Consider the following 144,179-nt stretch of genomic DNA (forward strand, 5'->3'; position numbering starts at 1 on the left):
GGAGTCTCCATCATCCTGGTAGCTACCCTTTTTGTCCTGGTACTGGCAATAAGGTCTCTCCTAGGCTTTCTCTTCTCAAGGCTGAACAAACCCATCTCTCTCATATGCTAAGTCTTCTGGTCCTCTGATCACTCTTGTGGCCCTTCTCTGGACACTTTCCAGTCTGCCTGCCTCTCTTTTGTACAGTGAGGACCAAAACTGCAGGCAGTACTCCAGGTGTGGCCTGAGAAGCACTGAGTAGAGGGGAACAAGGATTTCTCTATCTGTACTGGTAATGTCCTTGATGCAACCCAGTTGGCCTTTGCTGCTGCAGCACACTGTTCACTCACACTGAGCTTGTTACCTCTTATTGACAAGACCTATGTCTACATGGTGAAGATGCCTCAACATTGTAGGAGTCATTGGCCCATTACAGAGTTTTTAAAGTGATCACAGGACGTCGGGGGTTGGAAGGGACCCAAAGAGATCGAGTCCAACCCCCCTGCCAGAGCAGGATCATAGAATCTAGCACAGGTCACACAGGAACACATCCAGATGGGTCTTGAAAGTCTCCAGAGAAGGAGACTCCACAGCCTCTCTGGGCAGCCTGTTCCAGTGCTCCTCACAGTGAAGAAATTAATGCACATAGAATTTTTGAGGTGGAACCACCTGTGCTGTAGTTTATATCCATTACCCCTTGTCCTGTCACAGGGTGCAACGGAGAAGAGCCTGCACCCTCCCTCTTGAGGTCACCACTTCTTCCATGTTGCACACATACTGCTCTTTTATTTTGCATGCTAGATCTTTAGCTAGCCTGGATGCAGGCTCTTACAGTGGATAGAAGTACTCCTATTACTCTAAACCAAGCTCAAGAGATGGAAAGCTGTTATCTTTGCCCTGGTTTACACTGCCATTGCAACATAAGCCAGAGAGCTTAGCCACACACATATCTTAGAATTGCTTGGCTTTTAAAGTTTAATCATAGGCCCTTTCTTTCTGCACAGCTGAGGTTTCTGTGTCATTGGAATGAAGGATATGAAAAAGGAGCATGGCTTTCTCAGTGGCAGCAGCCAGTAATTGGTTAATGCCACTGACATTTCTGCTGCCAAAGGAGAAAAATGGTCTCTTTAGTAATGTTCTGAGCTCAGAATCAAGACTTCTGGGTTCAGTTTCTGGCTCTGCCACAGACTTCTAACAATTTTACATTCTTTCTGTGTGTTTCCCAGCTGCAGATGGGAATAATACTGCTTTTTGTGTTTCCCATTTAAAGTACTAGCTCTTTGTGTGGTGCATCAACTCCATCTAGGTGGGGCTTTCCATATGTGACCATAAGGCACCGGCAGCACAGTTTCTGCAGCTGTTGTGGGATCCTGCAGGAAAAGGGCAGCAAACTTGTCCCTCTTACTTGGCTGGGCTTTCCTGAATTTAGGAAACACCTTTAGACTGGCAGCTTTCTACTCTCCTCCCTTATCTGTCCTTCCAACTATGGATATTGAAACTCTCTGGCATCCTAAGAGAGATTCAGACACCCACACATACAAACTCAATGAGGTTTTGGAGGCCATGATAGCAGAGAGATACCCACCTTGAGTATTGTGTCCATTTCTAGAGCCCCTATTCCAAGAAAGATCTGGATGTGCTGGAATGCATCCAGAAAAGGGCCACAAGGATGATCAGAAGGCTGGAGCACCTCTCCTAGGGAGACAGACTGAGAGAGTTTGGGCTACTCAGTCTAGAGAAGGCTCCGAGGAGACCTTATTGCGGCCTTCCAGTGTCTGAAGGGGGCCTACAAGGAAGCTGCTGAGGGACTTTTTAGGAGGTCAGGCAGTGATAGGAGTAGGGGGAATGGATCCAAGCTAGAGGAGGGGAGATTCAGATTGGATGTTAGGAAGAAGCTCTTCACCATGAGGGTGGTGAGACACTGGAACAGGTTGCCCAGGGAGGTGGTAGAAGCCCCATCCCTGGAAATTTTTAAGGCCAGGCTGGATGTGACTCTGGGCAACCTGATCTAGAGTGAGGTGTCCCTGCCCATGGCAGGTGGGTTGGAACTAGATGATCTTTGAGGTGGCTTCCAACTCTAAAAATTCTATGATTTTATCTGCAGGATCCTCATGCCTTTCAGAGCAACAGAGGCTGAAAGCATTTAAAATGGGAATTACCACCTTGTTTAGGTGCCCAAATTGCTCTGTCACATCCAGATGACATAATCTTTGAAAGAAAAGAGATCCTTCTAAGTTAGTTCCTCAGGAGAGCAGCTAGCAAAGTGTAATTTTCCAGTTGTAGGGAGATTCACAGGTCTTATCCAAGTGGGTAATGCAGAATCAATGGTGACTATTAGGTTACTTGAAAGTGGTATTTCATTTGCCATTACGTGAAAAAGCACAATTGGTCTGGTACCTAAAGATGCCTAAATGTCAGAAGTGTAGTCTGTCTGTCCATCTCACAGAATCACAGAATTAACCAGGTTTGAAAAGACTTTCAAGATCATCAAGTCCAACCTATCTAATCAACTAAACCATGGCACTCAGTGCCTCATCCAGTCTTATTTTAAATACATCCAGGGACAGTGACTCCACCACTTCCCTGGGTAGCCAATTCCAATGGCCAATCTCTCTTTCTGTGAAAAATTTCTTCCTCACATTCAGCCTAAACGTCCCCTGGTGCAGCTTGAGACTCTGTGTTCTTCTTTTGTCTGGGTTGCCTGGGAGAAGAGACCAACCCTTTGGGTAGTTGTAGACAGCAATGAGGTCTCCCCTGAGCCTCCTCTTCTCCAGGCTAAACACCCCCAGCTCCCTCAACCTCTCCTCACAGGGCTGTGCTCCAGACCCCTCACCAACTTTGTTGCCCTTCTCTGGACACATTCAAGAAACTCAACATCTTTCTTGAATTGAGGGGCCCAGAATTGGACACAGTATTCAAGGTGTGACATAACCAGTGCTGAGTACAGGGGCTGGATCCCAGCTTTTGAATGTGATTTTTGAGTACGTTTGTAGTTTTCACCCATGTTCTATCTACAACCAGTAGCTATAGAGAAGAGAATCAGAAGTGCAAAAGATAATTGTGTTCCTGCAGGATAAATAAAACCAGGGTGCACTAAACCAGAGCGGAATGACTCAGGCTACTGCTCCACTGAGGGAAAAGCAGCTGAAACTCAGCCAGTAGGTAGCTCAGCATGGATGCTGGCTGACTCATCTGTGCCCATCTTGCTAAGACTGTTGGAAGCATCAAAGGCAATACAAGGAATGTCTGAGGCGTTTCCATTTTGAGTGTTAAATTCTGTTCCAGTGATGCCAGTGATAACATTGCATGATGATATTTTGAAGATACTAAGACATTTCTGTGTATTTCCAACACATATTTTCTCTCTTTCTTCTTTTAGAAAAAAATAAACTAAACTAGATAAAATGGAGCACGTGGTACTGCTGTTCATACTCTTCATACCTATACTGGGTTTCACTAAAGGAACAGAAACTGAAGAAGATTTCACTTGGCACCTAAAGAAGATTCCCCAGATTGTAAGTGAAAGAACTTTCTCCCTTGACAGCCCTAAATTTGAAGCAAAAACCAAATTAGAGCTGAACAGTGTATGTGGAATTGAATGTCAGAAAAGACTGCCCATGCCAAGCCTGTCTGACTTGAAGGACCTCTTAGCCTACGAGACTGTTTTTGAAAACGGCACACGGACCCTGACTGAAGTGAATGTCCTTGGGCTAGTGCTTGACCCAGCTGCAAACACAACCACACAGAGGTCCTTGAGAAAGAAGAGGCAGATCTATGGGACGGACAGTAGGTTCAGCATCTACGACAAGCGCTTTATGACCAACTTTCCGTTCAACACAGCTGTGAAGATCTCCACCGGCTGTAGTGGCATTCTCATTTCCCCCAAGCACGTGCTAACAGCTGCTCACTGTCTGCACAATGGCAAAGATTATGTTAAGGGCAGCAAAAGACTGAGGGTGGGCCTGATGAAGACGAAATCCAGAGGCGATGGCCGGAGACGCAAAGGTAATAAAAGAAGTAGGAGAGAAGTTGCTGTGGCCCAAGAGGATCTCAAAGTTGCCACAGAGATAAGGCGACAATCCAAAGGTGGTGGGAGAAAGCAGAGGAGATCTGGGAGGAAACAGGGGTCCTCAGATGGCATGCCCTCCTTCCAGTGGACCAGAGTGAAGAGTACCCACATCCCAAAAGGCTGGTTTAAGGGTGTCTCTGAGGATATTGCTCTGGATTATGATTATGCTGTTCTTGAGCTCAAGCGTCCTCACAAAAGGAAATACATGGAGCTAGGAATCAGCCCAACAATCAAAATGATGCCTGGGAGCATGATCCACTTCTCAGGTTTTGACAATGACCGATCTGGGCAGCTGGTCTATAGGTTTTGCAGCATTTCCGATGAGTCCAGCGATCTCTTTTATCAGTACTGTGACGCTGAGTCTGGCTCCACTGGATCTGGCGTCTATCTCCGTCTGAAGGAGCCGAACAAGAAGAAGTGGAAGCGCAAAATCATCGCCGTTTACTCAGGCCATCAGTGGGTGGATGTCAACGGTGAACAGCAGGATTACAATGTAGCAGTAAGAATTACTCCTCTCAAATATGCCCAGATCTGCTTCTGGATACATGGGAATGATGAGAATTGCACACAAGGCTGAAGAGAGCCAGACCTGATTTGTTTAGCACCCACATTACCATAGAGTGAAAGCCTGCCGCAGCAGTTCCTGGAAGAACATCACTCCACGTCAGGATGCTTTTGAACTCAAAGCTCACAAGTAATGTTATGGTGACTTAAGGAACAGGGAACTGCTGGGGGATGGGTAGAATCGTCAAACAAAACGTTTCTAATTGTAATCAGCCCTAGGTATGCACTTAAAATCCCAAACTATATTTATGTGTGCAATTGTGAGGAATTCAAATCATTCACATCAGAAAAAAAAAAATCCCTACAATTGTTCATTTTTTTTTTTCCCAAGGGAAGGATTGAAACATCTCAAACTAGTATTATTGACAATATCTATTTTTTCCAATGGATTTGCTTTTCTCAGGGTTCTGTTCCAATTCTTCAGATACAAGTTATGTCTCAGACACCATGTTAACTCTATGTGCAGAATCATCCAGAGAACTGCATGAGGCCAAGACATTATTTTGGCATTCTCTAAAGACCACAGTTCCATGTTGAGAAGCAGCAGCCTAGTTCACGTTTGTTAGTGTGGAAAACTTCCTCCTCTGGTTGCTGCAGGAACACTTCCATGGTAATCTGTAGCTGAGGATTAGACCTTAAAGACAAGCTTCACTTCACTGCTCAGTAAAAACTGCACAAAGAAATTAATGCACATAGAAGTTTCCATCTGTGGAAGAAGCAGCATCAGGACATAATTAAATGCCTTTAAATCTTTTTTTGAGAAGCTATAGAAGTCTTAAATATACAAATTTGCCTTCCAATTAATATTTGGAGAGCTGTAGGTTTAGTTTCTAGTCAAATGTTTAGCTTTACCACTGGGAGAAGTCACTGACTTCTGAAGGGGCTATTTGACAATCATTTAGAGCTTCATGGATGATAGATATTTTTTTGGGGGTGGTGCTAACCATTTTTGCTGGTTTTATAAATTAACACAAGTTCAGCTTCATAAATAAGATAGTAAGTGTTAGACTGAGAGCTGGAAAGCAATATTTTAGTTTGGCTTTCTACAGCCTTGCGAAATGGGTAGTTTTAGTCATGTCATATTGAGACTCCACCTTAACATGAGTTACAAGGTTAAGATAAGAATTTCTTCCAACTAAATTGTGCTACTTTCTGAATGGTAAAAGAACTATCCTTGACAGTGTAACAGATATTTCGTTAGGTAGCAGCAGTAGTTCGCAAATAATTTGGGTCAGTGTGTTTGCTGAACCATATACTTAATGAAAACACAAAGTGAGCTTGACCTTTCCACACCTTTAAACACAAATCACCCTAAAAACCATTGTTGATCGCTACACAAGTCTGTATCTTTTATTTTTCTTTGATGAATATTTTGAAGTGCACAGGATTGTTATGGTGCTATCTTAATCTAATATAAAGTGATACTGTGTATTTTCAATCAATATTTTTAAGATTATTCACCATCACCATATCTTTTTTTTTTTTTTTCAATCATAAGTTTATGCTGCCCAAAGGACATTTTCTTTTTGGGCTGAATTAAAAAAAAATAATCAACAAGATTTTAAAAGACTGTTTGATTTTTTTTTTATATATTTTTCAAATATGTTTGCAATATCTTTTGATGAAGTAAGATTGTGTTTAATAACCCACTTTTTTGGTAGGTAATTGAAAGTGTAAAACCTGACACTTTGAATGTTCAGGCAACTTTCTTTATGACGTTATTGCCAAAGCATAAAAATTTTAGCCTTGCTTCCATACTGTAACTCTATTTCATTAATTGGAAGAGAACTCACTTCAAAATCAAATTTTTCTTTTAATGTCATCCTCTCCATGGAAAAATTAACTTTTTTAATTATTATTTTTTCCTATTTTAATTTTTGTGATTGTTTGCAGAAAGCTAATAATAATTATTAAAATTTAGAAATTAATGTGTAAGATTTTAAGGTTAATTATTTTTTATGGCTCTATTAAGACATCTGCCTTCACTGACTGTAATTTTAAATCACCTCAGTCCAGTACTTAATGCTCTCACTCTATGCAATGGGCCTACAGTATTCTTTGGTTGGCTCTGTAATGTTTTTCTTAAGTGCCTTTTTTCCATAGCTGATGTGACAAATAAGGTACCACAATCCAGTCCAAGTCAACTTAGGTCCACGGGTTTTGTTGCAATTATTCTCATTATTGATTTGGGTCCAAAACTGATCAAGATAAGGTGGCTTAGTGAATTCCTTGTTTGGGTGAGTCTTAATTAGGTGTGCTCCCTAGGAGCAGAAACATAAGATATTTCTTTATTAGTTAGGGATTCGGGGACAAGGTAAGAATGAAAAATGTTGCTGTCATTTTTCAAACGGTCTTGTTCTAGTAATCATCCACTACAAATACCTCAGCCACAACCTGAAGTTCTCATACCAGGATGAAAACAAATGTTTATCCTCAGAAGATAAATGCTAGATGCTCAGTCTCTCATTTTATGGTACTGAGGGATTAAAGAGGCTGGCCAGAGCAACATAAAAGTTAATCAAAACTATGTGTGTGTATATATATGCAAGCCTCTGTGTCTGAGTGCATGTGCACAATCACAGGCAAATATATGAGCTGTTGGAGCACATGCTCTTCTGATTGGGTTAATGCCTTCAGACAAGGGAACACAGGCACCAGAAGACCTGGACTGTGTCTGCATGCTGGGCAACAATTCAGTCTGCCACTTGGCCTAGCAGAGAAGGAAATGCTGTATGCATTGTGACTGCTTACTACAGGGATTTCTGAAATAATTAATAAATTGAGCATTTACAACCCCAGGTAGTTGATGTCCCACATAGAGCTCTTGGTACCAGCCAGTGCAAATGAGATAGGAATTTCTGAGCCATGATAATCTCAGATTTCCTCAAAAACCCTGCACCTAGTATCTAGTTATCAATGAGAAAATACAGGGAGAAGATGCTCTCAGTAGACCAGAGATGCTGTTGTCTAGGACACCAGCACCAAGGCTGGGTTCCCGGGCCAGAAGAGGACAGAGCCCTTGTGAAGAATCCCCAAAGGATTTTTCCCTCTTTCAAGCACACTGGGCTGTGCATGATTTATTTTCATCAGTACTAATGCTTTTTATAAGAGTTGCTATAGTAGACCCTCTTCTTTAACTGCATTTCTGGCTTTAGGGGAAAAAACCACACTCAGTCAAATCCCTTCTCTGCTAGGGGGCTACTGGCAATTTGTAAAGTTAACAAGCAAGGCAAAGATAAACTTCATATACAAATCATTAACACACCCAAACCAGCTTCTGCAAGGCATTTGTGCATGCATCTAATCAGGGAGTCTGAGACATACAGTGGAAGTCAAGGGAATTTTCTGCAACGTGAAAAATTAAGTCTTAAGTTTGTATCACCTTAACAAGATAAAACCACAATGTCAGGTAGCAAAATTATTTCTGTGGTATAAGGTATAAGAGTAGTTGATGCTTTAAAAATAGCTTAAAGAAACTCCTTGACTCATATTGTAACTTACCATCCAATTTTTGCACATTTATGGCTGTAATGGAGTATGAATCAGCACAAAATATGGCTTCTGCAAAAAAATGACTCATCTACATATGGAAAAGAGGAGCAGCTGGGGAGTTCCTCCTATTCTGCTGACAAGGGATGACCTGGCAGCAAATAGCAATTAAAACAGAAAGAGAGAGCAAGCGAAATATAGATGGTACAGAAGACCAGGAAGACAGAGGTGGTATGCAAGGGAAAAAGAAAGTGTGAAAAGTAACAGATTAAATGGCTGCAAGGTAGGAGGGGGACCTATTGGAAGAAAGAATAGGCATCTGATGAAGGCTTGAAGGTACAAATTAAGAATCAAAACTCACATTAACAATCTCCTTGTGATGTTAAAGATGAGGCTGTTCTCCTCAGCCAGCAGCACCAAGGAAAAAAGGCTGTGAGAGGGCTCAGGTTCTGGCAGGGACCACTAGCAGGCAGGAGGTTTTGCTCTGATCTGCAATCCCTGCCCAAAATCACAGGGATTATGCTTTTGCTCATTTAGGGTTCTTGGGAAGCAACCAACCTACATCCTGGCCAAAAGGCTTGGCAGCATGAACCACCCAGCACACTGGGCCACCAGGAGGGTAGTGAGTAAAGGGAGGATTTTTTCCCTCCAAATTTTCTCACACCTGACAATTTCATGGGGTATCCCTGTGAAGGCTGTTCCCCATTGAAAACAAAACAAACCCCAAACCCAAACAAACAACAAAACCCCCAACACAAACAAACAAAAAAACCCACACCCAAAGAAGCAACAAAAAGAAGCAACAACAACAAAAAATCAACAAAGAATCTCAGACTTGAAGTGTTTAAACATTGGCTTCATTTTTTCCACATGCCTACAAATTCTAGCCAGTAATTTTATTTTTTTTCCTTAACACCTTCTGTTTGGTATCTTTGTAGAAATTTAATCAGCTGCTTAGTATTTTAAAGCACAGAATGTTGCAGATACTTCCATCTACAAATTCCTGGATTAAAGAATGGATGGGTTTTTAAAAAAAAATTAATATACTGTTAAATTGAAATCTTAAATTTGGATAGGTGAAAAAAAAATAAAGAGTATTGTTAAATTGAAATCTTAATTTTGCACACTAATCTTAAAGTATTTGGAAGCATGTTTCAGTCCCTACTGCATCAGCCTTTTGCACTGAGTGTGAGACAGCATTTAGGTTAAAAACCTCCAGAGGTAGCTTGGATGATTCTTTAATGTTTTTAACCTTTTTAAAGATTGACAGCAAACTTTAAATTTTTTTTTTAAAAATGTATTTTTTAGAATATTTTTAACTGCACAAAATGATGACAACTCATTTGGGAAAAGAAATGCAAATCTTTGCTACATTAAGACACACTATGATGCACATACTATGTCAATAAATATTTTCTGTTGTTTTTTTCTTTTCCTCTGGTGTCATGTGGCTTGTCAGCTGTGGTGGTGTTACACAAAATCTGTTGGGCAAATGCTTGTAATAGGTTATCAGTGAATCATCTTACAAAGTATTAATGTCTCTTTAAATTTGTTCTGGAAAAACAAACAAAAAATCCCAACAAACCCTCCGTGTCTACTTCTATCTTCAAGATAATTACCCCATGAGCAAATTTGATGAGTCAAAAAAACACCAAAGATTCAGTTCAGCAAGGAAATGACTCAGACTATGCCAGAACTTATTAATTCTTAAATAAGTAATTAGTTCTGTTTCTGCTGTTAGCTATTGCTGTATTTTCTCTACTCCAGAGAGCTGTTCAACCAGGCCAAGTATGTGAAATATTATAATCTTGGTTCTCAGCATTATCTTCACTCTGGGCCCCTGAAACTGGTGCTGGTTTAATCACTGACAGTAAAAAGGAGAGGTTTTTGGCAAGGGCAAGATCTCCTGGAAATATTTAATGGAAAGTTTAGAAATGATTGCAGCAGTGATTAACAGTGTGTCTAATGCAAGCACTATTTAACAGGGGTCTGGCAAGGGCTTCCTTGCCAGCTCTGGTGGTCCCCACATGGGGTAGGAGTCAGAGCCACAGGGGAATATATAGGAGTGACAGTTTAATCACCTGGACCGAAGTCTATTTGAGACTGGTCACAGGATCTAACTCTTTTCATTGCTGGAGTTTACTTTTTGCCATGCCTTGGTGCCCAAGAAATATATCGTGGCCCCTATCACAAACAGAACACAAACCAAGACCTAGAGGTGGCAGCTGTGTCAGGGATGTGGTTGCTCCAATGGGAAGGACATTCCAAGACATGTTGAAGGTCTCACATTCCCAAAAGGCCCTGAGGAGCTTGAACTGGCACCCTGTCCAAACATCTACTCAGCCCTAGACATATCCCAACACAGCCCAGTTCCTTGTGCAGGTATTTTCCTGTCATACTTCCAGTTCCCATTATCTTTAAAAGATGTTCAGAAGGCCTTCACCAAATAACAGCAGCTTAAATCCACCAACATGGCAACTTGTGCTGGGTACTATGCAGGTATTCATAGAATGGGCTGGGCTGGAAGGGACCTCCAAAGGTCGTCCAGTCCGACCCCCCTGCAGTGTGCGGGGACATCCCCAGCTAGATCAGGTTGCCCAGGGCCTTGCTGAGCCTCACCTTGAATATCTCCAGGGAAGGAGCCTCAACCACCTCCCTAGGCAACCTGTTCCAGTGTTCCACCACCCTCAGAGTGAAGAACTTCTTCCTGATGTCCAATCTAAATCTGCCCTTCTCTAGTTTGAAGCCATTGCCCTTTGTCCTGTCACTGCAGGCCTTTGTAAACAGTCTCTCTCCATCCTTACTGTAGCCCCCTTCAGGTACTGGAAGGCTGCTATTAGGTCTCCCCAGAGCCTCTTCTCCAGGCTGAACACCCCCAGCTCCCTCAGCCTGTCCTTGTAGCAGAGGTGCTCCAACCCCCTGATCCTTTTCATGGTCCTCTGGACCCTCTCCATCAGGTCCATGTCCTTCCTATATTGACGGCTGTATTCCTGGCAAAACATTCCTTCCTCCTACTTGGAATCTGTCTGTAAGCCTTGATAATGGCTTACCCTTCAACCACTATTGCTAAGAAATAAGGTCAGATATGCTGGAAAAGGTACAGGAATCTTTTGAAAGGTTGTGCCTCTTGGCAATTATGTATGTGCTATAGTTATTGCAGTTGCTATGGCTCGACTCCTTTCCCACATGCAGAAGACTTTGAAAACATTGGATGAAACCAATTTGGGATGGTTTTCAGACAAATTACTCAGCTGCCCTTTGGCTGCAGTTGCAGCATGCTCCCACCCTTCCCTCCCAGTTCAATTTCCAACTTTACTGATTAAACACTGGTTTCAGTTTAAAGATGAAAGCAGGCAGGAAACAGCACACAGCAAAGGACCCCTTCTGGCCTTCCCTCTCTGGGGACATTTTGAAACAGAGCAGGACCCAGGGGGAGAAGAGGACAAGAGATGGCAGATGTGAAGACTGGGATCAACAGCAAGAAAGCACAGTTCCATACTGAATAGAGGGAAACATGATTTCTAGTTTAACTTTGGTGAAAGGCAGCTCTGCTTTTTACATTCATTTTCCTTCTCTTGAATGATTAACTCATCAGCTGCATATTGTTGGCTCTGGTGCAGGAGTGAACCACCCCACCAAGGGCATGTTGGACCAATCCACTGGAGAGAATGTTGGATACAACATATTCTCCAATGCCAGAAGGGGCTTTACCTCCCCAACACAAACACAACCAATTACTGTGTTATCCCTGTGATGGTTTAGAGCTTTTCCTGGAGCCCAAAAGGAACAGATCAAGATTTTCCTCCCCCTCTCCCTTTTCCCCAGTAGGGTAATGTGCCAGTGTGAGCTGAAATTCCCCCCACACCAACAATAACCAGGCTAGCTCAGTCTGGAAGCGAATAAAAGTAAATTAGGCAGGAGAAAGGAGAGGTAAAAACCACAAAAGAAATGGTGGAAATGGTTTGGAAGTAAAAAGGCAATTTTTAACAAAATATATATATAGCATTTGAGTGACAGGGGAAGGTTACAGGGGTATAAGGAAAAAGGTAAATAGAAATATATACAAAACCAGGCCCAGATGGCATTGGATTCCCTTGATGTAAGTGGATTCAGCTCTTCAGAATTGGTGTGGATGCAGCATGGAGGAGGTTGTGCTGCATGGTAGCTGCAGGAAACAGGAGCAGCAGGGACATGTGAAAAAGGAGAGGCAGGGGAAAAAGAGGGTGATGGTAGAAAATGGTCCCCTTTAAATAGGCTCTCTGGACAGGAAGTGGGAGTGGAATAAACCTTTGACCCAGGGGACCCCTCCTCCTGGGAGGGGGAAAACCAAATCTCTCTTTCTGCCCACCTGGATCAGGTTTATTTTGTCCACCTGGGGCTGTGTTGGGTGTCACCTGGGACAACCCCCAAAGGGATTGACTAGTGTGACATGTGAAGGAGGGGAGGAAGTTTTAAAAGAAAACTCTCAGACAAGCAGCATATTGTTATTTAAGCAAACCAGAAATATTTTCAAAAGTATGTATGCACAAAGGAATGGAGACTTCATAGATACATGGCATGCGATTTTTTTATGCCATGCTTGTCTGTGCAGGACATGGATGTGCTGAATTTCCTGGTGAAAGAACAACCAGCTCCTGGCTGTCTATCACACCTCTATTCTACTACCAAACTCTTGCTGCTTGTTGTGTCTGGGCTGGGATTTGGTCTTCTTAAATGGTTGTGCTAGGTTAAGCCCAGTCCAGGAGCTGGGTGGGCTGAAAAGAACCTAGCCCTAGGTGGACAAAGAAACCTGACCCAGGTGGGGAGAGAGACTTGGCCCCCCTCCCAGGGGGAGGGGTCCCCAGGTCAAAGTCTATTCCACTCCCACTTCCTGCCCATGACCCTGTGTAAGGGGCAGCCTGGGTTTACTGACATTCTCCTGCTGCTGCTTGCTGGTAGCCATGTGGTTGTGGCTTGTTCCATGCTGCTCCTGATTTCTAAGGACTGCAGCTAAAGAGAATCCATCTTGCATCCAGGTAATCCTTTGCCAGCTGTGTCTGGTTTTGTATATATTTTTATTTACTCATTTTCCTTATACCTTTGTAATGTTTTACTCAAATGCCTTTTATGTTTTTGTTAAACTTAACGTTTTTACTTCCAAATCAATTGAAGACTGTTTCTTTTGTAATTTTACCTCTCTTTTCTCCTACCGAATTTGCTTTTCCCTACCAGGAAAAAGGGGAGAGGGGAGGCAACCTAAATCTGTTCCATTTGGGGCTAGCAGAAAAGCTTAAACCACAACGATGGTGGACAGGAACAGAGGCTTCCAGGCACATGGTCACGGACATGCAGCCTTCCAGTACCTGAAAGGGGCCTGCAACAAGGCTGGAGAGAGACTGTTTACAAAGGCCTGCAGTGACAGGACGAGGGGCAATGGTTTCAAACCAGAGAAGGGCAGATTTAGGTTGGATGTTAGGAAGAAGTTTTTTGCTATGAGGATGGTGGAACACTGGAACAGGTTGCCCAGGAAGGTGGATGGGACCCCATCCCTGGAGATATTCAAGGTGAGGCTCGACAGGGCTCTGGGCAACCTGATCTAGTTGAGGATGTCCCTGCTGAGTGCAGAGGGAGTTGGACTGGATGACCTTCAGAGGTCCCTGCCAACCCAGACCATTCTATGTCAGGGATTTGTACATTTTGCTGTTTGTCTCTGTGGAGGATGTATGAAGTCATTTTAATAATGATAGGTTGGAACAGTAAGCTCCAGTACCCAAACAACACTGTATGATGTGCTCCTCTTATTTACAACAGTGAACCTTAGAGGGAAGTTTGACCACTGTATATTATATGCATTTCCTTGTTACAGAATATTATACACTAGGCCTTTATAACCTGTAAATGGGCTTGCTTCTTTCAAAAATAAAAAGAAATCTGAAGGGAGAGTAGCTCCACTGATCCCCTGTTCACTACTGGGTGCTGCTTCAGACTGCTTTCCTTAGCCTTCACAGGGCTTTACGTCAGGCATGCAGACAGCTGAGGCATGAAGGTGACTCCCAATATCTGTCACTGATGTACAGGCTCAGATGCCCTTTGTTCTGTGACTCTCATGCCATGCCTTTCCCACCACACACAGCATCCCATCTCATTCCATCCCAAGCTAACTCAAGGAGAGGAAAAGCCTTTACTGAGTGGGACAGTGTCAGCCAAGGCCCCACCCTGCACTAGTGGGGGGCTCCTTGTAAGGCTCACCATGGCTCTCCTTGTTCCAGCTTCCCCTTCAGCACCTCAGTTGACCACAGCATCTTCAGTGTCTCACTGTGCCTGTGCTTCCATAGGGTCACACAGTCTCACAGTATGTCAGAGGTTGGAAGGGACCTCAAGAGATCATTTAGTCCAACCCCCCCTGCCAGAGGAGGATCACTTAGGATAGTCTGCACAGGAACACATCCAGGTGGGTTTGGAAAGCCTCCAGAGAAGGAGACTCCACAACCCCCCTGGGCAGCCTGTGCCAGTGCTCTGTCACCCTCACTGGAAAAAAGTTTCTCTTCATGTTGAGAGTCCTGCCCTTTGTAACAAGACTCTCACTATGCTTCAGCTATTTTTAATGTTCTGTTTGCAAACCTCATCTCACGCTTCCCTGTCTGTCTTGGATTCTTTCTGTTGATAATTACCCTTCTAAATTTTTTTAATTATGCTTGCTTTAGGGTTTCACCTCATAGAATCATGGAATGGTTTGAGTTGGAAGCAACCTTAAAGATTGTCTAGTTCCAACCCTCCTGCCATGGGCAGTGACACCTTCACAGAATCAGAATCAGTCACAGAATCAGCCAGGTTGGAAGAGACCTCCAAGATCATCAAGTCCAACCAATCACCCAACCCTATCTAATCAACTAGACCATGGCACTAAGTGCCTCATCCAGGCTTTTCTTAAACACCTCCAGGGACACTGACCCCACCACCTCCCTGGGCAGCACATCCCAATGGCCAATCTCTCTTTCTGTGAAGAACTTCTTTCTAAACCTAAACTTCCCCCTGCGCAGCTTGAGACTGTGTCCTCTTGTTCTGGTGCTGGCTTCCACTAGACCAGGTTGCTCAAAGTCCCACCCAGCTTGGCACAGAACACTTCCAGGGACAGGCCATCTACAGCCTCTCCAAGCAAGTTGTTCCAGTGTTCCACCACCCTCACAGTAAAGAACTTCTTCCTTACATCTAGTCTAAATCTACCTTCTTTCAGTTTAAAGCAATCATCTATGGCTACATGCCCCTGTAAAAAGTCCCTCTCCAGCTTTTTTGGAGACCCCTTACAGGTACTGGTAGGTTACTATAATGTGTCCCCAGAACCTTACCTTCAGGCTGAGCAACTCCAACTCTCGCAGCGTTTCTTTGTAGGAAAAGTGCTCCAGCCCCCTGATCATCTTCATGGCCTTCCCCTGGACTCTCTCCAACTAGTCATAGAATCATAGAATTGTTAGGGTTGGAAGGGACCTCAAGGATCATCCAGTTCCAACCCCCCTGCCCTGGGCAGGGACACCTCACACTACAGCAGGTTGCTCACAGCCACATCCAGCCTGGCCTTAAAAACCTCCAGGGATGAGGCTTCCACCACCTCCCTGGGCAACCTCTTCCAGTGTCTCACCACCCTCATGGGGAAGAATTTCTTTCTAACATCCAATCTGAACCTACCCATTTCTATTTTTGCTACTTTCCCCCTAGCCCTATTGTTACCTGACACCCTCAAAAGTCCCTCCCCAGCTTTCCTGTAGCCCCCTTCAGATACTGAAAGGCCACAACAAGGTCTCATTGGAGCCTTCTCTTCTCCAGACTGAACAGCCCCAACTCTCTGTCTATCTCCATAGGAGAGGTGTTCCAGGCCTCAGATCATCCTTGTGGTCCTTTCCCTGGACATGTTCCAGCACCTCTAGATCCTCCTTGTAAAGTCCATGCCTGTCTGTTGGGCAGCCCCAGAGCTGAACACAGGACCCCAGATGGGATCTCATGAGAGTGGAGTAGTGGGTGAGAATCACCTCCCCCAGCCTGCTGATCATGCTTTTTCTACTTCACACTCATTTTCCTACTTTAAACACCAAATACTTCAAACTAAGTTAAATAAATTATGCCCAACCTCTGGTGCTATGCAATGAGGAATTTGTCTTCCCGTTCAAGAGAAATAATTTCAAAGTGCTGTTAAGGTAAGGGCTACAAAGGGAGGTAAAGTCAAAATCACTGCAAGCAAACCAGTAGTCATAACCCCAAAATACCACATGGAATCTGGAGCCAGCCTTGGGAAATGCTTTCATAAGCTCTGAGTCAACGCAGATGCAGGCTGCCAGCTGAAGAGGCAGACTTGTGACATCCCTTGCAAAACAGCTCCAGGCTGCCCTGATAGCTCCTCCTGCCATGGATGCTGACCGAGGGAGAGGTCACAGGCTCTGAATTCCAGCAGCAAACACAAGATTTAATCTCTCAAACACATCTTACTCTCCAGGGGAAGCTTTATTTAATTTCACTGATTTAACTAACTGCAAAAAATAACAATAATTTGATGCTGTTAATGAGGTTATGCTAACTGGGCTGCAAATGGCTCCCACAGCCTTGTAAGATCCACTGGAATAACAGTTTCAAGCAAGAAATGAACAGTACCCAGCAGGGAGTTGTGCTTGTGTGGGAGCCACAGTTGCTCAGCACTGAGAAGGGATCTCCTGGGTAGCTGGCCACAGTTGAGCCTTATCACACCAGGTGATGCCTCCTTGCAGCAGCACAGCCTTCTGGGGCTAATCCAAGGACTAAGCCTGGAAGAGAAAAGCTGTAGATGTTGTAGATGGGTCTTAGCTGAAGCATTTCTTTATGTACCATGTGCAAAAGAGCAAATCAGAATTCTACTGCAGTGGTGAACCCTTCATTTTCCAGTACGTACAGTGAAGAGCACCTGCCTTCTTCCCCCTCAATACCATTAAACTGCATACATTTTGAACACTGCAAATATTAGAGAGACCACAGGAAACTTTGTGCTCCTTTATGTCACTTTACCAGCCCTATTTTTAACATGCAAGGTGGAGACAGGACTGTAAGTCCAGCCTGTGTGCCAAGCCCACACTGGCCCTCATGTGCCTGTCTCTTGCCACATCTGTCAGAGGCTACATACAGAGGCACAGTCCTGGGATAGAGGGATGCAGTCACATAGCTTTCCAGGCTACAACACAGTTGTTTTTCAGTTTGGCAAAGGCTGAGCTTCAAGACAAGTATTTTCAGACATAGAAAAATTCACATTTCTAGATCTAGAAGCCAAATTCCCTCCACCTAATTTGAAAGCAAGCTTTTTGTAAATTTTTCACAGAATGTTAGGGGCTGGAAGACACCTCAAAACGTCATCCAGTCCAACCCCCCTGCCAGAGGAGGATCACCTAGAGCAGATCACACAGGAATGCATCCAGGCAGGTCATGAATATCTCTAGAGAAGGAGACTCCACAAAGCCCCTGGGCAGCCTGTTCCAGTGTTCTGTCACCCTCACAGAGAAAAAAAATTTCCTCATGTTTCCATGAAATTTTCTATGCCTCAACTTCCACCCACTGCCCCTTGTCCTGTCATTGGGCATCACTGAGCAGAGCCTGGCTCCATCCTCTTGGCACTCACCCTTTAGATATCTATAAACATGAATGAGGTCACCTCTCAGTTTCCTCTTCTCCAAGCTAAAGAGCCCTCAGCTCCCTCAGTTTCTCCTCATAAGGAAGATGTTCCACTCCCTTTGTTATTTTTGTGGCTCTGCACTGGACTCTGTCAAGCAGTTCCCTGAGGTCCTTCCTGAACTGAGGGGCCCAGAACTGGATACAATATTCCAGATGTGGCCTCACCAGGGCAGAGTAGAGAGGGAGGAGAACCTCTCTCGACCTACTAACCACAGCCCTTCTAATCCACCCCAGGATGCCATTGGCCTTCTTGGCCACAAGAGCACATTGCTGGCTCATGGTCAACCTTCCATCCACCAGGACCCCCAGGTCTTTTTCCCTTCCACTGTTCTCCAGCAGGTCAGTGCTCAAACAGTCCCCCTTGCACCCTGCTGCTGCCCCCCACCTGCACAGCAGGACTTCTCAAACCAAATGTGCTCCTCCTTATGCTCTTTTACCAAGCTCAGAACCCAGAGAAACTTCCAGCATAGCAGCAGTGCTCTGGCAAATACCACTCAGAGTTACCAAACAAGGTAGCTCTGCACATAGCAGCTTTGTTACAAATAATGTACAGTTGTATGATGTATATGTGTGTGTGTACAACTACATGGTGCATCAGTGTTTGCACCCTACGCATGCATAATTAAGTACAATACCTGCATAGTAGAGTGATTGTAAATGTGATGCTCAAGCAGTATCTGAAGAGAAGCTAACAAAGCTGTCACAGCATCAGAGACCCTGATCTTGTGTCCCCACACTGTACTGTCTTATCCACACCTTTCAAATCACTCTACAGAGACCTGCAACTGCTTTTTCACAGAATCACAGGATCATTGAGGCTGGAAAAGACCTCTGAGATCATCAAGCCCAGCCTATGACCTAACACCCCCACATCAGCTACACCATGCCACCAAGTGCCACAACCGAGCTTTTCTTCAAGACCTCCAGGGATGGTGACTCCACCACATCCCTGGGCAGTCCATCCCAGTGCCTAATCAGCCTTGCTGTCAGGAAGTGCTTCCTAAGAGCCAACCTAAACCTCCCCTGGTGCAGCTTCAGGCCATGCCCTCTTGTCCTGTCGCAAGTTGCCTGGGAGAAGAGCCTGAGCCCCACCTGACTACAGCTTCCTTTTAGGTAGTTATAGAGAGTGCTAAGGTCCCCTCTGAGTCTCCTCTTCTCCAGGATGAACACCCCCAGCTCCCTCAGCCTCTCCTCATCAGACTTTCCCTCCAGCCCCCTCACCAGTCTCATTGCTCTCCTCTGGACCTGCTCCAGCACCTCAAGATCCTTCCTCAAGTGAGGGGCCCAGAGCTGCAGACAGCACTTGAGGTGAGGCCTTTCTGGGGTGCTGGTGGACGAGAAGCTCAACAGGAGCCAGCAGTGAGCACTTGCAGGCCAGAAAGCCAACCAGAGCCTGGGCTGCATCAAGAGAAGTGTGGCCAGCAGGTCAAGGGAGGTGATTCTCCCCCTCTGCTCCACCCTGGTGAGACCCCACCTGGAGTACTGTGTCCAGTTCTGGAGCTCCTGTTATAAGAAAGATCTGGGCATGCTGGAACATGTCCAGAGAAGGGCCATGAGGATGATCAGAGGGCTGGAGCTCCCCTCCTATGGAGACAGACTGAGAGAGTTGGGGTTGTTCAGAATGGAGAAGAGAAGGCTCTGAGGGGACCTTATTGTGACCTTCCAGTATCTGAAGGGGGCTACAGGAGAGCTGATGAGGGACCTTTTAGGGTGTCAGGTAGTGATAGGACTAGGGGCAATGGAGCAAAAATAGAAATGGGTAGATTCAGATTGGATGTCAGGAAGAAGTTCTTCCCCATGAGAGTGGTGAGACACTGGAAGAGGTTGCCCAGGGAGGTGGTTGAAGCCTCATGCCTGGAGGTTTTGAAGGCCAGGCTGGATGTGGCTCTGGGCAACCTGACCTAGTGTGAGGTGTCCCTGCCCATGGCAGGGGCGGTGGGTGGAACTGGGTGATCTTTGAGGTCCCTTCCAACCCTGACAGTTCCATGATTCTGTGTGATTCTGGATGCTGTGCACCATGTGAGGCACAGATCAGCTGAAGAGAGTGCAGAGAACACCAAGATTGATCAGAGATCTAAACAACTGGACTGGCAAGGAAAGGCTGAAGACAGGGGGCATAAAGCAGAAGAAAGACCATGGTAACTGTCCAAATATACTCTTTGCTGGTGAAAAGATCACAGGCAGTAGAAGAAGAGGAGGCTCAGGGGAGACCTAATAGCAGCCTTCCAGTACCTGAAAGGGGCCTACAGGAAGGATGGGGAGAGACTGTTTGCAAGAGCCTGCAGTGACAGGACAAGGGGCAAACTAGAGAAGAGCAGATTGAGATTGGATGTTAGGAAGAAGTTCTTCCCCATGAGAGTGGTGGAACACTGGAACAGGTTGCCCAGAGAAGTGGTCGAGGCCCCTTCCCTGGAGATATTCAAGGTGAGGCTTGACAGGGTTCTGGGCAACCTGATCTAGTTGGGGATGTCCTTGCTGACTGCAGAGGGGTTGGATTGGATGACCTTTGGAGGTCCCTTCTGGCCTGAACCATTTTATGATTCTATCCCCATGGACAGAGAAATAGTGAGGAAGAACCAAGGTAATACACTCACAGCAGCTTTCTCAGGGTGAAGGGGAAAGGCTGTGGTGTGTTGGAGCTCCATTAGAAAAGTCTGTTTGGAATCCTAGCATGTGGGCTTTAAAGCAGCAGAGTAGATGGCTCTCTGTTTTCTGTGATGTCTGTCTTTTGATCCTGCCCAGCAGTCTTAAACTGAAACCTTCACTTTGCCTTTGCAGCCCAGTGCCATGAGCTGCCTTGGTTTTGTTTATCTGTAGCAGAGAGCCAACTTTTAAGTGAAACAGTATGCATAGTTATATAGAACTTAGATATTGGCAACAAAATGCTTCAGCCAAGAGAAAAATATTATATTTCACACAAGGGTCTGTTCCAACACAGCATAGACTGAGTGAGCTTAGCTCTTCAGTTTGGCTACGGGAAAAGGATTTCATTTTAGCTGCCTCTCTCCTCTGTATCTGACAAATCTATCAAAACACTGGACTTATCAGTTAAAGTTTCCAGCCTCTCTAAGTTCAGTTTCACATGGCAAAGCCTGGCTGGCAAGCTGAACTGTAGAAAGAGAAAAATAATACTCTGCAAGCCTGCCAGCATTTTTAAAAGGATCTTAAATGAGAGAAGCACATCCACGACAGGCTCTTCGTGCAAACTCTGCTGAACTGGGCTGTAAACAATTCAGACTCCAGAGCAGCTACTTCATTCCAAGATTTCCAGGCCAACCACTTGCAGCACTACATTGGTGTAAAGTGTTTTAGTTAAAATCTGTGTGATGGCCATCCCTATGCTAGCCCCAAAGGGGTAAAGGTACAGTGAAGACAGCCCTGTGGGTTTGAGATGGGAGATTCTCATTGCTAACAGCAGAAAGGGCCTATGGGATACAGCCTGGTGTGGGTTACCCTGCACCTCCCAGAGCCTGCAGTTCTTTTGCAGTTCTCTATGCCTCTAGAATTTGCATTTGAATTAAATATAAATGATTTGCCCATTTCTTCTTAGCATCCAGTTTTGGGCTCCCCAGTTCAAGAGAGACAGAGAACTGCTGGAGAGAATCCAAGGGAGAGCCACGAGGATGCTTAGGGGACTTGAGCATCTCCCCTGTGAAGAGAGACTGAGAGCCCTGGGGCTGTTTAGTCTGGAGAAGAGAAGACTGAGAGGGCATCTGATCAATGTCTCTCAATATGTGAGGGGTGGGTGTCAAGTGGAGGGGGCCAGGCTCTTTTGGGTGGTTCACAGTGATAAGACAAGAAACAATGAGCTCAAACTAGAACACAGAAGATTTCAGCTCAACAATGAGGAGAAACTTCTTTGGAGTAAGGGTGACAGAGCCCTGGCACAGGCTGCCCAGGGGGGTTGTGGAGTCTCCTTTGGAGACTTTCCAACCCCACCTGGATGCATTCCTGTGCAGACTACCCTAAGTGATGCTGCTCTGGCAGGGGGGTTCGACCTGATGATCTCTTGAGGTTCCTTCCAACCTCTGATATACTGTGAGACTGTGAAAATATACTCTTCATCTAAAGAAAGATGGAAGTTGTGATACATTAGCAAATTCTTTGAGGTCTTTCTAAAAGCTGTTAAAAGCACCAGCAACCCAAATCCAGCTTTCAACATCTGTTGGCAAAAAAAAAAAAAAACCACCACTAAGGAGCTGTCTGAAAAACCCAGAGAGTAGGATTAGAGTCGATCTTTATGATCAGTCATGAAGCCAAATGTCTGAAATAGCACAGACACATAAGCTACTTTACTGTAATAAATGTTTGCCAGGAAAATCCTGAAATCCTGGGGAAATCAATCCTGGATACAAAATACTATATTATGGGTGGACAGAACACTTTTCCAAATTACATTTAGCTGTACTGATTACATGTGTGCAAGATGTATAGACATCAAAAATTACTGTTACATCTTACTAACCATCAAGGGCATAATCTGCCAGGTTATGTTTTTAAATCTCTAGAATCACAGTCACAGAATATATCTGGTTGGAAGAGACCTCAAAGATCATCCAATCCAACCCTACACTCAGCACTAAGCCATGTCCCTGAGTGCTAGGCCCACAGGCTGCTTGAACACCACTGGGGATGGTGACTCCACCACTGCCCTGGGCAGATCATTCCAATGTTCAAGAACCCTTTCAGTGAAGAAATATTTCCTAATATCCAACCTGAACCTCCCCTGGCACAGCTTGAAACCATTTCTTCTAGTTTTGTCGCTCAACACCAGGGAGAAGAGGCTGCCCACTCCTCGCTCCAACCTCCCTTCAGGTAGTTGTAGAGAGATAAAATACTTCAGTTAGGAACTACAAGGTGCACCTTTTCTAGATAACAGAAAAAAAACAGCTTCTGGAAAAACCAGGAAGGTTTAAGGAGACAACTTATTTACTTGTCCTTCAGTAACAGTTATGGAGCTGCCTGAGAGAAAAATGTTTACTTGATATTATCTTGGACTAAAAACTGTGTGGAGCATTACAGACTTACATGCATACACATGAGTTAGTTTGATAATTACTACTCAGCATCCTGAACAATATCTGAGCATTTAAATAGAAAAATCTGCTTGCTGGCACTATGGAATTTATCTACATCACTTTGGGGAAAAAAAAAAAAAACCACCAGAATCTTTCCCGTGGTCTCGTTGTTAATAGATGGGAATCAACTTTCTATGAGGTCTATGGTAATAGGAAGGTGATTTCATCTACATATCATGGACTTTAAAATAGAAGTTTATTAAGCAAAATAACTTAGCCTAATTTAATTTCATACAAGTTAAGGAAGATATTAAACCCAGCTGCACTGCTGGATGCTGTGTATGCAATTGGAGTTAATGAAGCTTTTGTGTCAATTAAAAATTAGCTATGGTGTATGAACGCTGCTTCTCCTGTCTCTCTGTCTGGGCTCAGACCGTGCCTTAGACACTAAAATATTTTAGCTATCCTACAGGCACTCAAAATATTTTGAGAGAGAAGCAAAATTCCAGTGTGACTTACCTTGGAGCCAAGAACCCTATAAGCAAATTCTGCACAACCAGATCTTCAAGAAAGCATGATGAGGTAAGCAGCTGGATCCCCATCCGTACCACTGCTGAAAGGAGACTGCTCCATCAAGCTATGGGAAAGGGGTTTGGTCATACTGCTGCAAAGGTTCACAGGAAGAAACACAAAGAGAACTGCAGTGCTGGTGGCACAGGACACATGCAAAGGAGCATCCTGCCTGCAAACTGTTATCTGTATTTAATTCCATATATATTATGTAGTTATACATACATTTAAAATCAGGACAGCTCATGGCCTACAAAATACAGGGCTGAGCAATGCCCAATGTGTTTGGTCATCCTTGAGTAACAGGGATGCTAGACAGGTGCTACATACTGTCAGGATGGGGTGGAGATGAGCTGGAGAATAAATCTGATGAAGAGCAACTGAAGGAGCTGGGGCTGCTTAGTTAGGAAAAGAGGAGGCTGAGGGGAGACCTCATTGCTCTCTACAACTACCTGAAAGGTTGTGTGGAGAGGCTGCTGCTGGTCTCTTCTCGCAGGTGATTAGTGATAGAACAAGAGGGAATGGCTCAAGCTACGACTGGGTAGATTTAGACTGGACAGTAGGAAAAATTATTTCAGGGAAAGAGTGGTCAGGGATTGGAATGTGCTGCCCAGGGAGGTGGTTGAGTCTCCAAGCCTGGACGTGGATGGTGGTTTGGATGTGGTGCTTGGGGCTATGGTTTAGGGGTGACCCTTGTAGAGTAGGGTTATTGGTTTGACTTGGTGATCCTGAGGGTCTTTTCCAACCTGAATGTTTCTGTGACTCTCTGATTTCAATACACTACTGGAAATCCTTTCTTCTAAGCACAAAGGGTATAGGTCACTCCATCCCAAAGGCATGCCCACAAAAGAGCTCCTAAAACTTGTTTCTCCTGTAAAAACAGAAAGGTGAAAACCTCGAAGTGGCTGAAGCCTTGTGAACAACAGCAGGTAATTTGTGCATTCTGTGATTCAAAAGAGATCAACAGACTCAAAGACAAACCAATACCTAAGACAGAATTTGGATAGTAAAACAATCTTATGTGTACAGTATGGTGGTCTCAGTATTATTAATTCTTTCCCCATTTCTTCCTTTGCTAATCTAAATTTGTTTCTCCAGAGAATCATAGAATTGTTAGGATTGGAAGGGACCTCAAGGATCATCCAGTTCCAACACCCCCTGCCATGGGCAGGGACACCTCACACTAGGTCAGGTTGCCCAGAGCCACATCCAGCCTGGCCTTCAAAACCTTCAGGGATGAGGCTTCAACCACCTCCCTGGGCAACCTGTTCCAGTGTCTCAGCACCCTCACGGGGAAGAATTTCTTTCTAACATCTAGTCTGAATCTACCCACTTCTAGTTTTGCTCCATTCCCCCTACTCCTATCACCACCCAATATCCTAAAAATCCCCTCACCAGCTCTCCTGTAGGCCCCCTTCAGATACTGGAAGGCCACAATAAGGTCTCCTCGGTGCCTTCTTTTCCCCAGACTGAACAATCCCAACTCTCTCAGTCTGTCTCCATTTTAGTACTTAACTTGTCCTACTCTTACATTTGAGTAGCATTTGAAAAATCCCCTCTTTTATACACAGACACACCTGGGAGTATGAAATGCTGCTTCTTTTAAAGCCTGGTGGCTGCCTGCACCTGTACCTTACCCTTGTGTATGAGATCTGCTTGCTGGCAGCACTAAGCTGCAGGCTTGCAGCAGCTTACCAGGCTGCCCACTCCCTGCAGTCACTGTACCTCCACTGCTCCATCACCCACACCCCTCCCTCAATTACAGACAACCTGCAGGCTGAAAAGGACACAACCTATCCCCCACACCATTCCCTAGTGCACCCATCCTAGCCCACTTCTCTGTCCCCTCCTCAGTGCAATGCTATCCCCACTCTTTCCAGCTCTGACTGGGCAAAAGTACAGACAAAGGCTATGGGAAGACAAGGGCTCCAGGGAGACCTAATAGCAGCCTGCCGGTACCTGAAAGGAACCTACAGGAAGGATGAGAGAGGCTGTTTACAAAGGCCTGCAGTGACAGGACGAGGGGCAATGGCTTCAAACTAGAGAAGGGCAGATTTAGATTGGTTATTAGGAAGAAGTTCTTCACTATGAGGGTGGTAGAACACTGGAATAGGTTGCCCAGGGAGGTGGTTGGGGCCCCTTCCCTGGAGATATTCAAGGTGAGGCATGACAGGGCTCTTAGCAACCTGTTCTAGTTGGGGATGTCCCTGCTGACTTCGGGGAGGTAAGACTGGATAAGCTTTGGAGGTCCCTTCTGGCCTTGACCATTCTATGATTCGAAGAACCTGACATGCTTAAGAAGGACTCCTCCTACTCTGTCACACAGATCCCACCAACCTGTGATTACAACTAACCTGTCTCAAACTACCATTTTAACTCTGACAGGCTAACTCAGCTTTTCCTCTCCTCCGGCTCACCTTTCCTTCTCCTCTGAGAGGGGAAAAAAGTCTACTTCAGAGTCTGCTTCAGCTATTTGTGGTATTGAGATAAATGGAGAAATCCCTTCCACCATACTCAATTCAACTTGTATTTCAAAAGCTATGGGTCTACCTTCACCATGTTCCACCATGAACGTTTGGATGTAGGAGCTTTACAGTGCTGTTGCAGGGCAGACATCTAATCATCTTTGTGGCCCTCCTCTGGACCTAAGGGCTGCCCAGAGGGGTTGTGGAGTCTCACTCTCTGGGGGTGGACTGGATGATCTTTTGAGGTCCCTTCCAGCCCCTAACATTCTGTGATTCTCCAACAGGGCATGGATTTGTTGGAGAGGGTCTAGAGGAGGGCAACAAAGATGATCAGAGGGCCAGAGCACCTCTCCTGTGAAAACAGGCTGAAAGAGTTGGGGATTGTCAGGCTGAAGAAAACGCTCCAGTGAGGCCTTATAACAGCCCTCCAGTACCTGAAGAGGACCTACAGGAAAGCTGGAGAGGGACTTTTTATAAGGGCATGTGGTGACAGAACAAGGGGCAATGGTTTTAAACTACGGCAGGGTAGATTTAGACATTAGGAAGGAATTCTTCACTATGAGGGTGGTGAGACCCTGCAGTGGGTTGCCCAGAGAAGTTGTGGATGCCTCATACCTGAAGGCATTTTAAGATCAGGCCAGATGAGGCTTTGAGCAACCTGGCCTAGTAGGAAGTGTCCCTGCCTGTGGCAAGGGAATTGGAACTAGATGATCCTTAAGGTAATTTCCAACTCAAGCCATTCTGTGATTTATCAGACCCTTCGCAGGTTCCCCTACACCACCAGAGGTTTGCTCTCCTTAGTCCTTGCAGTAGATGTCACACCTATACACACAGCTCTTCACTTGCTTCAGTTTTTGCTTCTGCTCTGCCACCTTTGCCAACTCCCAAAGGCAACCATTCTTACACCTACGATTGCATTCAGAACAAGCATAAGGCTTTTGCTACCCACATAATTTGCAGAGTTTAACTAAGGGAAAGGGAAGAGGTGGTAAAGCTTTAGGAGCCAAGATCTGGATTAGAAAAAAATGGCAGAGCTGTCTGCTTTAAAATTTGTCTAGCCTCTCTCCTTTTGCCATCCCATCTCTGAAATCCTTATTTTGTCCCCTCATTACCACTTGGTGTCTGCCACTTCCTACACTGCTCACAGCACTAGCAATGCACAATCCATGGAAAGAAGGCTTTCTCTTTTAATAAAATATCTGATCTAGAAGGGTTGGCTCACACAAAGACAATAATCTTTGTGTCATTGCCACAGCATAGCCAGCAGGAGGGAGGGAGATGATTCTCCCCTTCTACTCTGCTCTGGTGAGACCACACCTGTTCTGGAGCTCCTGTTACAAGAAAGATCTGGAGGTGCTGGAACATGTCCAGAGAAGGGCCACGAGGATGATCAGAGGGCTGGAGCTCCTCTCCTATGGAGACAGACTGAGAGAGTTGGAGTTGTTCAGTCTGGAGAAGAGAAGGCTCCAAGGTGACCTTATTGTGGCCTTCCAGTATCTGAAGGGAGCCTACAGGAGAGCTGGTGAGGGACTTTGTAGGGTATCAGGTAGTGATAGGACTAGGGGGAATGGAACAAAAATAGAAATGGGGAGATTCAGATTGGGTATTAGGAAGAAGTTCTTCCCAGTGAGGGTGGTGAGACACTGGAACAGGTTGTCCACGGAGGTGGTAGAAGCCTCATCCCTGGAAGTTTTTAAGGCCAGGCTGGATGTGGCTCTGGACAACCTGATCTAGTGTGAAGTGTCCCTGCCCATGGCAGGAGGGTTGGAACTGGAAGATCCCTGAGGTCCCTTCCAACCCTGACAAGTCTATGATTCTACTTCCGTCACAAGAAGTTTCAGTTGGCCTTTCCAGTCATTAAGAGTTACTTGGACTTTTCCCCTTCCCCCCCTGCAAATTTGCCTGAGCAGGCAGCTTTTAAGAGATGGGGAAGGAGAGGCAGGAACAAAGGTTCACTCCAAAAAAGACAAAATAACAGCAGCTTTGGCTGGTGAACTAGACGCTGTCACCCACCAATAAGCAGCACTTCATATTACTGAAGTCTCAAATGCATTACCAAAGTAAATCTTCCACTCCACCCCCTCAGCTCTACGTTTTCCTGCTTGGTTTTCAAGGAAAGTCTCCAAGCTTTACAGTTGCCTTACTAAATCTTAAGATTTGCTGTTTGGGTAGCAGCCTGAAATGCTGAGGTGGTCCCCAGGATCTCAGAAGACAGACAAGAGGACACAGTCTCAAGCTGAGCAGGGGAAATATTAGCCTTGATCTTAGAAAGAATTTCTTCACAGAAAGAGAGATTGGACATTGGAATGGGCTCCCCATAGAGGTGATGGAGTCACTGTCCCTGGAGGTGTTTAAGAAAAGCCTGGATGAGGCACTTAGTGCCATGGTCTAGTTGATTAGATAGGGTTGGGTGATGGGTTGGACTTGATGATCTTGGAGGTCTCTTCCAACCTGGGTGATTCTGTGAATTCAGTTCTCACCATCCAGGCTTTTGCATGGGGAAACACCATCCTCAATCCAGAAACCCTCAACTCAAGCTACAATTCATTTTGAAAGGCATACCTGATAAAAACACAGCTAAAAATCTCAAATAAAGCAAGTTAACGTTAATGGCAGATGAGTGGGCAAGAAGATTAGGAGACACTGCTAAGAAAAAACATTTAAAAAAAAAAAAGAGTCAGTTCTGAGGAACAAGTTGGATTTTTTTTTTTTTTCAAACCTGTACAGTAAACCCAGTTCATATTCTCCAGGTATTCACCCCTCCTCAAAGCACCCAAGGCTTAATGGGGAGCTACAGAAGTCTCCTGTGGCTCGAAATGCCAGTTTCTGAAGAAATCAGCACCCAGAACAGCAAGAGTTTGAGTAAGGAGGCATCAGCTGTCTGAAACCTGTCCTCCCCTCATGAAAAAAAATGCAAGAGGAGACAGTTTCTTCCTCCCACAGATAGGAGCCCTCCTGTCCACCCACTCTTCCCTGTAGTTTGTATTGAGAAGTGGTTAGTCATAGCAAGACACAGATGCATTCATGCCTGGATGATATAAGTCAGTGGATAACAAGAACATATTCTTGTCTACAGGCCAGAGACAACAACTTGTTTTCCTTGCAAGCCAGATTTTAACTCCTCTGTGATGGGGAGAAAAGTCTCTGCTATTTAGCCTTACTCAGCATACTGGGGAAATAGACTGGGTTTATTTCTCACACAGCATAAGCTTCTTGCTCTTACTAAGTTTGCTTTCTGTCCGGGCTTCTATTTGCTCACAGGTTACCAAGTAATACACACACTGCAGGCCTGCACAGAGCTGTTGGCCATGGGATCTACAGAAGACTAAAGAAGAATGAGGACCATAGGTTGTGGACGTGGACAAAGCCAACAAAAGGTAATTACTGCACAGCAGGGCCACGTACCTGGCAAAGCCCTCACACTGAGGTTTGGCTCCTTGAAACATTCACAAACTGCATCAGGTCAAAAGGGATCCTCAAACATCATCTTATCCCACCCAGGGACCCTCAAAGGTCATCTTATCCATCCCAAGGGACCCTCAAAGGTCATCTTACCCAACCCTGCAGTGAGAAGGGAAACTTCCAATTAGATCAGGCTGCCCAGGGCGACAAAGTATGAACCTGTCAAGCATTCAATTGCAATTCAGTGCATAGTAGTTCATCATCTTAATTTGAATGAGATGCTAATGAACTGGTCTGAATATTTTTAATGAAGCCTCCTGAGGTGCTATAGGTCAAACTAGAAAAGTCTTCTCTTCCACTCTCTGCTTGTGGCTCGGTGCTCAGTCTGGCTTTGTAAGGATCTCTCTTGTGCTCCTTAAAGGTCATCAGAAGTCATTACCAGGAGCAGCAGACTCAGCAGTGTCAGCACCTACACCCTTTGGGAAGGGGGAAAAAAACAAACATGTATTAATGTGCTCAACATCTAAATGATCATGAAACTGGCAACAAGGTATTTACTTTGATCAAGGTGTTTATTGCATCTCAGAGGGCACACATGCACTGGGGTGGTTTGTTGGTTTTCGTTGTTGTTGGTTTTGGGGTGGTCTTTTTAAACTGAAATACCAAGAAGAGCCATTTTGAAATCAGCTTTTTATAGGCCTTTCCCATTACGCTGCACCTTTTCCCCCACAGCAAATTCAGATACAACCACTTTTAATGGTACCACACATGGAGTAAATAGTTAATTTGAAAGACTTCAGGTATCTTCTCCAACCTGATATGCTTTTACAGAGAACTGCCAAGCCACTTGTAACACTGATCAACAGTGACCTCATTGAAGAGTCAAGATCTTTTATGCCAAGCCATCAGCAGGAAACAGTATGAGAACAAACAAACAAACAAAAAAAGAAACATGTACAGTAAAGGGCATGGATCTCTGGATCAGAATTCAATCTAATCACCAATAGTACAAAAAGCTACTCACAGCGCAAGTGGGGCAATGGAGTAAAACACTAGGCTAAGGCATACACAGGTAAGCACTAAATTAAGAGATGAAGAACCAAACAGAGATGAGCAACATCACCTGCAATGTTTCGACTACAGATATACCAAAGAGTGCTCTCACATTTGAAATCCCTTAATGCCAGCAAAACTATGGTTGGTTTTTGGGTTTTTTTCCCCAACTACATGGAGAGAAACTGACCCTTTACTTCTTTTTTTTTTTCAGTGCATTTAGCAAGAAATTGATAAATCTGCCAATTTTATGTGTAAAAACTTCAATAATTAGAGGATTTTTCAAAATAAAACCAGCAATAAATATGGTATTATTTCAGATATGATTATTCCTTCTTGGTAAATCATCATCAAAAAAAAAAGTATTTGTAATGGAAGTTTACTTTTATATTACTTTAAATTATCTTAACATATACAGTGCCACAAAAATAAAACATTTTTCCACGACAATTGAGAGTCCTGTGACTGGAAGGGGGGAAGGGAGGTGGGGGAAATAAAGAAGAAAAAAAAAAAAAAAAAAAAGAGTATTCCACACAACTTCATAAATATTTTCCTTACTATCTGGTATTATCACACTACGTTTCATAACAGATAAAGGAGAAATTGAATCCTAGGGAAATCTTAGGGTGTCCTCAAAAAAAAAAAATTATATACATTGAAACCTTCAAAAGAAAGGGAAAAAAATAATAAATCACAGACATCGCTCCAAATGGCTCACCAAACAACAGCTGCATAATCTGCCCCCGAAGGATAGGTTCAGAAAAGCACTAGAAGGCATCAGAAACATACATCCAGTTTTTAAATTGTTAAAACACAAATAACCCAAGTACACAAATTTCCAGAGTAGGGATTAACAGCTAAGGTAGTACACATTCCTAATGTTCACTTTCACAGCTGTGCTACACGTTTCAGGAGGAAGAGAAAAAAGTCTGAGTAAGCGCTGGGTTTGGTACTGGTGGCTCACTTGGAAACTCTTGAGCATCCATTTGCAGATTCCAAACTCAAGGGGGTTTTGTCATCCAGTCAGAAAAACTGCAGCTGTGAATACAGAAAAGTAGTAAATGAAAGTTGGAATAATGAGTTCAAGCATGTTCTAGGAAAAGCACCAAATCAGCTAGGAAGGGTATCAAATCTAAAAAGGGCACCAAATCGGCTAGGAAGGGCACCAAATCTAATCATCACTTCACACCTCGAGGGAGTTGTTATCAGCTTTTAGTGAAGCTGCAGGCTTCTCAGAAACAGTTATGAATCTGTCTACTATAAAACCAAGTGGAAAGCAGCAAGGCACCAGCAATGAAGGTACACCTCCACTCCTGGGTGTGTCTACCAAGTGCTAGGTACACCTCCTTGGGGCTGGAATTTGGAGAAGGGAAAAGTGGGACTGTGTGGTCCCTGCTAACAGCAACTTGATGCTGTCCACTGCTGCTAATTCCAGCACAGAGGGGGCTTAGAATAAGTCTTAGAATTAAGCTATAAGAGGAAAGAAAGAAAAGGGACTTAGGACATAGGCTTTAGAGATATGTAATGACTCCTGGCAAATGATTCTAGTCTTAATTATAAAATGTCTCTCTTACTTCTGCATTATTATTTTTTAAATAGCTTGAGTTTTCAATTCAGTCTGATGTTTCTACTTGACCCTCTTCAAATCCCTCTCCAAAACCCTCAGACTAAAGTTTTGCCTTTCCCCCCTTCCATTCCGCAGTACTGTTTTTTTTTCTTCTCTTCTATTTTTTCTTTTTATTTACTCCCTTTGTTCTTTCCCACAGTTGTTCTACATGGCACTGCTCAGGACCTCATGCCTTAGCAATCAGAAAAGCAGTGCTTTGAAAAATGCTGTGGTGGGGAACAATAGCTGGCAGCAGTTAAGAGATATAAACAGCTTTCCCTTGATCATCAGGATAATGATGATCAGAAGCAGTTTTTCCTCTTTTGATCCCTTCACACCTATAGTATCAAGTCTGTTTTCACACCTGTGAGACTGGAACAAACCTCTTCAGCACCACTTTGTCCTTGGTATTTTTACCCTAGTATGACTCTTTTTCAGTATTAATTTGAGGGGAAAAAAAACCCCAACCAACCCACCCCACCAAAATCCAAACAAAAATGCAAGGAAAAAACCCCAAACCAGGAACCCTTGAATTGAACCCTTTCCCAAGAAAGCTGGAAAGGGACTTTTTACAAGGGCTTGAAGTGATAGGACAAGGGGCAATGGCTTTAATTTTGAGGAGGGAAAATTTAGACAGGATATTGGGAAGAAACGCTTTACAGTGAGGATAGTGAGACACTGGAACAGGTTACCCAGGGAGGCTGTGGATGCCTCCTCCCTGGAGGTGTTCAAGCCCAGGTTGGATGAGGCCTTGAGCTCATCCTCTGGGCTAGAGGAAGGTGTCCCTGCCCACAGCAGGGGGTTTGGAATGAGATGATCTTTAAGGTCCTTTCCAACCCAAACCATTCTATGAATGGAAACAAGACAAAAATGGAAGTTATAGACTGAAGATAACTTTTCCTAGCAGCCACTTTTGGCAAAAAAAGCCAAAGAGAAGTAGCCAAAAGTGAAGCTTCCAAGCTGAAATTAAAAGTGTGGACAGAAAATTTGGTTTTCTGTTTAAACCACCACATTATCAGTGAATGTTCCTACCTATCTCTGCAGCTACCATTCTATCAGTCATATTCAGTCCACTGGCCTAATCCACACCTGTGTGCCAGAGAGGTACCAGAGTGTAACATGCTGAGGCAGGCAGGCAATCACAGAATACCTTTATCATTTACAAGAAATCCTTGATGTTAAGATCCGCTAATGGGTCCTTTGTTGGAGGTTTCTTGGGACTCTGAGTAGCAGGAGTTGGGCTTGGAGAAAGCTAACAGACAGGAAGGCAGGAAAAACAAAACAAAAGAACAACAAGAAAAAAACAAAGCAGAGAAGGATACACAAGCATTAGGTAGGTTCTCACACAAGCAGATCGTGAGTATACAAGTTCTCCTTTTTCTGCAGTTTCAGCATGCTGCATTTTGCTCAAACATTGTTCAGACTCCACCCTTACTACAGGGTTAACAAGGTTTGGCTGGTTTAGTGGATAAGGCTACAGACACTGCATATTCTAATTAGTATAGGTTCAAATCACTTTCTCCCTGGAAGACAGAATGGTGTTAAGATCATCAACCCAGACAGAAGTTAAGCAATTGTTAAACACCAAGGTGAAGAGTGCAGGCTGCAGAGTACATCTGAAATTCCTAGTGGTTGGCATTTAAGTGCAACTTGCTCTGCACTAGTAACACAAATAAAGTCCAAAATGTACTAGAGACATGACTACATTATTTTATTTTATTTATACATTATATTTATATAGTAGTAGTATTTTTATAATCATCAGTTATTCCACAAGAAAACATCAGTATTTGAATTTTCACACAACTCTTCGCTCTAGAGAGCCAAATGATTCTCCAAGTTGTATTCACTGAGAAACAGCTCTCCTCTGAGAACTGGAGACCTTAGCTCCAGCAGATGGTTGATTTTCTCAGGAATCTCTTGGTGGGCTGGGAGGGAAGGTGCTGAGTGCAGTTGTACAACATTTTGACAAGCTCTGAACAGAACAGCACCGCCCATCAGCTCCCCTTTGAGCTTTACTCAAACATCCCCCCAAACCAGATCTGTGATGTAGTTCGCTGTAGGAGACTTTTAAAACCTGTTCCATTGCTCTCATACAGGGGAACTGAAAAAAAAACCCCAAACCTTCAAGGAGGTTAAACAGATGTGATCTGCATCCAGTTTTGGGCTCCCCAGTTCAAGAAGGACAAGGATCTGCTGGAGATAGTCCAACAGAGATCTACCAGGATGGTGGACAGACCAGAGCACTGCCCTATGAAGAGAGGCTGAGAGCCCTGGGGCTTTTTAGTCTGGAGAAAACTGAGAGGGGATTAAAAAATGTTTATGAATATCTGAGGGCTGAGTGTCAAGAGGGAAGGGACAGGCTCTTCTCCACTGCACCCTGTGATAGGACAAGGGGCAATGGATATAAACTACAGCACAGCAGGTTCCACCTCAACATGAGGAGGAACTTCTTCACTGTGAGGGTCACAGAGCACTGGAGCAAGTTATGGAGTGTCCTTCTCTGGAGACTTTCAAGCCCCATCTGGATGTGCTCCTGTGCAACCTGTGCTAGATTCTATGGTCCTTCTCTGGCAGGGGGGTTGGACTCAAAGATCTTTGAAGGTCCCTTCCAACCCCTAACATGCTATGGTCCTATGTTGCAACACAGGCAACCAACAGTATAATAAATCTCATCTACAGACTTCCACTTGAGCTGAACTAAGATAATGCCTATATACACAAGGTACTTTCTAGAGGAATGGAGAGCAATTAAGCATTCATCTAGCAGCAACACTTACCTGTACACCAGGGCCAGCGGCACCTCCAAATGGTGGCCTCATCATAGGCTGCCCATACATAACTGGCTGCTGGGGCATCATGGGCACACCTGTGCCTGCTGGGGGCTGTAAATTAACACAGAGTGAGTAGGGAGTTGAGTGAAGAAAGGAGAGTAGTGTAACAAAGGAGACTCACCATCCCAAATGCTGCTCCTGGCTGTGGGACAGGTGGAGTACCTCCTGTAGGAGGAACAGCACTTGCTGGAGGCACACCTCCTGTCTAAAAAAACAAACAAACAAAAAAACAAATAAAAAAATGCAAGGGTCTCTGTAACACCATTTATAAGGAAACTGCATGGAGTCTCCAGTGTTCCCAAAGTTGTTCTGGAAACTAAGACTGTTAGGCTGCAGTTTATGTCTAACCTCAATCCACAATGCTTCAAAGGATGGGATCTGAATGAGCCTTTATACTGATGCTCAGCTTGCATCCTGCTCAGAAAGCAAGGGTGACAGACTCCATTTTCCTCATTAATGGAATCCACCTACTGAATACAACTCAAAATAGGCCCGAGAAAAGATGTACTTTCCTCCTCCTTCTATATAATGTAAGAAAGCATCCCAATTTCCTAGCTCATAGCCAACGTGCCACAGCACTTCTTGTAGCACTGTATCTCAACAAAGGCTTTATAAGCTGCTTAAGCTAAGGGAGATGGCTGCTATAATTAGCTTCCACCTAAAAACAAATAAAAAGGACATTTTTTTATTTTTTAATGCAGGGAGATTCATTTAAGTTCACACACTTATGCCACAATCATACCTTACTAAGGAGAGTTTAGTTTAGTTTGTCATGCTTTTTGTTTATACAGAATCATAGAATGTCCTGTCATTGGGCATCACCCAGCAGAGCCTGGCTCCATCCTCTTGGCACTCACCCTTTACATATTTATACACATGAATGAGGTCACCTCTCAGTCTCCTCCTCTCCAAGCTAAAGAGCCTCAGCTCACTCAGTCTCTCCTCATAAGAAAGATTTTCCACTCCATCATTTTTGTGGCTCTCTGCTTGACTCTCTCAAGCAGTTCCCTGAGGTCCTTCTTGAACTGAGGGGCCCAGAACTGGACACAATATTCCAGATATGGCTTCACCAGGGCAAAGTAGAGAGGGAGGAGAACCTCTCTCGACCTACTAACCACAACCCTTCTAACAAACGCCAGGATCCCACTGGCCTTCTTGAGACTCCTAAGGGATGGACCCGGCCCTCCCAGGATGCTGCAACATTGTTATTCTATTCCAACTTCTGCTATCACACTACTTAAGGCAATGCCTGGCTGATATCGCTCTCTTCTCTCCACCTCGAGGAGAGCTTTCCTGCCTCTTTATCTCATGGTTTGTGTAGGGGGAAGGCTCTGGCTGGCATTTTGAACTGTGCCATAAGGCCTTGTAGGCCTGAGGAGGTGAGGGTGCAGTTGCAGCCTTGGGCCTGCTGAGGCTTGTAGGAGTGGAAGATTCCAGAAGGTTTTGGCCTGGTAGACTCAGCCTAATTTGTGAATGTATTCATAGGGTCACAGGATGTTAGGGGTTGGAAGGGACCTTCAAAGATCATCCAGTCCAACCCCCCTGCCAGAGCAGGACCATAGAATCTAGCACAGGTCACACAGGAATGCATCCAGATGGGTCTTGAAAGTCTCCAGAGAAGAGACTCCACAACCTCTCTGGGCAGCCTGTTCCAGTGCTCTGTGACCCTCTCAGTGAAGAAGTTCCAGGAGGTGGAACCTACTGTGCTGTAGTTTACATCCATTACTCCTTGTCCTATGACAGGGTGCAAGTGAGCAGAGCCTGTCCCCTCCCTCTTGACACCCAGCCCTCAAATATTTATAAACGTTTATTAAATCCCCTCTCAGTCTTCTCCAGACTAAAAAGCCCCAGGGCTCTCATCCTCTCCTCATCAGGCAGTGCTCCAGTCCCTTAGTCATTCTCATTCTACCTCAATGCCTTCTGTATGTACATTTGTAGAACAGAATTTCCATTTAAACTTCCAATCTAGTTGTGCAGCCTTTTCATTTCTACTCCCCAAAAAGGGGTAGAGTATAATTTTGTCCTCTGGTCCAGAGTAGCTCATGGCTCTAAACCAGGGCACTAGGACACTTTCAGTTCAAAGGAGAGTGTGTCTCTGGAGATATGCTGGAATTACTCACTGCACAATCCACTTTGGTGAATGCTGCAGTTAGTGCCCTTGGCTGATCCTTGCTTACAGACTAAAATATGCCAATTTCTTAGGATCACAGAATCACAGAATGGTCTGAGTTGGAAGGGACCTCCAAAGGTCACCTAGTCCAACCCCCTTTGCAGTAAGCAGGGACATCCTCAAACAGATTAAGATATTTGGAAAAAGTCAAAATAACCTCTTCCAGATTTGTTAATCAGCAAACCAGTAACGATGAACATTTTTTCCAGTCTGAAAGTCTTCTGGGGAGCATTTAAATTAAAATTTGTACTACTGCAGCAGCACAGCTGTCCCTATACTAAAACTAACATCTCGACACTCAGGTATGGAAATCAAGGAACAGAAAGACACAGATTAATGACATCAGGAATAGGGAAGTGACTGCAGCCACAGAAACATATTGGAGCTCAAAATTCGTGAGGCAGATGCCAAGGAAATGGCCATACAGAGTCTGATTTTGCCTCAAAAAATTTGAGGTAAATGGACTTTTAGAATATTCTGCTGATTTTAATCCAGAAGGTGAAAGGTCACAAGGAAGGAAAGAAGTGATCCAAACTTGAGTGGTTCAAAAAGTGACATGAAAGAAAGCTTCATTTTGGTCTCCACATTTTTTTTTCTGCAAATTTGGTTTTCTTTGGTTTCAAAAAAATACTACAGTACATGATTTTGAAGAAATAAATACAGCACCTATATTTCATGGAATGCTATCCAAACCACCCAGCTTTCAAAAAAATCACAGAATCAAACAGGTTGGAAGAGACCTCTAAGATCACCAAGTCCAACCAATCACCCAACACTAACTAATCAACCAGACCATGGCACCAAGTGCCTCATCCAGGCTTTTCTTAAACACCTCCAGGGATGCTGACCCTACCACCTCCATGGGCAGCCCATTCCCATGGCCAATCTCTCTTTCTGTGAAGACTTCTTTCTAAGATCCTCTTGTTCTGTTGCTGGTTGCCTGGGAGAAGAGACCAACCCCCAGCTGCCTACAATCTCCCTTCAGGTAGTTGTAGACAGCAAAAAAGTCTCCCCTGAGCCTCCTCTTCTCCAGGCTAAACACCCCCAGCTCCCTCAGCCTCTCCTCACAGGGCTGTGCTCCAGAGCCCTCACTAGCTTTGTTTTGTTGCCCTTCTCTGGGGACGTTCAAGCATCTCAACATCTCTCTTGAATTGAGGGGCCCAGAATTGGCTACTTACTCACTTAAAACCAGTGTAAGATCAGGATGATGCTATACAAGTCAGAAACACCACGTAGTACAAGGCATCAGACAGTTCACATCCAAGTAAAGCAAAGCCAGTTTGAAGCCATGATTTTCAAGCTTACAGCACATAAATGGTTAATCACCACTGCCATATTCAACACAGTTGCCTGAGAATTGTCTGCTGGACAGACAGTCCAAGAAGAGCCATGTTAGGTAGCTTCTAGCCAGTTTTAAGCCAGCAGTAGTAGCTGTAGTGCAGGTGAGTTGCTGTTAGTATCTTCGTGTTTAGTAAGTACAATGAGAGATCCAAAAAAAAAAATTCACTTACAGCATACAGTACTGCCCAGCTTTTCTATCAAGAAAAAAAGTTGATGTTACAACTAATACACTCAATGAAGTACTGAATTCAGGGGTTTCTTGTATCTTCCAAAAAGTTAAGGAACAAGCTGGAACATGCTTAGAGTCACGTTAGCATCTGGCTGTGGCAGCAGGGAACTCAACTGGTCATGCTCCCCCTTGACAGCTCCTTTCTTTCCTTCTCTTCCCAACAGCTGTTTTCAAATGGAAGCTATTTTATGGCCTGTGTGACGTTAATGATGTTATGACCCCCCCTGAGATTATTATTGTAGCTTACTCCTGATCAAGTTGATCTTGTCTAAATGGTCTACATTAGATATCTTCTTTACCACTATTCAACCCTCTTGCAGTTAGTGCCTTCTGATACGTTTTACAGGGCAACACACTGCTTTTCTTTGCTGAACAAGCTATCAATTTCTGAGCTAACATCAATCACCTGATCAGTATGAATATTGAGTAGACTTTTGATATTCTTTATTCAAGAAAGCTTGAGCAAAAAAAAAAAAAAAAATGTTGTTTGTTTGGTCTTTTTCCACTCCTTCCAGTACTTCCAGCTTTGCATCAACATCACTGTCTTTTGGGCAACTGACCTGGGCCTGGTGCTGGTGAGACCTACACAGCTAACCATGCACTTGGAAACATCCACAGGTATTAAGTGCACATGTAGAGTAACATCTTGATACATATGCTACCATATCTTCACTGACTTAACTCAACGATTTATTTATGCCAGCTGTAAATCTGATCTTAAGAATGCTTCTGTGTAAACAATGCAACAAATGAAATGATGTGACAACTAAAGTTGCAAACTTCAGGGGAAGTAGACAGAAGCAGTGTCTACATCCACGCTTGCATAGTCTCATAAAATATTGGTTTCAATACCAGTGGCATTGATGGCTTAACCACCTACCAGTGGACCACTTGGGACACCACCAGTGGACCATGTTGCAGGTGCTACTTTTGGCTGCCAGTTGGCTCCTCCTGTTAGTTTTTTCTCTCCAGCATTCCACTGAAGGTCTCCCCTAGTAGACAGGGAGAGAGACAGAGCTATTACTCACATACCCTCACAGTGAAAATGAAAACCAATTGCAGTACACTAGAATTAGGCTTGCAGCTACATTAGTTTATGGTGTATGCAGTTTAAGTTATTAACAGAAAAAGACACTTCCAGTGCCACTTAGTTTCGAGGGTTGTTAGCAGCAAACACCAGTACACTCTATACTGAAGTCAGTTACAGGGTTATGGCCTAGGTAGTGAGAATTCAAGAGAAGTTTTACTTAGTAATGACTGAAGGTAACATGTTATTGCATATACCCTTGCAAAGTAGGAAGAGGGACTGCTCCTGCCTATTCTACTTGGGCCAGGCAGTAAATCTGCCTCCCTGAAGTCTTTGAAATGTCATTTCACTGCTGGAAATCTTGCTCAGACAGCTGAAGGAGGAAAGCATTCACTTCTGAAAAAAGTTGATAGATAGAAAAGAACCAAATCATTCAGAGAATAAAAAGGTTGTTACAAAACCAGGTTTTGCTAGTGGCTGTTCTATCCAGATTAAGATACACCGTGTGAACGAAGTAAATAGAAGAAAAATTAATTTGGGGGATCAACCTCATGACATGTTTATACACATCCCTCCTATCATCTCCACAAAGGCACAAAACATTTTGAAGTACACACATCACAAACTGGTAATTGCATACGAAAGAAAACACTTAGCAGAGAAGGAGTGAGATTAAAGAAGATACATTAAAAAAAAAAAAATAAAGGCAATGTTGTCAATATTTCTTCTTGCAGAAAAAAGCTTTTCACTGCACAGAATAAACTTCTTTATTTTACAAACATTCCAATGCCTACATGATAAGCAGATGCAGTGTCTGTAAAAAGATAACAAAACTATTACACATTAGCCTAGATTGCTGAGGGGAGCTATATAATTTATTATCTGGGCTATTTCTTCATTTTAAGTTGTTGGAAAAGCAGATACTAAATATGAAGCCAGTAATTTCCAGAAAAATACTCCTAAGAATCAGATTAAAGCCCATAAATATAAAAGCTATGTCAGGAGCACCTAACTGCAATTATTCAGTGAACCTCTACTGTTGTGGGTTTAAGACTGAATGTCTTAACCAGAGAGTATAGTCCTTAGGTGGGACTAGACAGCCCAGGAAGTGGACACCAGGAAGATGTAATCTGTGTTATTTCATTCCCATTATGCCTGCATCTCCCTTTATAGGCAGACATTCCTGTCTATTCTGCCCTTTTCTCTCTCTCCCCCTTCCTGGTGCAGACACTTACCTCTGTGGCCTTCTGCAGCCTTGGCAAAGCTAATTTTTAGCTACACCATATAGGCCTGATGTTGAGGGGGAAGGCAGGGAGGTTTGGGTTTCGGCCTGGTTGGGGGAGAGGTTCTGGAAGGGTTTTGGCCTTATGAGGATCTTGTAAGTCCAGGTTGAAGGACTGGGCTGAGGCTGAATATGAAATTGGGAATTTTGTATTTGTGTAAATATTACACACAGCATCACAGTACATTATGGGTTGGAAGGGACCTCAAGAGATCATCCAGTCCAACCCCCCTGCCAAAGCAGGATCACTTAGGGTAGTCCACACAGGAATGCATCCAGGTGGGTTTTGAAAGCCTCCAGAGAAAGAGACTCCACAACCCCCCCCGGCAGCCTGCTCCAGGGCTCTGTCACCCTCACTGGAAAGAAGTTTCTCCTCATGTTGAGCTGAAATCTCCTATGTTCAGGCTTGAACCCATTGTTTCTCATCTTATTACTGTGCACCACAGAAAAGACATTGGCCCCCTCAAGTTGACACCCAGCTCTCAGATATTTATACACATTGATGAAATCTCCTCCCAGTCTTCTCTTCTCAAGACTAAACAGTATTTCCATTAACTTTCCAATTCTGTGTGTAGAGCATTCCTAATCTCCTGCTTTGGGGAGGGGTAAAATAGCATTTCTGTCTGCTCAAAACCAAGACCACATCATGCAACAGATGCTACCTGGTCTAAGTGGATGGCTCTGATAACACAGAGAGCTCGAATGGGAAATCTCGAAAGGCCTGGTTTGGTGGAGGTGATCACAAACTGGCCAGAAGGCACAAGCTGTGCAAAACCTCCAGAGGAGAGAGTAACTCGAAGCCTTCCGCTGGCAGTCTGTAGCCAAATCTAGCAGGTAGATCATCAAAGGTCTGACAAATATATACAGTCAACAGAAAAAGCACAATCGATCTCTATCCAATGGAAGTGTTTAGAACAATCGTTATTTTGCTTTCTTACACCCAATAGTGACTTATTTACATTCTTTCACTTTCTCTGTTCTGAACTTTGCAAGGAAAAATTAAAAAGACAGTTTCAAACCACCACAACAGTATTTCCATTAACTTTCCAATTCTGTGTGTAGAGCATTCCTAATCTCCTGCTTTGGGGAGGGGTAAAATAGCATTTCTGTCTGCTCAAAACCAAGACAACTACAGAATTCCTTTATCAGAATTTTCTGAACTGATTTTTTGGGGGGGCAGGAGAAGCACATAATAATTTCATTGATTCTTAATAAAACACTGAAACAGATGTAAGACTATATATACGCAACAGAATTGAAAAATGTATTTTCTGTTGTTGTTGTTTTATTTAAACAAATTTTAACTTACTTTTTTGAAGTGGTACCAGAAATTCCAAGATCTTAAAGTTGTAAAAAAAAAGGGAAGAAAGAGAAGTCAGGTGTTTAGTAAAGTCAAGCACATCAAAGCAACAGCTCATATTTCACTGCACATGGGCTTATAAAGAGCAATGAAGGTTTGGCTGTCCTCATTTAGACAGTATCAGAGGATTGGTCACATCTACTCCTTATTCAGGACAAACTCTTGAGAACCCTGCAAATATCTTATTCTTGAGGAGGCCATTTTTGCTTCATAAGCAAACCTAACAACATATTTATGTCTGCAAAGTGCTAAGTTATTTAAGAGCACCAACTTGTCTATCATGAAAGACAACACTAGTTTATGTTCCTCATTATGCATACAGACATGAAGACTTATTTTTCACCTACACATAAATCTGGATGCTACCTGAAAGTTTTACACTGTTTTATTTGCTTGACTGTACATGTGAACTCCAAGTAGTTTCCTTAATTACTCTTCAGAAGCGTTAAAGAATTGTCTTTGCGCATTACTAGTACAAGTCCTCTAAGTCCAAATTGCTACATTTGATTTTCTCCCCCAAATTTGGATATACAAATCACTTGCAAAAGAGGTTTCAAATGATTGAGAGTCCTGCTGACTTTTAAGTATAGCAGACTCCCTTGACAGCTGACAGAAGAGTATACATCACAAGGTCAGTTATATCTCTACCCATCTCAAGTTACAAAGGCTCTAGCCCCCTTCTTATTCAGGAAAGAAACATTTTTTTTAGTGTAGCATTTCAGTAACGTGCTTTAGAAAGTTCTGTGACTTGAGAGAAGGTCTATTCTTGGTTGCTGTGTACTCATCACCACACTGCTGCTATTCCTCTCATTAGGCAGGAGTCAGCTATTTCTGTCCACCAGTATTCCTGCTTAAATTCCACCACACTGTCAGATGTTCTGGGCAATTTTCACCTTTCCATCTGCTATTAAGCAAAGCCACATTGATTAAGAGTCTGATGTGCCCTTGAATGTACCTGAGACATTCACTCATTACACATCATACCCACTAAACAGATCCTAATATTTGACTCAGATCCTGGACTCAAAGAGGGACAAGTGAGGTGCCCAGACTAACAGCTATCTGAATCAAGCCTTGCTCCTACCTATAGCTTCTCTAATCTCCCAAGGAAACACGAAGACATTGAAGCAAATACTACAGAGGTATTTGGGTCTGTGGAAAAAGCAACACGGTTGTCTGCCACACCACTTAAACCCAAAATTTGTCACTTACTGCCTACTAAGTTTGCAAGAGACGAATCAAGATCGCTTCCAAGGCCTTTGCTTGCTGCTGAAGGAGTGACTGTTGCTGCAGCTGAAGGTGCTACAGGCTGACCAGAAGGAGCCATAGTTGGCATAAGAAGATCACCTAAGCCATCAAACACTGTAAGTGAAAGGAAAGTGGGTTAGAACAGCAGCTGTGGTAAGAAAAAACACTCTCTGACACTTTGCTGTTACTTCAGCAAATATAGCACAGACAACCACATCACAAGTCTTACCAAAACACCATTTGACATTAGGAGTAATGCCAACAAGGGCATGCATGTCATTTAACTAGACACTGAATGAACAGTAATCCTGAGAGAGTTATACCAATGAGAACAAGTATGAGAGGACATGCCTAAAAAGGACTTCAGCTGGAGAGTTGAATCTACAGCACCACTTCCACATGACACTGTTTTTCTTACAGCCATCCTTAGAGAGACACCAGATGCACACACATTTGTCAGGAGATATTCATTTAAAGGCTTTTAAAATGAACATCTTTCAGCAAACACCAGTCAGAATTACTGTGGCAAAGGCAGTCTTATACCTCGACATCTTATGGCAACAGGATTCAAAGTCTCGAGATGTAACTACTCACTTGCAAGCAGCAGGGAATCAGGAAAAATCTACTAACATCTTATGAGATCAGAAGGAACCAGCACCATCCACACTGACAGAGCTAGCCTCCTTAGTTCAAGTCACCCAACTCAAAAGTTCATTTTTTTAAGATCTCTTGAAGTTAAAACCATCTGGTACATCTCATGCCAGTGTTCTATCTTCTGATCTGTATTTGAGGTACATGCTAATGTTAAGTCAACAGGAAGGGGCAGCAAGTGCGCTGGCAAGCAACCAAATAACCAGGCAGCAGTACTACTTCAACTTTCTTTTTTTAATTTATTTTTTTCTTGTACAGTTGCAGAACTCACCAATTTTAAGTTTGTAGCAAGGACCCAGCGTGGAAAATATAGAATGGAAGAGATACAAACAAAATGATAGCAGTGATGAAAGTTTAAGCTTATAGTCAGGCAAAGAACACGACCTCAGTCTCTGTTTTGTGTACCTTCACGTGCCATGCAAGCTCAAGAACAGCTTCAGCAGTAGCAGCAAGATGACTTGCCTACATACTTGATTTTCAGAACAGTGTTTTCCTTGCATAAATCCTGACTCATGCAATCAAGCACATGCAAGAACAATGTTCCCACTAGTTGTTTTGGTTGTTTGGTTCATTTTACTGACATGGTAGAATAAAAAATGAGCACAGGAATCTCTTGGGCACACACTGGGCTAAACACCATCCTGAGTTCTTCCAGTAGAGAAGGAACAGAGAAATCACTGATATTGCTTGTACTCAAAGCCTAAATATGGTGTCATTAACTCACCTAACACAGAAAATTCACAGGAAGAAACTCTGTGGCTCACCTGATGCATCGAATGAACTGCCAGTCGTTGGAGCTGTTGTCCCAAAAGCTGCATCAAAGTTTGGCTGTAGTAAGCTGGTCTGAGCTGGAGTGACTGGGGATGGTGATGGAGAGGGAGAAATAAAAGAACCTCCAAAGCCTTGAAAAAGCCACATAAGAGAGGTGTGGATATTAGTGTCAGTCTTGTTGGGCTGTGTTTAATAAAAGCTCAGTTTATAGAAGGCAGAGTGATAGAGACAATTCTTGCTAGACCATTGCAAATAACTCAGTACTACACAAGCATCCTTGGTATGCCAGGGAATTTAAGGTTTTGTGAGAGTCACCTCTAAAAACTTCCAGTGTTCAATGATCTAAATTTCTGCAGGGGCAGACTAAAGGAGTAGAGAAGTCAACTCTTCTAGTACATGCTATTGTTCTAGGTAAGTGTTCTCACAGGCAGAATGCAACAACCACAAATAATTAAGAAAAGAGAGAAAGAGAGGACTAACCTGAGAAAAGCATGCGATCATGCATCAACTGCTTTGGAATCTCAGTTCAGAAGGCAGTGTTGCACTTATCCAGTTTATCCACTTTCACCATCTTAAAACACCACAGTCCCCTTGTCAAGATGTCTTCAAGCTGCTGCCTCCCCCACCAACCCCCATACCAAAGCAGGATCAACAGCATCCAGGAGTGAACTGCTTGTAGGCTGGAGAATCTCCATGATTAAGGTTAATGCACACATTATAAACCCTACAGATCCTACTCACAGATTCTCTAGCCTACAAGCAAAACACTCCCATGCTTGACTATTCTTAAAATCCTTCCCTTGCTCTCTATATGATTTATCTCCCTTGTCATTTAAGCTTATTTGTATAATCTGCAGACTCTGGAAACCGATTAAATACCCAAAGACTCCATCAACATGACAACAGACATATGACAGCTTCTCAGTTCTCCTTAGACCACAAACCACTCCTCTTACTCAATCTCTTCTTGACAGTGATTTCCAAGACCTCTATACTACACCTTCATTCTCTCAGCCTTACGTCTTCCAGCTGCCCTTGCACAGAAAGGATCAGATTTGAGCTCAGTGCTCCAATCACAGCTTCACAAACAAAGCAGCAAGAAGAGCCCTCTGCACAACTGCAGCCTGTATGTTTTAACCCTGTATCAGGGTAGGAAACATGAATTTGCCTCAGCTCAGCACAAGACAGTGATAAGCCTGAACTCTATCACTGCCTTTAGTGTCTTTTCAGGGCATGTCCTGCTTTACAGTTTACTGTCCTCATTTGTCCAGCTAATCACAGCTGTCTGTGGACAGAAGCTTGAACATTAACTCATTTGAAATTTCTCCTTCAGCTATTTTCTCCAATTCGTAGAGATCATTTTAAGTTTTATTCTCATCCAAATACACATGGGTGAAATCTGAGAAATGAAGCATGCTACTCCAACGGTCACATTGGTGAAATTACGTTTGAAATACAACCTCTCAGTTTAAAAGGGATCCTCTATTGACATTAAACCCTTATCACTATTTCCTGTCTTTTTACTGAGGTAGTTGGTACTGCTCTTGTTTTAAGTGGTCAACTAATTCTTCCTTTTTCTTAGAGAAATATTCTTATATTGGATACTAGGAAAGCTTACTTTATTGAAAGAGTGGTCAGGCATTGGAACAGGCTCCTCAGGGAAGTGGAGCCACCATCCCTGGAGGTGTTCCAAAACATGTAGATGTGGCATTTCAGGACATGATTTAGTGGGCTGATAGGTGGACCTGATAATCCTAAGAGGTCTTTTCCAACCTTAATGAGTCTATGATTTCTTCATCTTTCTTTAGTCACCAGCTCAGTGAGAAACTCAATTTGTTAAAAAATGGGAAAATAAACAATATTCTGAAGATGTTTCTAACCATTATTTATTCAAACTGCTTTTCATGGCCACAGAGTAGTACTGATCACAGCACACGATGCAGACATCTTACAAACAATGAGAAGCATATTTCCCAGCCATGAAATCAAACATCTGCTAGATATTTAACTACCAAATAGACCAGAGCTTAACACAAAGAACTTGTGCAGCAATTATATCAAATGTGCCTGTGAGATCTCAGACATTCTCCCCCAAAATTTTGCTTTCTCAGAGAACAAAGACTAAACACCAACCACTTCACTAATATTGAAAGAAAAAGAGATGTTTGTACACACACACTAGATGCAAGCATCAGCCTTATTTACACATCAGACACATTTTAGAAGAGAAGTATGTTAGCAGTAGGTATTCAAACCAAAGCCCTCAGTAGGGAAACAAGTTGTGTGCCACCACCAAGTGCTGGGCATCTGGCCAGCAACTTGTACCACCAGCAGACAGGCTTCAGTCGTGGCCAATTTGAACAAATACACTGGCTCCAGACACAACCTGGAGAGGACAGCAAACCTGACTAGGCACTACAGGTGCAGGAGAACACAACCTCCTTAGAAACAGCTCGAATCACAGCCATCAGCTGAAGCATGCCAGACTGAAAACACTCAGATCATAAATTAAAACTGGTCCCTTCAGATACTGCTGCCCAAGGGCACTGGCTGGAGCCAGAGTCAGGAGTGAGAAGCAGAGCAGCCTGCCTTCTGCAGTCTGGAGAGCATTTCAAAAGCTTGTCATAGAATCATAGAATTGTTAAGGGTTGGAAGGGACCTCAAGGATCATCCAGTTCCAACCCACCTGCCATGGGCAGGGACACCTCATGCTACATCAGGCTGTTCACAGCCACATCCAGCCTGGCCTTCAAAACCTCCAGGGATGAGGCTTCTACCAACTCCCTGGGCAACCTGTTCCAGTGTCTCAAGACCCTCACGATGTAGAACTTCTTACTAACATCCAATCTGAATCTACCCATTTCTATTTTTTTTCCATTCCCCCTAGTCCTGTCACTACCTGAAACCCCAAAAAGTCCCTCACTAGCTTAAGAAACTGGAAGGCCACAATAAGGTCTCCTCAGAGCCTTCTCTTCTTCAGACTGAATAGCCCCAACTCTCAGTCTGTCTTCACAGGAGAGGTGCTCCAGCCCTCTGATCAGCCTCAGGCTTCCCTGTCTGTATCAGGCCTGCTTCAGGATTCTGACACCAAGAAGTCCCTGTCACACAAATCCTAGTTCAGTCACACACTCACAGATGCCAACTCTGAATCTGGACAAACACAATGGATCAGAGATCTGCCCTTCAGCTCTCTAAGATCTGTTCTTGAAGCAGGTTCATCATGGGATAACTTAGGTTAGAAGGAAGGTCTGCAAGTCAGCTTCTCAAAGCCAGTTTAATCAAGTCAGGTTCCCAGAGATCTGCCTTGACACATCCAAGTGGACAGATCTCCCTGCCTTTTTGGGCAGCCTGTTGTCGTATCTGACCATCCTCATGGTAAAATTAAAAACGTTCCAATATTTAACTGGAATTTCCCACCCACAACTGTCTTTCTTCCCCATTACTGTGTGCCTCCAAGAAAAACTTGGCTAACCTGCTCTGCATCCTCCAGTGAGGTGGTTTACACACCTATTAGGTGCCTAAGGCACATAAGAGGTGCCCTCTCTTCTTAAGGCTGAATGTAACTAGTTCTCTGCATCTCCTCATGCCATTTGCATCACTCTCCATCTTAGTGGCCCTTCACTGAACTCAGTTTGGTACGTCTTGGTCACCCACACCAAGAGAAATTCTCTAATAGATTCCAGAAATCCCCTGGATTACCTGTTCCCAGCCCTATTTCCTATTGCCCTTCCTGTGCATATTGTGGTGGTTAAAGTTGCCCATCAGTGCCAAAGCCTGTAATAGTGAGGCTTTCTCCAACTGAATAAAAAGACCTCAGCTACTGCTTCTTCTTGAACAGGTGGCCTGTAGCAGATACATGCTAGAACATCACTGATAATGGCCTGTCCTCTGATCCTTAATGCACAAGCTCTGTCCCAGTTCATCACCAGTCTCAAGGCAAAGATCCTTGCACTCAACTGTCTGCAAAAAGGTACTAATCTCTGAAGAATCAAAACAGATGCAGGTTGACAAGATACAGGGATGACAAATCCAAAAGCACTGGAGCCATCTAAAAGAGCCTGAGCCCAGTTAGATCCTTTCCATTCCCTGGGTGACAACAAGGAATCACAGAAACACAAAATCTTAGGGGTTGGAAGGCACCTCCAGAAGTCAAGTCCAACCCCCTTGCCAAAGCAGGATCACCTAGGGCAGGTCACACAGGAACACATCCAGGCAGGTTTTGAAAGCCTTTAGAGAAGGAGGCTCCACAAGCTCATGGGCAGCCTGTTCCAGTGCTCTGTCACCCTAACTGTAAAGAAGTGTCTCCTTGTGTGCTGAGGTGGAGGCACCATATGCCCAGAATTATGCCCCCCAATAGAGGCAAACTTGTCCCAACATGTTTGGGCAAGTCCCCTCTTCCACCCTCCTTCCGGAGTGGGGGACAAAGGCCCAGGCACCTCTTCCTCACACCTAGCTTGTACCCCTTGTTCCTTGTCCTATCACTGGGCACCACTGAAAAGAGACCATCACCTTCATCTTGACACCCACCCCTCATATTTATAGACATTGATCAGATCCGCTCTCCACCTTCTCTTCTCAAGACTAAACAGCCCCAGGGCTCTCAGTATTTCTTCACAGGAGAGGTGTTCAAGTCTTGCAATCATCCTTGTGGCTCTCCATTGGACTCTCTCCATTTATAAGATTCTGTTTAGAAAGTTATGTAAGGTTTTACAAAGCCTCATACAGTGACTGTTTCTCCAGCTGCAGAACAGAATTCTCCTCAGCTTCAGGTGAAGTTTGCATGATGATTTGTCCTAATTTCATAGCTTTCAGCCTTTCAGAGTTTAATAGGCAACATTCAAACACAGAAGACATAAAAATATTCTAACAGATCAAACTCATAGCTATCTAGGGCTTGCACAAGACCCAGAGTGAGTCTGCAGAAACAGCAGTAGCTGGGTTAGATGCTCTGTCTGCACAATCCCAAGTGCTGAGGTTGAGGTTACTCTTACATAAGCATTCAGGTAAGATATCTTAATATGAATATGCTGTTAGTCTGTACTGGGATGCCATGCACACAGTTCAATTGGATAGAAAAATCTAGAATGGAAAATGGCCAGACTGTTGCATTTATCAGTATAGTGCTAGTCTCGTCTGCTGAAAGGCTTAGAAGAGCATAAAAAATACAGTGGGATTTTTTTCAAGTGAGCCAAGAAGAAACTAGAAACTCAGCTGACAGCAGAACACTTAAGACAATGATGCATAGTAAACATACTCCTAGTATTATGCACATAAACACTTTGTACAACCAAACACTCATAAACCATGAAGGACAAGCCTTCAGCCACGAGATGAACTCTAGACACTCTTCAATGTAAAACTGGATTACACTGCAGGCTATACATCTGCCATTATCTAGGGTGAACAAATGCTTAGCAATATGCTGTGATGTTTACAGGCTAGATCTGCTAAAAAAAAAAAAAAGATTAAAATCTACTTGGAGCTCATTTGAATGTATATGCAAAGAAAAAAAATGTATTAGAAAAAAAAAATCATATTTTCATCCCAACTGCCTCAGCTCTGCTTGAGTACTTAGATTTGTAACATCCCTTTTATAATTTAGGTTTTGATTTAATGTGACTCATCAGATTCAGAGAGCACACTGCTGAAGTTTAAGCCATCTGGAGCATAATTCCTACTGGAATTTAAGCTTAGTTACAGATAAGGACATAAAATATTTTGTATTGTACTGTCTGCTTAAGCAGAATTACCTTCTGCTGGACAACATCTTTACACCCTGTCCCCTGATAACATACACAACTCCAAATGAGTAATGTGTTTCAGAATCTAGTAGTTAAAGTCTGATCGCATAATCAGGGTTGGAAGAGAACTCCAAGATTCAGTCCAACCAATCACCCAACCCTATCTAATCAGCTAGACCACAGCACTAAGAGTCTCATTCAGGTTTTTCTTAAACACCTCCAGGGCAGCCCATTCCAATAGCCACAAATGGGCTCTTTCTGTGAAGAACTTCCCACTAACATCCAGCCTAAACCTCCCCTGGCACAGCTTGAGACTGTGTCCCCTTGTTCTGGTGCTGGCTGCCTGGGAGAAGAGACCAACCCCCACCTGGCTACAACCTCCCTTCAGGTAGTTGCAGACAGCAATGAGGTCTCCCCTGAGCCTCCTCTTCTCCAGGCTAAACAGTCCCAGCTCCCTCAGCCTCTCCTCACAGGGCTGTGCCCCACACCCCTCACCAGCTTTGTTGCCCTTCTCTGGACGTGTTCCAGCATCTCAACATCTCTCTTGAATTGAGGAGCCCAGAACTGGACACAGTACTCCAGGTGTGGTCTAACCAGTGCTGAGTACAGGGCAGAATGACTTCCCTGCTCCTGCTGGCCACACTATTCCTGATCCAGGCCAGGATGCCATTGGCCTTCTTGGCCACCTGGGCACACTGCTGGCTCATGTTCAGCTGCTGTCAACCAGCACCCCCAGGTCCCTCTCCAGCCACTCTGTCCCCAGCCTGTAGCACTGCATGGGGTTGTTGTGGCCAAAGCGTAGAACTCAGGCACTCAGATGTGTTCAATCTCATGCCATTGGACTCTGCCCATCTATCCAGCCTGGCAAGGTCCCTCTGCAGAGCCCTCCTACCTTCTAACAGATCAACACCTGCTCCCAGCTTGGTGTCATCTGCAAACTCACTGATGATGGACTCAATCCCGTTGTCCAGATCATCAATAAAGATACTGAACAGGACTGGGCCCAATACTGATCCCTGGGGAGCACTTAAGCTATCCATAGGCTAATACAAAGACCTCCTGAGGAAATATTTAAACAAAAGGTCATCTTCCACCTTAAAATCCTGAAGCTGCCTGTACTAGATTTATTTGTTATGTCCCACTTTAAGCAGCTGGCTTGCCAGCTCTCAAACTGATTGAGAATTATCTAAACTCCTTCTACATTCTTCAGCACTACTAGGTGATGCCCACACTTAGAGCAGGTATCAGAAAATGTGTCTTCTGAGACAGCTTCAGCACCCACCTGTATCACCTCACAGCACTTACAGCATATTACATACTGAGGTGCCTCACTTACATTATGTATTCCTCAGTCAACAGAGGGCCTCTCACCCACACACAAAGACAAACGTACAGAGCTGGAACTCTGATAACTGTGTAAGTTGACATAAGAGACTTTCAGATGCACAGACAGCAACCGAGGTCAGGACCCAGCATACCTTAGAATCACAGAATTGTTTTGGTTGGAAAAGACCTTTAAGATCATCAAGTACCACCACTTTCTAATGCTGCCAGGGCTGGTGCTAAACCATGCACATGTTAGTGGTTGCATAAATGGCAGACTATCACTCCAGCTAAGAATTAAAGTCACAAAGGTACAGCATAAAGTCAACAAGCATCATTGAAGCTCAAAGGATAACCAACCATTTCTACCAAAACTAAACCAAGTCTTCCTCAAACCAGAAGTGCATTAGCTTCCATTAAACCCAAGGATGACATGCTGGGATCTTGTTCTCTACAAACGCCAAACTGGGATAGGGAGGAGTCACAACAGCTTAGCACAACCACTAAAGTCACCAAAATTTTAGAGAAGCAGGAATTTTGGAAATGGTAAAAAGAGACATCAATTGAAGCTGCTTATCTTCAGGATGCAGGCTACAATGATACAGTTATTAAACCTTTGAAACAGGGTGTCACAGCAATGCCACATTCAGCACTAGCAGAGACTCATTCCATATACAGAGGGGATCTCTACCAGTTCTACAGCCTTGTGCTCTGAAAAACTCTCTCTCATCACCTCATTCTCTGTGGCCAAATTTAAGACTGCTACCAAGTCATTCCAAGGGCCATGAAAATGGTCAGGGGGTTCAGCAGCTCTGATACAAAGGCTGAGGAAGCTGAGGTTGTTCAGCCTGGAAAAGAGAAGGTTCTGGGGAGATCTAATAGCAGCCTTCTAGTGCCTGAAGGGGACTACAAGAAGGATGGAGAAAGACTATTTACAAAGGCCTGCAGTGACAGGACGAGAGGCAATGGCTTCAAACTAAAGAAGGGCAGATTTAGATTGGATATTAGGAACAAGTTCTTTAGTATGAGGGTGGTGGAACACTGGAACAGGTTGCCCAGGGAGAAGGTTGGGGCTCCATCCCTGGAGATATTCAAAGTGAGGCTTGATAGGGCTCTGGGCAACCTGATCCAGTTGAGGATGCCCCTGCTGACTGTGGGGAGGTTGGACTAGATGACCTTTGGAGGTCCCTTCCAACAGAGACCATTCTATGATTCAAGCTACTAGCATTTAAGTGTTCAACCTGCCTTGGTTAAATCAGGCAAGGAATGAAGATGAATTAGCAGTCAGGACAAAGTTGCACAGCCTGCAACACTGCTTAAGCACTGCTACAGTCAGCCAAAGAAACTTTATGTATACACTCCTACTCAGTGAACACTACAGAAAAAGAATGCTTGTGTAGGAGGTAGGAAAACAAAGAGCATGGGAACGTGAAAATCTAGAAGTTAGCTTGTACTTCAGTACAGTGCCTCCATGACACATCACTGGAGTTTCAATTTAAGATGTTTAAAGTACTAAGAAACCTTGTGAATAAGGATCTCAGTCCACTGCAAAAGCCCCCTTATAGAATCATAGAACACACTGCATTGGAAGGGACCTTTAAATCTCATCTATTCCAACAGCACTGCAGTAAGCATGGACATTCCCAACTAGATCAGGTTGCTCAGAGCCCCATCAAGCCTGACCTTGAATGTCTCTAGGGGTGGGGCCTCTACCACCTCCCTGGGCAAGGCACATAAAAGATCTCAAAGACTCCTTCTTAGTTTTGCCTTAAAATAACAAGTTTTTAGAAATTCTTTATTACCGGCAAGTAGGTCTGCAGCAGCTGAGGAACTAGAAGCAGCCTGGGTTGTGGGCTGGGGTTCAGAAGCACTACTTCCAAAAGCATCTAAAGGGAATTCCAGAAAGCATTAAGAAAAGGAGTTCAATATTAAGTGTATCAATTCATCAGTTATCACAAACAAAAAATGACAAAAGTAAAACCACTTCATTCAGAAGAAAATGAAAGTGCTTGGCCACCTTTATTGCAAAGCAGTACCATGGACGCAAAGTTCAGGTGGAAAAAAGGAGGTGCAACAAACCAGCATTTGAATTAAATCTCTTTTCTTCTAGCTGGGCCTCTTCTCAGAAAACCCACACAAACCACAGCATTCTAAACAAGAGGGTTAAACCCTTTGGAGAGGAATGAATTGGATGAGACTTTAGAGTAATTCCAGCCACAACCTACTGATTCACATTAAATCTTTTCAGAGGAATATTTCAACTAACATTTGAGAATTCACTACTTTAGGAATGCTGTGGAGCAGGAATGTTGCAGAAGAGTTGGTTGTGCCCCATCCTAATTTCCACTTTAGCAAATCCAACAAAGATCCTGTGATCCAGATAACCAGCTTGAGACAAGTCACCCTCAAAACTTCAGCTGCTTTGAGAAACGGAACAGGGAGAAAACAACGTGACAGGAGAAAAAAAGAACACAACAGACTTTCTTAGGACTTCTGAGGAAGAGCCATACATGCATTGACTGGAGACAGAATGACAAGTGTCATGACAACAGAATGACCACACTGACAGGTTATTTGCAGTTCATTATCGTGCAACATGAAGAACTGGACATGCTGGGTCTTGGGGGTAATGCTACACAAAAAACACTGTGAGAAGGGGAAACCTCCAGCTCTAGCAAAGCGCAAAGGTAGTGGAAATGAAGTGATTCAACTCCAAAGTGGTGAGGAAAGAAAAATACCCACCACCAAATAGGTCAATCACACCTGAAGAATCCACCTTTGCTGGAGAGGCAGTGGGTAGAGGAGAGGGGGTTGCAAATGCATCCACTGCAGTAAGCATAGGATAAATAATATTTAGTATCAGCAAGGCAATAATGATAGCTAAATATTTTGAAGCCACATGGGCTCCACCAGTTAGAACCACAAGGTTGGTAAACTCAGGTAACAGTCTTAAAGAACTGCAAACAGAAAGTGTTACATTTCTCACAGAGCAACTGAAAAAACCCACAGCACTTTTAAGAAAGCATTGCTTATTAAGAATTTTCTTATGCTTATAGGAAGATTTACTCTCTCAATGACATTACTTACTCAACTTCAGTATCAGCCAGTTCACGGGTCTGCTTCTTCAGCAGCTGCACATCTTGTGACCAAAGAGTCAAACCCACAATTTAAAAGTTCAGCTTAAAGATGTAAATTGGCAAGAAGTCTTTTTTTTTTTTTTTTCTCTTTTAACTCGTGGAAAAAAAAACCAGAAAATAAACCCAGGGAGTCTGTAGGATGGCCTCTGAAAACAAGCACTCACCAGAGAGGAGATCACCAGTAAGAGAACTCTCAGGCACAGGAGAAGCTCCATGTGGTGGAGATGAAAAAGCATCTTCCAGAAATGAAAGAAAAATTGAGAAGTAAGCATCATTCAAGTCAGTTTACACCATTACACAGCATCAAAGCAGGAGAGTATTGGAAGAATTCTCTCTTTACCTGTACCAAAGAGATCTATGCTAGGAGTAGCATCTGGTTTAGGTGCTGCAGGTGCATCAGGAGCAGACTCAAATAAATCTAAGGCCAAGAACACAACACGTCTTTAACTCATTTTGGAAAGGCAGGACTGAGAGCAGAACTTTCAAGTTTTGCACATCGTATCTGGAGTTAATAGGCTCTCTGGTTTGAAAGCCTCGCACACAGCACGCATGCAACAAGGACTTGGTTTGTTTTGTACTCCTGACAGATCAATCCACCAGAATCAAAGAGTTAAAAACAAAATTACCACCAAAGATATCTAGAGCAGGAGGAGCGGAGGTGGTGGCGGTAGCAGAAGTGGTGGCAGTAGTGGTAGTGGCAGTAGCTGTAGTAGCAGTAGCAGCAGCAGCAACAGCAGCAGCTGGAGAAGGAGTTGTTGCAGGAACTGGAGTGGCTGCACTAGTTGTAGGGGTAACTACAGGAACAGCAGTCTCTGTTGGCTTCATAGCAAAGAGGTCCAGCTCAGGAGCAGCCTCTGCACTACCTTCGGATGGGGCAAAGGGGTCTTGTAAAAAGGAGAGGGGAAATATATGTGTATGCATACTTAGGATCAGTGAGGGAGGAAGTTCAAGAACAAAGCAACTACAGGCAATGCACATACTGCAAACACCCACACGCACACACAGGGGGTCAGGCTAACATCCAGTTAACTTATCTAGGCAAGTCACTTATGTTTTTCCAAAACAAAGATTGGCTGAAAGGCTGAGCAGCCGAGTTACTAAAGGGGAGAACTTTCAAAGGCCGTTTCACAAGGCCAAAAAATAAAAAGACAGAAACATGACATAAGAATATCCGGGTTAGCAGGTTACTGCTTACAAAACTCAGCCCTACCAAATAGGCACAAAGTTACTGGGGCTCAGAAACAGGCAGTTTTGTTAGGCATGCTCTTCAGTCTAAGGCTTGTTTTGACCAATTGCAAACACTATGAGAATTTCAGAAAAACACACTGCCAAGTAGTTTAAACAAAAAAAACCCAAAACAAAACAGCAAAACAAGAGACTATCTAATGACATAAAACCCACCATTTCCAGAACATGCATCAAGAGCTGCTGCTACAGGGGTTGGGGTAGCTGGTGCTGCTGCCCCTTCAGCTGCTGCAGGGGCTTCCCCAGGAGAAGCTGCAAAGGCATCTTGGGTGCAGTTTAAGAACAGAAATTAAAAGGGGAAAAAAAAAAAAGGATAAAGAGAAGAAAAATATAGTAAAAGAACCAAGTTAAATTGCACAGGTAGATCCCCTTATACAACATGAATGTTGTTACTCTGACAGCAAGACAAGTCATGCAGGGCAAAATGCTCTGTCTCTCCCCCAACCCCACACAAGCAGGTTCTAGGCAGGGTTTGGAAATGGAGCTTCTCAGGTTTCCCCCAGACAGAACAGTGAGTGTAAAAGAAGGCATTATTCTCATTGTATAAGGGTTCAGAGCAGCATGCTCATGTACTACCCAAAATTAACTAATGAAGAAAGAGCAGTAAGTTGGTGTTAATAAGGGTATTAAAAACTTGCATGCTCAAAGCCCATAATACACATTGTTAATCTGCAATTGTGAATTTATTAGCATAGTGCTTTGCCAACTTAAAACACTGTTACAAATAATAATCCAATTATTTTGGCCGAGGTCTACATCTTCCATGTCCAGTTTTAGGGTCAAATCAGTCATGCAGCATTTGAAAAACTGAACTTACGTGTTTCTCAACAGCATTCCAATTGGAATCTTTCTGAAGCCATAACCTGATGCATAGGTTGTATCTACTCAGCTTGCTTCTGACAGATCAGGAATGTTCATCTAAACTACTGGCCAGCCATAGCTTGTCTCTCCTTCTTTTAGGATCACCTCTAGGCCAACCAGTCAAGTCAGGGAGAAAAAAAACTGGCTTGGGATTTTGGAAGAATGACTTGCTCATGAGTTTTCTTTGACTTTGTTTGTGGGGTTTTGTTTGTTTATTTGTTTGCCACTTACTAAGTGGTATGTTTAAATTTCAAGAGCTGAACTTTTACACCATTACTCCAAGGTTTAAACCACCATCTGTAGCTCTTAATTCTATGAAGTAGTCCTAATGGAGAGTGCCATTTGGACTATCCTCATAGGCAAGCATTTTCTTCACAAAAAGACTGTGCAATTAAGATTAAACATTTCAAGATGCCCATAAAGGCTATTTTTCTACAGCTACGAAGTTAGCAAGTTAAAAAAAAATTAAAAAGAAAAAGAAACAAACCATACAGCAAAAGAGAACACAAAAATCCATTGGGGAATACTGCAATTGCACTGTCAAACTAGTACACAAAAAAAGCTTAACATGCTTTAATTTGAGTGTCAATTTTAAAATGAAAACAACCATTTTAAAAACAAGATTATATGCCAGTTAATCTAAAAAGCTCAATAGAACATGCATTGAAACTTCCAACAGAAGAAATGAAAGCCAACTAGTCTTCTACAATAGAATTAAAATGAGTTAGTAGCAAAAAAAAAAAAAAAAAAAAAAAGAGGCCTGCTAATAAGCCATTTCAAATATAATTCTATTTTTCATGTTACAGGGTTCAACAACAAAACTGGATGGCAGTTGTCCAAGTCATAAAAAAAAAAGAAAACAAAAAAGAGAATCATAAATAGTCAAACATCACAGTACGGCATGTACACCAGACACTGGCATACACTGCATGGAAGAAATTCAACACTGCACTGGACTGAAGAGTTTTAAACTGTAGCACCTGAGAATATGCTGTATCTATGGCCATGTGTGTTGGGTTTTGCTGTACAGGGCTAGCTTTTGGGCAGAGGGACACCCTGGGCTCTTTCAAACAAGCACATTTCTATCCACATAAGTTTGTAGGCCAAGGGCACAGAAGTTGGTCGACACTACTTGTAATTATTTCCCAGCATGAAAGGACAGGCACCAGACTTCACGTGAAGTGAGATTTCAGAATGGACAAAGTTAGTCACTAGTTCTATGTTGGGACTACCTCAGGCTTAGAGTAACACATATTCCTGCCCAGAAGATCCACAGTCACAGAAATTTGTGTGAGTACAAATTCCTTCCACCCCATAAGAAGGGAACACCTAGCTTGATGCTGTCTTCTTTATTGCCACTTCTGATAAAGTTGTTGCTGAGATTATCTTTAAGCATCATACTTGGGTTAAAAGGCAGATGGGAAAAAACACCAAAGTTCTTGCTGAAATTTAAAAGGGAAAAATGTAATATTAAAGAACTTCAAATATTAGTTACTCTGAGAAGTTCCAGAAACCTGCATGGGCATAGAGACAAACCAATCTCAACTGATCACCCTACAACTCAAAAACAAAAACTAAACAAACTCTTGGTTTGAACTGTAAGTTTTTTGAAGCCTTTCAAAAAGCTCTGCTGCACCTGCACAGATGCCCTCTGATAAAATCCCGCACTTCACGCAGAAATGGATAAATTTAAGCACTACACATCTTATTAGTGGGGAAAAAAAACCCTGGACTGTTTTCTTTTTTGTTTCTCCATATTGGCATAACAACTCTACATTTGCATAGCATAAGAGATCTTCTTGCTTTCAAGCAGCTATAGTACATTTACTGTGTTTATGCCACTTCCTTATATTTGTTCCTTCTCCTTATATATTCCTTCTGCTTCAAAATTGTACCTAGCCTTTGACTTCTAGAATCAAGTAGCACATGACCCTCACTTGGGTTTATATATAGCCTGGCAACTTAAAAGAGATGGTGCTGAAATCTTTGCAAGTTCACTCTGCATGGAACATCTGTTAAGGTTGATAGATATGTATTATATACTGCCTAACACTTCAGAGTAACTCTCATTGAAATGACATGCAAACACAAGGGCATTTTAAAGTTCTGAAACACTGAAGTAGTGCTTCAATACACCTTGTCTGCAGCAAAATAAGTGTTCCTGAAGAGTAATCATTCAGTTTCATATATTCAGGTTTTACTTGATGCCATGGCATCAGTACATGACAAAAGTTACTCACATGTGATAATGCAGTTGACTTATAGTCATTTAATGCATTATGCAACATATGAAACCCTGTGGAAAGTCTCAAATGTAGCAAAGATCACAGAACTAAAGTGCACAGGTGAAAAGAACTGTTTCCATAGTTTAGTTTCTTTAGAGGGCAAAGCCCATCATTATGCCCACTTAGGATTCATGTCATCTGAACATCTAATAAGTGACATTTGCAGTGTCCACCAGGACTTGCTCCTTACACCACTTACTATGTATTCACACAACAGAACGTAACCCAAGAGCATGTTCCTAGCACCCAATAACACTCTGTCAAAATTCTACTGTTGAGATATATGGCATTTCAAGATTTTCCACTTTTTTTCTACCTTTACAATTCCCCCTCTCAGGAATGATTCCAGTTGCACTTGGAAAACAGCCTCCTCTTGTTGATCTTAGAAACAAGATAAGGAATTCTTTGAGTTGTCCCAGGTAACTGGCAGCTTGCCTTTTCATCAGATTAAATTAATCAAAAAAAAGCTATGCTGAAGCAAATGCTGCATTTCTCATCTGCTTTCCAAGACTATGTTAGAGATGAAGACATAAAACAGAACTGTTTTCCTCTTAGAGACAAAGCTTAGTCATAGGCAGCATCCAAGCTCCTATCAGCTGAAGTATCAGCAATGAAGTGCAAGAGAGTAACAGTCAGCAGTCATTCCCACAGTCTCCTCTTCTGCTCCTCCATCAACTTGGCTGCCTTATTTCTGCAGCTTGCAGCTTCCTTTCCCTACCCTGACACTCCCTGAAGACTCTTTACATTCTTGCTTCTAAGATTACTGCTCCTGTGTTTTTCCTTACTGTACCTCACCACAAGGAATCATATAAAACAACTAAGTACTGGCAAGCTAAAATAACTAAAGGTGACCCTGAAGACCGCATCTCTAGCAGACCTCAAAGGGCAAATACCTACTTACTTGTAAGCATACCTAGCACAATAAAAGCTAGAGAACAACAGGGTCTTCCTCAAAACTACTGCCTCTTGCACTGTACATAATCTTAAAAGTAACAAGGAATGATAGTACAGGATATCACTCAACAGCACAGGCCTCAGAAAATACAACAACCAACAACAGAAGAAAAACACAAACCCCAAACCAAACAACACACACACAAAAAATAACCAAAAAAAAACCCCACAACCAACTAACCAACAAAACCCAACCCAACCAACCAAAACCAAACCAATCAATCAAACCCCACAAAGCCCCCAACAACCAAATCCAAGAAAAGAAAGAAACAAACAAACAAAAAATCACCCTATGAGTAAAGATAGGGAAGTTCAGTACAGACCCCAGGAACTTAAAAGGGTCTGGCCTGTGGTTGTCTTGAAGCTACTGCAAAAGTACCTTCACTGCTGGTACTGCTGGGTGCATTTAGAGATGTTCCTTCTTTAGAACTAGGGGCTTTCTTCTATAGTAAATAGCAAACCTTTGCTGTGTGCTAAAGTGTTCCAGGAAAAAGTCAGTATTCATCTAATATACAGTCTGCTGGACATTTGTAGCATTTGAGCAATGAAATACATCCTCCTTAAAAGCAGAGACTAAGTCACTGATGTCTGAATACTGCCAAAATCAAAATTCTTTCCCCACTGGAAGATGAAGGTAACTCTTCTCCTTAACATGTGCTGCACGGTAATCCAAGGATGAATTAAATCTCTAGAATCTGAAGCGTTCAGCTCTTTGCCACCTTATAAACACAGCAGTAGACACATGACATGGTAGGAACCATTTTTTCAGGCACAGAATACTGGAAAAGGTAGAAAAAGGGTGCATCTCTGATGTAGTACTGGTAGCATAGGCAAGAGGAGGTGTTTTTCTAATCCTGTTTCAAGTTTACAGTGATTTATAGCCACTTAACTATCGATTATTTTTTTCTAGCCATATACCTATGTTAGATTAAGAGTACAATTTGAAAGTGCTGTATATCCAAGACTGGCTTGAGCCCAACATCTACACACCAGAAGTTTCACACGCTGTGCACCTATAGGGTTGTTAACGAGCACAAGCCTTGGCTTCTGCAACGGGCTTCTGAGAGTAACCAACATCAGACTCCTATTGGTGTCCAGAATCATTGCTCACAACTATTTCAAAATTGCTTCTGAACTGCCTGATCCTGTGGCACTTGGACTACTAGCCATTTTAGTAAAAGGAGGGGTTAAGTAGCAGGTAACAGTTGTACTCCTTTTTTACAGCTTCTCAACAGCTTTACTGGGGAGATCTTGGAGTCATTTGTTGAAGTCGGTCTAAATAAAACTTCTAACTGGGAACTTTCAGTCCTAAGGAAACTTTTAGAGTCAGACTGTTTATGTACAAGTCTCTCAAGCACACCTGTCACTAGAAGCAATAGATAAACACACCCCACAGAGAACATACTGTAATGCAGTTTTGACAGCAGTAAGTTAGTACTGACTCCTGACATCTCAGACACAGGCATCAGAGGAAGAGAAAACTGGAAAAATACAGTTGTCAGGTGGTCTTAAGTATGTTTAGACTTTGTAAATGAGAAGACTTCTCCATTAATGTGGGCTGGTATAGTGTTGAAAAGAAATGATCATTTCTGACATGGTGTTGAGAAGCCTCCTGCTCCATGGGAGTGACAACAAAACTGACAACACATAGGGGGAAATTTTTTCTTACTCAAGACTTAGCAGCTAACATTAGAGACTGAGAGAGCATAACTAAACCATAAGAATATGCTTCACATACATTAGTGGTATAGTTGGCACCTAGTAAAAACTCACTGCCACTTTAACTTACTCTTAATGCTAATGTGAAATAAAACCCAGATTCAAGAATGTTGAAATACAGTAATTTCAGCTGTCTCCATGCTACACTTACAGGAAAGATCCAAAAGAAATACAACATAGCTCAAGTGTGACACGTAGCGAAGGGGTTGCCTTGTCCATGCTCTTCTACTATGAAAGTACAACTGCTTTTCCTGCAGAGTTATTGAATAATGTGGAAAGAATACCTGCTTGCCCCAGTGTGGACCTGACAACTTGTGCTCCTACTGTTCCATGATAAAGTGAGTCAGTCCTAACTGTATACAGTTTTCCATTTCTATTTGTATGCAGAGGAGTATTAGCTAAAAGCACAGCAAACAAAGAGGTAGTTGGACAGTTTACATTTCCTGTTCCATCTAGCATCCAAAGCACAGGGCACCTCTGGTACAGTTGGGTAAATTAGAAGCCTTGTTACAACAGCTGAACTCAGTATTGCTTCATCTACCTTATGAACTGGTGTAGAGCACTAGAGCAACCAAACTAACCTCCAAAGAGATCCACTTCAGCAGTGGCAGCAGTAACAGTAGTAGTTGTAGCAGCGGCAGCTGAAGTAGTTGTAGTATCAGTAGTTGCAGCAGTAGTTGCACTAGGCTCTGGGGCAAATGGATCTGAAATCTGTGGCTCAGAGGTGACACCAGACAGTGCAGCCAGATTATCTATATGCAATCACACAATGAAGATCAAACAGGAAAAGTAAGGAGAAGAGGGAGAGAGCCCACAATCACTCAGCTCTAGAAAGCTGGAGCTTTTAATAAGGAGTCTTAGCGTTCAAAAGTCTTATAAAGCAAAAATAATACTCACCCTCTCCTCCCAAGAGGTCTAGTAATTGTCCATTAAAATGACAGCAGAATAAAGAAACAGACCAGTTAGAACTTCCAGATCTAAGACATTCATTAAAACATGTTCATTCTCCAAGTGGCATGCCCAGGTTAAACAATTTCTACACTCTATTTTCCAACATTCAAGAAGTTATTGTTACATGACAAAGCTCATTCTGTTTACCAGCTCTACTCAAAACAAAACCAGTACATAAATTTGACATATTTGCTAAGTTCCTTAGTTGTGTAATCAGCAAGATGTTCAAATACTGGTAATATTTATCAATTGTTTTACACAGCTGGTGTTCTTCTCTTAAACTGTAACAGGAAGAACCAGTAGTGACCTGTAAAGGTTGAGAGGAAAGCCTCCTAACTTTCACTGCCCCATGATAAAGCCAGAAACCCCCTGTTCAGAGGTTCAATTCACCACCGTAGTAGTTCCTTCTTGCACTTGGCTTAGTGGTGTGACAGTAAGGCCAGAGGCAAATACACTTCTTTGAAGTTTACAGACCTAATGTTCTCCAATTTGAAATTGGAGAAATTTGGAAAGTATTTGAAATGTAAGTTCCTTCCTGGATCTAACTGTACACAGGTTCTAGATTTTACCAACTAAAACTACACATGGGAATAGTGAGCCCCAGTGAACACAGTGTTCACATGTCAAAGTTGAAGTTGATTGAAATAGATACAGAGATTCTCAGATACTAATGAGAATCTCAAGGTAATTCTGTTTAGTTGCCAGTTATTTTCTAGACCAAAGTAATCAGAAAGCAGCAAAAATCAACATTACACTCATCAAAAGTAGACAGAATTCAGCTGGGATGGGATCTGCCCATCAGCCCTAGAAGCCTTGACAAACCTGGCACTAAGGCCAGGGCGTTCTTGCAGAATGCTGCTTGCAAATGCAGCCTTACTTCAGGATACAATACACAGCATCTCTACTGCTCCAGGTACATTCTGAGAGGCAGGCAGACCACAGTTCTTGTACTTTTGTATTTGACAACAACAAAAGCTTTTACATGTTTTTCCTGCACTTGTGACAGAGCAAGCATACTATGCAGAAACAACCATCTCTGTTAACACTCGTTACGAAGAGCATGAATACTTGACAGCATAAGCAGGTTGGCTCTGTTCCACCCTGCTTAGTCCTTAGTCAGCTGCTTCTGGAACCCAACAAAGCATCTTTAATGAATGTCTTTCCTACAGTTTGATGTCCTCTGAGATCAGTCAAATCGAGCTCAAAGAGCCTACATAAAAACCATTAGCCATGAAAAACTGAAAACTAACCAGTTTGGACTGTTACATTTTTATGCAGCAGTTAGATAGTTGTGGAGGTCAACTCTATTTGCCAGCCAGCAGCTCAGTGTTACTCCTGGATTCATTGTACACACAACAGGGTCATGAGTTCACCTGATCCACACTGAACAGCCAGGACAGAGTCCAGATGCTTTACCATGGGACAGTATGTAGGAAACAAATTGCTTTGAGCAAGCACTGCTCAGTCTTTGTAAGCTTGTCTTTATTTTACAACACTTGTTAAAAAGGCACCAAGAAACCACATGGAAGTATTTTCATAATTGGTTCCTTGGGAAAACCCTGCTTGAGACTGGCTGAAAAAGCTGAGGTAAGTCAAAATGCCATTCTGAAAGAACTTAACAGTGTATTAAAAATGCAGCACTTTGGTATCTCATTACAGCACACCAGGTGGACGTCTCCCAGCTAGACTTAAAATAAGGAACTTGGCAAACTTTTATTCTCTATTAGCTTATTCTTCAATGTATTTTTGTTATCCAATTATGTTGTAGACCACAATACAGTGAAATTACAATTCTCCAGCATGGCAATCTATGTTTACTCCTAATATGGGAAGGATTAAACCTAATGCTTTATTGTACAATAATATTAAAGTAACAATACTAACAGCAAGTACACGTTCTAAGGCACACTGCAAGGTAGTTCAGAACAGAAATTCAAGTCAATTTGCTTTTATATCCAAGAGTCAGACTTCACGAGGGTGCAGAATTTGACCTACTGTACTTTTTTTAAAGCTAGAGACTAGTTTGCCTGCCAAATACCTATCTATTCACAGAATCACAGAATGGTGGGGTTTGCAAGGGACTTCTGCAGATCACCTACTCCAATCCCTCCGGCCCCTTCCAGAGCAGGTTCACCTAGAGTAAGTTGCACAGAATGGTGTCCAGAAGGGTTTTGAATTAATCCAAAGATGGAGACTCCACCAGCTCTCTGTCCAGCCCATTCCAGTACTACACCACCCTCAAAGTAAAGAGCTTCCTCCTAATGTTTAGATGTAACTTCTTATGTTCAGGTTTGTGGCTGTTACCTTGTCCTGTCGCTGAGTACCACTGGAAAAAGACTGGCCCTATGCTCCTGACATCCACCCTCTAAGTATTTCTATGCACTGGTAAGATCCCCCCTCAGTCTTTTCTTCTCTAGGCTATAAAGCCCCAATTCCCTCAGTCTTTCATTGTAAGACAGTTGTTCTAGTCCCCTTATCATCTTCATAGCCCTTTGCAGTACCCTCGCAAACAGTTCCTCGTCCTCCTTGAACCAGGGAGCCCAGAACTGGACACAGTACTCCAGATGAGGCCTCACCAGGGTAAAGTAGAGGGGGAAGAGAACCTCCCTGGACCTGCTTGCCCCACTCTTTTTGATGGACCCTAGGAAGAGGATGGCAAGCAGTCACACTTTGCAGTATGCTACAGTATTCACCTTGCAGTATGCTGCAGGCAACTTATTACCCTACCTTAATCACCTCCTGTTAGCACAGGAGTGTAGATTTTCACAAGTTACAGTTCTTTTGCTAGATAACTTCTGTTGTATTCAGAAATATACTTAGGTACACACCAGGGTGTACACTGTGCTGTACACCCACTGAATATACAGTGTACTATGTGGCAGAATACAGAGAATCTATATTGCCAGTGACTAGGATGTGGTTGTTGGTGACATATTCTTGAGGTTCATGTGACATTTAAAGTGCTAAATTGATGCTGCAACTTGAAGTACTTGATATTCACATTTTCCTAATTATTCTGAAGGGCAGCAATTCTTCCAGCTTACTCTCCCTATTGCTTCTTTGTTGTGAGTTCCCACATTAACTTGCTGTGGGCAAGAAGAGTTGAGGATGATGCTCAAGTAGCAGGAAGGCACTGCTACACATCCTCCCAAAAAACCCTCAGTGGAAGGAAGGTTACCTTGTCCAGCCTCCTGCTCAGAGCAACATTACACCCAACACTGAATCAGGGCACTCATGGCTTTGTCCAGTCAGGCCTTGAAAAAACTCCAGGAATGGAGTTCAGCTCATATCAGGAATCTGCTCCAGTACTGCCCTGCCCTCCAAGTGGACTAATTTTTTCCTCATGTCCAATCAACCTCTGAAGCTGCAATCTGTTATTACCCTTCACTATCATCATTTCCAAGAAAATTTGGACTCTGCCCTGTAACTTCCTTTCAAGTAGTTGTAGGCCACTATTAAGAGTCTCCTTTAGCCTCCTCTTTGCCAGATGACAGAGGCCTATGACCCTCAAGCTCTCTCCACAGATATATGCTCTACATCCTCAGAGTTCTTGCAGATCTCTTGTCAACACCCTCTCCCTTAAACAGGAGAGCCCAGAACTGGATGTAGTACTACTGATGTGGCCTCATCTGCACCAGTTAAAAGGCCCTGCAGCACCTAGGAGACTTTATACTGTGTAATTACTACCAGCTTCATTCTGCAGATTTAGCTTAAATAAGTAAATAAAAAACCCCAACCCTTAGGACAAGTTCAAAGGTTTTCTCATTACCAGATGAAGCACTAATGGAAATTTCAGTATTTTCACAACAAAGCCATTCCAGCTCTCAGTTTATGCATGTCTGACATGGTGTCTGGCAATTATTTAAGAGTCTAAAAAAAAAAAAGGCAAGATTCCAGTGAAGTAACAGCTCATCATACCTGAACTCCTGCCAGCAGTAGAGCAGACAACCTTGAAGCTTACTAAGTTACTGTCCTTTTAGCTATCCTTTTTTGTTGTGAAATAAGAGCACTAGGCACATCACTAGTCAATTTTAAAGTATTCAGTAATTCCAAGAACACCTAAGTTCTAAGGTAGAGGTGCTTTGTCCAAGGAAGAAAAGGAAAAAAACCAAATCAATCAGCTTCCAAACTGCAATGCAAATCAGTATTTTACAATATTAATGGCTCTTTGCTCTGCATAAATGAGCAACAGCTTAAAACAGTTAGCTGAGAGGCCTGAGTTCTTTCAAACATCTCAGATGCTCGTGTTCCAGTGCTTGCCAATGACAAAGCAAGATGAATAGGATGCAATTAAAAAAACCTGCAGAATAATTAGTCCCAGGCATCCTAGAAGAAATGATTCTTTGGTTTTGCTTTCTGGGTAAAATTACATTTCACTTAATGAAAGTGACACTTCTGCAAAAACAAATACTCAACAGATTAAACAGGACTAGTCAGAACATGGTCTGTGTGACAGCTGTAGCTATCCCCCTCATAACAAAGTAGCTGCAAAACAACATCATCTTTGGTGAACTAAAGCTAAGAACAGAAATAGGAAATGCAGAAGCCACCAGTGCCCAATATTAGCATTCACAGCATGACTCAGTGTAGCATTCCTGCCGTGAGAGGGCTGATGAGTTCATTAAGCTGCCATACAAGTGAAGATCTCTTAAGATTACACAGCGGTGGGTTTACAACTCTGTGCAAGTTAAAGCACATTTCCTGGCCTAATTCCTTGTCCTCACAGGACTGGAGTGAACATTGCCTACATTTGGGTCATCTTCAGATCACCAGCTGCTAGCACTGCTTGGAACAATAGGTTCAGTTCACCACAGAGCTCGGATTTCAAAGACCTGGTTAGGTATTCTAGTTGAAAGCAGTTAGCCTTCTACTTTTATTTTCACATTATTATTCTTAAGCAGGCAAGAAGATTTTAACCAAATATCTTAAAAGTTGTCAAAAGTACTCAAACTTGCAGCAGAACTAACTTGCCACCATTGGTTCCAGATGCATTTTTGTTTTAAAAGGTATCTTTCCTCCTACTGATCTGTGGGCTTTGCTTTATGAACAGAAGAGTTGATTTCTGCCCTCAGCTTGCCAATAAGCACATGAGCAGTTCTAGTTCTTCTGTCTTAAAGCATCTACCCTACCTGTTCACCTTCAGACATCCCCTTCCTGCTCACTTTTAGTCACATAATCCTGGCTCCCCCCAGCTTTGCAGTCAGGCCTTTATAAGCAGCTTATACTATTATGCATATCCCTGGAAAAAGGAGTAGCCTTGTGCTGCGAAGGGATGCCTGACTGTCAGGTCAGCAGAAGCCTGGGAGCCAGCTGGGAACATCTTGTGCTAGCAGAGAAAGAGCCAGGTTTCAGTTCAGCCAGGCAAGAAGACGGAGAGTGCAAGAAGACATGCTGACTGAAGGTTCTCTACCTCCCCATGAAGTGGCTCCAGAAGAAGCTGCTGGAGCTGCCTGTCCAGTAGCAGCAAAATCTGGCTGAAGATCCAGGAGATCACTGGATGGTTTGGAAGAGCTGCCAGAGGAAGGAAGAGAGATATTAAATACTGGAGGAATTTGTCCGTTTTCATTGAGTTTGTTTTTAAAAAGTCATGACTGGAATGTAGGAGTTACCCTCGGTTTGGATGACTGATTAAACCACTGAGAGAGACTTTTTTTTCAGGCCATAGGATTAGAGCAGTAGTCCCAAATACCTCTACTGCAATAAGTGCCAAGGATATATTTACATCCCAGGATGAGACCTTAACTTACTTCCATTACTTGATGCATGAGACTTTTACAATTCTAAAATAATAACATTAAACAAATATACCAAACAAAAACTCTCCATACCAAAATCATAGAATCATAGAATGACCTGGGTTGGAAGGGACCTCTGAAGGTCATCTAGTCCAACCCTCCTCTGCAGCCAGCAGGGGCATCCACAACTAGATCAGGTTGCCCAAAGCACTGTTGAGCTCCACTTTGAGTATCTCCAGAGGTAGGTCTCCAACCACCTCCTTGGGCAACCTGTTCCAGTTTTCCACCACCCTCACAGTAAAGAACTTGTTCCTAATATCCAATCTCAATCTGTTCTTCTCTAGTTTGAAGCCATTGCCCCTCGTCCTTTCACCACAGGCCTTTGTAAACAGTCTCTCTCCATCCCAGGCAGTTCCTAAGAACAGAGCAAATAACTGCTGTAACTGAACACAGCTCCATTCTACTTCAGTATTTCACAAGAAACCCACATTTCCAGGTAATAAATAGGCACTAGGTAGAAGAGAGTCAGTAAAACTTCTGTGACTTAATCCAGACAGATATATGCTTAGGAAACAAGGTCTTGTTCATTAATTGCTCGTTAACAACATTTAAAAAACAAGCCATAGAAGCTCTATCTTCAGTGACATGCTTAAATTGACATTTAACTGATGATAGTCAGGTCTTCAGACTTTTGGTTCTTTCACTTCTGCTCATTACAATAAGCAACAGTGTTTTGTTGTGATCCTGACTCAAAAACAAGGTTCAGATTTTCTCATTGCTCTTTTTTTAATCTCCAAAGGTACCCTTTTTTGTGCTTCATTAGCTGATTAGAACAGTAAGAAAAAGCAATCTCAACTCAGCAATTTTAGAAACAGAATACTAAAGGCAAGCAAAGACTGCTTGGGATTTCCACGTTTAATTAAATAGACTGAATTAAAGTTTATTTTGGGAATACCACAACTTCTCCAGTAAAAGCAAGTCAGAATAGACACAGTTTTTGTTAAATTTTTTTTTGTAAGAGCTCATTTGTGATCTGTACGGGTAGAGTCACGTAGCCTATTTGATACTAATGTACACTACCTGTAACATAAGCAAATCTTCCTGGCTCCTGCTATGAGTTGAGCATCTACACCAAGCTCAGTAACTCAAATATACTTTTTAAACTTACCTGACTGGTGCAGCTGTAGATGAAGTCGCAAAAAGATCAACAGGGGGAGATGTATCAATAGTTTTTGCTGGAGTAGAACTAGGAGATGTAACAGTTGTAGCTGGAGAAGACTGGAGAAATATTTTGAATACACATTCAATATCCCAGCATTCCTCCACAAACTCATGCACATATATACTTTAAAATCAATTTTTGACATTAGATTAGCTACTTCCCCCTTTGAAAGCATTTAAAGGCTGAGCTAAGTTTTCATAGGGTGGTAGAGTTGGGAAACTCAGTGGTAAGTCCACCTAGTAATGCCTGACTCAGGAGGAAATGCCTATTACAAGCATCCAGAACACCTGCAGACATCAGTCGCATATCAGCTTTAGTCCTTCAAGTTCAGGACTCACTCATCATCTAGGCAACTAACTCAGAGACCTGGAGTTGCCTTACTTGCTTTTTAAAATCCTAATTAGGATAACTAACAGTTCCTGCATGTCAAAAGATTATCAGTGAGCTCCTGAAAACAGTTTAATCCCCAGCAAACTCCCTCCTCCTGGTTTTAACACCATCCTGAAGATGGAAGACGGTAGGTTTGTTTCTACATCTGTCAGAGTTTTGTCCCTTCATTTCGTTCACAGAATTAAATTTGTGTTCAACCACAACAGCACCTTAGTGCTTCAACAATATGAGAAGACAAATTATTAGAACCTAAGAGTGTATGTAAACCTTCAGACTGAAGTGACATTAAAGAGCCATCCACAGCGCTAATGGTTAAGTCCTTGGGAAGATAAAATAGACAGCTCAGCCAATGAATTTGCTTCATTAGCACCTCCAATTCTGGATAAAGATACCTTAAGTATAGCAAGGACAGGCACCCAGGAGAGTATACTGCAACTCTTGTGTGCACTTGAAGACTCAAGTTACCTTGAAGAGTCAATTAAATCCTAAAAGACACTACGAGCTATGTTACAGCATCTCACATGATAGAGAGATCCTTTTCCTAAGGAACAAACCCAACTCCTACATTTAGTACTGTTTGCCAGTCTGACCACTTCAGAGAGAAACACAATGGCAAGATCGAAGCTATTTTCTTCAGAGTTCTGCTGCTGCCACCCCATCATCACAACTCTAAGAGGAGATGGATATTTTAAGTTTTCTACACTCTCCTCAAGACTTTACTATGGTTTGAGACTAGAGTGATCCAAATTATTCACATAAATCAGAGGAGAAAGAGTTACTTAAAGTTGTAAAACACTGAGCCATCCTGTAGTTCTCACCAACTGCTACAGTACTGAACAAGAAAGTCTGGGGGTTTTAAAAGGGCTTTTTGGAAAGAAAACTTAAGAGCTTTCACTAGAATCAACTACTGAACTGAATTCCTCAGATTCAGAAGTTTTCACTGAGGTTTTCCTGTACAATGCTCATTATTAGACACAGAACTATGGCTCCCTGAGGGATACCAGAAGCTACTACCACCAACGCCATAAAGGTCCCCTGACACTTAATCCAAAACAGCTTCACCAGCAACTCTTGCTTTAAATTAAGGTGAGCAACCTCACTAATAAAGGTCAAATCTGAAACTACACATATCAGAGAAGTTTTCTTATTGGCTTTTCGCATGAACATGGTATTAAAACTTTCTTCCTACAAAGCTGCACATAGAATTAAGGATTTGGAAGACAAAAAGTATGGAGTAAGTTTCTCAGTGACATGAGGATTAAGGGTGGAAAAAAGAAAGCTGAGATAAAGATACATATATCTTTTATGCTTTCCCAAAGTATGGCCATCAAACCCTGGCAAAGCTGCTTAGCATCCTGCTCTGGTGTAAGCACTGTAGCCTTTCAGAACCATGAAGCATTTTCATGGGGCCATTATTTACAACACCACCATGAAAAGATGCAGTTTTGTCATTTAGGTAGGGCCTAGGTGGTGAAGCCTAAAAAGCAAAGTAGAGGGTGGAAATGTAACTCTTTATGCCCTTAAAATGTTCTAAAGCATATCAGCTGAACACAAATTAACTAGTACAGCAGCTGGCAGTATTTACCTTGCTCAGAGGAGAAGGAGCCCCAGATCTAGGGAAAAAAAAAAGGGGGAATGGGGGAATAGGGGGTGGAAAGGGAATGTCAGATAAATACACTTTTGGAAACTATGTTTCTGGTCATCAAAACTCCTGCAACAAGACCAAAAACTAAGCATGACAGCTTCTCAAAGATCTCTACAATCGCATGCCCTCTCCATTTCTTCAAGCTTCCTTGTGTCCCTTTAGACAAGGAATGCAAGTTTTTACTTCAAATGAATCTTTTACAATAACTAATATCACAGGGTTGTTCTGCCTTTTAAATAGGCTCTGAGTGGAGGAAAGGCAGAGATGCATGCAAATGTCTGGCTTTTGGTCCTACAGGAGCCAGCAGGAAAGAGTTGCTGGGGCAAGATGCCACCATATTACAAAATCATGCAACAGCAGCTGAAAAACACAAATATGGAAGCAGTTTTCTAATGTAAGTCTTCTGAGGATGGGTGAGGAAATTTTCAAAGTCTATTGTTCTTTTAAAGAAAGCCAGAGTTACTTTAATGATACTTAAAAACATGGCTACAGTTGGAAAGTCCAAGCTGAAAGTTTTCCCACATGCAATAAAATCATACTAGCACTAATTGTCAGAGCCTTAACCATAAGTTACATCACTGCATTTGTTTAATTTCATTATTATGAGGTATGGAAATATGTATTTTTAAAGCTGCTTTGATCTAAGAGATTAAAGGAGAAGTTGAAGTTAAAATTGCAGCAGTATTGAATTAGCATCAATCCTATAGGTTACTTGAATTGGATAAACCCTAGGAGCTATAGAACTGATAAGAAGACCTGCAGCTATGACAGAAATAATCAAAAATAACTTAGTGACTACATACAAAAGCAAGCAACAGTTTAGGTACCATTTTAAAAGGATATTTAAGTGTTCAAGCCATCTTAAAAAAACCCACAAAGAACAACAAAAAACCCCAAATAAACAAAACAAACAAAGCATAAGCATGTCTGCATGCAAATGATATGTAAGCACATGTACTTACCCTTCACTAAATTGCAAAGAAAGCAAGTAAAAGAGAAAACACAGGTTTAGTTCAACCCTTCCTAGACTTACGCATGACAAGTATCTAATAAGAACTTACTCATTACAAGTATCTATAAGAAGATGCAGAGCAATTAGAAAACAAATAAATTTTGATGATAAACCCCTTAGCAGCAGAAAAAAAAAAAAAAAAAAAAAAAAGTTCCTTCTACGAGTTCTCCAGAGTTAATTTTACTTCATTTTGGGAAGTCTCTAGCTGTTCAGCATGTTGTTCTCCTATATCCTCCAGGAAGGAAAAAAAAAAAAAAAATTGCCATTAAGATGACTTTGTAAGGGCAAGGAAAAGCCTAGTCTTAGCACAGCTTATTTTCCAGCTAAGTGACAGAAGGAGGTTGGGAAAGGCAAACCCAAACATCAGCTAGTCTTGATTATGCCTTGCTACATGGTACAAAATATATACCTACTTGTTGCCAGGTTTTTTTCCTTCCAGTGAATTTAGATGCTGCTCAAGGGTCTCCATGAGACTGCTAGGAGCCTTGAATGCAAAGAGAAAGATACACTTCTAAACACATTGCATTAACCTAACAACACTTTGAAACCCAGCACCAACCTCCTCGAAGTCTACCATGTGCATACTCAGGCTGCTATTTTATTTACAGCACTATGAAAACAGTGGACTTCCATGCTAGAAGTAGTCAGGCAAAGACAACTTTGGAAAGATAATAATGCTATCCAAATTTGCAAAGAGAAAATAGTTACCTCCATTAAACAGCACCTGAAGCCCAAATCCAGAAAGTGCTGCTCCTGATGCTTTGAATAAGTGTTAAACATTGACACAGCACAGGCATGCACAGGGTTAATTTTAGGTATAATAGGTTTAAGGTTATCCTTTTAGTCAGACCTCTGACACCTGTTTCACGATCAGAGGGTTAGTTGGTATTTGCAGGCCAAACAAACCAAAGGAAAAGTCTTTTTCCAATGTCCCTAAAAACTGCTACCTGTGGTTCAAGAATCCCTGCAGCACAAAAATTGATAGCTGTTTCTTCTCAAATGGTAGCCAGGCACAGGCTACTAAGCCCAGTAGCTAACTCAAAATTCAGAGAGATTCCTATTTTAGACAACTGCAGAAACGAAGATTTTTCAAGCCTCCCTGATCTCAGGTTTTATTTTAATGAACCTTTTTGTGGTCAGGCAATACCCCTAGGCATGCACTTGCTGTTAAAATGGCAGATAGGAAAAACTAGTAAATAAATGCAAATGGCAGTGTGCTTAGCTACTCCAGTATTAAAACAGAGTTCAGATAAATAAACTCCTACAAGATAAACAAGCAAGGAGGAAACCCTTGAGGGATACAGTAGCATAAAATAGTCAAGTATTTCATTAGGGTTACCAGTTCATCAACGCCAGTCTTTAAATGGGCAAGTTTCTTTATCAGTCTCTTTCAAATCAACCCCAATTCCTGACAGCAATACCTATGGTGTTTTTCACAAACAGTGCTTTAATTTCAAAGTCAGCTTGCAATGCCTGAAAACAGACAACCCACTGCTCCTGTGTACAGCATGCTGCAAACCAGCTAAGCTGGCTAAATCAACTCTTTTAGGATGCTTTGTACCTGGCTAGTACCAGTGCACAGCTAAGTGTACTTGTGGTGTCTGCATATTAATCTTGGCATTAACACTGAACAGTAAGGTAACTCAACACATGCTGAAATTTAAAATGCCACCCCCCCCCCCCCCCAAATCTTTAAATGATGGCTTGAGTTTAAATAAGTCTCAAGCACATATGCAGTGCAAAAGCATTTTGACCATTGCTGCTTTTATAGGTGTTATTTATTCATTTTCAATTGATTTGAGCACAAGAAAGAATTTGGTTAAACACAAGTGACTTACAGTATCACAGTACATTAGAGGTTGGAAGGAACCTCAAGAGATCATTGAGTCCAACCCCCTGCCAAAGCAGGATCACCTAGGGTAGTCCACACAGGAATACATCCAGGCAGGTTTTGAAAGTCTCCAGAGAAGGAGACTCCACAACCTCTCTGTGCAGCCTGTTCCAATGCTTTGTCACCCTCACTGTAAAGAAGTTTCTCCTTTGTAAGAATTGTAAGAATTTTTCAGCAAAAAAAAGATGACCAAAAACTCTCATTTGCTTGGAAAAAAAACTTCATAAAATGGCTTAGTTTGAAAAGGACCTCAGAAATCATCTACTTCAACCTCCCTGACATGGGCAGGGACACCTCTCAACTAGACTCAGCTGCTCTTGGCCTCATCCACCCTGGCGTTGAACACCCCCAGGGAGAAGGCATTCATAACCTTCTTGGGAAATGTATTCCAGAGTCCCACCACCCTCATTCTGAAGAGCTTCTTCCTAAGATACAGTCTAAACCTACTCCCCCGCTCAGCTTAAAACCATTCCCCCTCATCCTACTGCTAGACACCTCTAGCTAAGATAGATGCTTAAGCAGACACAGGTTGTAAGTAGATAGTTTTGTTTTAAAATAAAAAAATCCATTATTTCCTGTTGCAGATTACCTCTACACACTTTAAAAAGCTAATATATTGATCACAGGTTTCTTAACAGATAATGAGGTCATATGAAACTAAGCTATCAAATAGAATTAACAAAGGAAGTTTCAGAAAAGTTTTACCCAGATGCAACAGTTGGAAACTAAATATTTCCTGGTATCCAATTTGCAACACTGAACATCAACTAAATTCTTTTAGGGTGTCAGGTGGTGATAAGACTAGGAATGGATCAAAACTAGAAGTGGGTTGATTCAGATCGGATGTGAGGAGGAAGTTCTTCACTGTAAGGGTGGTGAGACCCTGGAACAGGTTGCCCAGGGAGGTGGTGGAAGCAGCATCCCTGGATGTTTTTAAGGCCAGACTGGATGCGGCTCTGAGTAACCCAATCTAGTGTGAGGTGTTCCTGCCCATGGCAGGGGGGTTGGAACTAGACGACCCTTGAGGTTCCTTCCAACCTTCACGATTCTATTACTCTTCTATATGAAATTTCTTTAACAGATCAGCCAGCATCATGATTGAACCTTAGATAAGATATCCCCATGAGCTATCTGGGAAAAAACTGACATAGTAAGAATTGCTAATAAATAAAAATGAGCCAAGCTCTTTAGTTGCCAAGATGCCCCATCAGCCTCCAAAACCCTACAGCCAAACTAGGAAGTCCAAAGATGACAGCTATCAGTTTGTATTTCAGCACTGTGATCACTTGTTCAGATTTCCAGAGTATGTACACACATCAACACAATCAGCTCCTTGTGGAATACTTCTGACAAGTGCCCTGGCTTGCTTTAGGAATTGAGGTATACCATTGAGATTATATATGACTATATATTACTTATTAGCTGAAATTTGGATTTATCGTTCCCCCTTTCTTTATTTCTCACTGAAATACACTGCCTAGGTCTTATGCACAATGTACTGCACATTGAGTCCCACACAACCTTTGGGAGAATACAGCTATGAGGAACTACTAGAGAAGACCACTAAAGTGGTCAAGCATTTGGACTAGATGATCATTGTAGATACTTCCCTTCCAAAGGAAGCGAGAATTCTGATATTGAAAGTTTTGATTCACATTGACAGAGAAGTTCAGCAATCAAGCCACAATTTCTGCATTTAAACTTCAAGTTCACTGTACACAGACCAAGAGAGTAGTGCTAGTGCTGCTCTGAATTTCATCTCTGGATCAAGGCTGTGTCAGGAAGAGATCATAAAGTAAATCACACCACAGTTGTTATGGGTTTAAGGTCTTAGATGTCTTAACCATAGAGTCCAGAGGCTAGAGAGGTCCAGGGGTGGACTGGGAGGTCTCTCTTCATAAGGGGGATGCTCAAGGGGGATGATCATCCTTGTGGCTCTCTGTTGGATACTCTCCAGCAGTTCTCTGTCTCTCTTGAACTGGGGAGCCCAAAACTGGACACAGCATTGCAGCTGTGGTCTCAGCAGGGCAGAGTAGAGAGGTAGAAGAACTTCCCTAGACCTGCTGGACACACCTTTCTTGATACATCCCAGGATCCCATTGGCTCTTCTTACAGACATTTTCATTCCCCATCTGCTTTCCAATTACAGAGCTTCTAGTTAATACACAGATCCAAAAGAGACTACAGAAGAAGCTTACCTGTGTAAGATCAGGGATATCACCTTTGTCAATTCCAACTTGCTGTGGATAGAAAGGAGGTAAAACGTAAGTGCATTATTCCACTGCAGCAGACACTAATTTTGACTAGAACTGTGGTGCACTCTGCAAACTGTAAGGCACTTTATCTTTCATAAAAAGACTACGAAGTCAGTAAGTGCAAATGCCCATCTTTCCAGTGCTCCCTTCAACAACATGCACCAGTCTGGTTTGTTTTGTTGACACACATTAACTATCCAGTGCTTTCTGGTCATATATTGTTGTCTCAGAGGACAGCAAGCACTAGTGAACTGCCAAACATACTATCCAGACACCTGACTATCCTGATTTAGCTCTCTGCAATTCAACCAAGAAGCAAGTCCTAAAAAACATCACTTCAAAAAAAAAAAAAAAAAAAAAAAAAAAAAAAAAGCTAAAGCTCGAGTCACTTTGTTTTTCCATTCTGGGAATGCTAACATTTCAAATACAGCAAGATGAGGTCTAAGTCTGTAATGTTCTCTTAGCAATCTTACTGTTTCACTATGGCTCTTCAGAGAGCCCTTTGGTTTAGCTTTTGAGGAACAAACTCCATTGCACCTAGTAATCCTGCAATAACAATAATCCCTGTCCTGCAAAGCTGACCTATAGGTGTCTAAAGTACCCCACTGCCTCAAGTTCAACATCCACATCAGACATTACAAGCCTTTTGTGAGTCTACCAGGCTCTTCCATAGTTAAATAAATTAACAAAGAGACAAAGTTTTTATCCAGCTCACTACTGCTGTCCATGATAATGAGGCATGAAACAGAAAATATGCATCTTGTGCCAAGAAGCCAGCTACCACCAATGAGAGCCCATCAAAAGAGTTAATTAACCATGTAATATTTGTATTATCCACATAAGAGGATGATAAGAAGGACCAAACCCAGGGAAATCTCACATCCCAGTTAACTTGCAGTTGACTGCAAAGACTTAAAAAGCAGACTTATAAAATTATTATGGTTTTATGCCTAACTGTTGTATCTTTCTCTAATGGTCAGTCCATCCTAGAAGCATGGCATTAATCACAGCATTTCCAAGAAACACTGATATGGCTGAAGTCATATCATCTGTTACATTACCAGGAAAGCTGAGGCAGGCTGCAGAATAGAGACATGTGGAAGTCCTAAGCAGGGCTTAACTACTTGAAGATGATCTGATTAAGCAGATAGAGGATCTTCTATACTGCCTCACATTTATACACAGTGAGTCAGATGCTTGCCAAGTGCAATCAATATTTTATATCAGCATTTAAAAATCCACAAAATACTTAAGTGGCAGGCTCCAGAAGACTGGAAGTCACTTACCTCTGCAACTTTAAGAAACTCTGATACTCTGGTCATTCGGGTAAGAAATCGCTTGTAGATTTCAAGAGCATCTTTACATTGCCCCTTTTTCATCTCAAAAAATTTCTCTAGAGAAATAATTTGGCAAGTTTCAGTTAAGAGATCTTATATCAGGTCTGCATTCATCAGCAACTCTTGTTTTCATATGTCAAGCATATCGCACCCCATTAACATTTTTCTGTTTGGATACTAATCTAGTGGTGTTCTTGGTCCTTACTGGAATTTAGGAGCTGGACTTGCTGAGCTCCTGAAGAATTATACAGATTGGAACATTGCACCCCAATCAGCTGCATCATTGTGTGTGATGCAAACCAAGGTTTTAAAGATAAAATTAAGCAGGTGAAGTAACTATCAAACTCAACGTTTGAAGTAATTAAGGATACCTAAACATATGTTAATATGTTCTCTTCCAAGTTGTCTTCACTCCAAGGAACCGCACTTTTTCCACTTGGATAGCTCTCTAAAGTTGGCTCAAATCCATTATCAAGCAAAACTACCACAGATTTCAATCTGAACTTTCAGTAGTGGTAGACAATGAAATCCCAAATCCAACTGTTATGCCCAACACATTTGTATCTGTCCCATAAGCTTTCCATGCCTGTAGTTTCAGTCAAAACACATGAGACTGACTTACATGAAACCACTAGGAAGCACCATGGGTACAAAACAATTGTCTGAGCTTTACAGCTCAGGAAGTTGTATTGTTCAGTCTCTGTAGCCTCTCTTTTTCTTCCTGTTCTACCCACAGCTTCTCTCCACTTTTAGGTCAGCCATGCTGGGCAAGCAATCTCAGTTTTCAGCTGTCTTTATAGATTAGTGGCAGTTCTCTCAAGTTTTAACAGTTGAAGCTCATTTTCTACAAGGTCAGTTATGTTTCCTGCAGTTTACATCAACTCCTGGTTTTAGACTTCATAACAAAACCTTTTTCAGGGACATCTTAGGATATGTTATGCTGGTGAACATGCCAAGCTGTCTGAGCTTCAGAATGTGCTCAGAGCCTCCTGCAGACTTTGTAGGCTGATGGTAGGTAGGGATCTGGAGAAGATCCAGTTTTGGCAGTCATGCTTTCAGACAGATCAGGAATGTTATTCAGGAGTGTGTTACTTCATATAAGCCTATCAACATAGCATTTACAACATAAGAATCTTAAAAATGCAATCAAACAGCAAAAATTGCTTTGCTAACCTTGCCAGACCTTGCATATTACAGTGCTCACCCAGCACTGTACATTTCTTTAGGCACAAAAATACTCAATACCTTTTAGTAGACTTCTGTACAATTTTAAGGGCATATGTCAATCAGATGAAAAGCAATGTAAGAGGTTATGGCTTAAAGATTTCTCTCACTTCAGAGTAGAATAGTCATGAAAAATGTATTCAGTTTTATTAATTTAAATTTAAAATAAACCTGAAGCAGATCTGAAACCCAGACAGCGGGTTACTTACCTAGTAAGTTAATAACCCCATCATTGTAGCAAGCAAAAAGTTTGATAAGATCTTTAAATAGAAGCATGAATGCAGCATTTATGACACCATTTGTCAGTTCATTTGGATGAACCTACAAATAAAATATCAATTATTTACAACAGGCATAGTGAATGCAATCAGAAGTTTTAGTTTGCACTAGCTATATGATGCTGTTAAAGACAGAATTAAGCACTGAATACAAGATTTCACACAAAGAAACCAAGCAAAGGCTGCTTTTGATTCAGTTAGCAGATCAAGGATTGCTTTTTTCACCACTCCAGAACAATCCATTGCAGCAGAGCAGTACCCCCATCAATGGTAAATATCTTAAGTCAACTCCTTTACCTACCTCAAAGAGGAAGCCAGAGATACTGTTAACAAAGCTTTAATGAAACTGAACAGGAGATGTCAGCTTCCAGCACAGCTGGACAAAAAAAAATCTCACTAATCTACTAAGTAATACAGTTGGGTTAATGATATCAAGACCCTCCCAGCTCTCACATTAACTTGGGCAGACAGTAAATGCTTATTTTTCAAAAGAGCCTTCTTTATTCAACAAGTGGTCTTTCAAGACCACTACCAAAATTTCCAAGCCATTTAAGCAAGAAAAACACATTAGTGTATTTCTAAGGCTTTCCTCTGAAAGTTGTAGTGGACCCTGCCTTCCACATTGGAGTGTATCCTTCTGCCCAACAGAAGATAAGTAGATAAGTACTTCAAGATGAATTCCTTCAAAGACCTCTTTGGAACATCACCCTGTATCTCCTATAACAACAGACTCCTGTTTTTGTCCTTAAGGTAGATAAATAATCACATCAACATTCATAACATTATTAGAAATACATTGTAGACAATTATTTTGATGAATTGTCCAAAGTTTATCCAGTCCATGTTAAAAACAAGAAGAAGGTTTTGAGGAAGCCAGACAATGTACACGTGATATTTTAATGTCATCTTCTTCCCCTCAACCCCACACCACACCCCTCAGAGAGATGTTGTTTGCCACCAGGAAAAAAAACCCAATAAAACAAACAAACAAAAAAACCCAAACAAAAAAAGAAAAAAAAAATTAAAAGCTTCAGTTTCCTTGCTTCATCTGTTTTTTCTCCTCACTGATACAGAAGATGAAACTCCCACCTCTGAGTCAGCATTCCTCAAGAGTCCTCACTGCCCATGCTGTTTCCCCACCCTCTCCACAGAGAAACAAAAAACTAGAATCTGCACACTCTGCACATATAGGAAAGGGTCATCCTCCACCTCACTCTACCTCAGTGGGACACTAAAAAAAAGATTTTTTCGCCCACAAAATGTGAGGCTCAGTAAAACATTACCTACAAGGTAAATTTTTTTAATTACAATGCAACATTTATAAGCCACTGCCTAGAGTCAATGTTGTGTCAGCTTCAATACATACATCAAATTCAAGTAGTGCATCAATTTGTTCCTGTAATATTGGCATACTCTTCAGTAGTTTTTCAGGAGCCATTGTCCTCATTACACCATCAGCCCTACAAGAGGGAATACAGAATGTAAGCCATGGGGTTTCCCTTCTCCCTCTCCTCAAACTGATTTGTTGTCAAAATTTGAGCTTAAAGCTGCTATTTCAAACATTGAAAGCACTGTCTGATTCTCCTGCTACCCACAACAAGAGCTAGCAGGGAAAATACTTCATACAGCAACCCTTCCTCACAGCAATCAAAGAAGGGTTTGGTGACACAGTGATGAATGCAGAAGACTGATCTCTTCATGGAAAAAACTTGACAGGAAATACTGATAGCCTTTGTGCATTAACTTTGTTTTGAATAACTAATGACAACTCATTTTGAAGAGTCCTTTTTAATGAGGTGTTTATGGTCACAAAAGACCAAAAACCAAAAAATTTCTATAGGTTGGGGGCATTTTTTCCACCGTATGCCACAACACAGGTATGTCAATTTAGTGATAATTTAAATCAGGAAAATCTTCGCTTAGAGCTGCCTACTCTAGGACACTTTCCTCAGTATTCCTGGGTACAAATTAATTGCATTACTCCTTCATTATACTTCCACTGACTTCAACCTGCCTTAACAATCCTGAACTGTTACTTCAGCAATCACACAGCAGTCATCACAGAATGTTAGGGACTGGAAGGGACTTCCAAAGATCACCCAGTCCAACTGCCCTGCCAAAGCAGGATCACCTATACCAGGTCAACAGGAACACATCCAGGTGGGTTTTGAGTATCTCCAGAGAGGGAGACACCACAACTGCCCTGGGTAGCCTGTTCCAGTGTTCTGCCACCCTCACAGGAGAAAAAAGTTTTCCTTACGTTTCCATGGAACTTCCTATGCATCAACTTCCACCCACTGCCCCTTGTCCTGTCCTTGGGCATCACCCAGCAGAGCCTGGGTCCACCCTCTTGGCACTCACCCTTTACATCTTTATAACACGAATGAGGTCACCTCTCAATCTCCTCCTCTCCAAGCTACAGAGCCCTCAGCTCCCTCAGTCTCTCCTCATAAGGAAGATGTTCCACTCCCTTCATCATTTTTGTGGCTCTGTGCTGGACTCTTTCAAGCAGTTCCCTGAGGTCCTTCTTGAACTGAGGAGCCAGAACCGGATGTGTAGCATTTCTTAACTGCAGCCACGGCCTTACAGCATTCTTCACACATGCTGCCTTTATCTCTGAATGTCACAGACCTGCACAACCACTACTATGTATTGCCCTGTTCTGGACAGAGACAGGTGTTGCAATTCCCCTCTGAAAATGCATACAGATATTCTTATTTCATGCTATACTCTGAGGCAGCACCTTGTTCTGATCACCAGAAATAACATCATAAAAAGCCTTTCCAGGAACAGTTTATAACTGTTGGCTGGGTTGCCTGCTAAGTACTTCATGTGGTCGCCTCATTTTTCCTTTGTACTTGGTCATCTTTCTTATGGGAACTGTCTGGACTGTAATGAAACATTTCCTTCTCCAAATCCTAAACACAGGTTGATTTAACACAGAATCACAGAGTTATTGAGGTTGGAAAAGACCTCTGAGATCATCAGCCCAGCCTATGACCTAACACCATGACATCTGCTACACCATGCCACCAAGTGCCACATCCAAGCTTTTCTTCAAGACCTCCAGGGATGGAGACTCCACCACCTCCCTGGGCAGTCCATCCCAGTGCCTAATCAGCCTTGCTGTCAGGAAGTGCTTCCTAAGAGCCAACCTAAACCTCCCCTGGAGCAGCTTCAGGCCATGCCCTCTTGTCCTGTCACAAGCTGCCTGGGAGAAGAGCCTGAGCCCCACCTGACTACAGCTTCCTTTTAGGTAGTTGTAGAGAGTGCTAAGGTCCCCTCTGAGTCTCCTCTTCTCCAGGATGAACACCCCCAGCTCCCTCAGCCTCTCTTCATATGACTTTCCCTCCACCCCCTCACCAGTCTGGTTGCTAGCTTTAGAACCCCCCAGTTTTGCAAGCCACCTTACTTTAGTCTTCAGCGTTTGCCTTGACTACCTACAGTGCTTCCTCTCCTCATGCAATTTTTAAATCACTTACAAATGCTTAAGAGATCAAACCATTCTAGTGTTTCATTGTGGCTAAACAAGGAATATAAGAATGAGGTCATTGAGACATTCAATTAAGCATAATGCCACAAACAAGACTGTCACAGGTCAGGCAACCCCAGCAATTTGCATCTGTGCATTTTACTTACCCTTTCTTCACCCTTGCAAAGTCAAATGCCATTTGTCTGTAGGAAAATGCTTTTTCATTCAAGTATCTACTATAACGCCTTATAAAGGTGGACATGTCATAACCTGTGGGGGAAAAAAAAAAAACAGTTACACATTTTACACTTTATTTTCATGCTTGTTTGGAGGTTTTTGTAGTGAACAATACACATACAGGTATAGGATCATAGGATGTTAGGGGTTGGAAGGGACCTTCGAAGATCATCAAGCCCAACCCCCTGCCAGAGCAGGACCATAGAATCTAGCCCAGGTCACACAGGAACACTTCCAGATGGGTCTTGAAAGACCCAGTCAGTAGATCCTAAGGTTATCTGAACTCTGTTGCACTACAGAACTCCACGCACAGGTCAGGCCTCACAAGACATCTTACAGCTTCTGAAGAAAAAGTAGCAGTGCTGCACCAAAACAATCTGCTGATGTCCTCTGCTTCCAACAGATTCATCCAATGCACCAGTGGCATGGTTCCTGGGGAAACCTGCTAGTGGCTCCTACAGTTACGTGGTAATATTACTGGATAGCAAAATTAGTTACCTCTCTATTAATGGTGAAAATGCCAACATAACAAAAAGTTTATACTTAACTGGTACTTGACTTCCAGGTTAAAGATTGATTTCAACTAAAACACTCCTGCTATTTTACATCTAGCAGTCACTCCAACTCTTACATGGACCTTCCAAATGCCTAAATTCACCAGAATAAAGAAATTATGACAGCGTTCAGAGAGATTAGTGCTTTCTTTGAACTGTTACACCAGAGACCTCCAAGGCACATAATACTGCACAAGCAGCCTCAAACTTCAGTGACCTTCAAGCCTGTAAGACTTCTGAACAGTTAGTATTAGTCTATGCTTTAGGTATTTCTTTCTAAGTTTCTTTCTCTAAGTTACAGAAATGTGTGCAGAAGGCAACTGATTTTCCTCTTCAGTACAACTCCCAGTTTATTACCTTTGTTAAAATCTACATCCCTTGACTTAGTCACTGACTATTTTCCTTAGTATCTCTCAACACTAAATATTTTTGCCAAATCAGGCTTAGCACTACCAACTCATCATATATGAAACACTGGTTTATTATCTATGAAATGGCAATTTAAATTCAAAGAAAAGTAGCACAGAAAACAAAAGTGTGTGTTTAAAAGAATTGGTGCCAAATACCAGTATCCCTAAATGTGTAGGATGTTTTTCTTAGTCACAGGATCACAGGATTGTAGGGGTGGGAAGGGACCTCCAGAGATCGAGTCCAACCCCCCTGCCAGAGCAGGACCATAGAATCTAGCACAGGTTGCACAGGAATGCAACCAGATGGGTTTTGAAAGCCTCCACAGAAGGAGACTCCACAACCTCTAAGGGCAGCCTGTTCCAGTGCTCCATCACCCTCACTGTAAAGAAGTTTCTCCTCATGTTGAGGAGAAAGCATGAAAAAAAGCTTTTCCTCTGTTAAGTGAAGGAACAGGAAAAATCACTAATAATTCCAGAGTCAAAGGAGAAAAGCAGACTTCATAAGCTTCTCCTTCATTTCTATCTCGACCTTTCTAAATTCACTACTCAAATCAAAACCAGCTAGTGCTTTTGGCACCTATCTCCCCAATTAAATATTTTTAGACAACTCCTAACACATGCAATGTCCCCAAGCAACCAAATTACCATTTAAGATTGAGTGAAAAGCAAGGAAAACTAAATGGCAAGTAATCCATTTCATCCTTAACTGCTGTAACAGTTGAAGAGGCGTTTGGCCCAATCCTGATTTCAACCAGCACTTTGGAGGAGTTGTACAGTTTCACCTTTTGAGTGAAAAATATTGCAGGAACTGAGAAACCTTGTAATGAAGTTATCCAGCAGTTTGCTTGAGCTCCTGTATTCATTAAGTATTCATAAAAAGGCTTCAGTAGCACATTTTTGCATTATCTGCATCTTATGAATGAAAGAGCAAATGAACAATAGTATCTTATTTAGAATCTTGCTAAGATGATAGACATTCTTACCATGAGATCCACTTTTGTCCAGAAAATTGCTGAGATTGAACAATGTGTTTCTAGAAGCCAGGTACTGAATAAATCTCTGCAAGACAAAAGTCATTTTCTTATCTCAGGCTGTAGCTGAAGGCTTTCTACCCCCTACCAGAAGATCACCAGTGTAGTTCCAGCACACACACATGAAAACCCAGATTTTTGTCTTAGGCTGCAAGACCTCCTTCAAATTTTTTTTTCATTAATTCAGATTAATTACACTTAGCCTGAATCTCTACTCAATACCCTACTGCATACATAAAACCAGATTTTGTGTAAAATACCAACCAGACTGCTGTGGAAGGAGCAATAAAAATGGCTAATTCTCAAAGAGATTTGAGGAAGGCACAAGATTTATCTGCTTACAAAGCAGCATATCCAGACTAGTCCCAGATTTTTCAACCCTGTTTCAGCCAAGCTGAGGGTCTGTTTTAATAACAAGCAGGCCCCACATCAAGTACAGGAACTAACAGCCTGAAATAGTTATGGAAATCAAATCAGAATATTGGCCAAAATACTTGGAACGGAAAAACAGGACAAGAGTAAAAATTTATGCGGTGACACTGGAGAAGTTCATTGCATGAAAACACTTTATGTACAGCCAGAGAGGAATTGTTTTGTAGTCATATGAAAGCTCTTTAAGTATGCTTCTTGTTTTTACACAGATATACCAGTCTATGTAGGTCAATAAAAAGCAAGGGCAAGAAAAAGCAATCCAAAAGGCTATCAAGTTGAATTTACAGCTCAAGGTAAAGATTTTAACACTTATGCGGAGAGCGCAGCTATTGGGATGGAGGTACACATGCAGCAGAACATCAACTTTGACTACAGCCAAAACATAGAATTGTCAGGGTTGGAAGGAACCTCGACTGTCATCTAGTTCCAACCCCCCTGCCATGGGCAGGGACACCTCACACTAGATCAGGTTGCTCAGAGCCACATCCAGCCTGGCCTTAAAAACCTCCAGGGATGAGGCTTCTACCACCTCCAAGGGCAGCCTGTTCCAGTGTCTCACCACCCTCATGGTGAAGAATTTCTTCCTACATCCCAGGTAGGTTTTAATCTTTCATAGCTCTGTTTCCAGAGAGCACATAAATTGTCAACATCCTGGAACAGGCTGCTGCTTGCTCTTAAGCTATGGTTTTGTAAATGAAGAGCCATAATCGGCACACCTCCAACCAGACTGTTAAAGGTAAGTTTGCTCCTCATCAAGCATCACCCTTGCCCAGTGTTCTGATGTCCTTGCTGGTTCAGAAGAGATGCCTTTGCACTAGTAAAGTTTTCCTCTTGGAGTCTGTTCAGTGCCAATGTGGTCTCAAGAGAAAGCCAGTTACACTTACCTCATTGCCATGAACCATTAGGTGATGCGTGGTAACTAAGGCTTTGAATACGACCACCCAGCTGCTATTTGTTGCTCGCTCAAAAAGTGTATCAGCCATCTGAGGAATATTCACATTTGTTTCGTTAGTTGCTTGGATCAAGTCTGTAAGAGAGAGAAGAGGAAGGTGTTAGGTGCTACAACTAAGATATAAAAAAAGTTTGGAGCATGGCTAAGCTCTCAGCCCACCAAGCTGTGGGCAATGGTTGTGACAAAGAGCAAGTTCACTACTTACATTTTACATGTTAAGAAAAGCAAAACGAAACAAAACAAACAACAACAAAATAAAACAAAAACCCCACAACAAAACAACTGAGATTAAACCTGAGATTACATGCTGACAGCAACACTGGTCCTACTCTTCCAACCATCAGTGCTAGCTGTCCAGTAATTCTGCCCTGAGCTATGTCCCAACCTTTCTCCGCCTTCATCCTAGATGAAGTTAGGGTGCACAACATCACATGTCTTTACTGCTGCAGGTTTTCAACTTAATTGGGGCAGTTCACTACTTCTGGGTTAGATGAGTACATATTACTAAATTCTTCAGTTACAGGTAACATCAAGCACAGTGAACCCATCAGCAAAGAAGGTAACACCAGAAACAGACGTATCTCAGAAGTTACAAGTTTCATCAGCCTGCTACAGCACACTTAGGCTCTACAGATCTAGACAGTAGAAGAGTACACTCAGACATGCATTAAGACCTCTTCAGCAGTAGGAAAAAAGGCCAAATAGACATCAGTTCATACTGAAGAATAATAGCCTTCTGCAAGCAACTGTACTTTATGTAGAAGACAAGACATTAGACTGCCTTAGGCAACAAGAATAAAATACACCTTTGTGTCCTGTAGATTAGCAAGGTGTAGACTTGCTCAGCAGAGTCCATGAAATTAAGGTTAAGTACTTAAATCATAAATAGGCCAGCAAGCTTTCCACTAGCATCTATATCCCACACCTACTGATATGATCTTTGATTTACTGCATCACTGATTACCTACAGACTTGTTAAGCAGCCAGCAATGACCTTCTACAAGCCATTACCTATATTTGAGACACAGTTGGAAGCCACATACTGCAAATGCGTGATGCCAGACATGGCCCTAAGAAGGCTTCAGGAGATGACTTCATGCAAAACAAAAAGGGCACACAACACAGATCTAATTGTAGGGAAGAGGCTTAAAATTTGAAAATCTAAGCAGAAAAAGTTAAAAATTAAGAAGTTTAACTAGTAGTCTAAGCATTATCAGTGCTACTCGTGAAAATATCTTTTACTTTCCCTGAGAGGACAGCAATCCTTGTTAATAATTTTCCATGTGTTTCTTTCCCCTGCCCCCAGGCTAGATATGTTCATCCATCCATTACAAGTCATTCAGTGATGACAGATACTCTATTCTAGAGGCCGACAGACTACTCTGTGACTTATTCTTGCACACTTGAACTATGTGAGTCTGCTGTAACTGAACTCTAGAGGAGTTCGGATCACTCGGGCAGTGGGATGACCATTTTGCAGACTGGCTTTCCTCACCCAACACAACCCCACATAAGGAAGTGCATTGATGCTGCTAACAGCAGGAATGCAAGGTTTAGGCTGCTGTAAAATAGTAAAATCTGCCTCTGCAGACAAAGTCCAGCGGAGAGGTCTGTTTATGCAGACTGGTGAGTTGCATCAGCTGTTGATAACCACCTAGTGCCTGCAGAAGCTCACACTGCTGTATAGAAACATTCAGAAGTTTAGCAATTTCTTTTTCTTTAATTCATGGCAAGTGATTTTTATGTGGTTTTTACTTCTATTAAACGGACTCATTTAAGATACAATAAATCTATAGCTGAGAGTCAGAAGCTTGTGAAAACTGTCTTTTGTGGGGGCATAAAAGCTGCAAGTCATCTTCAGTCTCAGGTCAGTGGGATGTTTTTCTGTAATGAGATCAGACAAATTATGTGATCTGTTCACCTATTTTAAAATTTTTGTTATCATGTTTTGCTTTGATTGTCGGTGTCTGCAGTGTTTTTGCAGAACACCTTGTGAAATGTAAAGTTAACTTCTGTAAACCTCAGTAATACTATCCTTGGAGGAGGCAGCTCTGCAGACAAAGCAATGCAGTAGTAAAGTCATGCTATTGAATGACAGCAGTTCAAGCTCACAGAGCTCCAACAATTCTCCTCGATCTTGTTGTACAAACAGGCCAGTAATCTTTTATTCTGTATTAGCTGATTAATGCATTGTAGAAGACAGTCACAAGTGGCTTGCTCACCGTTTACCCTGTTCAGAGGTTTCACTTCAGATGACAGCATTTGTCCTTAGTGTAAGGAAACATGCATCAAATTTGCAAGCTTTCAGTCCTAAGCTTCAATAAATAGCTCAGTATGGAACAGGGGTGCTATGAATCATGGATGCTGTCAGCAGATGTCAAGCAATAAAATCTGTGAGGAGTTCACCCACAGCGGTGCTGGCAATGGAAGCTACAAGGCACTGCTCCTGAAGTCACTCAGTCACTCCCCAAACTGCTGGAGGGTATAGCATCTCAGCCTGCAGTTTTGGATGTTTTAGGACATGTGTAATTATAGTGTGTTGAGCAGAGAAGTATGATTAAATTTAAGCCTACTACTTACACTGCATGGAAAAGAATTAAACCATGCATAAAGATTTTACTCATTTGAAGTAGGGAAAAAAATAAAAAGGAGATGGGAGGTTAATTCTTGCAGAGCTGTTTCCCATTAAGTCATGCCACAAAGCTAACAAATTCAAGCTTACTGGGTTTTTTTCCCCACTACCATAGTCTCAGCTTAACAAGCAATCCTCAGCATCTGAAGCACCTTACAAGCACAGCTAACTTCAATAAACTGAGTAGCAGAGTTTGGTGGCTAAGCTAAATTTTAAAATAAGACTTGGTAAAAATCAATTTTACTACAGTGTGGTAGGGAAGGATAGGTACAAGGAAAAAGAAAACTTACACAACAACAAAAAAGAAAATCCAGAAACTACATTTTCAAAAGAGATAGATTCAGGTATTTACGGGTGGGACAGAAACCTGGTTTTCAAAAGAGTCAGTGAAGTTCAGTCTTCAAAGAAAGGCACAGGTAATTTGTTAATACAAAGCAGAAAACATGAAGAAATAGCAGATGAAGAACAGCCCATCAGAAGCCATGTGAAATAATTTCACAAAGTTGATTTCATTTGAGGTACACACAAGTAGGACAAACAGGGATTAAAGGTACCTTCCCAATGAAGTTTCTGCTAGTGCAAGCACCCATGTCAAGTAGACAGACAGCTAATCCCCAAACCCAGAAACTGAGCTCAAACGCAAATTCCAAGCAGAGCAAGAAATCAGGGATTGTAAAGCAGTAGCAGCAAGAGCTTTCATTGTGACCTTCACAGAAATGAAATTGCTGGAGAATGAGGACTTATATACCCTTCATTTGAGTGTGGGTGTAAGTACTGTGGGACTAAGTTATAATTGTCAAATCATAATACATAATTTCTCCCATTTCATTGATTCATTGAATGGTTTGGAAGGGACCTTAAAGATCATCTAATTCCAACACCCCCCACCATGCACACCTTTCACTAGACCAGATTGCTCAGGGCCTCATCCAACCTGGCCTTGAAAACCTCCAGGGAAGGGGCATCCACAACTTCCCTGGACAACCTGTTCCAGTGTCTCACCAACCTCACTGTAAGGAATTTCTTCCTAATACCTAGTCTACATCTTCCATCCTCAAGCTTCAGTCTGTTCCCTCTCATCCTCTCACTACAAGACCTTGTAAAAAGTCCCTTCCCAGCTCTCTTGTAGGCACCCTTCAGGTACTGGAAGGCTGCTATAAGGTCTCCCCAGAACCTTCTTTCCTCCAGGCTGAACAGCCCCAACTCTTGCAGCCTTTCCCCACAGGGGAGATGCTCCAGCCCTCTGATCATCTTTTGTGGCCCTCCTCTGAATCTGTTCCAGATGTTTGGTTTTTCCTCTCTTCACATTTTGGTAGCTGCCATTTTGAACATTTATTCAAAATTGTAATTTGGCCTTCAGTATCTTTTTTTTTTTTTTTGGTCCAGATAAGTTTTGAGATGCAAAATCAATGCACACAGATCAATTCCTTGACACTATAACTGAAATCTAAACACCAGTCTAAATTCCTTTGTTACCCAAATTTCTGACCCAGTCTTAAAACACCTGCAGCTTAATTAGGGAAAAGAAGCAAAGCTGGAGTATGATTTACACCTTTAATTAAGACAAACCTGTCAAACTGAGGATCATCAGTAGAGAGTTCAGCGAGGAAGACTGAAGTAAGTTACAACACCTTAGCTTCCCCTGATCTTTTAAAGAGATCACTGAAAGATTTAACTGGTTTTGGTGCTTGTTAAGATCATAAGACAAAAAAAAAAAAAAAAGAGAACCGAAAAGAAAGTTTCAGAATTTCAGACTTCTTCAATCTCATTAAAAACTACTTCCTGATTTTGAGATTTTTTTTTTTAATGAGAGAGATTATACAACACTAAAGAATTTCTCTTACTCCTTCATCTTTTCAGATTGTAGGTGTGGGCAAAGTTTGCCTGCGGTTTTGGTGTTTTGGTCATTGTTGGGATCATTTGTTGATTTCTTTTGGGGGGGGGTATTTTCATTTCATTGGGGTTTTGGGGGGCAGGGGAGTGTTCTTTTTGTTTGCTTTGGGGTTTTTTTGGTTGGGGGTATTTTTTGCATGTTTGTTTGTTTTGTGGGAGGTTTTTCATTAACGAACAGATCTAAGATTTCCCAGTTCAAAGGAAATTATTTAAAACTTACACTTCAGTATGCAGACAAACAGCAGCACAGCACAAGACTGTTCAGAGGGATGTCAGTGTCAACTAAAGAGCAGCTGTCATTCCAAGCTGAATTAACATGCGAGTTACCTCAGCATCTGAGCTACATCTAACACTCAGTTCCTAATCTTTGTCAAATCTCTTTGACAGTAACTCCCCTTCCTCACTATTATGTTGAGCATTACAATTGTCTTCTTAAGTGTTTTCTCTTGCTTATAACTGTGTATTTAATATTTATGGCCTCAAGCTGCGACTGAGTAGGTTTAAACTGGGCATTAGGAAAAAAATTTTCACAAAAAGAATAGTCAGGCATTGGCATGTGCTGCCCAGGGAGGTAGCTGAGTCCCTCCCTGGGCCTCATATCCCCAAGTTGTGGTGCTTGGGGATATGGTTTAGGGGTGAACTTTGTAGAGTAGGGTTCTTGGTTGGACTTGGTGATCCTGAGGGTCTTTTCCAACCTGATTTTTCTGTTATTCCGTGATGTAAGTAATGCCTGAAACGTAAAGGGGAAAAAAGAGAGGGGAAAAAAGAGAGGGGAAAAAAGAGAGGGGAAAAAAGAGAGGGGAAAAAAGAGAGGGGAAAAAAGAGAGGGGAAAAAAGAGAGGGGAAAAAAGAGAGGGGAAAAAAGAGAGGGGAAAAAAGAGAGGGGAAAAAAGAGAGGGGAAAAAAGAGAGGGGAAAAAAGAGAGGGGAAAAAAGAGAGGGGAAAAAAGAGAGGGGAAAAAAGAGAGGGGAAAAAAGAGAGGGGAAAAAAGAGAGGGGAAAAAAGAGAGGGGAAAAAAGAGAGGGGAAAAAAGAGAGGGGAAAAAAGAGAGGGGAAAAAAGAGAGGGGAAAAAAGAGAGGGGAAAAAAGAGAGGGGAAAAAAGAGAGGGGAAAAAAGAGAGGGGAAAAAAGAGAGGGGAAAAAAGAGAGGGGAAAAAAGAGAGGGGAAAAAAGAGAGGGGAAAAAAGAGAGGGGAAAAAAGAGAGGGGAAAAAAGAGAGGGGAAAAAAGAGAGGGGAAAAAAGAGAGGGGAAAAAAGAGAGGGGAAAAAAGAGAGGGGAAAAAAGAGAGGGGAAAAAAGAGAGGGGAAAAAAGAGAGGGGAAAAAAGAGAGGGGAAAAAAGAGAGGGGAAAAAAGAGAGGGGAAAAAAGAGAGGGGAAAAAAGAGAGGGGAAAAAAGAGAGGGGAAAAAAGAGAGGGGAAAAAAGAGAGGGGAAAAAAGAGAGGGGAAAAAAGAGAGGGGAAAAAAGAGAGGGGAAAAAAGAGAGGGGAAAAAAGAGAGGGGAAAAAAGAGAGGGGAAAAAAGAGAGGGGAAAAAAGAGAGGGGAAAAAAGAGAGGGGAAAAAAGAGAGGGGAAAAAAGAGAGGGAAAAAAGAGAGGGAAAAAGAGAGAGGGAAAAAGAGAAAAAAAAAGAGAAAAAAAAAATAAAAGAAACAGGCATGCCAGTTCCAAATCTGGGCTATTCAAGAACTAAAAGAAGGAGCCTAAGTAAGCTTGTAAACCTCAACCAAAAAAGTGAAACAGGCAAGTAACAGTACAAGTCCTCCTGTGTAAGACATGTAACTGTATAAGGAAGCTACTGCTCACCAATGAAAAAGCTGAACTTCCAGGTCTACATTAAGACTGACCACAAAACAGTACTGAAAATCAGAACAAAGTCACCAGTTTCTGCTTCTACATAATTGCTCATGAGCACATTAGGTGACTTTAATGTTGCTTGCTTTGACTACCAAGCAATTCCACAAATGAGAGGTGGGAAGTTATCTGAGGGGTTAAAGCTTACCATCTATTCTTTTCACCCCCATCTTGCCCAATCTCTATAAACATGCATCATAATCTGCAGAATACCAATTCATGTTTGTCTCCACCTTCTGCCTCAAAAGTTTGCATGGAGAGTTCCCACATGTCTCCTTGCCCTTAGCAAGTCTACCCTTTAATCAAAGTCCAGCATCTTCCAGATATTGCCTATGCACTTTCATGTCTATTTCAACTCAAAAAACTTAAACCAAATCTTCCACAGAGAGACTGTACTCCAGGTACCATAAAGACTTTCCCATAAAGTAAAGCAGCTACAGTTCTTGTGACTACAAATATCTAAGGGGACTGGCTATCTCCACTCTCCAGTTTTACTTCACAGATCTCCTTCCTCCCAAACAGATTTCAGACTATTGTGAGGACAAATACTTGCTGCAGATCCTTAAGTCTGAGAGGTGATGGCAGCCAGCCTTTGAACCACATATCTGTATCTCCAGAGAGATTGTGGAATCTCTTTCTCTGGAGACTTTCAAGATCCGTCTGGATGTGTTCCTGTGTGACCTGTGCTAGATTCTATGGTCCTGCTCTGGCAGGGGGGTTGAATTCAACGATCTTTGGAGGTCCCTTCCAACCCCTAACATCCTGTAATCCCACATCATGACGGCCTTTTATATACAATTTCTTCCTCTCTGTCTACTCACAGGCATGCTCATACTGTTTTGCAGAAGAGAAAAAGTTTCTTCATCCCTATCAATCACATGAAGAGTCTGCAGGGCAGATGACTTCAAGTACCAGCAAATTTCTCTTGGAACTTCCTCCAATTTCTGAAAATGAGAGTTTATTTAGCCTTTGAATCATCTTACTATCACACTACTCCCTTTTAAGTGCAATAGTACACCACTTCCTGCACCACCAGATACCTGTTTTGAAAACAAAGCTGAAAAAAAATCAGCTGCCCATATACACTGCTGGATTTTATTCCAATGCACCTTCACACTGCTTGCACCCTTCCTTCCCTACTGTATTAAGGCAAGATATTTGGCTTTCAGTCCTCTGTGAAAACAGCCACAGCTCATTAGCAGTATTAAACCAGTTATGTTGGATTTGTATCCCTTTTTGTCCTTAATCACTTAACATATGGCTTTTCCTCCTGAGAGGTTCAGGTGCAGCTCTCTTGGAAAGAAGAAAATAAAAGCCAACTGTCAGATGGTCTTCTAACAGGATATGAAAGGGTACAACTACAGCAGCTGTCTCCCTACATACTAATAATAGGGGAAAAGCATGACTACACTGTGTTTAAAAAATAAATGAAAAAAAAAAAAGGCATAAGCAACTCCAAGTTCCAGGATAGAAGTTTATGGAACTGTAACAGAAAAACACAACCAAGCCCCCTGGCTTCCCCCTCCCCTCGAGGGGCTGTGCTTCTTCCCCAGAAGGCCTTTCCCCAAGGGGCCTCCCCCCCCATCCAGAAGGACTCCCCCCAGACTCCCCTGGCAGAAGGCAGAGAGTCAGGAAGCAGAGAGGCTGTTAGACTTAGCTTGTCAAGGTCAGTATGTGTTATATTCAGCCAGAAAAGAAGAAGCAGGCAGACAGAAGCCGAGCAAGCTGAGACTGAGTGAGCTTTGTTTTGGGTAGTGATTCTTAAACATTTCTATCTCTCCAACGGAAGAGTTTAGAATAATCATTATTTTGCTTTCTTACACCCAATAGTGATTTATTTACATTCTTCCACTTTCTCTGCTTGAACTTTATGAAGAAAAATTAAAAAGACAGTCTTTGAAACCATCACAGTAACTTACAGCTCCACTGATTCTGGGGGAAAATCATGTGCATTACCTTTAGTGTTTACACTGGAGTTCCGTCATTGAGATTAGTGCAAGTGAAAGATGACATTCAGGCCAACTGTAGAAGTTTGATTTTAAGCAGCAGTCATTGGAGTGATAAGTATGGTCTCAAAGACTGCTAAATTGATTAGTAATTAACATATTTTGTGGTCAAAATCCAAGACCTTACTGACACCCATAATCCAGTCACTCAAAAGAATGAAAGCTTCAATCTTACTCAAGAACTAAATATCGGGAACAATAACACTGTCACTCAGGAGATGTGCTACACAAACTTAGTGCAAACATACTAAGAAAGCAGCTTTTCAGCTTCACACACATGAAGTCAGAACACTAAACAAAGGGAGAAATGTCCTGTGGTCAAGGGATCCTGCCTGGTTTCCTCCCAAGCAGAGCCTTGAAGCTTTTTCAATCAGCTTCACCAGAGAAAAAGCGTCAGTTATTAACCATGGAATTGCTCCACTGTCCAAAGCAGTAAGAAGCTCAGACCTGACCCTCATTTGAACAGAATGAACTCACTTAGAATACAAAAGGATTTTTCTTAGGCAAGACTATAAAAGTTCAGCAAAGCTAAGGAAAGGAGAAATCACAGCTCCACTGATTTCTTCCTCTCACCCAGAGACCCCATTCCAGACACTCTCTCCACCCAAATCCTGCTCCAGAGCTAGCTCAAGAGAAATGTGTAGTTTTCGGCTCAAAGACAATAACGGAGTGGTTCTGCTTATCATGATATGAAATATCAAGTAATTCTGGGGCCAGATGTGCCACTTATGTATTTTATTGATTTACTGCAAATAGCAACTCACAGAATCACAGGATGTTAGGAGCTGGAAGGGACCTCTGGAGATCATTGAGTCCAACACAGGTCACACATGAATGCATCCAGACGGATCTTGAAAGCCTCCAGAGAAGGAAACTCCACAACCTCTCTGGGCAGCCTGTTCCAGTGCTCTGCGACCCTCAGAGTAAAGAAGTTCCTCCTCATGTAGTGAGGTGGAACCTCCTGCTGTAGTTTCTATCCATTGCCCCTTGTCCTATCCCAGGGTGCAACTGAGCAGAGCCTGTCCCCTCCCTCTTGACACCCAGTCCTTGGATATTTATAAACATTTATTAAATCCCCTCTCAGTCTTCTCTTCTCCAGACTAAAAAGCCCCAGGTCCCTCAGCCTCTCCTCACAGGGCAGTGCTCCACTCCCTTAATCATCCTCCTAACCCTCCATTGGACTTTCTTGAGCAGATCCCTGTCCCTCTTGAATTGGGGAGCCCAAAACTGGGCACAATATTCCAGGTGAGGTCTCACCAGGGCAGAGTAGAGGGGGAGGAGACACCTCAAATGATCATTGTACTAACTTTTTTGCACAGATCTCAATAGATCAAGCTATATAAAATGCTGCTTCCATTTGGTGGACACCAAATGATGGTTATAAGGTTAAAATATAAAAGAATGGTCTTTGAGAAATGTTATTCCCCATCTTATACTAATGTGGCATTTCAGATGCCAAACTCTACAGGGGGAAGTGACATGGAAAAAAACCCATTCTAACATTAAAAGTAGCATTTGTGTTAAGCACTTGACCAACAACTTAGAAGGACCTTCCAGCATAAAAAGGAACTTTCATCTCACATGGCAAATCTCAAACCTAATTCTACAAGCCATTTCCTTCAGCAGTTCAAACCTTAAAGCCTTAACCAAAATATACATTAATTTAGAGAAGAAACACAAGACTGTGGACAACAGCCAATCTTCTGCCAAGCCTTCAAAGCATTTATTCCATGTTCTGTATGGGGCAGAACTGACCTCTCCATCCTTGCAAGCATTAACCCTAGGTCTTGCTGCAAACAACAGACATTTAAAGGGGATACACTGTTGCAAGATTATTACTTAGAAGGATAAAAGTCAGTAAGATCGAGCCAATTGGTTACTGTAATTGGATACCAGGATCCCAGCTGTGACCTGTGATTATCTGTCTATGAGGTGAAACACCTCTACCATTACCTGTTGATTATATCAATTCTTAACTCTTATCACTTGGCTGTTTACTATCACTTACAGGGTCAACTGCAGATTTTGTCCAGAACAACACAGCTACACTAGAAAAGTAAGGATTTCATGTTGCCACAGCAGCATGGGGTCATTGACTTTAATCCTTGCACTAGAACATTTTCTAAGCAGCCTTTATATGTTGGGCTGATCCTGCACTCCAACCACATCTGGCACAAAGTGGTACTCAGCTGAGGCACAGTACATGAGCTGAGTTGACACGCTGCTGTCATTTTTATTCTGAAATGAAGGAGCCGTGGTTAGTGCCACCTACCCCCAAATGATCTACCTGCCTCAGAAAACCATCTGTTTTTAATAACCCTGTAGAAGTGAAACCATCACTAGCTCATTAACTCTGCCCAGAACAGCAACTGGGCACTAAAATCCACTACAAATCTCAACAAGACTGGAAATATATTGGAAGCAGCCTGATGTTTCAGCTGCACTACTTAGCTGTTACACACTGGGAATACATTAAATAGAGTGGGGATGAGACAACATGCAAGCCACCTCAGTGACAAGTTAATTACCTGCAGCTTGTATGCTAGAAACAGGTCAGTCAAGTAGGCAGATTCAGCAGCTGACACATAAAACTTTCAAGATGCAGACCATGGCCCATGTTTTCCCTGCCCTACTCTCTCAGGGTCATTCTTCTGAGAGTCCAGCTATTTTGTCAGCAGATGCCATATGATAAGGGTCAGCCTGAAAAATAACCAAACAAGGCCAGAGAGCCCATTCACTCCATCAAGCTGACAAGCCACCAGAAGCTTAGCATGGGTTGAACTTCTTAAGTGGGAATGAATTCCCACAACTATGCAGTCATATTGAAAACATGGACATATCTGTAGGAAAGAAATCCAGTGTAATCACGGAGCACTGGAACAGGCTGCCCAGAGAGGTTGTGGAGTCTCCTTCTCTGGAGACTTTCAAGCCCCATCTGGATGCGTTCCTGTGCGACCTGTGATAGATGATACGGTCCTGCTCAGGCAAGTGGGTTGGACTTGAAGATCTCCAGAGGTCCCTTCCAACCCCTCACATCCTGTGATCCTGTAATGCAAACCTGTCCATCCATTGGAGCAACAGTATGACCTCTGTTGTAGGTTAAGGACTAACTGTCCTACCACAGAGATAAATTCCTCCAGAGAGCCCAGGGGGGTGGACAGTCCATCCCAGAGGGGTGGACAGAATATCATGTGTTATTCCATCCCATAATCCTGCATTACCCTATATAAGCAGGCCACACAGCCATTTTTCTCTCTCTCTCCTCCAAGCATGTGCCTGCTGTTATCACACAATCACAGAATTGTTAGGGTTGGAAGGGACCTCAAGGATCACCCAGCTCCAACACCCCCTGTCGTGGGCAGGGACACCTCACACTAGATCAGGTTGCTCACAGCCACATCCAGTCTGGCCTTAAACACCTCCAGGGAGGAGGCTTCCACCACCTCCCTGGGCAAGCTGTTCAGTGTCTTTGGTTTGAGTGAGAGTGAAGGCCTGACTGGCAATTTATTTCTTGAGGCCTACCGGGCCTGCTCTGAGGAGGGCAGGGAGGCCTAACAGGAGCCTGCTGGGCCTAGTGTGAGGAGGAAAGGCTTGGCTGGTTGAGGCCTGGCTTGGGGCCATGCTGAAGAGCTGGGCCAAAGCTGATTTTGAAGTGTATACACACCCTTTGTACCTTTTGTAGTTTTGTAAATAGTATTTCTATTTAACCTCCAATTCTGTGTGAGTGTTTTTATATTACTCCAACAGAAGCAAGAGAAAGACCATAAGAGTTCCTAGGAGCTGGTGGCTGCCTCACATGTGAATGCTGTGCCTTAAAACAGGCTGGTTGATGTTTTCAGCAAGCTGACTGATGTCCTTCACAATTAGAGAGAGCTTTACTCTCTGCTTGCTAAAAAAAATAAAAATACATGTGAAACCAAGTTTACAATTCCTTTATGTTCACCCCCCTCTATTAAACCAGTTAAACAACAATCCTCTGCTTCTGCCACACAGGTCAACTACCACTAGACTTTACTCTTCAACATGAGCCTGCAGCCCATCCTACAATGCAGATTTCTTGATGTTGCAAGAAAAAAAAAATCTGTTAAATTCAACAGAACATCCACCTGAGAGGCAGAAGATGCAGTTAGGACTACCAACATTTAAGAAAACCTGACAGTAATAAGCTGCTACCTATACAGTTCAAAGTCACCAGTGACTGTGGAAGATGTCTTTGTCTCTGGCAGAGGAAGTCTCCTATCAAGCTATTGATAAGTGCAAAAGTTAGAATACATCACACAGGCTCACGTTCAGGCAAACCTTTGCAAAGAGTCAGATCTCAACACCTAGAAGTCTCTATTTAACCTCCTAAGCATGATATGGAGGTGAGTTTTAAAGGTAGCATTCTCATAATGCAGTCCAAAGTAATTTCTGGCTTCCTGATAAACCAAAGGAAGTTCTTTAATTTCACCTATTTCAAACATAGCAAATTTTCCCTGTCAATACTCTTTGCCATTCACAACAGAGAAATTTGAAGCTTAAATCAAGCCTAGCAAAACTAGAAAGACTCTACGTGGCTTAGAATAAAAGGTCAGATCAGAAAGTCACAGGCAAAGATCATATATGAAAACAAAATTCTGTTTCAGATGCCAGTAAAGGAACATCAATCATGATAAAATGTACATTTTCAGAACACTGGCACACTAGACATGCTGACTTCCTCTGGCTTGCTGCCCCTCAGCAGAATGTACATGCTCCTATAAATAGGTTTAGATGAGGCAATAAAACATAGATTAAGAGCTACAGGCACAATAACTGTACTTTGGATTCCAGAGTCATGCAGCAAGATCCAAACCCAAGTCTCCATTTGAAAAAAAGGTCAGGTTTTAAAACACCAGGGTTGCTAAAGAATTGATGCAATGATATGTTAAAGCTTTTCGTCTATACTCAACCTCTACATAATGAGAAACAGCAGCCTCCAGCACCAGGAAAGAGGCCAGCTGGCTGCCCCCTTTCATACAAGTCCTACACTCTCTGAAACAAGAAGTGAAAGGATGAGTCCTTTTAGTGCAAGTTTGATCTCACTCAAGTGCATCCATGTGGGCTCTACAATTACATGCAAAGACGCACCCCCCAGCTCGTGCAGTCCCACACCGTGGCACCGATCACGACCGCCGGCTTATTTTGAGGACCTGCCTCTGAACTCTGTAAACTTGTCTGTATTTTAAGCATGTGGGTGGCAAATCAGCATGTTTTATTCATGCTCTGAGCAGTCATGCCTTCCTCTCACTTCCACGGAGGACCATTTTAGAACATTCTGTAAACTATCAGAGAGACTTAAGAGATGTAATAAAACTATGCCAGAGGCACTAGGAGCCTGCCAGGCTCTGCAGGCTAAGCACTGACCATCTGCTATGGCAGCACCCGCTGCCATTGTGTCATCCATGCTCATGCCAAGCCAAGAGTCAGTTTGAAGAGATCAACTGTATTGCCCGTAGACAAACCACAGTTTTGCCCCACCTCTCTAGAACAGCAAAGTTTAAGACACTTCCTTGAAAAGACATGCTTTTTGGTCTTTTGAATATAACTTTTATAACTGTAACTTTTAAAGTTGAACAATCTTAGTTCAAGTCAGCAACCAAACTCTGCAATCTATCCTTGCCAGCATTTCACATCTCATAACCCAGCCATAACGCAGCATCTTAAATGCCTAGGAACAACTGGCAAAGAATATTGCTTTCTTTTTCCATTCCTTCTTTGAGAAAGTAAAGCCACCCTGGCAATGCTTATGGCTCCACTGCTTTGTTGGAGCTTTGTGGCCCTACTACAACACAGGAGCTCCTGCCTACCTGCTTTCTACCTGTGGTAATTTTGCATATTGGCTTCCAACCAAAAAAAAAAAAAAAAAAAAAAAAAAAAAAAAAAAAAGAGTTGATTGTCTCAAGTCAGACCCAAGCTGCAGACACATCCTGTCAGCAACTTACAGTTCTCAGTACATGAGAAGCAGTGTGTTCTCTTGGTGGCCTTCAAGCATGATCATTCCTATGTATTCACAAAAAAAATCTCTTCTGCAAGAAATATCATTCAGGTTTTGTTAATAGCTAGAACAAGCAGGCTCCAGGAAAGGCAACCAAATGACACACTGCCTCAGCTCAAATGGCCAGAGCAGAGATGGGACAAATACACATTGTCATGACACCAGGACTTTTCACCATCTAAACTAAGTTAAGATACTGATATAATCTAAAACAAAGCATGAGATCACATTATCCTGCACAGTGAAGAGGAAAAGAAAGGTATTTGGATCTTGTTCATCCAGAAGTTGATGGAAATGCAGTGCACTGCCATTTTCTGTACTATGCCTACATCTAAGCTGCAAGCCTCAGACACCCAGTGGATGTACCACTTCCCAGTGGTCTAGAAAACAGTGTTCCAGTATTCCATCTACATTTACGGTGACATTTCAAGGTTGATGTCCAGTATCGATGGGTCCATGTCCAAGTAGAGGCCAGTGACAAGTGGATTCCCTCAGGGCTTAGTCCTGGGACCAGTCTTGTTCAACATCTTTGTCAGTGATGTGGACAGAGGCATTGAGTGCACCCTCAGCAAGTTTGCTGATGACACCAAGCTGTGTGGTGCAGCAGACAGGCTGGAGGGAAGAGATCCATCCAGAGGGACCTTGATAGGCTGGAGAGTTGGGCCCATGACAACCTCATGAGGTTCAACAAGACCAAATGCAAGGCCCTGCATCTGGATCACGGCAATCCCAGGCACCAATATAGGCTGGGCAGTGACTGGCTTGAGAACAGCCCTGAAGAAAAGGACTTAGGGGTGCTGGTGGATAAGAAGTTCAACATGAGCCACCAGTGTGCACTTGTAGCCCAGAAAGCCAATCACATCCTGGAATGCATTAAGAGAAGTGTGGGCAGCAGGTCGAGGGTGGTGATTCTCCCCCTCTACTCTGCTCTGGAGTACCGCGTCCAGTTCTGCAGCCCCTATTACAAGAAGGATCTGGAGGTGCTGGAATGTGTCCAGAGAAGGGCCACGAGGATGATCAGAGGGCTGGAGCTCCTCTCCTATGAGGAGAGACAGAGAGTTGGGGTTGTTCAGTCTGGAGAAGAGAAGGCTCTGAGGTGACCTTATTCTGGCCTTCCAGTATCTGAAGGGGGCTACAAGAAAGCTGGGGAGGAATTATTTAGGGTGCCAGGTAGTGATAGGACTAGGGAGAATGAAAAAAAAAAAATAGAAATGGGTAGATTTAGATTGAATGTTAGGAAGAAGTTTTTCACTATGAGGGTGGTGAGACATGGGATCAGGTTGCCCAGGGAGGTGGTAGAAGCCTCATCCCTGGAGGTTTTTAAAGCCAGGCTGGATGTGGCTCTGGGCAACCTGATCTAGTGTGAGGCGTCCCTGCCCCTGGCAGAGGGGTTGGCACTATTCTATGATTCTATGATCATTTGTGGCACTAGTCCATATTACTGGTACATTCCCTCTCCTAGCAGATTACAACTCTCAACTGCTTCAGCAACTGTGTTTCACAACCTAAAGAAAAGAATTTTTAATGAGCAGAAGCAGCTTACTGGCTACCAGCTATGATTGCAGAATGTACCTCTGAGACTGTTCAAATATATCTCTGTGCCCACCCTTGCAAAACTTGTTTTGTATTGATTTGCAGTGTCTCCAAGCAGCTCTGCGGAAGAAAACACGATCAAAATAGCAAGATCTAAAATATTAAAGCCAATTTTAAGGGTCTACCATGTGGTATGCAAGACTCTAGAAAAAAAAAATAAACAAGATTTAGCCATACTCTGCAAAGTGACAAGCTAGCCTCTGCCAGGTATTCTGATTGCCTTTGAGCAATTCCCAACATCTGGTTTATTCAGGTTTTATTTAAGCTGTCAAGTTCTCATCCAAACAAAATGTTGGCCAGCAAGGAAAAATCAAGCAACCATGCAAGAGTCTGGTGGGGTGGGACACTCTGATGTCAACTTAGCAGTGAAGCCTCACACTGCAATCTTGCTGGTACTGCTGACTCAGGGGAATAAAAGTACTGCTGCAAACCCTGTGCTACAAATCACTGCCTGCCAAGCTACTAGGAAGGCTTCTTCCATCAGAGGAGTTCAAGGGTCAGTCCTGTTGATCTGCTCTTTCAGCATACTACATGTCCTGCACTAAAATGCAGACCCTGATTTCCTGGCTTGCTTTATTCCTTGCTTTTTTGTTTTCATGGTATTGAATATTCCTCTCTCCAAGCCACGGCAGAATGTTGTTCCTCATCTGCATACCATGTGTTAAAAGTTTGGACATCCATTTCATTAGACATTCATTGGTGAGACTACCAGAGCTTTTGCTTTTCCACTCTGATCTGCACCTTGAAAAGAAGCTCCAAAAAGGAACAGGGCATATTAATTTAGTGATACTGTTAGGTATCACTGACTCATCTTTAGACTACAGTAAGACTAAGGGAAGGGATAAAATGTCATCCACTCTACACCAAGTTTTCCCCATTACCTGCCTCAAAACACTGGAGCCAGCTCCTTCAGCAATACTGTATGTCTACAACTGCCCAAGGAAGGTCTTTCCCTTTCTTTTCTTCAAGGGTAGGGGACATATTGGATGCATGTTGCAGGGTTTTGGTAGCAGGGGGGATGCTGTTGCTGTGACTTCTGAGACTAGGGGTCTCTTCCACAGGCTGCAGGAGATATCTGCTCCAGCACCATGCAGTACCCTCTGCTCCACCTCTGACCTTGGTGTTCCCTCTGCCATTTCTTACTGTTTCCCTCCTCCTCCTCCTATGTCTGTCCAGTGTTTTCTGCCCTTTCTTAAGTTTGTTTTTTCTGGAGGTGCCACAAACCTGGTGGATGAGCTCAGATGTGTTCTGTAGGGGGTCTACTGTGGAGCCAGCTGTGTCTAGCACAGAGCATGCCCTGGCCTTTTTTTATAGAGGCCATCCCTGCAGTCAACACATTGCCATGGACACCAGTACTGGTGGAAAGGTAAGTAAGGTAGGAAGTGTGAAATAGTCTCAAGTATCTTAAACTCAGGCAGAAAAATCATAGAAGCAGGTGTGCCTCTGCTATATCATCATTTCTTCAGAAGTGGGGACTAAAAAGGGCAGTAAATTCCCTGCTTTGGCTACTAATTACTCCATCCAGCAAGAAGCAGGGAAAAAGAATAGCAACCAAAATGTTCTATGTCCTTCAAAGTTATCTTGACTGCCATCTACTTTTAAGTACTTCAGAGAATCCTTCACAGGACAGAGACATGAAAGCATCAACTGACTACACCAACAGAGCACTTGCTTGGAGACTTCACAGAATTCTTCACTAGTGAGACAGGCCCAGGTAAGGCACACACAGAAAAGGGAGGGTTTACAAGCCAGGCTGGGAAATCAAAGGCGCAGATCAAATCAAACCGCAGGAAATCAAACTGCAGATACTTCTTTTGTTTAGAAGATGTTCAATTGCTGCCACCCAGGCTCTACAACACTATTATGAAACATATTCATCTACTAAAAAGAAGTTATTAAAACTATAGGGTGGTCACTGTCATACTGACTATCTGATGAACAAGAAGCCTCAAAGAAAAGATAAACTACTCCATTATTAAGGTCTACTAAGGGAAGTCAGTACAGCAGAAAGATCTGACTGGTCACAGAATTTGTCATCCATGACCTTGACACAGAATGTTTAATAGAGGGATTTTAATGACTACTGAAAACAGACTTAGAATACATGCCTTCACCTGAGGAAAAAACAAGGGGAGGGAGGGCAGGACTAGTCAGTCTAGCTTTATCAAGTTACACTGTTTGGATGAAAGAAAGTTTAATATTACATTGTCTACCCAGTCTTCTCTTTCCACATCCTCCCTTTCCTTTCCTTAGGCATTGTAGCCTAAGAAGACAAGCACGGAACAGTTCAGGTGCACAAGAACAAGTGATCCTCCCCATGCCTCAACCTTTGTATTTGAATTCAAACTTCTACACAGCTTCAACTATCTTCTGAAAAATATTAGTTAGCTAAGTCTTAGCTTAATTAAAAGGGCAGCCTTCTCTTGGTACAACACATGCCTTAAAAATAGCATGAGGCCTTGGGGGAAATGGTAAGGTAATGCCATTGAAACACTCAAGATGAACTAATTTTAAAAGCCTCCTTATTAGCTCCCCTTACCTGTGACAATCATTTCTACTCCTTTTCAGAGATCTACACATCTCTAAATCAAGTAAGTCTTCAGTACTGTTTTGGAAAAGGACATGGGAGAGGCCCACAGAAACAGAGCTGTTTAACACAGAGACTGGTGACAAGTCCTTCCATACACAGACCGAAAAAAAAAAAAAAAGGTGCTAATCCAACATCCATTAATAAATTAGAGAAAAATAATTGCTTGCTTGGATTTGTCTTTCTTTTCAGATACGAAAGGTTCACTGGGGTGACAAGAAGTTCATGATTTAGAATACACACCAGCTGTGAGAACAAAAACCCAGACATTGCATAAAAGTTAGGATTGATGCTCAGCTGTGAGACAAAGTCAGTTTTCTTGTACATGGAAACTGTGACAAGTTAACTGCAGTACAAGATATAGTGAGACTTACAAAAGTAGTTTCACTAGTAAAGTGTTATGGATTAAGACCAGTGTGTACAGGGACTCCATTCTTGGCAATTTTCTTGAAGGTACTTCCATGGTCATAAAGACACCTGGACTGCAGAGCAATGCAGCACTCATACGCCTGTGCCACTCCCACTAGGAAAGGGCTCCAAGTGCCAGCGGTGTTGGAACACTCCCCAAATCACTCCAACAGCAAAACAACTTCTGAAATACACATTGGAGTTAACCTTAACAGTCACTGAAGTCTTGTGACTCAAGATAGCTCCACTGACCCCCACCCCTCCCAAAACACAGACAGACATAATCTTCAAGAGTGAGATAGAGAACCATGGAATTGTTTCAATTGGATACAACCTCTAAGATTGAGTCCAACCACTGTGGTTTCTAAGACTAACCTAGGGGATCTAACAAATACCTTTACTGATCCTTGGGAAAAAAAGTTTAGCCCACTGATTTTAGTCAATTGCCACTTCTGTTTCAACTCTAGAGACCACAGTAATGAAAAATTGTTAGGTCATCTCCACAGTTTGCAGAAGAATGACAAAACACTGCAGAAAAAAAAGGATCTGTATAGGCAAAATACTGACACCAGCCCTGCAGTTCAGTTACCAACATGCATTAAATTATAGATTTCCTTTTAAAGCCTTGCTTGCCAGCCACATACAAATATGCAACATTAGACATGGGATGGGAAGATGTTACTATAATATACTGGTCCTCTTCACAGTCACAGGAGATCAAGCCCTGATCTTCATCTCCTTTGTTTCCACAACTCATTAAAATTTCCCAGCTCTCAATCAGGGCTCCAGAAGGGTCTCCCACTTTACGAGAATTATTTTGAAGAAGTAAGGAGGCAGCACATGGTCTTTTTAGAATATACACTCCAGAACTTCTCCCTTCTGCAGAACAATTCACTCACAGTAAGTCAAGGAAAACCCCAGACATTTTGATCATCTTCAGAAACAGGAACTTGGTACAATCAACTGCAGGTGCAACAACCTCACTGGTTTCCAATTCACTTCCCCAAATGAAAGCTTCACAGTTTGTTTCTTTTTCTACAAGAGGAGCTGAGTTCAGATCTACCTATTTTTCCTCTCATCTGTCACGTGTTTTAACATTTCAAAGTCACCTCCCTTCTCTGAAAGCCTTTCCTTGTTGATACCAGTCACCCACACTCAAGGCTGGAAGCTTTCTTTTTCTTGCCCCACACCATTAAACGTTCAGTGCAGCCTTAACATGTATTTCAAAAGAATTCTGAGAATGAAGCTCCTATGCTGTGCATTAGGATTTTTCTTTCAGTTGAATTAACACAGCTTATATATCCTTAAAGTAGCCCATACATCTGATTCACCCACTCTGCAATGGCCCTTCTCACTGCAGCAAAATCAAGTTGCTAATCCCCACTTCTTCATGGGAACGCTTTCCTCATTTGCTGTATCTAATCATCATTTATTTAACACAACGTGGTTAGCTGAGGGAGATTAAACCATATCATTGTGGTGACTTTAAGACAAGTGTAAGATGAAAACAGTTTGGTAAGTCCAAAAAAGGGTGAGAGCTCTAACATGCCAACTGCAATGGCTTGCCACAGACCATCAGAGTATTTAGACTGACATCCCTTTTCTCCCCACAGGGACTTGGGAAATGCATTTAATGCCATCTGGTACTACTTCCAGCAGTTGCTGGAAATTCACTAGTATGAGAGATGGGACTCAAGAAAATGGTAAAGATAACTGAGTATATGATAGCAACCTAATCACATTTGACTACTTTGTTACAGGACAAGCCTGGGCAATACCCAGAAACCACACCAAAAGACAGCCACAATGTAGCATCCATATTAAAGCCTGTATTTGAAAGCTAGGCAAGTACAGAAAACCACACAAAAGACAACCACCAGCTCAGCTTTTGTTCACAGAAGACAGTCAATCTGTTTTCTCCTCCTTTTTCCTCACACATATGCACTCACACCCAAATCACGTTTTTTATTCCTCAGAGCAAATTCCCTCTAAGTAGTACTCACTTAAAGCCTGAATCAAACAAAAAAACCCCACACCTCATCATCTACCATGTTCCTATAACTCTCTGGAGCTACATCTTCTGCAGAAAACATATGAAGACAGGCTCATCCTCACAGGACTACTCGACTCACGTTAAATAGTTGATCTCTGCATTTCATTTACAAAGCCCAGCTGCTAAGCAGAGCAGGGACAATAGGTTATGTGTCACAACACCTGGCCATTAAGACGCTCATGGAGTTCCCTAAGGACACAGAACCCCCAAACCAATACTAGAATTAAAGCTCGTCAAAAGGTATCACTCCAACTACTGCTCTCTTAAGTTTCAACTGTCTGAATCCTTCATGCCTTGACTCAAAACTTAAGGCATTGGCAAGTTTTACCTTTCGTTTCATTCTCCACATCTTCAAATGCTATTTATCCAACCTGAAATGCACTCAGCCATGTGGCTCAGATCTACCTCCACCTAGCAGCACCTCTGGCATGCACGGGGGCATTGCTTTTTTAGAGGGTGAGCTTGTAATTGATTCATTACAATACATGAAGTCCATTTTAACACTTGTTCACAAGGTATACATCAGCACTGAAGGAACTGCCCATCAGTTCATAATCAGGAGGAGATGTCCTCAGTTTGAGCCCAAGAGTATTTTTTCTTTTAAAAAAACTAACTTGAATTTTATTTATACCCCACAATGTTGAATGTGCATACCTTCCCCCACCGAGGTTCTGTTTTTAATGATACCAGATAGTTAAACTCTCAATTGTTATATAGACCTTGGAAAAATACAAAGAGAAGATAGAAGGAAAAACGAACAGGGATATATCCTCCCAGGAAATGACAATTTCCCTTCTTGTGTGTCTTACATGCAGGTGGGTATGAAATTGAATGCTACTAGCTTCAGCCTCCCTCATGTTCATTTTCTGAAGCAATAGTATTAGGCCAATAGCCATACACAGTCCCTTCCCAGACCTTCATGTAACACTGGTAAATTGTTGCTACCTCACTTTAATCCTGCCTACTTCAGATAGTACTTTTATATATATATATATATGTACACATACAGACATATATGTCTGTATATATATAAATACATAAACAGAGAGACATAAATGTCTACATAAAAATATGCAAATACATGGACACATACATATATGTATGTATATAAAAACATATAATCACACACAGCATGCTTTTAAATACCTGAGCTATGGGGTTTGGATTTTAAAGCTAAAGCCTCTAGTAACAGATCCAGTAGGACAGTCCAGACACAACCTACAGATTACAAAGTGTTGACAGCTATTGAGCAGCAACACAGGAGACATCAGTAACCAAGATGATTTTCCAAAATGCACAAGAAAACAAGAGAGAATGTATGATAGCAAGACTGCAGATCTATTGAAACAATGGTTTAGACTCAAGTCACCCTTCAATCAATGCTGCTTACATTGGCATCTCTTAGACACATAAACAAGAGTATTTAGATATGCTGGATAGGCATGCTGTTTGCCACTTGAAGGGGTCCATGCCTGAATATGCCTTAATATGGCACAAGCTTTGAAGCCATTAGAACTGAAATCTGGATTTATTTTACAGAAGTAATAATACCTTCTTTTAAGAAACACAAGATCATCAGAATTGTACTTACATGCACCTATGCACCTGCACCAGCATTACTTAGTAATGGCCAGAAGCCAAGAGACTGCTTGGTATAAAACCTGCTCATCTTTACTTGAAAGTATTTCTAAACAAACACACACAAAAAAAGTGAAACCCACTTAACTTTAGACATAATAAACTTGCTGGAGATCTACTGAGTTCATTGCTGGACAGAGTTACTAACTGGTAAACAAGTCCAATTAACACCACACAAATTCTTTCACCACTCCTTGGTGTCCCCTAGCAGAAGGAGTTGAGTGGGTTGAAAAGAAATAAAATTGTCAAGACAAGACATCACTAGCTCATTGTTTTTGAAGAAACATCTTCACTTCAACCTTGTTTCATGCATTAACTAGCTAATAGCTATCCAGAATTGATCATAACTCTGTGAAACAAAGTCACCAGCCATCTTCAATAAAACATGATGCAAAGTATTGGACAGCTCATGAAATTGCTCTCAGCTAGTTGGGACCTCTTGCAATAAACCCTTAAAATATCCAAAGACTGTCCCAATTTGCAGTGTAGAGTTATCAAAGTGCCCTGTCATTTAAGTACACTACTGTTTAAACACCTTCAGAAGTCTGCTGTGGAGATGGCCATACTCCTACCAGTGCTTGGACAACTCCTGGCATAGCTTTTATGTCTCTGCCTAGCTAAATCCTGACCAAAGTAGGCAGTGACAAGTGCCTGTTCATTTCACCCTGCGTCAAATTCCCTTCCCTCTTTCCAAGCCATCACTCCACAAGGCAGGCTTTGCACTGCCTTCCTAAATAAAAGTCAAGAGGTCATGAGGGGTAAAAAAAATAAAATAAAAAATGGCCGAGTATTATGCAATAAGAGAAGAAATGCAATAATAACTCATCCTCTCCTGGAGATTTCTCCTAACCCTTAGGGTTTGCAAACGGGATTAGAGCAAGTGTGACAGCCAGACGGCTTCAGGGCACACTGCAGAGCCCCATGGGCAGCCTCCTCAGCCCCGGGGCTTCGCTGTGGAAACAAAAAACAAGGGATGCTCACAGTCCAGGTGCTTTTTCTTGGGCCCCATCACTTCATGCGTGGTGGCTTTGCAGACGGCTCTGGCTACGGCCGATCCCGTAACGCTGTACTGAGCAGCTGCGATGCGATCTGTCAGCGTCTGACCCGACATCTTCGACTGGCGTGCCTGCTGCTGCCTGCTCTGCAGAGGCGGAAAACACGGGAGGGGAAGGGGAGATTCCGCGTTTATCGCCAAGAGGAGGCGGGGAGTTGAAGGGGGGTTGGGGAGAACGGCAAGAGACACGCACGGACACACGCACACGGCACACGCACAATGGTCCTTCAAGGCAGACCAGCCCCTCCCGAAGCACACCCCCCCCCACTCGCCCCGTTGTGTAAGCCTCTGCCTCTAGGCACCTGGGGCAAAAATAAGGGACATTTCAGACGATGCGAGGAAAGGATAAAGGGGAAATAATGATGGCAGCGAAAGGAGGCTGTACGCAAATAACGTACGAGCTCCCCGGAGCGGGGAAAGGACACCCACACACACCTGCCTCGGCAGCGCCCGCCCCCGAACCGGCCCGCGGAGGAGCCGCCGCGCCCCGGCCCCCCTGCTGCGCCCCGGCCCCGCCGCCGCGCACGCCCCGCTGCCTCCCCGGTGAGAGATTATGGCACCGTTGCGCCATGTTATGCCCTCCTGGTGCCTCCCCCCACAGCCACTCCCCGGCACCGATGGGGACCCCCTCCCCCACCGTGCCAGGAAACGGGGCACCGCTGAATGCGGCGGAGCCCGGCACCATGCAGCAGCCCAGGGCGGCACGGCAGCGGGAGAAGAAGATGAAGCGAGCGTCAGCGGCCGACCTGTCAGTGCGTCCTTCCCTCCCGTCCTCCTGCAGCCGCCGCTCCGGGGAGGGCACCGCCGCCGCCTCCCGCCGCGACCGCTGCCCGGCCCGCTGTGCTGCCCGTTGGCGAGGCGCCCCGCGGCGCAGCAGCACCCCCCCCGGCCCCGGTAGCCCCACGTGCGGGGCGGGCTGCCCGCTGCCCCCTGCCGCCGCCGAAGATGCGCTGGGCGTCCACGCCCGGAAGCCGCTGCTGCTATTTCCAGCCGCCGGCTTAATCCTCCCGCAGCCTAATCCCCGCGCTACTGCCGCAGCAGCGCCGCCCCCTACCCCGGTGCAAGAGGGCGGGACGGAGCGGACCGCCGCGGCGCTGCCGTTACCGCCGCAGGTCGGTGGCCCGGCGCAGTCAGGTGACCCCCGCTCGGTACGACAGGGTCTGGCCGGGCCGCTAGGTACCGCGGGGCAGCTCCCCTCTGCTCCGCCGCGCCTCTTAAAGGAGCCGCTGGTGCCCGGCTGCGATGTGTACGGGGAAGCGAGACGCGACCCGAGCCGCTACCCTCCTCCTGCTCGCCTCCTCCTGCCCGGTGGGGGCGGGCGGTTGGAGCTGCTCCCACAGCCCAGTGAGGATCCGCGGTTCCAGGAGATTGTGGGGGAACCGAAGCCACTGATGCTTCTCCTTGTCTGCAGTGTGGTCCTCTCGCCAGCGCTTGAGATGATGCACTGAGGGATCCCGAAACTGCACACAGGCTGGATTTCTCCAGAATATTTTTATGATGTTGTTGTTGTTACCAAAGCTGTCCAAAATACGTCCCCAGAAGGGTTTTCTTTCTGGTATCTATGGCATTCTAAAGGTCTCGGTTACAACCCAGTGTTGCACTAGTAGGGAGGATGTCTTGCCACGGTTTTCCTGTGTCATTGAAGCCTAATGGAGTGATCTGTGGAGCACCGAGAAATGTGGCATACATGTACCGCCATAAATTGGTTGAACTTAGTTTTGGAGTGAAGTGATTTGAGTGGGTGGGGTCTAAATGAAATGGTGCTGGTGGCAATTTCTTCGAGCTGCTGTTAGAACCATTTTCAACAGAGGTGTAAGTGTGTGTCATTAATTAGCTGAAGACAACTGTATGTACAGTCAGTGCTGAAGAGCTCCGTTTATGAAGTGATCATTGGGCTGTGTTCCATACAAAGCCATAGAGCACCATTTTCATTTATTATGCAGGAGTCTCTCCCTATGAAGAGAGACTGAGATCCCTGGGGCTGTTTAATCTCGAGAAGAGAAGATTGAGAGGGCATCTCATCAATGTGTATAAAGATCTGAGGGGTGGGTGTCGAGTGGAGGGGGCCAAGCTCTTTTTGGTGGTGCACAGTAATAAGACAAGAAACAACAGGTTCAATCTTGAACATAGATTTCACCTCAACATGAGAAGAAACTTCTTTACAATGAGGGTGACAAAGCACTGGAACAGGCTGCACAGAGAGGTTGTGACATCTCCCACTCTGGAGACTTTCAAAACTCACCTGGATGCATTCCTGTGCAGACTACCCTAAGTGATCCTGCTTTGGCAGGGGGGGTTGGACTTGATGATCTCTAGAGGTCCCTTCCAACCTCTAATGTACTGTGATACTGGGATACTGACAAGGGATTGTGGTCTATGGTAATACGAAACAGCAGCTTCTGTACTACTTTTTTTTTTTTTCAACTTGACAACCAAGAGATTTTAAAGCCCTAGATAGCATGAAAGCTTGGAAATCCTGTTAATAATGCTCAAAAGTTCAAAGTGCCATTTCTCTAGAAAATCTCTTCCAAAATAACTCTGCAAGCAGTGCCTGAAGAAAGGCGTTCGAATTTTCAGTTAATTCTTCATTTATGCAGAGCAGGTAGAAATGTTTGGATTTCAGGATTCACATGCTTTCTCAGGCATGGTGTATGAATACAGACAGAGACTGCAGTTCAAAAAAGATCTAAGCCGTATGTCACTAACTGCTAGCAATAAGCATTAGGAGTCTGCAAACTTGGAATGCTCCTATAGGTGAGACTCATATTCCAGTCGGATCTGGGGGTACTAGTGGATGGCCAGCTGAACATGAGCCAGCAGTGTGCCCGGGTGGCCAAGAAGGCAAATGGCATCTTGGCCTGTATCAAGAACAGTGTGTCCAGCAGGAGCAGAGGAGTGATTGTTCCCCTGTACTCGTGAGGCCACAGTTTGAGTACTGTGTGCAGTTCTGGGCACCACAGTATAAGAAAGACTTTGGGGTCCTGGAGTGTGCCCAGAGAAGAGCAACAAGGCTGGTGAGGGGTTTGGGGGGCATGTTGTACCAAGAGTGGCTGAGCAAACCGAGGTTCTTTAGTCTGGAGAAGAGAAGGCTAAGGGGAGACCTTATTGCCCTCTACAACTACCTGAAAGGAGGTTGTAGTGGAGCTGGTGTTGGTCTCTTCTCCCAAGTAGCTAGTGATAGGACAAGAGGAAGTGGGCTTAAGTTGTGCCAGGGGAAGTTTAGATTGGATATTAGGAAAAAATTCTCTACTGAGAGTAAAGAGGCTGCATAGGGAGGTGGTAAAGTCACCATCCCTGGAAGTGTTCAAGCATGTAGATGCAGCACTTCAGACTATAGTTTAGCAGTCATGGTAGTTGGGTTTTGGTTACGCTCGATGGCCTTAAAAGTCTTTTCCAACCTTGATGATTCTATGATTCTATGAATGTGTCTGAGCCTTTCAGCTCTGTTCAGTAATGAGTGGTAAATGAGTAAATGATGGAGCTGCACAGAAAGATAACATAACACCGTGTTCTTTAGCATTACTCTAAGTCTACTGTTCAAGTTCAGACAAATTGTAGTTATATTTAGAAATCGTATTTCATTTACTACAGAAACGTTAACTTCCATTCCTAGAAATTCAACATTAATGGAGTGATCTGGGGGAGCTAGAAGTATATTCTATCAAAAGCACATAGTTTTTCCTCTCTGCTTCATGGTCAGCTATTGGAATTGTAGTGCCAATTGATTTCAGAGGAAAGAGGACACTTCATGTTCTGTTACTGGCATTAAGAGTGACTCTGAACTCTTGGTGATACTGACAGGAGTTTAGGATGGCATGACTTTCTTTTTAACTGGTACATGATAGAAGAACAAAAAATACACTTTTTTTTCTTGGAGTTTGCTGATTCTGTCCAGCAGAAATTTAGAGTAGCTGAACTTGACACAAGGAAGATAGTCTTAAACTTTATGCTAGGCAAAGGGTTTAATTAGCAGTGTGACTTTTTATTTTTATTTATGTTTAGTGTACATCTTCAGTTTGAAGGTCTGGATACTTTCTGAAATAGTCCATATTGTTATCAGGAGTTTCTGTCACTGACATTCTCAGCTGTATCACCAAAAACTATGATTGATAATACTCAGATCATTTTACATCTTCATATTGTCAAAATATTTAAGGAAAAGAGAATTCAGACAGCTTGAACTATTGCCTTAAAAATTACACATTGCAAACTGAATTTAAATGCAAAGAATAGAGATCCTCCTCCATTCCTGGAGGGAAGGGATGCCATCCAGAGGGACCTTGACAGGCTGGAAAGCTGGGCCCATGCCAACCTCATGAGGTTCAACAAGACGAAGTGCAGGGTCCTTCATCTGGGTTGGGGCGATCCAAGGTACTGATATAGGCTGGGCAGTGACTGGCTTGCGAGCAGCCCTGAAGAAAAGGACTTGGGGGTGCTGGTGGATGAGAAACTCAACGTGAACACGAGCCATCAGTGTGCATTTGCAGCCCAGAAAGACAATCGTATCCTGGGCTGCATCAAGAGAAGTGTGGGCAGCAGGTTGAGGGAGGTGTTTCTTCCCCTCTACACTGCTCTTGTGAGACCCCACCTGGAGTACTGTCTCCACTTCTGGAGCCCCTATTACAAGAAGGATCTGGAGGTGCTGGAATGTGTCCAGAGAAGGGCCACAAGGATGATCAGAGGATTGATGCTCCTCTCCTATGGAGACAGACTGAGAGAGTTGGGGTTGTTCAGTTTGGAGGAAAGAAGGCTCTGAGGAGACCTTACTGTGGCCTTTCAGTGTCTGAAGGGGGCCTGCAATAAAGCTGGGGAGGGACTTTTTAGGGTGTCAGGTAGTGATAGGGCTAGGGGGACTGGATCCAAGCTAGAGGAGGGGAGATATGAGCATCAGGCTCAGAGCTGTTACTTTGCCTCTCCCTCTTGTTTTTAGGGCCAGTGGTACAAACAGAGCTCCTGGAGCGGCTGGCTGTAACCATAGTGATAGCAGCAGCCCTGAACATATCTACTTAGTTCTGGGAAGGGGGAGAAAAGGACTTTTCAAAGAAGGAGCATCCTCCTGACTCTGTATCAGGTTGATGGAGGCAGGTGAGTAGCAGTATTGTCCCTCTATGGCACATGCAGCAGAAGTTGCAATGCACCAGCAGATATCCAAATCATGAAGTACCCAGGGGTTTCTATGCATCTGCTGTTAAAAAGAACCTCATTGTTTGGTCTTGGGTGGCTTCTGCCTATGACAATTCATCATTCAGCCTCTGTACTCACTCTCCTTAATGGCAGCTGTTCCAGTCGTTCCTTTGGTTACCACGACAAAAAGCACCATTGAGAAATTAAAGCAGGTTGTCAATTTTCCAGTCAGAGTGGTGGCTTAAGGATGTAGCCTGAATGTGCTCATATATCCCTTTAATTAATTTTGGGGTGACCACTTGAATCTGAGAATAACAATACACAATGATAGGAGGTGTGAGCACATATCCTACATCGCATAGGAAGTGCCCTATTTGCGTGTTTGAAGAAGGCACCCTGTGACAGGACAGGGGGCAATGGATGGAAACTACAGCACAGGAAGTTCCACCTCAACATGGGGAAGAACTTATTTACTGTACGGGTCACAGAGCACTGGAACAGGCTCCCCAGAGAGGTTGTGGAGTCTCATTCTGTGGAGACTTTCAAGACCTATCTGGATGTGTTCCTGTGTGACCTCTTCTGGATTATATGGTCCTGCTCTTGTAGGGGTGTTGGACTCAAATATCTCCAGAGGTCCTTTCCAATCCCTAACATCCTGTGACTAATTCATATCAGGGAGGAAGTCATGCAAAGAATAGCTAGCAGGCTCTTTTACTGAACACTAAGCCATGTCAAACTGAGGTCATGTCTGCAGAATATGGAACAATTGGCACATTGCAGAGCTGACGATTACAGAACTGTGGTAACTGGCATGTCTTGTGCTGCTCTGTGCAGGGCAACCAGCTGTGGGGAGTGTGTTCAGCAGATCAAGAGAGGTTCTCCTCCCCCTCTACTCTGCCTTGATGAGACCTAACCTGGAATATTGCATCCAGTTTTGGAATATTGCTACCCAGATCAGGAGGGACAGGGATCTACTCGAGAGAGTCCAACATAGAGCTACCGGGATGATTAAGGGTTTGGAGCACTGCCCTGTGAGGAGAGGCTGAGAGCCCTGGGGCTGTTTAGTCTGGAGAAGAGAAGACTGAGAGGGGATTTAACAAATGTTTAATATAAATATCTGAGGGCTGGGAGTCAAGAAGGAGGGGACAGGCTCTGCTGAGTGACACCCTGTGATAGGACAAGGAGCAATGGATAGAAACTACAGCACAGGAGGTTCCACCTCAACATGAGGAGGAACTTCTTCACTGTGAGGGTCACAGAGCACTGGAAGAGGCTGCCCAGAGAGGTTGTGGAGTCTCCTTCTCTGGAGACTTTCAAGACCCATCTGGATGTGTTCCTATGTGACCTGTGCTAGATTCTATGGTCCTGCTCTGGCAGGGGGGTTGGACTTGAAGATCTTTGGAGGTCCCTTCCAACCCTTGATATCCTGTGATCTGTGATCCTATGGGAATGTGTTGTGCTGTTCTGCACAGGACAGCCGGCTGTGTTCCATCCCCTTAGCCAGCATGCTGGTTCCCACAGGAACGACCTTAAAATCTGTATCATCTTAAAGACTTCTGTTTTCTGATGCATTTGTGACCCTGGTCACTCACATCACAAGGATAACTTTTGCTGCTGGAGTAGCTTTTGGATTGGATATGGCAATAATGCCAAAGTTAATAGACTAGAAGTGGGACAGATGGATGCACATATGGGAAACAAGACAAAAGTCCTATGATGGTGAAAGTCAGTACCTGTGAAACTCCTGTCTATTTGGTATTGATTTTGATCAGTGATTTCATAATCTTGGTGGAGCCTCCAATGCAGAAGTCTGGAATTATGAACTGTATTGCATTTCTACACAACAGACTCAAGCTCGACTTGATTTTTTTTTCCTACCTTTTGTATTGAGCACTAAGCTTATTCTGTGGATTTATTTGAACAAGTCTGTGTATCAAAGGGTATTTAGCTTGCTGCTTCTATAAGTGATATGTGTTCTAATATGTACAGTGCAGAAATAGCAGCTTTATTTTGATATTAGACATATTAAAGGTGAGACCACACCTGAAATACTGTGTCCAGTTTTGGGCTCCCCAAAGTTCAAGAAAGACAGAGACCTGCTGGAGAGAATCCAACAGAGAGCCACGAGGATGATTAGGGGAGTTGAGCATCTCCCCTATGAAGAAAGACTGAGAGCCCTGGGGCTGTTTAGTGTGGAGAAGAGAAGGCTGAGAGGGGATCTGATCAATGTCTCTCAATAGCTGAGGGGTGGGTGTCAAGTGGAGGGGGCCAGGCTCTTTTCAGTGGTTCCCAGTGATAAGACAAGGAACAATGGGTTCAAACTAGAACATAGAAGATTTCACCTCACCATGAGGAGAAAGTTCTTTGCAGTGAGGGTGACAGAGCCCTGGAACAGGCTGCCCAGGGGGGTTGTGGAGTCTCCTTCTCTGGAGACTTTCCAACCCCACCTGGATGCATTCCTGTGCAGACTACCCTAAGTGATGCTGCTCTGGCAGGGGGGTTGGAGCTGATGATCTCTTTAGGTCCCTTCCAACCTCTGATATACTGTGAGACTGTGATACTGTGATATATGAGAATTAATTTAAGAAGGTCTGCAGGTCAGCTTATATAAATACAAATATTTAGTATTCCACTGAAGTGGTAAGAGAAACATCTGTCAAACAATGTAGGTAAAGCCATGCTACACTTCACAGACATTAGCATGGAACAGATTTGCAGTAGTATACAGAAACAGATAATTAACTGCTAATTAACTTCTTAAATGTATTGACTAATTGGCAGCTCTGTGTTTGAAAATGAAGTAACTCTGAAGACATTGATCAGAGCTGTATCCTTTCCTCAAAGAGGGTAAGATGTTGCCTGAAATAAAGTCCAAATTTCATTCCTTCATGTGCCGTATTTAATCAAAAAATTGTTTTTGTTAATCCATGGAGCAGACAACAGACTTGTAACCTGCCTTGGCTTTGTGGTCATTAGATTTTTCTGTTCAAGCAAGCCCAACTTTCTTTGGTGGAGGTGTGTTATTTTGTTATTCGTACTGACAAAGGGCCAAGAAAATAATTTTGCTGTCAGTGGTGAATTGCTGTTGTGTTAATAATTGCCATAACTGCATTAACTGTATTTTAATACAATTGCAGTTGTGTTCTGGCTATGGCCATCATGACCAGGGGTGCCTCATTCCCTGTCACTTGTCCATCTCCTTTCTGCTCTGCCAGGGCAAATCTGCTGCTGCTGTATTTTATACTCAGGGGAAGCAGCACAAGTGACTGAAACTGTGACTTCTCTATACTCTTGCAAAACTGTAAAGCTTGTGAGAAAGAGAAAGCAATTTCCTTTCTTTGCTATGCAAATCAGTAAAGCAGGAAGAACAGGGAACTTCATGAAAGAGTCCAGTGCAGAGCCACAGAAATGATTGACTGAGTGGAACATCTTCCTTAGGAGGAGAGACTGAGGGAGCTGGGACTCTAGCTTGGAGAGGAGGAGACTGAGAGGTGACCTCATTCATGTTTATAAAGATGTAATGGGTGAGTGCCAAGAGGATGGAGCCAGGCTCTGCTGGGTGATGCCCAGTGACAGGACAAGGGGCAGTGGGTGGAAGTCGAGGCATAGGAGGTACCATGGAAACATGAGGACAATTTTTTCCCTGTGAGGGTGACAGAGCCCTGGCACAGGCTGCCCAGGGCAGGTGTGGAGTCTCCCTCTCTGGAGATATTCAAGACCTGCCTGGATGTGTTCCCATGTGATCTGGTCTAGGTGATCCTGCTCTGGCAGGGGGGTTGGACTGGGTGATCTTCCGAAGTCCCTTCCAGCCTCTAACATTCTGTGATTCTGTGATTCTGTAAGCCTGGTCCCTCATCTACTTGTCTGGCTCTTGGCAGCAAACCTAGGTGGCAAATTCTCTGTTTCTGTAGAAAGGGAGATGCCATTAAACAGTAACTTTAATATACTGAATACTTGTTGATAAATTATATGCATTTAAAGCATGCTTTTATTTTACATGTTGTCTAATATCTGCAGGAGCTGGCAGACAGTGAATGTCAAGCAAAAGTTATGAAGACAGTGGGCCTTCAGTCACAGCCAGGAAGGATGACCCACCACCTGTTCAAGAGCTTTTGCCAGGTGATGTGAGCTGTTCATTTGAGCTTTTCAGCATCCTGGAGCCAGATTTTAACCAAGTAAGAACTTGTTGTGTTTTAGGAAGTAGCTGAACTACAAGGAGGAGGTTGCTGGTGTACAGCATAATGCGTTTTCCTCACAGTCAGTGGAAACATGATACCATCCAAACTTCCAGGACTGAGCTTTCAACCACATACTGTAGCATGTCTGGAACAGGTTGCCCAGGGAGGTGGTAGAAGCTCCATCCCTGGAAGTTTTTACAGCCAGGCTGGATGTGGCTCTGAGCAACCTGATGTAGTGTGATGTGTCCCTGCCCATGGCAGGGGGGCTGGAACTAGATGATCCTTGAGGTCCCTTCCAACCCTAACAATTCTGTGATTACATGATTTTATGTCCTGCCTGCAGTTGCTTTAGGCTCAGAAACACAGAGCTGTACAGTAAAATGACAGCAAAGTATTGTCAAATTCTCCTAAGAAATTTCCAAAGTTATAATTTCAGTGACAGATTTATTCAGCAGAGGTTCAATAGATGTCAGCTCCCTGTCAAATAAAAGTAAAATTTTCAACCCAGAAGGTAGAAAAAGTTTTAAGCAGAAAAATATAAGCAGATATTTGATAGAGGAGGGAGATTATGAATTATAATACTTTATGACCAAATACTACCTCTGAAAAGAAGCTGGAATAGACAATTAGACACATGAATGTATGCCAAAACTTACACATGCAGATATGTATGTCACAGTGTCACAGTACATTAGAAGTTGGAACAGACCTCCAGAGACCATCGAGTTCAACTCCCTGCCAAAGTAACATCACCTAGGGTAGTCCACACAGGAATGCATCCAGGTGGGTTTGGAAAGTCTCCACAGAAGGAGACTCCACAATCTCTCTGGGCAGCCTGTTCCAGTGCTCTGTCACCCTCACTGGAAAGAAGTTTCTCCTCATGTTGAGGTGAAACCTTCTATGTTCAAGATTGTATCCATTGTGCCTTGTCTGTCCTTATCACTGTGCACCACTGAAAAGAGATTGTCCCCTGCACTTGACACCCACCCCTCAGATATTGAGAGACATTGATCAGATCCCCTCTCAGTCTTCTCTTCCCCACACTAAACAGCTCCAGGCCTCTCAGTCTCTCTTCATAGGGGAGATGCTCAAGCCCCTAATCATCCTCATGGCTCTCCCTTGGATGCTCTCCAGCAGGTCTGTGTCTCTCTTGAACTGGGGAGCCCAAAACTGGACACAGTATTCCAGGTGTGGTCTCACCAGGGCAGAGTAGAGGGGGAGAAGAACCTCCCTAGCCCTGCTGGCCACACTTTTCTTGATTCACCCCAGGATCCCATTGGCTCTCTTGGCCACAAGGGCACGTTGCTGTCCCATGCAGAATTTGCTGCATAGAGGCTTTTAAAAAAACGCTTTTAACAAGGCTTAATCCAAATATTTTAATAGTTCTGGTATCTTCTGTGCACATTACAGTTGTGCTAAGGACTCTGAGCGTAAAGCTCAGTCTGCTAATGTAAGGCCAAATTCTTCAGCTATGCTTTTGAAGCGGCAGCATGATTGGTAACGCTTGGTGTCTTCTCACTTCCTACTCTTCCAAGCTTGAAGTTGCTCTTTAACCAAATTTGTCCACCCACAGGAGGATGCTTTTGATTGTACTGGCCTCCAGTGGCAACCCAAGGGCCATTTCAATGGTGGAATGTAGTCAGTTAACTCCATCTTCTTGACTTCATGCATTGTACATTTAACTGGTCTTGCACAACGCCGACTGTGTCACAACCACACAAAGGACTAAGCCTTTCTGGTTTTAGATTGCTTGCTAAACTGGGGTTATTACCAACATTTGAATACAGTCAAGTGTATATATCTAGAAGCAAATCCTATAAAAGATTACTTGCTGGAAAGGTTTTACTCTGATAAAGGAGTAGGGGTCATATCAGGAAAACAACATATTTGAACTTCCAGCATGATGCTGCATGGAAAGACCTGGTCAGATATAGGACTTTGGTACCACCAGGAGGGCTGAGGTGTGATTTTAATTTCTACATACATCATGGATGGCACTGGCACTACAGTACTGCTTAAATTCTAATTTTCATATCCTCTTTAAACAATTCTGTGAAAATGGATTAGAGTGTTAGGAGGCTTTGTCTGTCCTCAAAATGTCCGTGTGTCCTCTTGAGGTCCCTCGTAAGACGTATGGACCATGGCTGTAGGCTGCTTCCCAGAAAAAGGAATATTTTTTCTACTCCAAATTATCTAAATCATTTGGTAGAAGAGTAGGCAGGAGAGGACAAATAATTTTATTTGTCAGCAGTAAGAGGTAGGATTTTATTTCTGGAACTTTTCTCTGCCCAGCTGTAGCTGTTGCTACTCTTTATGTAAGGAGAGAGATTGCATCCTTTTGTACAGGTTGGTTGGTTCAAGCTGCCTCCAAGCTAAAAGAGAGATTTTCCAGTGACTATCACAGAGGCAGGGCTGTACTCAGACTGTTTGCAGTCCTGAAACAGAACTGTAATGAACAGTGACAAATATAAATTCCCCTGCCTATTCATTAGCTCACTGTGTGGTATGACAATGACCACTTACTTGGAAAAAAACCCACACATTCCATATATATATGGAATATATTTCCATCTATTCCAAAACATACCAGTCAGGTAGGTATTTGGCATAGGCACTGCCCAGTGCCAACCTGATGCTCACTGCTGCTCTTCCTTCCACAGTTCTATTCAGCGTACATACTGGGGCCACGTTTTTCTTGTCTATGGGGCATTCCCCATTGCTTTTCTTGCATCTTCTGGCCGTGGGATGTGGGATGATTTTCTCATTTCATCAAAGTTCCTTATGCTTGAACAGAAATCCAGAAAATCAGTCCTCAACTTCTTGAAAATCAGGACTATATAAAACCAGAGTCTTGGATGTGTTTCTGAGTAGACAGATGAGTTAATTTTATTCTTAATACCATTGTAGGAATGTTTCTTCATAGACTTCACTATTAGGTTATCACAAGAAAGAATAGCTTCCACAGGAGGTACAGGACCAGACCTGTAGTAACCTAAATTACTACTTAAAGAATATGCATCAATTTTAATTTCTCCTTGAGTTTAGTGCAGTTGGGGTAAGCACAGTGCTGACGGCTCAAAATGTACAGAATCACAGAAACATTAGGGTTGGAAAAGACCCTCAGGATCACCAAGTCCAACCAATAACCCTATTCCACAAGGTCCACCCCTAAACCATATCCCCAAGCATCACATCCAAACCACCTCTAAACATATCCGGGGTTGGGGACTCAACCACCTCCCTGGGCAGCACATTCCAATCCCTGACCACTTTTGCTGTGAAAAATGTTTTCCTAACGTCCAGTCTAAACCTACCCACTCACAGCTTGAGGCCATTGCCTCTTGTTGTATCACTAATTCCCTGTGAGAAGAGACCAGCAGCAACCTCTCCACAATGTCCTTTCAGGTAGTTGTAGAGAGCAATGAGGTCTCCCCTCAGCCTTTTCTTTTCCAAACTGAACAGCCCCAGCTCCCTCAGTTGCTCCTCATCAGATTTATTCTCCAGGCCCTTCCCCAGCTTCCTTGCCCTCCTCTGCACTGGCTCCAGCACCTCCACATCTCTCTTGTATTGAGGTACCCAAAACTGGACACAATACTGGAGGTGCAGCCTCACCAGAGTTGAGTCCAAGGGGACAATCCCCTCCCTGCTTCTGCTGGACACAGCATTTCTATTCCCAGCCAGGATCCCATTGGCTTTCTTGGCCACCTGGGCACACTGCTTGCTCGTATTCAGTTACTTGTTGATTAGAACCCCCAGATCCCTTTCTGTCAGCAGCTTTCCAGCCACAAAAACATATAAAATACAATAAGGGCTGTTTAAGCATCATCCTTAAGCCAAGCTGTGTTTATCCTGCTGCTGTAGAATACTCAGTCTAAGAGGAAAACAATTACCTGTTAATTACTTTGTGTTCAGAAAAAGAACCAAACATTTCCTGATGCCACACTGAGTTCAGCCTATGAGAAGGACAAGCCCAACATTAGTGAGATTTTTCATTCTTTCTTTAGCTATCTGATGAGACAGAAGGGTTTCAGGAAGTGCTCAGTGATGGTACTGAGTGTCTTGCAGCTCTGGAAAGTGTTGTTGTTGGCTTTTAAGATCCAAAGATTGACAGAAGCAAGTTATTGACCCTGCCCCAGATTAGAAACGACATACGTGGGAGCTAATATTGTGCTAAATCGGAGGTGAAGCAGGGAGTTCAAGGCTAGAACTAGAAAATGTGATGCTTTTAAGCAGGCACACTTGTGTATGTAGCATGAGTGGCTTCATCAAGGAATGCTGCTTCTGATGGGCAGAATGGTGAAAATAGGAGGAATTGTGGTAAGGGAAGGGGGTTGTTAATCAGGTACTTCCCGAGTGAGGCTGTATAAAAGGAAGGGCCTGCAGGGAGCAGAAGGGTAAAGCTGACTAGGAACTCTGATACCTGAAAGAGAGGAACAGCCTCTGGAAGCAAACCTGGATTGAGACCAAGATGTGGACTGGGATTGTCTATCTGACCATGTTTACTGGGCTACATAGTCACATCCATGGGTACCTAATTAAGCGTCTATGTGGGAGACTTCAGGCTGAAATAATAACTGATCCAGATCTAGCACGAGCATTAATTCTGTGTGTTGCTAATGGAAAAATTATGGCTGTTATTGAATAGCTTTGATTGTTGACATTTTTGCTTCACTATGTGCTTTGCTTTAGCCTTCATTTCCATGGCATCCTCCATTCAAAGAACATGAAGTACTGCACAGATGCTAATTTAACCTTCCAACTTCTCTGTATGGAAGGTAAGTATTATTGCCCCCAGTGATTGCCTTCTCTTTATGTCAAGGAAGTGCTTGCCACATTGATAGCACTGCTAGAGACCTTCTATAATAAGCTGTTTGTGGCACCAGAGACCTGAGGAGCCAATCCAATACAGGGCTATTTTTGTTCAGTGTAAAACAATTCTGCTAGTAAATCTCTAAGCAGTGAGTTTTAAAAAGGGCAGGAAAACATAGCTCAGTGGGGAAAAAAAAAAAGGCAATTAAAAAAGACACAGCAAGAAGGATATCATGTAGAAAATCCACATGGCCATGTTGTACTCTATTTATATTCTGGGGTGTATGCAAACAGTTTGAACAAGCACATGGATGCATATCTGTGGTAGCTGATGAGTCCTATGGCTGTACATAACAGTGCAGAACATGGAAGTTTATCCTTTTGCATCTTGTTTTGGCTTTTGGCTTTTGGTTTTTTTTTGCATTTACAGTGCCAGACTTGGCAGATCAGGGGCAGAACACTCAGTAATTGTGGGTGTTTCATCTTGAGGGCTTTAAGTGGGACTGTTGTAGAGGAAGGCTAACCTGCACTGCCTAATGCTAACATCTATATTTAAATATTTTTTTTTCAGTCATTAATGGTATGCTTTTTTGTCTTCTTAGTAAGCATTCCTAGGACTAATCAGCTTTTTCTGTATGTCTGGATTAGTCACTGCTTTTTACTTACACTGAATTATAAAGCTATTTGATAACTAGGCAAAAGGTGCATACAATGTCTTTAAACCTGGCATGTATGCACTTTATGTACATTAATAGTAGTAGCATCATTAAAGAAGTTAAATTTTTGATGGGGATGAACTGTTCTTTCTCTCTCAAGACAGACACTGGAGGGTTCATTGAATCCGTAATGGCAGTCTGATATCCAGAATGCTTGATTGTCATTCTGATCCCTGATAATGACTTTGAAATAGATGTAATGAAGTGGAATAACTCATTTAGACTGCATCTTGTGAACATCATTATTAATTCAAAGCACTCGTTTTTGAAGATTAAAAGTAGCTGTTGACAATGTACTCGGCAAACAAAGAACTGAGCTAAACAGTGGGGCTGGATTTCCAGTCCTGATTTCCAGTCCACTGCCACCCTTTCATACCACTCTTGCCCCATAAAGGATAAGGAAACCCACCAAGATTAACCCACAGATATTTCTGTTGGCATAAAAACAATATGTAAATTACATTCTACCTCCTTCCAGCCCTTGGGTAGGAAAAATGGCTGATCTCAACTATGAATGACAGTAATGGGGACACTTCAGCCCTTCATCATGTTTTTTTTTTTTTTTCCTAACCTATATCAGCCACCAAAGAGAATTTTAGCAATGCATCAAATGGACCATGTGGTAAACCCTTATTTAAAATCACAGAATTACAGAATGTTAGGGGCTGGAGGGGACCTCCAAAGCTCATCCAACTCGTCCAACTCCCCTGCCAGAGCAGGATCACCTAGAACAGATCACACAGGAATGCATCCAGGCAGGTCGTGAATGAGAGGGAGACTCCACAACCCCCTGGGCAGCCTGTTCCAGTGTTCCACCACCCTCACAGGGCAAAATTTTTTCCTTGCAAACTTTACAATTCTCTGCATTGGTTACCTTAAAGAATTAATGTTGATTACCTTGTTTTCTGATTCAGCCATGCTCTGGTCCAGTATTCCTGTAGAAAGTTTTCAGAGAGATAGTTTATGAGAGCATGGAATGTAAGAGGAGGGTATATAAAAGTACAGATCATTAAATGTTCAGATTTGGCAGATTTTTTTGTGTTTGATGCAGATGCAAAAGAAGACCCTGGGTCTTACAGACTTCATTCACAATCAATGGTTTGAATTACAATAAATGTAAACCCTTGCACAAAGGCTGTAAGAACGATGTGATTCTTCTGAGGCAGAGTGGGGTTAAAGAAAACAAATCTTCCTGAAAGCATGTTCTCTTTATGATCCAAAATCCCCAACAAATGCAGGACTCCGAAGAACCCAGAGAGAATAAGGTTTGGGTTTTTTCTTACAGAATCACAGAATTGTCAGAGTTGGATGGGACCCTGTTGCGGGGTGCTCCAAATCCCCCCACCTTCCCTCATTATCTGTCAGCAGAGGCCTGACCAGGGGAGACAAAGGTGTGAAACGAGCTTCCCCTCCCTGGTGACAGTAATAACCACCCTGCCGGGGTGCTCATACCTCCCTAAGGGTTATTGGTCGGCCTTTGATTTATAAGTGGGTGAAGCTCTTTGTGGCTTAGCCTTTTCCAGTCTCTGAACTCTCCAAATCGTATTGAAAATTGCCGCAAGCATCCTGGAAGAATTCACCACTGAATACAACCTGTAAATAATTTTTATCAGTTTTGTACACAGTTTTAGGGCAGGGTTTTTGGGAAAATAAAAATAACTATATTTTTATAATTTCCACTTTGTTAATGTAACCCCAAACTAATACAGACCCCAGGGATCATCTAGCTCCAACCCCCCTATCATGGGCAGGTTGCCCTGAGCCACATCCAACCTGGCATTAAAAACACCCAGGGATGAGGTTTCCACCACCTCCCTGTCAACCTCTTCCAGTGTCTCACCACCCTTATGGTGAAGAATTTCTTCCTAATGTCTAATCTAAATCTCCCCTCCTCTAGTTTTGTCCATTCCCCCTAGACCTATCACTACCTGGCACCCTATAAAGTCCCTCCCCAGCTTTCTTGTAGGCCCCCTTCAGATATTGGAAGGCCACAATAAGGTCTCCTCAGAGCCTTCTCTTCTCCAAACTGAACAAAACTGTGCTGTAGAGGTTTATCAAAAACTTTTAGATATTTCCTTATTGACAGGTCTGGAAGTCAGGTTTAATGATAACTTTTGCTGTCTCCCCTGATACACAAAGCTGTAAGCAAATGACAACTCTCTCTGAAACCCACTGAGCCATCTCTAAGTTTTGCATTGAAGTTTGCTAAGCACTGCAAGTCCCTAAATTTGGCCTGGCTCATGTGCAATCCACAGCAGTAAGAAACTTCTTTTGGCATTTCATGGAGTTAATATATATCTGAGATCTCAGCTGAAGTGTCTATGCATTTTCAGTTTGTAGGTTTTCTTAAAGCAAAGTTAACTAAGCTTTTCTTCTCTCTGTAACATATGTAGCAGATAAAAATTAGATCATATTTTTGAGTAACTTTGGATATCCCAGAATCACAGAAACATTCAGGTTGGAAAAGACCCTCAGGATCACCAAGTCAAACCAATAACCCTACTCTACAAGGTGCACCCTAAACCATAGCCCCAAGCACCACATACAAATGACCTTTAAACACATCCAAGGTTGGGGACTCAACCACCTCCCTGGGCAGCACATTCCAATGCATGACCACTCTTGCCATCAAAAAATGTTTCCTAATGTCCAGTCTAAACCTACTCAGTCACAGCTTGAGGCCATTCCCTCTTGTTCTATCACTAATTCCCTGTGAGAAGAGACCAGCACCAGCCTCTCCACAAGGTCCTTTCAGGTAGTTGTAGAGAACAATGAGGTCTCCCCTCAGCCTCCTCTTTTCCAAACTAACCATCCCCAGCTCCCTCAGTTGCTCCTCATCGGATTTATTCTCCAGGCCCTTCACAGCTTCCTTGCCTTCCTCTGCACTGGCTCCAGCACCTCCACATCTCTCTTGTATTGAGTTGCCCAAACTGGACACAATACTGGAGGTGTGGCCTCACCAGAGCTGAGTCCCAGGGGTCAATCACCTCCCTGCTCCTGCTGGACACAGCATTTCTAATCCAAGCCAGGATGCCATTGGATATATCCCAGCTTGAGTCACTATATTTGTGTTCTCTCAAAAGGGCAGCACTAAATTACAAGAGTTCATAGCAAAAAAGGAAATAAACCAGGATATTCCTAAAGCAATAATAAAAACTGCAGTGAACCTGCTTTGAGCGCCCACCTCAGAGACAAATAAAGCCCCAACTACTTAACATTTAGTGAACAAAAATGTTGAACTGACTCATAGTTTGATTTCAGTTGAGGGTAATTTGGGGATAGTCTTTCAAGAGGAGGCTATCTAAACAAGGAATACTTGCATGGTTCTTTGACAGTAGCTAACATAAATATTGTGTTGATGAGAGTAAACTCTGAAATTTTCTCAGAAAAATAATCGTTGGAGTATACAAACCAAAGAAAAATAGGGAAAAAGTGAAAAGAAGCTACAGATTTGTAAATAGGGAAGTACAAGGTCATTACATAAACATTGCTCTGCAGTTCTCTCTCAGAAGGGTGATATTCTTGACTTTGGCTGTTTCTATATCCTATAACCTTCTTCAAAGTTATATGTGGTGGTCTCATTTGCACTTCTGCCATCATTACAGCAGAGTACATTGCTCTGGGAGTATCACAGGTTTGAAGAGATGGAGCTCTAGCTCTTTGAATGTGATTCACTTATTGAAATGTGGATGTCTAGCTGAGCTATTTATCTGCTTTTATTATATATCTGCTATTTTTTTAACCAAGAAGTGGCAGTTCTGAGGTACGATCCATCATGTCATAAAATAGATGTCTTTATAAAGATTAGATGGATCTCACATATTTCTCTCCTTTGGCAATAAAGGCAAGCCAGGTAATGAGTTCACGCACAAATATCCATGGTGTGAGCACCTAAAGTGACCTAAGATGAATCCTAGTCTTGGCTTCACTAATATCATTAAAAATCTGTGGCCTTTGCTTCCCTGTTAACACTCTTGTTGTCCCAGAATGAATGATGCAAAGCAGGGATGATGGAATAAGACACTTGACAAGTATTAGCTCTGGAAAGCACATAACATACTGGAACCTCTCCAGTGTCCTTGTATGCTTCTGCCAGGGATTTCAAGAGTTTAACCAGTGCCTCACAGCTGATAATTTCGGAGGTTGCTGAAGTGCAGAATGAACACCTGGTCTTCAGCATCCAGGCTGTATCAAAGGTCACAGAACATGAGACCTGCTGAGCTGCTGGAAATACTTTATAGCATCCTTCTTTGCAGTCCTCTTTTAAAAGGAAAAGAGATTTTACAGAGGGTGAAATTAGAGCTCTTCACAAATCCTGAGTAAATAAGCTTTCATGTTCTTCCTTGAAACTGAGTGGGAGAGGTAGGGAAAGAGAACAGAAAGGAAATTCCCTCTGTTTCACAGACACAGATGGAGGAGGAACAGGACATCTGCTTCTCCAGCGGGCTACAGTAGTGGCTGCTTCCCTGGAAGAGACCATCAGGAGGGTTTCTGACCTATTTGTGCCATGTCCTTTTATCTCCTGCTACTTACATGGCCCAGTAATAGCAGAGCAGAGAAAGTTACAGTGAATCATACAGCTGACTACATAGCTGTTTCAGGGGCTCCCTTCTCACACTGCCCAGGCACCCCACAGGCTATTCCCCACCCTATCCATGCAGCTCTCTAGGATGGGTACAAGGGTTTCACCTTAGTATTACCATCCCTTTCCTTCAGAAAGCCAACTTCACTATGACAGATTTTACTAGGAATACAACACTAAGATCTTTATCCAGTGTAAACCAGAGTTGTTTTATCATAGGAGAAGAAATTGTCTGCAAATTGTCTGTTGTACCCAGCACAGAATCATAAAATCCTAGAATTGTCAGGGTTGGAAGGGACCTCAAGGATCATCCAGTTCCAACCCCCCTGCCATGGGCAGGGACACCTCACACTACAGCAGGTTGCTCAGAGCCACATCCAGCCTGGCCCTAAAAAAATCCAGGGATGGGGCTTCTACCACCTCCCTAGGCAACCTGTTCCAGTGTCTCACCACCCTCATGGTCAAGAACTTCTTCCTGACATCTAATCTGAATCAACCCACTTCTAGTTTTGCTCCATTCTTCCTAATCCTATCACTACTCCACATCCTGAAAAGTCTCTCACCAACTTTCTTGTAGCCCCCTTCAGATACTGCAAGGCCACTGGAAGGTCTCCTCAGAGCCTTCTCTTCTCTGGACTGAACAACCCCAACTCTGTCAGTCTGTCTCCATAGGAGATGAGCTCCAGCCCACTGATCATCCCTGTGGCCTGTCTCTGGACACCTTCCAGCACATTCCAGATCCTTCTTGTTATAAGGGCTTCAGAACTGGACATGGTACTCAAGGTGGGGTCTCACCAGAGGGGAGTAAAGGGCTAGAATGAAGTGATTCACCACTTGAAACCTTCAACTCATCCTAATCTATGCACACATGGGAAATGCCTTTTTTTTTTTTAATATAAAAAAATCCATAAGACATTGATTTTCTGTGCTTGCTCTCTGGCTTGCTTGTGATAGCAATGCTCAGAGCATGCCAAGCAATGCTTGCTTCACATGGTTTACATAGTTATTCTTTCTGGGTTTTGCCTCTAAAATCCAACTCATTCTTTCATTGCTAGGACCAAATGTCAACAATTTAAATCCATGCAGTTGCTAAGACAATCATGTATATATATATATATATATTTAAACAGTTATTAAACTATAACTTAATTCAGTGGGCAAACAGTCAGTAAAGGCTAAGTCCTACTTGCCTTATGCCAGTTCCTACATTGCAATGAGATTAGTCACCTAACAGAAGTAGGTGTTGGTTCTGCAACAAATCCACAAACACACACACACAGAAATGGAGTTAATCCTGAAATACCATTTTTAGCTTGCTCTCATTGTGTCTCTTTAATATTACAGAGGTCTCCTAGTAGTGACAGTTTTAACCTTGGCTCTCTTGCTTTTTGAGAGATGAAGTCAGCCCTTCATCTGAATAGCTTTTTCATAGTTTAATATCCTCATCAGTTTTACTTGAAAGCCAGGCTAAAAAAAAAAAAAAAAAAGAAGAATAAATTTGATGAGAGCTGGTTAGAGAAAGTATTGCATTGAATCTGGATTGCTCTCAGCTGTCTTAATTGAACAAAGGGAAAGTTTCCAAATACACCTTTTATATTAGTTGACTGCCTTAAAAGTTCTCTGAAGCTGGAAAAAAAAAGTCCTTCTTCTCCAAATTATATACTGTAAAAAGCCAACCAAAACAAAACAACACAACTATTAATTTTTTTTATAAAAAACTGAACTTAGATCAGAAATAGTATAAAACATTCATTACAAATTGGCATCAGAATTAAGCTATATTATGTATCTGGAATAGGTTACAGGGTTGTAGATTTTGTCATTGGGCAATTTTGCATATGGATAAAGTTATACCCATATAATATAATTGTATATGGATAGAATTATATTCTATCCATAATATATTATATTCATTTTGTATCATATTATATAGAATCGTAGAATCAACCAGGTTGGAAGAGACCTCCAAGATCATCCAGTCCAACCTATCCCCCAGCCCTATCCAATCAACTAGACCATGGCACTAAGTGCCTCATTCAGTCTTCTCTTGAACATCTCCAGGGACAGTGACTCCACCACCTCCCTGGGCAGCCGATTCCATGGGGAATCACTCTTTCTGTGAAGAACTTCCTCCTAATATCCAGCCTAGACCTCCCCTGGCACAACATATCCATATAATGCATCCCTGATTTTTAAAAGCAAAAGGTCCTCTTCTTACTTGGGTAGACATATATCAACAAAAGTACCAGCACAGCTTCCTAGTGATGTAGAAGTTGGTCTTCAAGGTCTGGCCCCAAACTGAAACAGGAGCTGCTGATGCCTGGAAGCAGTTGAAGGGAGCTGGCTAGTGGCGTCAAGACAATCGACTGGAGCTTGGATTATTTTACTGTCTAGAGAGAGACAAAATAAAGCTTGTAGTGGCAAAGCCCTATGAGGACTTTTCCAGAAGCAGAGGACCAGCAGCACATCCATGGTTAGCATCCCCCCACTGTGTGTATTTTGAAACACAGTATTTGTGCAGTGGCTAGCAAAAGTCCCCTCAAAATCAGCAATGTTCTGGTTTTCCTGATTTGGCACTCCTGGGGTACAGGCTTGCCAAAACCCACTGGTGGGGTGTCAGGTACCTCATGGTGATTGCTCTGTGAGGCAGCTCTTCACAGAATCACAGTCACAGAACATGAGAGGTTGGAAGGGACCTCCAGAGATCATCGAGTCCAACCCCCTGCCAAAGAAGCATCACCCAGGGTAGTCCACACAGGAAAACATCCAGGTGGATTTTGAAAGTCTCCAGAGAAGGAGACTCCACAACCTCTCTGGGCAGCCTGTTCCAGTGCTCTGTCACCCTCACTGGAAAGAAGTTTCTCCTCATGTTGAGGTGAAACCTTCTATGTTCATGTTTGTATCTATTGTTCCTTGTCTTATCACTGTGCACCACTAAAAACAGCTTGGCCCCCTCCACTTGACACCCACCCGTTAGATATTTATAGACATCTCTCAGTCTTCTCTTCTCCAGACTAAATAGCCCCAGGGCTCTCAGTCTCTCTTCCCAGGGGAGATGCTCAAGTCCCCTAAGCATCCTCAAGGCTCTCCATTGGACTCTCTCCAGCAGGTCTCTGTCTCTCTTGAACTGGGGAGCCCAAAACTAGACACAGTATTCCAGGCATGGTCTCACCAGGACAGAGTAGAAGGGGAGAAGAACCTCCCTAGCCCTGCTGGACACTCTTTTCTTGATGCACCCCAGGATCCCATTGGCTCTCTTGACCACAAGGGCACTTTGCTGTCCCATGCAGAACTTGCTGTCCACCAGCACTCCAAGGTCCTTCTCTGTGGAGCACATTTCCAGCAAGGCAGTCCCTAACCTGTCCTGGTGCCTGCTGTTTTTCCTCCCCAGATGCAGGACCCTGCACTTGTCCTTATTGCACTCCCTGAGGTTTGCCTGCAGCCAGCTCTCAGCCTGTCCAGCTCTGGTTGGATGCCAGCACAGCCTGACAGGTGTCAGCCACCCCCCAGTTTTGTATCATCAGAACTTGCTGAGGGTACTCTCAATCCCCTCATCCAGGTTGTTGATAGAAATATTGAACAAAAGTGGACCCAGTACTGATCCCTGAGGAACACCACTGGCTACAGGTCTCCAGGTTGACTCTCTGCCACTGATGATGACCCTCTGAACTCTGTCGTCAAGCAGGTTTTCAATCCACCTCTCAGACCAACCATCTATGCCACATTTCCTGAGCTTTTCTATGCCGATGTTATGGAGACAGTTACTGGAGGCAGTGATTTATATGCCTGTGCCCCCACCATGAGACCTAATATTTTTCCATATGGAAAGGTTACTGGCCTCTTAGGAGAGGCAGAAACATGTAATTTACATAGTAAAAAAGCCTGAGTAGAGGAAGGCAGCACACACGAAAAAAGGTGCACATTTAAAACAAAGGAGCATTATTGATTGTTACCTCTAGATGGTATTTCAGTCTGCTCACACCAGCAGTCTGGCTTGCATTTCTACATGTAGTTCCTCGTATTGCAGGTTCATGGGAGCTGCTATTTGTCATTGGGGCTACGGCAATTAGACCCAAATTGTACTAAAAAATTAGTATATGTAGAAATTAGTATTTGTAGGCATGCAATAAAAGAATATTAGTGTTTTAAAAGAGCAGTTTAGCTTCTACAGAGAACCACAGAATGTTAGGGGCTGGAGGGGACCTCCAAAGATCATCCAGTCCAACCCCCCCGCCAGAGCAGGATCACCTAGACCAGATCACACAGGAACACATCCAGGCAGGTCTTGAATATCTCCAGAGAGGGAGACTCCACAACCCCCCTGGGCAGCCTGTTCCAGGGCTCTGTCACCCTCACAGGGAAAAATTCTTTCTCCTGTTTCCAATTAACTTCCTATGCCTCAACTTCCACCCATTGCCCCTAGCCCTGTCATTGGGCATCACCCAGCAGAGCCTGGCTCCATCCTCTTGGCACTCACCCATCACATGTTTATAAACATGAATGAGGTCACCTCTCAGTCTCCTCCAAGCTAAAGAGTCCCAGCTCCCTCAGTCTCTCCTCCTAAGGAACATGTTCAAAACATGTTCCACTCCATCATTTTCATTGCTCTGTTCTGGAGTCTCTCAAGCAGTTCGCTGAGGTGCTTCCTGAACTGAGGGGCCCAGAACTGAACACAATACTGCAGATGCAGCCTTATCAGGGCAAAGTAGAGTATCAAATATTCTCTAAATTTGGGTGCCCAATTTTCGAAGCTCAGAGCCTGATTTTTTCCCCTGTCCTCACACCACAGCTAGCAATTTTAAATGCAGCTGTGAACCTTCAGCCCTTTTCTAATCCAGACCCAGATGTCTCCTGTTGGGCTACAAGAAAATGAAAAATGACAGAAGCAGGGACAGCATCAATCTCTCCAGGGCAGCATTCAATTTCCTGAGGTCCCCTGCCTTATTTGCTGCACATTTTATAACTTCTGGAGCTACTGAAGCAGGAGTCACACTGACATGGGCTAGACCAGCTACATAACCCTGAAACTCTCTCTAATTAGATGATTCCCTTCCTGTTCATTTCCATTTATTTAGTGCAGAGAAAGAGCCATCTTCAGAGAATACCACAATGCAAACACACCAGGGTGCACATGAGCCCTCATTCTAGCATTTCCCAGCTATTGAGAGCCTGCAAACTCTGCTTTGTTTTACCACATGCTATCTAAGTCTTCTCTAGGACATCAACACACTAACATCCTAGGGGCATCTCCATGCAAAATATTGAAAATGCATCTTCATAAAAGGCCTTTTTCATTCTTTTTTTAAACTTTTTTTTTCCAGAGTTATGCTCTGGAAAGGAATTATCTTGTCGTGAAAGCCTAAGGCAAAGAAATAGAATCACAGAATTGTCAGGGTTGGAAAGGACCTCAAGGATCATCAAGTTCCTACCTTGGCAGAGACACCTCACACTAGATCAGGTTGCTCAGAGCCACATCCAACCTGGCCTTCAAAACCTCCAGGGATGAGGCTTCCACCACCTCCCTGGGCAACCTGTTCCAGTGTCTCACCACCCTCATGGTGAAGAACTTCTTCCTAACATCTAATCTCAATCTCCCCTCCTCTAGCTTGGATCCATTCCCCCTAGACCTATCATGACCTGACTCCCTAAGTCCTTCACCAGCTTTCTTGTAGGCCCTGGTCTGCAGAGGACAAGGACTGGCAATAAGGTAATGGCAAGAACAGGGCTACCCCACACACTGATCTGAACTATTTGGTTGACTGCATCAAACTATACTCCAGTACAGCCCAAAGCAGTCTTACACATCTGGGAGCAGTGTACTGCAACTGTGTCTGTAAAATGGATGTATCCAGGAGAGGATGTAGGGATGACAGCAGACTGGCAGTCCATCATGAGAACCCAGCACTACACAAAATGTGCTTGGATGAGGTTGCAAGCAACAAGCAGCATGGGAAGATAATGTGGTAGGTGGAGATAGTAAGATGGATATTGAAACACCACACAGTGTCCTTTGTACACATCTTTAGAGGAGGAGAAGTTTTAAAAAGCACAGGCAGACCCCACAGAAACAAGATAATTTCTGTCAAAGTGCCAGAAATTGCAGTTGTTACTTGGGATAAAGGCATTATAGTTTTTAAAAGAGATTAAATTACACTGAATCAGCATTTTTTTTCTGGAGGAAATAAGATTGGTAGCAGAAGTCACTTCAATTTGGGAAAGAAAGCCATAGAAAAAATACAAATGTGATAATTTTTTTTCAGTGGGATGGTAACTAATCAAAGGAACATATCACCACCAAGGATAGTGGTAGACTTTCTGTCCCTTTGGATTCACAGCTTGGATTCCATCTGGAGGATAGGCAATAGTCCAACACAACATCAATATCAATGATCCACAGGATGATCTAATGATCCCTTTCAGCCTGATATTCAAGGAACTGAAGTGCACAAGAGTTCTGCTATTGACTTTGCCAAAGGCAGGATTTCATCTTCTGTTCCCAAGGCTTTAATAATGGAAGAGGTGTTAGTTACCTCTGCTCAAATGAATGGAGGCAGAGTGACAAGCAGTACTGTGGCGGAAAGCTGCCAACAGAAAGCAGCAGCAATGATGCAAGTTTAGAGCACCTTCTTCTTTTTTTCCCCCTTCTTCTTCTTCTTCTTCTTCTTCTTCTTCTTCTTCTTCTTCTTCTTCTTCTTCTTCTTCTTCTTCTTCTTTTTTTATTCTTTTTTTTCCCCTGAGTATTTTCTGCATTTCAGCTGCACAGCCTCTTGAAGCACATCTGTGTGGTCAGTTCTAATTATAGAACACTTCTGGGACAGAACTCCATATACAGCAGGAACCAGGGCTGCAACACAGGCTTTGGAAAGCAGCAGATGAGAGGAGATCCTAGTGATCCATATTTTGCTGAAAGAATGGAAGCAGATTTTGGCAACTAAAGGCGAGTGAAGTTGTCAAAGATGGGGCAAATTGAAGGTCATCTGTGTTCTCACTGAAGAGAAGCAGGATTAACAGCAGTGGATAATTCTGGGCTTTGGAGATGACTGCATCTCTGTCAATGAGCCAAGAGAAAAGATAGATTCTTCTGCTTCAGCGGGGTTGACTACTGCCTGAACTTCAGAAACTGGCTTATTTGTATAGCTGCATTTAGATGTCTTGCCAGAAGTGAGGCTGCTGGCTATGTACTGGTTTCTTTTAATAAAGACATGCTCAAATGTTACAAATCTGCAAATATTTCTTTCCTCTCTCTCTCTCTGCAGCATACTCTGCACATAAAAGGCTGATCAGTTACTTAACCTCTTCCAGATTTAGAGAGCCAGACAGATTTGGTGGATGGCTGGACTGGATGATTTTGGAGGTCCTTTCCAGCCTGGATGATCCTATGATTTTCTATAATTAAAATATTCTAGGGTCAAAGGTGAGGTACAGCAAATACTCCAATAGTGCTGTAGATACTGAAAGCATAGTTTTAGTTTTCCTGGCTTCATTTAGATTTGCATTTTGAAACACTGGCTTGTGAAATGCAAGAAGTCTGTCTAAGGGGCAAACATGATCCAGTAAAATGTGGACATCGCTCCAAGATGAATGCACACCTACAAGCAGATTCCCAAACATACAACTGTTTGGAAAACCTGTGAAGGATTTCAATGGTAAATATTTCAAACATTTTGAACAGTATGTACTGTGAATCCATCAGAATATTCAAGCAATAATGATTCATTTCATTCTTTAGCTCTTCAAAAATACCAGTTCTTCCTGTCAGCATGGATTAAATAAAATAAAAAAAAAAAAACCCAACATAAATGAGTGGGTTCCAGGCTATCAAGCCTCCCTGATATGTGCCTTTCTCATTCAGAAAATCCTTATATTCACACAGAATCACACACAGAAACATTCAGGTTGGAAAAGAACCCTCAGGATTACCAAGTCCAACCAATAACCCTGCTCTACAAGGTTCACCCCAAAACCATATCCTCAAGCTCCACATCCAAATGACCTTTAAACACATCCAGGCTTGGGGACTCAACCACCTCCCTGGGCAGCACATTCCAATGCCTGACCACTCTTGCTGGGAAAAAATGTTTCCTCATGTCCTGTCTAAACCTACCCAGTCACAGCTTGAGGCCATTCCCTCTTGTTCTATCACTAATCACAGGGGAGAAGAGACCAGCACTCTCCACTCTACAACCTCCTTTCAGGTAGTTGTAGAGAGCAATGAGGTCTCTCCTCAGCCTCCTCTTTTCCAAACTATCCATCCCCAGCTCCTTCAGTCACTCTTCATCAGATGTATTCTCCAGGCCCTTCATTGCCCTCCTCTGCACTGGCTCCAGCACCACCACGTCTCTCCTGTATTGAGCTGTCCAAAACTGGACACTTCAATATATTTTGTGCTTTGGCTCTGAAGGCCAGTGTGAAAAGTATTTAGTAACTCCAGATGGCACTAGCAGCTTTTAGGAAGTCGCTGACAGCACCCAACAGCTAGCACGTAAGCAATATATGAATACTGAATCATAGAATTTTTTCATTTGGAAAAGATCTCTAAGATCATCAAGTCCAACCCACCATGGCCATTCAACCATGTCCCAAAGTGCCATGCCTACACATGTTTTGAACACCTCCAGGGACAGTGATTGCACCAGCTCCCTGAGCAGCCAGTTACAATGTTTGGGGACTCTCTGCAAAGAAATTTTCCTGATAGCCAATCTAAACCTCCCCTGGTGCAATTCTGAGGTCATTTCCTCTTGTTCTGTTGCTTGATACTAGGGAGAAGAGACCAACCCCCACCTCACTACAACCTCCTCTCAGGTAGTTGTAGAGAGCAGCTGCCATAGATATATTGATAGATGCATTGTACATTAGTGTAGTTGTTGGTCTCATTAAAACACACCTGCATGCTGCTTTCCTAAAATGATCCTGGGATGTGTGAGCGACTATCTGGCCATAGATGGCACCAAACAACCACGAGCAGAGCAATCCCTTCTCCTTGCTGGAGAATCCAGACTGAGGCTGCTGGGTTGCAGCTGCACCCCGGGATAGCCTCAGCAAACAGACTGCTGTGAGAAGCTAGAAATTTCACAACTTCTTCTTCTAAAGCATGATTCTGTGTAGCCCCCTAAAATCAAATAGCCTTTATGAGCTTCACAACTGTTTGCTTACAAGGAGAGACTGAGGGAGCTGAGGGCTCTTTAGTTTGGAGAGGAGGAAACTGAGAGGTGACCTCATTCGTGTTACAAATACGTAAAGGGTGAGTGCCATGAGGCTGGAGCCAGGCTCTGCTGGGTGATGCCCTATGACAGGACAAGGGGCAATGGGTGGAAGCTGAGGCATAGGAAGTTCCATGGAAACAGGAGGAAAAAAATTTTTACCTGTGAGGATGACAGAACACTGGAACAGGCTGCCCAAGGGGGTTGTGGAGTCTCATCTGGAGATATTCAAGACCCACCTGGATGCCTTCTGGTGTGATCTGGTCTAGGTGATCCTGCTCTGGCAGGGGGTTGGACTGGATGATCTTTGGAGGTCCCTTCCAGCCCCTAACATTCTGTGATTGAGTGATTCTGTGATTCCTGTTCAAATCCCCCATGGAAATTGTTTTTGTTTTTGTTTTATTTTAAATACAGCAGCACAAAAAAACCCCAAAAACCCACAAACAAAAACACACACACAAACACCACCCACCCCCCCCCAAAAAAAAAAAACACCAAAAAAAACCAAACAAACAAAACCCAAACAAAACAAAACAAAAAAAAAGCACTGCCACTGTCATGGATGTGCTCAAAGGAGGACAGGAAGGAGCCATTACTGCTTGGAAGACCAAGCAGTTGGAATGGGCTGTTGTACTAATTTCTGCTTTTGCAAGCAATTAGGTAAAGTAATCCTATTCATAAACTGATGAAGCTCTATCTTAAAATCTGGGATTTACCCCTACAACAGTTACCAGGATGGTATTTTGCTCCTGTGCTTCTCTGAGGCTTAGAAAGGTTTTTATTTCCAGCCTAGATTAATTTCTGAGCATATTATCCTTTTATCATTCCTGCACCACTGTTGTGTTTTATCTCAAATAGTTCTTCTCCCTCCTTGGTATTTCCTGATCAACAGAGCTTCCCCTCAGTCCCATCAGACAGACTTTGTGACTCCCAGCCATGTGGTCACAGGCTTGGGAGAAGACTGCGCTTTTAGCCTTCACCTCCCTACCCTGAAGTCATCCTTAGAGCTTTTCCCTCTTAGGCTGCCAACAAAATGCCCAGCTGGCACTGGAGCTAGAGCACTGATGCCTGGCTAAGGGGCTTATGAAGACGTCAGCTTGCCAAGGGCCATCCAGAGGGCATGAGCTGAGTGAGGTTAGGGGAAAGATAAGTAAGGAGTAAACAGGTGAGGAAAGAAGTGAGGGGATGGGATCTCTGGAGAACAAGCAATGGGGTTGAGCAGACAGTTTGGGGCAGGCTGTGTCTCTTGACTAACTTCCTCCTTGGTTCAAGAGAGACAAGAGAACTACAAGAGAGTCCAACAAAGGGCTACAAAGATGATTACGGGACAGCAGCATCTCTCATATGAGGAGAGGCTGAGACACCTGAAGAGAAGGCTGAAAGTGGATCTTATCAATACTTATAAATTCTAAATGGCAAGTGACAAGAGGATGGGGCCAGGCTCTTCTCAGTGGTACCCAGTAACAGGACAAGGGGCAATGGGCACAAACTGGAACACACAAAGTTCCACATAAACATAAAGAAAAACGTTTTTCCTTTGAGGGTGATGGAACTCTAGAACAGTCTGCCCAGAGAGGTTGTGGTCTCATTCTCTGAAGACTAGCAAAATTTGCCCTTTCAAAACTTGCCCAGACATATTCCTGTGTGACCTACTCTAGGTGATCCTGCTCTGGCAGGGGTGTTGGACTGGATGATCTCTGGAGGTCATTTCCAAACTCTACCATTCTGTCTTCAAAATTCTGCGATTCTGTGACTGGCTTTGGAGTCTTCTGCCATTGCCTGTTATGAGCATACCAGGGAGGAGACCAAGCATTATGGACCACACATGAGGTGAAGGCTATTGCTTGTTTTTCTGGAATCTTATCTTTAGACTCATCAGTCTGCTCCAGCTTGCTAGCTGGCAGCTCTCCTGACTTGCTGGTGTCCCACAACTGTGTGCACCTTGGTGCACACCCATTCCCCAAACCTGGCTGTTAGACTGGATCCTTCAGCACTTCTTAGAGTACCTTCCTTCAAATCATTTGTTTTCCTTCAAGCACAGCATGCTGTTATTCTTGATCACACCTTCTCCTTCCTCCTCCTTCAGCTGTGGCCACCATGAAACTCTCCTCACCCTTCCTTCCTTCCTTCCAAATTCCTTCCTTCCAAATTCCTTCCTTCTGATGAAAGAAAGCTTCATTTCATCTAAGCTCAGCTGACAATTCTCTGACCACATTTTGCTCCTGTTTCCAAGAATGAAACCATTCCAGCTTCTCCACATGAGACATGGTTATCAAGTCACCTCTCAGCTTCCTTTCATGAAAGGGTTTTCCTAATCTCCAAATTTGTTTCTGTCTCTTCTCAAGGCCTGTGCAGTTGCTTTCTCAGCTGGGCTGCATGAGGGACAGGTTTGTTTTCTCACTCACAGGCCACCTCCCTTCCGAGGTGACCTTTTCTTCCTGATGGCAGCAGAAGCAGCAGTGCATCATGATTTGTCCTCTCCCTTATGTTTCCTTCTCCCTGGAGCTCCTAATTTCCAGCATGTCCTCTCACACTGAAAATGTGTAGAAATACCTAGATTTTTCTTTTATAGATGTTAGAACAAATCCTACTGCATCAGGACCATTTATACAGCAAACCCAGAGCTCTAAGTCGATGATTCCCAATGCATGTTTCCAATGCAATCTTTGAGCGTCTGAAATCTTGTCAGCACAGACTTTGTGTCTCACCCTGTGAATCATCAACATAAAGAATGAATAGTCTTGGAGTAGAAACTGAATGCTGGGAGACCCAGCAAAACCAGCCTGATTGCTCAGAGGTCTCCATTCTAATCTAGTTTAAGACCTGCTCGTGAATGTCTGGATTTACCAGTTGCCTTTTAAATTTCACCAGATAAAAGCTTTTAGATCTAAATATGCAAATATTTTGTGTATATAAATATTTGCAACCACATAATATAAATAATACAAAATATAAACATTTCAAATTTGTGGAAACCCAAATAGATGTTTTTGACATGTTGCTGTTGTCCAAACTGTAACCAAGTCAAAGACAGTGACATTTCACTTAAGAACATCTACCTTCTATAAAACCATGACATTGATTATTTGTATTTTTAGCCTCTGCCTTTCTACTGCTGTAGTCTTATGGAAACCATTCCAGTATTTTGTCTTAGGTTATTTTTTGTGTATTCCCCTCTCTATGTTTGTTGATGCAAATGAATACATTGAAATATTAGTGTTAGTGATTGTAAGATCTCTTTGTATATTTCTTCCAAAGTCCTTGGTATGAAATCTCTAGACATGCACATTTGAAAATACTTAAATTTAGTCAGCACCACTTTGCATTCTTCTCTTTTAATTCTACAAAAATGAAAGAGAAAGCTTCTGTTTCAGCTAAAAAATTGTTGCTATGGTTTGTATTTTGTTGTTTCCCTACACAGGCTGAGCAAAGAGCTGGCTCTCTGAAGTCTGAGGAGAAATTCTGAGCCTCATTCAAGAACTTCACCCAAAAGCTTTTAGGCAGCAGCTTTAGGGAGCCCTCCCTGCCACTATGGCAGTGAGTGTTTGGGGCACACTCATGGCTATTTCATCTTCACCTTCCCTTTACCAAGCATCCATAAATCCAATTCTATTTCAGTTACTAATCTTTCAGTTCTAATTAATGGGCAACTGAATATGAGCAAGAAGTGTGTCCAGGTGGCCAAGAAAGCCAATGGCATCCTGGCTGGGATTAGAAATGCTGTGTCCAGCAGGAGCAGGGAGGGGATTGTCCCCTTGGACTCAACTCTGGTGAGGCCACACCTCCAGTATTGTGTCCAGTTTTGAGCACATCAATCCAAGAGAGATGTGGAGGTGCTGGAGCCAGGGCAGAGGAGGGCAAGGAAGCTGGGGAAGGGTCTGGAGAATAAATCTGATGAGGAGTGACTGAAGGAGCTGGGGATGGTTAGTTTGGACAGGAGGAGGCTGAGGGGAGACCTCATTGCTCTCTATAACTACCTGAAAGGATATTGTGGAGAGGTTGGTGCTGGTCTCTTCTCACAGGTAATTAGTGATAGAACAAGAGGGAATGGCCTCAAGCTATGACTGGGTAGGTTTAGACTGGACATAAGGAAAAAAAAATCACAGCAAGAGTGGTCAGGCACTGGAATGTGCTGCCCAGGGAGTGGTTGAGTCACCAACCCTGAATGTGTTTAAAGGTTGTTTAGACATGGTGCTTGGGGATATGGTTTAGGGGTCAACTTTGTAGAGTAGGGTTCTAGGTTGGACTTGGTGATTCTGAGGGTCTTTTCCAACCTGAACATTTCTGTGATTCTGTGGTTCTGTGATTTATAATTTTTGAGTTTTCATCCTGTTTGGATGCAAGATGATTCACCACGTGGTTTTCCTGAGCATTCAGAGAGCTGCAAAGAAAGCATCATGCCTGGGTTTAGTATTCTAACCACTGCTTAATGATATGTGTGCCTTTACTTCTCCTCTGCTCTGTAGCTTTTCTATCCTCAGCACTTAATTCTGATCTTCAGGGTGTATTTAAGCCCTACAACATGTAGCAGGTTGCAAAGCAGTTACTGTGTAGCTTGGCAATAATTGCATTACCAGTCTTGTTTTCTCTCCACAGTTACTACTTATGATATCTATATCAGGCTTTTCCCTGGAAAGCCTAATTGATATTGATGTTATTGACAGCTTGGGAGCCCTGCCTCTCTGTTGTGGCAAGGCATTTTACTCTCAGGTTGCACCAAATAGTAATTATAATTTTTAGTGTATTGAATTTTA

At 43.0% G+C, this 144,179-nt stretch overlaps 2 protein-coding genes across 27 annotated transcripts; one reads left to right on the top strand and one right to left on the bottom strand.

Moving 5' to 3' along the window:
* Nucleotides 1-3,377: 3,377 nt before the first annotated feature.
* Nucleotides 3,378-4,625, top strand: PRSS35 (serine protease 35). Its single transcript, XM_054399104.1, has one exon. The coding sequence runs from the start codon at nt 3,384-3,386 to the stop codon at nt 4,623-4,625; it is 1,242 nt and encodes a 413-aa protein (XP_054255079.1). The 5' UTR covers nt 3,378-3,383.
* A 28,412-nt stretch (nt 4,626-33,037) lies between these two features.
* SNAP91 (synaptosome associated protein 91) lies at nt 33,038-110,873 on the bottom strand. Of its 26 annotated transcripts, none has more exons than XM_054394321.1 (28): nt 110,744-110,873; nt 87,017-87,159; nt 85,653-85,728; nt 83,636-83,738; nt 81,363-81,456; nt 79,928-80,039; nt 78,444-78,550; nt 77,101-77,142; nt 73,425-73,495; nt 72,962-72,967; nt 71,940-71,967; nt 69,911-70,020; nt 68,418-68,518; nt 62,954-62,971; nt 62,638-62,808; nt 56,394-56,501; nt 55,619-55,876; nt 55,333-55,410; nt 55,157-55,228; nt 54,598-54,681; nt 53,658-53,741; nt 44,785-44,922; nt 43,334-43,468; nt 42,071-42,101; nt 39,333-39,444; nt 34,834-34,917; nt 34,659-34,763; nt 33,038-33,130 (listed from the first exon to the last, which is right to left on the bottom strand). In XM_054394321.1, the coding sequence occupies exons 1-28, from the start codon at nt 110,871-110,873 to the stop codon at nt 33,038-33,040; spliced, it is 2,694 nt and encodes an 897-aa protein (XP_054250296.1). The 26 variants fall into 26 exon arrangements, with proteins under 26 accessions (XP_054250296.1, XP_054250272.1, XP_054250320.1 ...); XM_054394297.1 differs by having other exon boundaries at nt 43,334-43,483; XM_054394345.1 differs by lacking the exon at nt 72,962-72,967 and having other exon boundaries at nt 43,334-43,483; nt 55,619-55,855.
* Between the last annotated feature and the right edge of the window lie 33,306 nt (nt 110,874-144,179).

This window comes from Indicator indicator, chromosome 2 (assembly GCF_027791375.1).
Source record: "Indicator indicator isolate 239-I01 chromosome 2, UM_Iind_1.1, whole genome shotgun sequence".
Taxonomy (NCBI): Eukaryota; Metazoa; Chordata; class Aves; order Piciformes; family Indicatoridae; genus Indicator; species Indicator indicator.

Bases quoted from the DNA above. Each gene is read 5' to 3' on its own strand.
- PRSS35 (XM_054399104.1), top strand. From the start codon at position 3,384: ATGGAGCACGTGGTACTGCTGTTCATACTCTTCATACCTATACTGGGT.
- SNAP91 (XM_054394297.1), bottom strand. From the start codon at position 110,873: ATGTCGGGTCAGACGCTGACAGATCGCATCGCAGCTGCTCAGTACAGC. The intron at 83,739-85,652 runs GTAAGAATGTCT...TTTCCCCCACAG, and splicing joins GGACAAAAGTGGATCTCATG to GTTATGACATGTCCACCTTT. The intron at 68,519-69,910 runs GTAAGTTTAAAA...TTCCTCTGGCAG, and splicing joins TCTACAGCTGCACCAGTCAG to CTCTTCCAAACCATCCAGTG.